This window comes from Ceratotherium simum, chromosome 9 (genome assembly GCF_057802395.1).
Source record: "Ceratotherium simum simum isolate JZ-2026a chromosome 9, ASM5780239v1, whole genome shotgun sequence".
Lineage (NCBI taxonomy): Eukaryota > Metazoa > Chordata > Mammalia > Perissodactyla > Rhinocerotidae > Ceratotherium > Ceratotherium simum.
In genome coordinates this window covers 41,802,076-41,946,254 of record NC_141908.1, presented here as the reverse complement: position 1 = coordinate 41,946,254, position 144,179 = coordinate 41,802,076, and the positions used below count along the sequence as shown (strand labels likewise).

The window sequence follows — 144,179 nt, the reverse complement described above, 5'->3', positions numbered from 1 at the left end:
ATAAAAAGGAAATATTTGAAGAAATTTGTGACAGTTAAGGATATTAACCAATAAAGTCATTCTTAAACTTTAGTATGCACCAGAAACAAGTAGAGATTTTGTTACAACTGTATACAGATTCCAGGGCCCCACTTCAAGAGATTGTGTTTCAGTTAGTATGAAATAGAGACTAGGACTCTGTATTTTTATTTATTTATATATTTTTAATTGTGAAATTTTCGTTGTACATTATTGTTTATCAGTCACCATATAAGTGCATCCCTCCACCCCTTGTGCCCACCCCCCACCCCCCTAGCCCCTGGTAACCACCAAACAGTTCTATCTGTCTGTGTGTTGGTTTATCTTCCACATATGAGTGAAATCATGCACTGTTTGTCTTTCTCTTTCTGGCTTATTTCACTTAACATAATACCCTCCTAGGACTCTGTATTTTAAATAAACATCCCAATCAATTCTTTTACCTCTCTGTGTTTCTCAGAGTTCTTAGCTGGCACTAAAGGAGAAATTCTCATTTGAATGGATGTAAAGTTGTGTGTTTTATTTTGGATTCAAAATTAAGGTGTGTTATACAACTGTAACTTACAGGAAAGAAATTAGTTTTCACATCAAAACCTCTTCCAAGTAGGGCAATACTGAAAATTCCATTTAATACTTATTTTCTCAATAAATAATGTTTGGGGACAACCCTTCATAGTCCAAATCACCTTTGAAGATGGTAAACTAAAATCACTTCAGATTATTATTTATTAGTAAGATTTTCTAATATGCAATTATGAAACATTAATTAAAATTAAGGTAACTCATTTTTTTACACTGATCCTTACTTTTTTAAAAAATGCTTTTTCTAAAAATCAACTTTTGCCCTCCTTACCTCGTAGTAACACTTTTCCACGCCTTTTAAGTGACCCTGTTTTGAGCAGTGTTAACACTTCAGAAAAATCTCCAGATATGTGTCATGTATCTTTTGGTCTACTTCAATAACAAAACAGAGTCTCCTTGTTATCCTCACTTGCTCAACCAATGTACATTGTTGCCCCCGTGTTTATACAGTACATTCATTAGTGCTTTTTACTTGTCTAGTCTTTTGGGCCATAAAACTAGAGTTTATTATCCTCCAGGTGATGAATCTTCTTATTTACAAATTAATTGCAGATCATGTGTGGGCAGCGTGATTGCTGATCCTGCCTAACGAATACATTTAGTGTTTAATTTTTTTTTCTGTTGCTATTTTCTAATGTGAAGTGGGTAGACCAAAACCAATTAATTCTATTCCAGTTTTTCAGTACTTTGCTGCATGCTTCTTCTGTCACTACAGATGCTTATGACTCTTAATGTATGGCTTTAAATAACATCGATATTAGAGAAGTGCTGATATTAAACTACACGCTCCTGATAACTGCACCTTTCAGGTAAACCAGAGCTGTTAATTACTTTAAGAAATTTTAGGTTACATACTCATAATTTGAATTAATTTATCTTTAACAAAACTGTGTATATTCAGATTGCTTTAATAATAATCATAATCATAGAACTAGAAATCTTTAAGAATATTTAAAAACCTAGCTCAAAGACTATAATACCTAGTTGAGTCTGATTTTTCCAGAGGGAAGTTTTGTGGGGTTTTTTTTGTGTGTGTGAGGAAGATCAGCCCTGAGCTAACATCTGTGCTAATCCTCCTCTTTTTTTTTTTTTTTTTTTTGCTGAGGAAGACCGGCTCTGAGCTAACATCAATTGCCAATCCTCCTCGTTTTTTTTCCCCAAAGTCATAGCTGCACATCATTCTAGTTGCTGTACGTGGGACGCGGCCCCAGCATGGCCAGAGAAGCAGTGCGTTGCTGTGCGCCCGGGATCCGAACCCGGGCCGCCAGTACGGGAGCACGTGCATTTAACCGCTAAGCCATGGGGCCAGCCCTATGGGTTTTTTAAATATCTGAATATGAAATTAAGAAATAGACATGAGATATTTTAGATGTAGACGTTAGTAGGTTTTTGTACTCCTCAATATCTAGTCAATCAAGAGGCATGAATGAAGTAGAAGAGCAACCTCGCATTTGTGAAGACAAGCATTGATTGAAGCTATTATAAGACTCCGAAATTTCTGGTGACTTTTATAGCTTGTGACTGAGATCTGAGCATTAGTGAGTGAGTGGGAAGGTGAACTAAGTGAACAGGCAAATATTTATGTAAATATACCATGACATAGGCATAACCCTAACACCACAAGAATTTAGTATATAATAGAAGTATGTTTATTTTTATGTTAAAAAATTGTGAACTGGTTCTATATCATAATATTAGACTAATGATACTTCGGTGACCCTAATCTTAACATAATAACAGACAACCAGGTACCCAAAAACTATGTGACATTAACTAACACTAGACACTTGAAACGTAAGGAGTAGTGAGTGTGATATAAATGGATTTAAATATAACTATTTTTTAGTATGTATTATATTTCTAGCACTGTGCTTGGCATGATTATAAGGTTATTTCATTTAATCCTCAATCTTATACATCGTTTGCAGATGAAGAAATAGTAATTTCTTCCTGGCTTATTAGTTTTCCTGTTCTCAGTTATATATGCTCCAGCAGAAGTAAGCATTAACATCGCTAGAATTATTAAAGCTAAGGCTGTGTAAGTACTTGAAGAGATTCAAGCATCAGATGAGTGCCTGGACTGGATGAATTTAAAATTCATCCAACCCTGAGATTCTATAAATTTATGTCACAGTGCTCTGTTTTAGATCATAGAGAAGTCTTAAAAACCATGCAGCTAGGGCTCAAACCCAGCAGGGGAATATGAATATGAGGCAGAAACCATGCTGATGCTCACAGATAGGCCACATTCATGACAATCTGTCCAGGAGAGTTTGGAGCTGATTATGTATACAAAATTAATTGTTTGTCCTTAATTGTCCACATCACAGGAAAATAATCACCCAATACATAAAACATGAGAAGGAATTGGCTAGAAAGAATCCCCCTCCCCCAATTTTTTAAGCAGTCAGCTTTATACACTCACCTACAGAATGAGCAGAGGTTAGAACATTCTAATTCTATTTCTCTGTAGGACACCAAAAATAGAAGCAGCTTGCATTGAAATAGTACTGTGACTAAGCCTGGCCTCACTGTTGCATGTTTCTAATTGCATGCACTTCAAGGTTTGAATTTTTTTAGAAAGCTATTAAAAAAGTAGGAAAGTAGGCCCTACAGTATGACTTAGAGTTTACTTTTCAAAAATTCAACTACTTAAAATTCATTAGTATTTCAGGCAGCATTATTTTTTACTTCTTTTTACTTTCTTCCTTTTCATTTCCATAAATTGTGATACAGATAAGTTATAAGCTCATGTGCACTGGCATTAAAAAAAACAACCTGGGGCCAGTCCTGGTGGCCTAGTAGTTAAGTTTGCGTGCTCCGCTTTGATGGCCTGGGTTTGGTTCCCAGGTGTGGACCTACACCACTCATCAGTGGCCATGCTGTGGCGGCAACCCACATACAAAATAGAGGAAGATTGGCCACAGATGTTAGCTCAGGGCAAATCTTCCTCAGCAAAAATATATAAATAAAATAACAACCTGGAAGAAACAAAAGATAGCCAGTTGCAAAAAATATAGAGGAGAGACTAAAGTAAAATTTAATAAACTTTGTCTTACTTTAATTTTATCTTTTCGCTACACTACATGATAATTTGTGTTTGAATGAACTCCGATGGCAAAGAATTCTTAAGTGTTTGCTCCAAATAACTGGGAAGAAAGTTTGGTTTTCCTGCTTAATCTCCCAGATATGTTTGCATCCTCTCTGTAGTGTAATTGCTTTTTTTGTGGGACAAGTAGGTTCTTAGAGTCAGTCCCTAATTTCTCATTCAAGTTAATCTTACCGTTTATTTTTTTTATTGTGGTAAAATATACATAACATAAAATTTACCATTTTAGTCATTTTTAAGTATATAGTTTAGTGGCATTAAGCACATCAACATTGTTGTACAATCATCATCACCATCCATCTCCATTCATCTTTTTCTTTTTAACCCTTATTGCTAGAGATGCAGAATTGGGCCATTGCTGCAGCTTTCCTGACTCCCGCTTTTCCTTTCTTAGCTGGTTTCCACAAGACAAATTTGCCAAAGGCCTTCTAATCTAAAAGGCCACATTTGTTTATCTGTATTTGCTACCAACAGATATTAACAGTATGAGGTAGCTAAGAAAACTGATGACATTATAAAGTGGACGGGCCAAAGCAAATTATGACGAGTAATAAGGATGTTTGCAGGCTCAAAGACGTTTTTGAACTTTCTGTAAAATTACGATCACATATTTGAAATGAAGAATTTAAAAAAAAAATCTCTAAAACTTAAACCTAAGTTTAAAGCTATGAAATTCTGTAGCATGGAATTCTTTTCTCCAGAATATGAAATTTAGCACACAAGACATGAATTTATATGATACTGAGAATAAAACTTGTGAAAATGTCAATTCTTTGTACATTAATTATTTGCACATCTGAACATTTTACCAGAGATATTCAATGTCCAAAATAGCTTTATATAGTTGTTCTCAAAACGTGTGTGTAAGATAAGGCCGAATTCACTCTTCCAGTAAATCTATTCATTCCATAATTTAGTTTTCAATTGAGCCTGAACATATCAGGTGAAAATAAGATGATCCAGATCTGTCAGTATTGATGTACGTGTAGGTGGTTTCTTTACTATAATTTATGAAATGCTTGCAAGCTGTCTTAGCGAGGGATCTCAGACAGAGAGAGACAATCAATATATAAGATGGCAAAGGTCAAGATGTGCAGTTTTGTGAAGTGATCAAGAGCAATATGTTTTAAACAAACAAGGCAAATTGTTGGCCCATTCAAAAGCAAGGTGCTATAGTACAGCATTTTAGTGCAAATTATTTGATATCTTAAAAGCTATTTCTTTTTATTTCTTTTCAGTCTGAAGTGACTGACAACACTTTGGAAACCACTTGCTTCCATTTGAGTGGCATTTCATTAAAAATCCCAAGCTAAGACCCCTCTTATTCCTTTATTAAGCACTGCAGTCTACATCAAAACTCTCCACGACCATAAGTTGTTTGTGTTTTACGTCTTTACATTAACTGCTTTTCGATTGTGTTGAGAAAAATCACTTTTGTTTTTCAATTACTTATTGGATTCTAAAAGAAACAGTTGTCAGAAATAAGATTACAGTGGCAAATGGCTGCCTCAATACGTGTAAAATCAATTTGTAATTTTTATTTAAGAAAAGGAATCTGCCAAACTACCTACTGTTCCTTTAGTTACTGATTTTTGGTAGTGATGGTATACTTAATTCCAGAGACAATTCTGTTTTTTAAAAAACAAGATAATGTACTTCACCAGGAAGTCAAGCATATCATGAGCTATGTTGACATTTTTCAGGAAATAAGTTTTTTTCAACCTTCCTTCTTTATATGTCTTAATTTTCTCCCTGAAATGACATGATCATCGCTTTACCCAACAAGTAAATTGATTTCAGAACCAAAGTTCACAGTGGAGAGCCAATGATTTAACTTATTTAGTGTTAAGATGGAGAAATGACAAAGACTGCAGAGGAAACTAAAGGACCAACTATGAGCTAAAAGAAAGCTCATAATTTTAGATTTTTTACCCATACATTTCTCTTGAGGTCAACTTCTGCACTTCAAAACCAATGACTAAAATGGCATAAGCAAGAACAGTAGGTAGATATCTTGTCTAATAGGGTTATGTTGATGCCAGTGCTCATTTGAGGAAAAAGAACTATTGCTAATTTGCAAATATTAAAACAAGGCCACATAAGGCATTTAGGTTCTCGCTTAAACACATCAAACATTGCAATGAATTTGCCACGTAGAAGATTTTGATACAAATAATAACCAGAGAAGTATAGTGCTTGCAAATACTCAGAAAATAATTTGAAATTACCAAAGGCAAAGTATTAACGGCCTGTATTTGAAAACAAAACTGTTGCGTTGAAGTGTAGCCAACTAGGCAGAAACAAACGGTTGTGGGGGACCCCGTCAAGGGGAGACGTTATTTTGGGTCTACCTGAGGAGGGGCAAAGATGAGGGAAGCCATTTAAGAGCAGTTCTGCTTTCTGCCTCTTTTGTTCCTGCCAGGGTGCCCATTTTTAAAGTATTCAAACAAAGAACCACAAACCGCCAGTCACACCATAATACCAGCTTGTGTTTACATTTTCAGCTCTCCGGATCGTGATCCTATTCAGTGCACACAGAGCGAGAGCTCGTGTACACGCGCCCGTCCGCCATCAGGAGGACTGAAACTGTAAACACAAGCTGGTATTTTGGTGTGATCACGCTAATATGGCGGTTTGTGAGGTCAAGGGGTGGAAGGTGAATTATGGATCCAGAATTTCCTTGCTTTTGTCAGTTTAAGTCAGGCTGCTTACGCAGTAGCTGCTTTTCAAATTTGAATAACTCAGCTATTTTAAAGAAATGTAGATCTACCTTAAATAATTAGAGGCACTACACTGGAGAATTGTCTTCCTAGGAAAGCAGAAGCTCCATTCCTCAGAACCTATAAAATTAGACCATGAAAGGCATGTAATAGTCTAATTCAGAACACAACTATGTGCTGGTCACGGCAAAAAGTGTTGGGTAAAATAACCCAATGTCTCTATAGGACGTCTCATCTCAAAGGAAAACCATTTAGGTGGCTTGTTTCATCATTAAAAGTCCATTTAACCAATAAAATTGAAAAAAAAAATTGTTTAATTGTTCAGTGTACCCTGAGGACAAATGGACCAAGTTTGACACGTAACTCAGAATACTTTTCCCACTTTGCTGTTAAACAAAAATTTATTTTTGCCGTTTAATTACAGGTAGGTAATATATCTTTAACCAAAGTTGTGCTAGATGGGATCTTCAGGATTATTTGGATTTTGAAGTACTATGGAAGTATCTTCAGTACAAAAAATATCAGAAATGGTATCCCAACTCACTCCAACAAGAATGAGCAAAAGACCATTAGGAGAACATTTGTTGGAGCTCGATTCCTGTAGAAACATAGGCTAGCTAATAAACAGACAAAATTAGTTTTACAGTCTCATTTATTCTTTCACATAGATACAGGTAAATATAATCCTTTTAGTCCATTAATTTTTTAAAAGTATAATATTACTAAAATTGTCAACATTAGAAAGATAAATGGTGGTTTCAGTAAATGGGATGCATTTATCTTGCTCTTGGCTCTTTTGAGTGAAGGTTACATGAGAACTGGTTATAGTTCCAGTAAGTAACTTAAAATTTCCATTCCTGCTAATAACACAGAAATTTCTTTCAGTGTGTATTCTTTAGATTTGTGTGAAAAATAGTTACCAATAGTTATCAGTGGGGTGGCTCCGTGGCTTAGCGGTTAAGTGTGCGCCCTCCACTGCTGGCGGCCCGGGTTCGGATCCTGGGTGTGCACCGACGCACCGCTTCTCCGGCCATGCTGAGGCCACGTCCCACATACGGCAACTAGAAGGATGTGCAGCTATGACATACAACTATCTACTGGGGCTTTGGGGGGGGGGGAAGTTATCAGTTATCAAACTGTGTACAGAAATGAAAAACAAAAAGAAAATTTTCTTCTTCATATACAAAGTTATTTCTGGTTCATCAGAATTCAGTTTGAAACAAAGCTCAAAGAAAGAAAATTTTTTATCTTAAGGCAAACAAGCCAATAATAACTGTCTATAATAATATTATATATATATTATATATTTAGTTGTCTCATAGAGAGCAATCATTCCTGTGACAACATTGCAGTTTCTAGAAGTAAAAAGTTCAAGTAGTCCTTTGGTCCATTATAATCCTAAAGCTTTCTACAAGCATGGAATTATCAGCTATCCAAATGTTGGGATATACGGAGTCCCCTTCTCTTGGGAGCCATCTCTGATTAATACAGAGCAGTTGACCACTTCCTCCCCCTCATGTGCGTGTGTTCATATGTAATAATATATGTAATAGATGCATACAAATATCTATATAATAAACCTATGAATAAATAACTAGATTAACTAAATAATCCATATCAGTTTATTTTAAGTGAATTCATTTTGGGCTTATCTTGTCTCTCCTAGCAGACCATCAATTATTTAAAAATTTGAACTATATTTAAATGAAAGTTATAGCTCCCACAGCATCATTTATTCTGCTGGTCTTAGTAATGATAGCACCACTGATTAAAAATGGAGGTAGTGGGCAGTGAGAAAATAGACTGTAAGGAGAGGCCAGTGTCCTGAAGGCTAAGACCTCAGTAGGATTTTCCACATTTTTACACATCATTAACGTCTCTTTTATTATTTGGTCTTCAACAATGTCTTCGTTTTCCATTGACTTTAGAAATACAACTCTCATAGAAGAAAAAGGGAAGTAGATTTAAAGAATAAAGAAAATAATAAGAATGATTAAAAACAAAAAGCCACACTATTTCTTGCCATATTTTCCTGCTTTAATGGTTTTACCTGCTTCTTTCTTCCTTGAAATGCTTTAACAGAAAAATGTATGAAAGCAGATTTATTTTCTACTTGTTTAGTTAAAAATTTTCCCTTCTTGGGAAAATGGGTGGCTATTTCTGAATTTGAATAGTTAGAGCAGAAGGGGGTAACTATCATTAGATTTTGTTTCATCTTATTAGCATAATGCCTTTTCATTTAGAAAAGAGCTATAAGTTTCATGACATGATTATTTGGTTAGTAGTTCTTCTACTGACCAGGTCAGATTCTGTGGCATCTAAGGGGACAGGTGAGGCCTAAATTTTCTTCTAAATAGTCTTGTGTTAGAAGTCAGCTCAAAATGGCATTGAATGAGATAACCTCATTCCTCAGTCATAAAAAATTTTCCTCTTTTCAAGAAGGAAATCTGTTCAGATTAAGTTAGGCTTCAGAGAAAATAATGAAAGACTTGGTTTAGATATTCAGAGTTTTGAAAAGCAGAGATCAAAACCTACAGCTGAAATCTGAGTGAGAGTCTACACAGAGCAAGTAAGTTTAAGCATTTGTAACATTTAAAAATTTTACATGTTTGGAAGGCAATTTCTCGTGATATGTCAGCATTTCTTTTCCTTATTCATTATTTAAAATATTTCTCATATGATAATATCCGTAGAAACAGGACGTAATTTTATAACTGTTAGATTATATACAGTATATGTAAAAGTAGAGAGTAAGAAAGACAAGAGATAAGTAATGCTTTTGTAGTTCTTATATTTAATTACAAAAGCATGGACAAGACTTAGTCTCAGCGACAAATAATGTCATGTACGCAAATAAATAGAAAATAATATATCAAAACAGAACAAACATTAATAAATATTAATGCCTAGTGGGATTAAAGCATTGTAAGATGTACTTAAAGAAAAACATTAACTCAGATATTATTCAACATAAGACACATAAAATGCTAATATGGGGGGCCAACCCCATGGCCGAGTGGTTCAAGTTCCTCGCTCCGCTTTGGCGGCCTGGGTTCGTGGGTTCGGATCCCAGGCCCGCACCTACTCCACTCATCAGCCATGCTGTGGAGGCATCCCACATACAAAGTAGAGGAAGATAGGCACAGATGTTAGCTCAGGGCTAGTCTTCCTCAAGTAAAAAAAAAAAAAAAAGAGGAAGATTGCCAGCAGATGTTAGCTCAGGGCAAATCTTCCTCACACACACACAAAAATGCTAACATGGGAATTATCTGCTCACTGAAAAGCATTTAAAAACTATTCTATCTTTAGCTTTTGATAGAAATGATCAGCTGCATCTCCTTAGAAGTTTACCAAGAGGGACCAGCACTCCAGATTCTCTGGTGGTCTCAATACCATGTGTGTGGATAGTATCCACTGAGTTAAACAGAAATGTGTTATTTTGCCAAAAACAAAAGAAAGGGACATAATCTCAATGAGGCATTTTCTAGGCATATATTTATTTCTTTTTTTCTATTTTTTAAGAGAGTTTTGTTTGCTTTTTGTAGCTTTGTAATGGGTGGGATGTGTGAAGAGAGGAATGGCAGAAAAGACAGGTATAGAGAATAATTATAAATATTTTACGTTACACTTTAAAAATTGCTTACCAGAGAAAAGTTTCCCTGTGTAAAAAAATATTGTTTTAAAAAAATCACAGGTTTATTTAATTATTTAATACATAAATACAGGCTCGCCGTTAAAAATTAAAACAATACACCAATACATTAGAGTAAAAAGTAAAAGCCCTTATCAGCACCTTAAAACACATCATTTTATCATCAATATACCTCCTTATCCTAGAGGTAAATAAAATTAAAAGCGTGGTGTCTGTCGTCTCAGAATATAGTCTTATGCATTTACATCACATACATTGTTTGGAGAGTTTTGTTTCTTTTTTTAACTCTCAACAATGCATCTTGGAGATCTTCCTATGTACCTGTATATATATCTACCTCCTTCTTTTAAAACTGCTGCATGGTGTTCCAAAGTACAAATGTACTTCAGTTTATTTAACTCCATGTCAATGATGAACATTCAGGTTCTTTCAAGTATTTTCTATTGAAAATAATGATGCAATGAGTAGCCTTGTATACCCATCTGGGTATGTTTGAGTACTTTATAGGATAGGTTCAAAGAACTGGAATTTCTGGGTCAAATGTATGTGTACTAAATTTTGATGGACGCTGCCAAACTGCCAGCTACGATGAATGAAAATGCCAGCTAAACCCTTTCAAACTGTATCTTTAAAAACAGCAAAGTTATGTAGAAGTTCAAAGAACCAAAGGGCCAAGTTTGATTACCATTATTTCACATTGTCAGTTCATCCAACTGACGAATAAGTATTGAGAGCTGCCATGCTTCAGGTGCTGTTTAGTGGCGGGACAGGCAGAATAAACACTATCTTCTCCCTTAAGATCATAGTCAGTTCTGACAGCAGAGTCCTGTGATGCAATTTTCCCTTTGTTTTCCAAAAAAGAAATGAATATTTGAATAAAAAACAAAATAATATAAAACTCAATTGATTTTTGAAATTTAAGTAGATATCCTACATTATTTCTAACTTGTGCGTATATGTGCATGCATTGGTGATTCTATGATCAGGAAAGCAAGGCTATCACTTTTGATCACACTCTCCTCTAAATGGATTGATCTCTCTAGATCCAATGCAAAGAAAACTTTAAATCTTTGTAATGAGTGGGATGTGTGAAGACAGGAATGGCAGAAAACACAGACGTCAACACACTTTGACAGACTATTATTTGACAGCCATACAAATATGAAGTTATCAACAGTTAGAATAATGCAGTAAAAACAAAAAACGTGGAACCCATTGGAAGGCTTTCAAGCCATGAAGGCCATTTAATCAGGCAAAGATGAGTAAAGCAGCAAAAAGTTAGTACAGGCCTTCACTTGGGCAAAAATGAAATCAGGGCCAATAATATCAGTAGTTTGGAAAGAATATTTTTAAAAAATTGGGCAGGATTAATTAACCCATTTATAATATGCAAATGCACTGCTTACACAAAGTTTACACCACTTAGCTAAGACTTGGGAATAAACTAATGTGCTTTCTACATATATACACACATTTATCAGAACCATTGGCAGATAATTAAATAAAAACAAAACCACTTTACCTCATTCTTGCTTTCTACCAAAACACATTTCTTATGATTGGATCTAAATTAATTGATAAGTTTGTGCTATATTTTTGAAAACTGTCATTCGTTCTTTCTTAAAAATTTTCATCTCATATATGTATATATACATACACACAAGAAACAGCCAGTGCCTCATAAGAGTGAAAGCAAAAGATGTCTCAGCTCCTCCTAATTGTCCTTTCACTGAGCATTTCTTGGTTTCCGTGTTATAGATCCTTTTACAATACATTGAAGATGCCCTCTTTCAAAATTCAGTTTTTCAGAACTAACAAATAACATTTAAAAGGGCATTTTAGTTCCAAAACTTGGGTCTTTGCAGGACAACTTAAAATATATGGCTCTAAAATTAACCCTTCAAGTAATGCTTGAAAATACATTTAAAACCCTGAATTTCTATGTAATAATCAAGAAGAAATGGATATAGTTTTGGCAACATTTTATTGGATGCTTGTGAATAACAGCCCCAAATGATCTACAGAGCACAACTGACCAAGTGCATTTCTAATATATGTATTGCTATTTATTAAGAGGAAATTAGACAACTATGCTATTTTGTTTCATGTTCAAAATGTACATAAATATGTCAATCTATTGCTGTTGAAACTACATAGTAAATATTTGAGTTAATTTATTAATGAATAATACAGATTAAAGTGTTAGGTAACTTATCCTGGGATAAATTCATAGGCTCACAGTGTTAGAAGGGTTCATCTGGTCTGTCACTGACCTTCCAATGACAGTTTTAACTAGACTGATAATTGTCTATTCCCTTACTTATCAAATAGAATATTCCTCTTTCCAGAAACAGAAATTTAAAAATCTGTCTTGGTATTTATCTCTAGTGTTTCCTTGACCCAACAATCAATGCTTTCTTATAGAAGTCATGTAAAATTGTTTTAATAAGAATTTTTCATTCATATTTAGACATAGAGGACGCCTGCTTAACATCTTTTCTCTGAGAATACATCCTACAAGTGAATACTAATCAAGTACAGTTTTGGGCCGCCCCCGTGGCTTAGCGGTTAAGTGCATGCACTCTGCTGCTGGCGGCCCGAGTTCGGATCCCGGGCGTGCACTGATGCACCACTTCTCCGGCCAGCATCTCACATATAGCAACTAGAAGGATGTGCAGCTATGACATACAACTATCTACTGGGGCTTTGGGGGAAAAAAAAATTATAATCAAGTACAGCTTAGGTGTTTAAGACCTAATCATGCCAATTCCTTTAGCTTTCCTCAAAGACCTAAATAAGATCTCTTTAGGTATTATTCTGTCCTTTGACCTCTCATCAATTTCTCCATGTCCTTTAAAAATGCAATCCAAAACAGGAGGTAATTTTCAAACAAAAGTATAATTAATACACGATACAGAGGAGAAACTGTCCCTTACCTATTTAAGATTATTTAGGAAATCATAAAAATTATGTTTATTTTCTCCCATATTTTTGACTACTTGTACTTTGTAGATAAACCTTAATGTCTTTTTCTTCTGTCCTTTTTGCCTAGACACTCTTATACAATCCCACATTGCACTGAATGTCTACAAACCTACCTTGCATTTGCTTCTTTTGAGCATCATTTTTTACATGATCCTACCCTAAATTGAATTGTAGTTTATTTTTTTCAGGATACTAACCACCTCAATTAATTTAATATCATTTGAAAATTTGCGCAGTATAGTTTTGACCTTTTTGAATAAACAGAAAATATGTTGATTATTATAGGTCCCAAGAGTAACCCCTCAACCCTTCTTGGTAAGGCCTTGAAACAACTTGCTCATCATTCTAAAAGGAGTATGCTTGAGAAGATATTTTCCTTAGTTATTAATGAGATGAACATATGTGATGGACTCAAAAGTTTATTTATTCACCGGGAAAAAAAATGGTAGAGAATAGTCAGAAAAATGCTGTAAAAGAAAGAGGGATGGACTAGAGCTCATCTGACCTTCCACTTATTAAAGTATCTTACAAAGCTATAGTATACTGTGAGGAAGCAGATATACATTTATTGAATGACTAGATGACAGGTGCAATGTGTTTGACGTTTATTATCTGTATCATTGAATCTTCATAATAACCACATTTTAACAGTGAGGAACCTGAGACTTTACAAATATAACTAGCTCAGTGTGGTAGATAGTATTGTTTGTTTACAAGTCTTCACTTTCTCCAAGTCTTTGACATGCCTTCGCGGTGAAGGCAATATACTTTCCTTTCCCATTCACTTAGGAGTTGGCCATGTGCTTTTCTCAGGCCGATGGAGTGTGACTGGAAAAGAGAATCTGCTGGATTGAGATTTAAGAAGTGTGACCACGTTTTCACCAGCCCTCTTGAACTCCTGCCATTCATCTTGAGAAGAATATGTTCTAGGGAGTTGTTGTTACCTCAGGCTGAAAAAAGAGGCACATGAAATAGTCATAAACCTGACCTGAAGCCTGGAGGAAAGTCCATTTGTGTCCAGCAGAACACTGCAATGTCATGGTTGACCCAGATACCCATGAGAGAAGAATAAATGTTTGTTGGTGTAAGCCACTGGGATTTGGGGGAGTGTTTATCACACAGCACTAATGCAGCAAAACCTGAACACTATTCTCAGAATCTCACTAATACAGATCATGCTAATACACATAAATGAAACAGAAGATAAACTCTAGACCTAGACTACAATATATCCAAAAACTAAGTGGAGAAAATATGGATTGCTCAGAAGTGGTGTGGGAACATTAACTAACAATTTGGAAAAAACTATCTAGATCTCTACTTATATCTTAAGAAAGAAAGTCTAGATAGGTTAAAGATATAAGTGCAAAATATGAAACCATAAATACAGTTATAATAAAACATAGAGAATTTTTTCTTACTAATCTTGTCATAGAGAATGTCTTTCTAAGAATGATACCTAAGACATTAAATTGTGTGATAACTTGTAAACTTGATTAAATAAAAACTTTGGCAAAAAGATAAAAAGACCAAAGACATACTAAAAGAAATATATATCACAAACAAAAGATTAATATTTTTAATCTTTAAGGAGGCACTTACAAGTCAATAACAATAAGATACATGCTCTGGAAGAAAAACAGGAATAGGATAGAATGGTTAATTCACAAATATAGAAATAACAATAGACCATAAACATATGAAAACATGATAAACCTCATTAGTAATCAAATTCTGGAAATTAAAAGAACAATGAAATACCATTTCCCACATATCAGATTATAAAAGATAATATTTAAAAAATAATGTTAACATTCAATATTGAAAAAGCTTGAGAGAAAAATCACTATGATCTTTTTGGAGGACCGTTTGGCAGTATGTATCAAAAGTCTTAAAATTATGCAGACTTATTGATCCAGCATCTCCATTTCTTAAGGAAATACTGTGTCAAATGTAAAAAGATGTTTTAGAATATTGTAAAATATTAGAAACTACTTAAATGTTAATTAGTGGAGGGCTGATCAAATAAAACATGGAACATGATGTAATAAAACATACATTTTAATGGTAGCCATTAAGAATTATGAAGATCTGCATTTATGGATATTAAAAGACAGCAGTGATTATACATCAAAAGAAAAAAGGAGGCTATAAAACAGCGTGTATAGTGTGGTCTCATTTTATAAATATATGAGATATATATGAATAGAATTAATTCTTGAAGAATAGGCAAAATACTATTAACAGTAGTTTTTTCTGAATGATAAGGTTATGGTTGATCTTCATATAAGAAAATCCTTTTCTTCTATAATATTTGAATGCTTTTTACAATGAGAATATTATATATTTGTAGTCAGGAATAATAGCAATAAAACATTTTCCTTTTTGAAAAGAAAAAACATGAAAAATAGCACTACCTTCTACTACAAATATGGAAAAACATCTACAGGACTCAAAATAGGTCATATCTATGGTTTCTTCCTTGTTTAGGTTCTTATAAATTATTCAAGGAAATCCTATCTATACTAATAATTATTTTTGTTCATTACTCTTTTGCATTTTTTTTCAGAAAATTACAGGTATTATATTCTGCAGTCATTTATATTGTAGAATATTCCTCATAATTGCTATTTTCTAAAGCCATGTTTACATGATTCAAAAAATGTCATATAAATAAAAACAATTACATTGAGTAAAATTAGAGTATTTCTACATTAACCAATAATTTTAGCCTGAACTTGAACTGATCAATTACTTTAGGGTTATTTTTTATTATTTTTTTTGTGAGGAGATCAGCCCTGTGCTAACATCCGCCAATCCTCCTCAATTTAGTATTATACGCCTTTAAGTAAAGATTAAGTGGCTCCCCCTCATATTATATTATGTAATCCAGCTTCATTTCTTAATTAATGGGAACACAAATAAGTATAATTTTATAACTTATGCTCAGCAACTGATCATTTTTTTAATAAAAATTTTCTAAATATTTTTTCCACGTACTACCCCTAGGGAACAAGTCATACTATAAAATAGAGCAAATAACTTCTAGGAAAAGTCTTCATTTGTTCTTTCTAGAAAATGCCGACTCGATTTGGTGACAAACATAGGTACACATATTATTTCAAAATTAAATTAATGTAAACAATGAAATATTGAAATTGTGAGATGAAAAGCAGCTAGTTAAAACTACCCATCCTTGCTCATATATCTTTCTTTCATTTCCTATGTATATTAATAAAACAAACTTTGCACAATCCACAAATGGTTAATTAATACAAAACTTTAAAAGACTCTCAAATAGCAAATATTGTACACGGTCTTCTTTTAGGATCTGATTTTAGGTATGACTAATTTGGCTGGCAGTACGATAAGCAACAACCTGTATGACGTGTAAACAGGAGGGAGAAAGTTCCAAGCACAGTCTGAATGAGAAGTGCAACTCATTTTCCATACCCCAGATACCATTTTAACACTGCATTTTCCATCTAAAACCAGGTGCTGTTCCCAAAGGAGAAAACACTGCCCTCCAGTGGTCTTCATTGGAGAAATGGAAATAGTTGCAGGTACCATGATTACAGCATTTATATAAAACATCATGTATTTATCTAGTCCCATTTCTGGCTATATTCCTTAAGCTTAAACCTACGTCTACAACCAAGCATAAGGACGAAACCTCCAAAGTAAATTCTAAGATATAGGTAGTTACTCCAGTTACATTGAAATATTGGCTAGGAGGAATGATTATGGCTTTCTGACCCAAAAGCTGACCATTTATTTGACTATCACAATTGGATTGTGTTAGCCACCTTTAGCTTCTCACTTTCCAGTAAGGAAGAAGAGATTTCATCTCTGTTTCCCTTGTTGGCCAATTTTTTAGCTAAAAGACATTTAAAATTGTACAGCAGGCAAAACCCCAGGGGACTGAACAGTGTTCCAACATCCTTAAAGCTTCCCATCACTTGAAAAACCAAATTCTTCCTCCTGTTTCTTAAACTAACCAAAGTAGGCAAAAGCAATTTAAAAAAGTCTTTGTGTCTAGCATTGGAACTTTCTCATATTTCACACCATTATATAAATGTCACTCTAACCTATATGTATCACAAATGCTACGCTAAATTAGGGCCAAATTTGCAACCTAGTTTAACTGGGTTTCCTCTTTTTGCAAATGCATTTTTTGTGTCTGCATTTAGCAATGCATACAAAACTGTCCGTGTAGCTAACTGCTTCAAATTGCTAAATTTGAGGATGGATGTGTAGATGGCCTGAGTCTTTATGTGTGTGCCAAAACAATCTTGTTTCTAGTCATATAAAGACTTCCTAATCAAATGGACCTCGACTACAGTGCTAAATTCTTGGACTACTTCATTGACTCTTTCTGATTTAGTAAAGGAAAAATAGAATTTTAAGAGGGGAGAGATGGTTTTCTAACCTCCTCCATGCCTCCATCCTTCAGGCACCAGAGTAGAAGTGCCTCACATGATAAGACTGCAAACTTTAGAGTTCCCCAGCCGTAGGGGCTCATCCATTACTAGCTATGTGACTTAAACTTAGCCTCATTTTCCTTATCAGTAAAATAAAGATAATAATGCTGGTCTCATAAGGTGGTTATTACGATTGAATGACGGAATGTATGTGAAGTGTCTAGCACAGAGAAAGGACTTAACCAAGAAATTATTATTATTATTCTATCACCACCACTTCTTAGGCTATTAATGCAATGGCTGAGTAAATTTCCTAGAGGCATGATTTTCTAAAAACATTATCCTCTTATTATCTTAAATACAGGCTCCTCATTCAGTTTACTATATACAAAATATCCTGAGTGGTTCAGATAAATTCTTCAAAACAGGGGCCAGCCCCATGGTGTAGCGGTTAAGTGCGCACGCTCCACTGCTGGCAACCCGGGTTCGGATCCCACACGTGCACCGACGCACCGCTTGTCGGGCTATGCTGTGGCAGTGTCCCATATAAAGTGGAGGAAAATGGGCACAGATGTTAGCCCAGGGCCGGTCTTCCTCAGCAAAAAGAGGAGGATTGGCATGGATGTTAGCTCAGGGGTGATCTTCCTCCCCACCCAAAAAAAAAAAAATTCTTCAAAACAGATGCCCTGTGCCAAGATAAAATATTTTAACATCATATTGCTCAAATACAGCACCTTTAAATATGAATCAAGTTTTTCTTCTTTTCACTCCCACAGAAGGTAGTTTCTACTATATATTCACCTGGATTCACAAAGTGCTTTAGAATAAAAAAATGACAAACATAAAAATTATAATTATTATGAAAGTGTTATAGGAATTAGATATATTTGGGTATATTGTAGTGAATTATAAAGTTTCTGGGCTTGAGAGTATCGAGTTCCACAACCATACCTGTTCTGGTTATTTAACTCAACTTACAAAATGTACACTCCAGAAATATTGCTTCCTTTAGAAGATTAATGCACTCTCCTTTCAGATGAAGACAAAGCTATAAACATATTTTAATGAGACACATGGTTTCCCCTTTCCACCAGGAGTGGCAATGAGTTTTTACTGAGCCATGGTCCCACATCTTTATCTCCTCCCGCTGTGTACTCCTGCAGCATTATAAACCATAGTTTCTATCTGGATAAGTTGAGTGTTGTCTTCACTGTCCATGACATCGCACCAATCATCTCATTATGATACTTTGTGTCATACAACATAGAATCTTTGATTAATCAAAATGGTTGTTATAATGCAGTCAAACTGTTCATGACTTAAAACAGTAGGATATATGGAATTGAGAATACAATAATATGGAAAATATCCTTAGAAAAATTTGAGACGAGGTTCCATTTAAAGATGGAGCAAAGTAAGTACAGTTAGATATTGCAATAGTATATATGTGTTACATTGAAGCCCATGTATAAGCATTATCTATGCATCAATAAATGTGAAGAAAATAAACTTTGGTTATAACAGTTACAGCTAATCTAAATTAATCTCAAAATTTGCCAATGAAACATATGAATGTGTGACAAACATTCTGAATTTTAAAAAATGCATCATATTTGTAACAGCACCAAAATAACTAAAGTCAGAACACTTTTTCTGGGTATAATTATATTATAATTCTCTACCTTGACAGATGACAATTTTAGAAAACTCTAAATACAATTTCTAGTATATGCACTAAAATAAAATGTAACAGATAGACAACTCACCATAGTATAAGTAACACATTCAAATTTAGTAATTTATTTTCCAGGTGGAAACCAGGCTTCTTGGAAGACTTCAAACTATGCCAAATGGTCTGATTTTACCATAGAGGTAGGCACTAAGGGACTAAATTTACTTCTGTGTAATTTTTGTTAACTACATTTTACATGCAAATGTCTATACAACCATGTTAATGAAGCTACAGAGAAGGAAAGAAAGTTGGCATTCCCATTTTTCTGTTTTATTCAACTTTTCAATTGACTTGCTATATCATTTTAAACCACTTTTCATTTAGTCTTAAGAAAATAGAATTCTAACAATGCACTCAAACTGGATCACAAGTCAAGAAAAATGATACCTTACTTATGAATAAAATTTAGAATTGACAATTTTTCCTACCATACCCTGTCATCTTCAGAACATAGGATACTTCTATTGGAATCAGACCAAAAAAGTTCTGTTAATCATAAAAATTTAGAAAAGTGCAATCTACTGACCCAGAGTTGGTTATTTAGAGGAAAAGATTTTTGTCCTTCTTATTAAGGGCTGAAAATTTCTGTATTCCAAATGGGATTAGATGGTTAATTGACAGTTACCCAAAATCTTTTTTTCCAAGAAATACAAAAGAAATATATTTATATTCTACAGGGGTGAATTTCCTACTAAAAATTTGGTATTCAAGCTTCAAAGCCCATACTGGCAATGACAGTGTACAGTATCATTTCAACTGGAATGTTAATAATCCAAAACTTGTCTCAGATTATAAAAGAAGTGTTCCTAGGCTGTAAGAAAAAGAATGTTTTTAAGCTAAAGGCACACTTGATTTGCAATAAAACTGAAAGTAATAACGCCATAAGTCTAGGTGATAAAAGGAGAAAAAGGTAGAAATAATGGTCGCAACTCCACATTTACGGTACATGTTACAGCCAGGACTGATACCATTTCACCCCAAAATAGCCAGAAAAACAAAGCAAAATAAAACTTCCCTCCCCCTTACACATTGAAGAGAATCAGGAACCTGACCTCAAATTTCAAACTCCTGAAACTTGGAAATATCTGTAAAACCAACACACCAAGGTTTCTGAAACCTGCCACATCCCAGAAATAGACAGACCTTCAACATGAAAATATGACTATTAAGAATTCACAGATTATCTGAAACATTTGCTAATCACCCCACCCTGGTGCTAGCCAGAGAGGAAGACTCAGAGCATTGGGGAAAGCCTGCTGTGAAAATGCCAGGCAGTCCTTTCTTGGGGCTTAGGCTGTCAACCTGACCCCAGCCCCAACTATTGTATGACTGTATCAGGGCAAACATTGTACTTGTGTGTGTGAGAATCAACATGGGGTGGGAGGACCAGGATGTTAAGAAATTTAACAAATTCATATGATTTTTTTTCTTTAAACATTTGAGAGTGTTGTGTTTATACATGCTGGGGAACATAAACCATAAATCTTGCTAGATTTCTGCACACTGCTGCGTGAAGCATGTAAACGGCATTTCTGTCAATGGGAGGAAGAGACAGAAATTAAGACAGAGACAGGCAGCAACCCCAGGACAAGACGCTTCTTCCTACTGCAAGCTGTAGTGGAAGGAGAGGATGACATCCAGAACAAAATGTCTTTTTCACGAGGATGCTAAAGCATTTGCTCTGTGATCTCTGTGTGTAGAAAGAATGATCAATGGAAAGGACTTAAATTCCCCCTTTTCTGGAATCAAAATATAAGGGTTTTTTAGTTATTTTTAAACTTCTTTCTGTAGAGTCCATTGTTGTGTTCCATGAAACAGACAAAACTCAGCAAGACAACAAAGACTTGATCTGCAGGAGAGAAGGTAATAAAGAGCAAGTCCTCTCAGAGGGTAATTAATCCTTAGTCATTCATCCTAGAAGTCCCACTTACAGTTAAGGTTACTGTTCAGGTAGCTTCTTTCTATTTTCTTTAAAAATTTTTTTAAACATTTTTTTTTTTTTTTTGCAGAATGTTATACTATTAATTGCCAATTTGCATATGTGTGCAGCTGCTGTTTTGGCTCTGAACTCAATCCGATAAGCTTGCTGGAGGTATCGCAGAGCACTTGGCAGCTTTCCTATTTGAAAAGAAAGCCTCTCCCCACTACAGAACAGCTGATCGTCTATCAGCGATAGACCCTGATGGCGTGAATTACAATTACACTACTTTTCACACTAAATCTGGGTGATAGCTACTTGGAAAGAAGTTTCATCATTTTTTACCACAAACTGGAAAAAGAATTACATGGTCATGCTGTGCTTTTAAAGGCAGTTTGGTTCACTTTTGTCTATTTAACACCTAATTCCAAGAAGTCCATAGGCATCCAGAGATCTGAATGGTGCATAATGAATTCACTGTTTAGATTGAAGATTTTTAAAATCTACCTCAAATTACATTTATTAACAAGGCGACCAGGAAGTGTTAAAGTTGTTAGACGCTTCATTTATTAAATAATTTGTGGGTATTTTCAGTTGTCATATCTAGAGTCATGGGGTTTGCTTATTTTTTTTAATTAGCAATCCAAAACAATGCTACTGCAATTTAACAATTCATCACATAGTCTTGGGCTCTTCAGCTCCGCTGTTAATGTTAGATAATTCAGACTGTTATTTTGATCTGTTTATAAATGATTTAGGTTGCATTGTTCTGTGAGGAAAACTGCAGCAGCCAGCCGAGGCAGAAGTTCTTGCTTGCATTGCTTAGGGTAGCTGAGGGGCCTTCCAAAAATGCATTTTGGGAGTTTAGCGTTGTGCAAGAGGAAGCAAGTGGTTGGGGCAGGGGACACTAATAATAACTTGATTTATTATCATGACTTAGTTCACTTCGTTATTAATTTACATTTCCTGTCTGCTGGGAAAACTGAGGAAGGACTTCTTCGCCAAAGTGCGTTTTATCAGAATCCTACATCTCCCTCATTTTCTGGGACGTTAGAAAGTACCTCTTTCCTCTTCTTGCAAGAACCCACCAATCATCAGAAAATGTAAGAGGCCCCTCAACATCTCTGTTCTTTCTTCTTACTCTCCCTTCAGATCTCCTCCCCTCCCATCTTGACATTTAAATCCATTTGTTAAAAAAAAAAAAAAAGAAAGAAAAGAAAAGAAACAAGAGTTAAACCCACCTCAAGCAGCAGAAGTGGAACACACTCCTCCTGACGTAGTTAACCTAAGAGAAAAATAGATCTTGTTTTCCTTTTTTAGTCGCTAGCTTTATTAGATTTCTCACTCTCACAGATTATCCGAAGACTACCCATTGATTGATCGCCCGTAGAGCTGCATTTGGTGTAAAGAAAAAACTCACAGCTTTATTGGCTCCCAGGAGACAAAACAAACAGAACAAGATATTCATATTAATGCAAACAATGCAACAAATGAGGGGAAGAATCGCCCGGCTGAAGCGAGGCGCCGCGCGGCGCGGCCGGGCCTGGACCGCGCCCGGAGCCGGGGTTTCCCGGCCTCCTGACCCCGGCGCCCGAGCAGGCGGGCCCCGCGCCGCCCGCCCGCCCGCAGAGGGGCCCCGGGCCCAGGCGCCCGGCCTCGCGGGCTCCAGCGGGGCAGCAGGCTGGACAGGGTGCCGGGCGCCCGGAGGAGGCCTCCAGTCCAGGCCTCAGGAAAGGGCCCGCCTCAGGCCCTCGACCCCTCAGTGCAGGCTCTCCTGGCTTTCTCCTTTCCCTTTCCCTACCCCCCAGGGGCCCAGTTCCCGAGTCTCAGTTTCCCTTTCCATCCGGCTCAAACGTGGGAGTGAAGAATTCCCGCAGAGCCTCCTCACCCACCTGAGGCGGCCTGCAAGGGAGGCGAGGAAGACGCCAGGGAACTCTGTGCAAGGGAGCAAGCGATGTGACCTGCATTCTCTCTTTGAAAAGCTCGCAGCATCATGGAGGAGACTATGTAAACACCATTTAAACACAACACAAAACGGTATAATCAAAAGCGAGAGGAGTAGTATGTACAGCAAACGAGAGAGATTTAAGAGGCACTGAGACTTTCCCTGCGAGATGAGAAAGCAAAGAAATTCTAGGCACAAAAGGGATATTTGCTTCACACCTAATCACACCCTCCAAAAAAACCCCACAAAAAGCAAAAAACTAGGGGGAAATCTGTTAAGTAAAACTTGATTTCACATCTTTATAGTCAATGAGATATTAAAAATAGGGTTGCCAAGTACTGCATAGGGCATAAAGTAAAAAATTATTTATCTGAAATTCAAATTTAACTGGGCATCCTGTATTTTTATTTGCTAAATCTGGCAATCTTAACTAAAAAATACTTTATTGAAGAAATCATACAAGAAGCAAGGCTTATTCTCTGATGTATATTAATCAGGATATTGGGGACGTGTGTGTGTGTGTGTGTGTGTGTGTGTGTGTGTGTGTGTGAGGAAGATTAGCCCTGAGCTAATATCTGTTGCCAATCCCGGTCTTTTTGCTGAGGAAGACTGGCCCTGGGCTAATATCCCATCTACCTCTACTTTATATGTGGGACACCTGCCACAGCATGGCTTGATAAGCAATGAGCAGGATCGAGCCTGGGATCCGGGCCTGTGACCCCCAGGCCGCTGAAGCAGAGGGTGCCAACTTAACTGCTACACCACCAGGCTGGCCCCAACATACTGGGGACATTTTTAATGGGACTTTGCCTTGGAAAGGAAATGAGTTACCCCCACGGCATACTTTTCTATGCACATTGTAGAATGGAGGAGGAAGAAATTACTGAAACACTTGGAAATGTCCTTATATTTTGGAGGAAGTGTCAGTATCATTGTCGACTCTTGACTAGAAAATGCGCCAGCATTCCTTCCCTGAGGCTGGCTCCTTTCCAGGCCAGTGGAGGGTACCACACAGCATGTCAGGAAGTAGAGTGTCTGTTACAATGGTACTCCTACATCAGATTTATATATTTTGTCTAAACTCTTAATATAGAGCCACATTACTTATTATTATTTATTTTATTTCAAAAGAAACAAAGTTGGGACTTGAAAACTTTAAAAGTGGAAGGGTAGAGCAAAACCTGCTTTGAAATTTATCGTGTTCTAACCTACCAATAGAGCTCATCCAGGCCATGTAGATGCTGAAAGAAAAGACTTTCAAAATGCCCATGGTAAAACCTCGGGAAAATCTAAACAAAACAGTGGGTCTTTGCATACTGGAGTGTGTTTGTGTGTGAGTGTGAGGGAGTCACAAATCCGCTTAACGGAGGAAGCCCGCTGTTTGCATCTCTTCCTCAATCCCGGCTAGAGAGAGCTGTTTCAGGGAAGCTTCATCACCCTTACCGATACTTTGGATTCCCAGGGAGCCTGCCCTCCTTTTAAGCCAATTGCTTGAAGTTGTATGAATACACCCACACAGGATGCCCCTTGCTCACTGGCGATCAGTGCTATTTAACAACTGCAAACGGAGAAACTATTTATCTAATGAGAGCTGTTTCCCGAGTTGATTCACAACACTGGAGGGAAGATAATACAATGCTGAGACCTCAAGAGCCTCAGGGCCATCTCTAGAGTGAAGGCTAACTCTTGAACCAAATGAAATATTATTTGTTTGGTTTAGAGAATGTTTTAGTTTCAGTTTAATAGTTTTAGAAAATACATAGGCTCCCTTCCAGTTCATACTGGTTTACTTTTTTTTTTTTTTGTCTCCCACACAAACTATAACCTTTGGTTTAGAATTTGGACTGTTAAAAAGTTAGCACTGTGGTTTGGGTGTTATGGTGAAGTTTAACTCCATGCTTTAGAGGTACAACTCTTTTTTTTACTTTCTCTCCTACCTTAGTTTGTGTCTCAAGCTACAAAAATACATTCAACACTTGCTGTTCCCTCATTGGAGCAGGCATGAGAAATGCTCAGCACTCAGTGTGCTAAGGCGCTTCTTCCTCCCGGTAGAAATGTGCCGGGGTCCGTGTCAGGGTGGTGATAAACTGATAAACCCTAAATAATAGCCCCCACTCCATGGTCAGGTAATGTCAGACTGCTTCTGTGGGTTAACGTAATGGTTAGTCTCTTTGCGTACAAAAGACTTCTGATATAATGATTTAAGCTTCCTATGAAGCCAAGTACAAAGCCAGTAAAAATTATGTCTTTTTTGAGGTAAGGGATTATTACGGAAAAAACAGTGGCTTGAAAGGCAGGAGAGTTTGAGTTGGCTTCTAGCTATTTGAGTGAGATTGAAGAACTCATTCATTCTCTTTAGACACAGTTGCTTGGTTTTTTTTGTCCACACAAAAAGAAAGTTGGATTAGACAATCTTTAAGATTTTGTCATTTCTAAGACAATTATTCCTTGAATTAATAAGCGATAAGATCTTTTGTATGCTGCTTCTAAAGGATACAAGCAAGATTTTTTTTCAATTTATTCATGATATAGCCCTAAACAACGAAGAAGAAAGCGTGGGCATGCTCCAGGTTATCCAGGCATTCCCGATGGGTATTCAAATGAGGGAGACCGGTTCAACATCAAGGGGTTCCACAATCAGGTGCAAATACTCTGGAGAAGTGTGAGTGACTTAAAGACAGACAACCCTGTACACACAGGACCAGGGGATAACATGTTTGAGAACTTATACTTCAGTCCCATTTGAGGATGGAAACCTCAGAAAGAAGAGGACTGCAATAAAGCGAAAGCTAAAGCTATTTAGTAAATATACGTGGTGTCATCATTCTGGATATTGTAGTGTTTGCTGCACTTTATGAATTCATCCATGAGGAGCTCTGAGGCTGGAGGAAGTTACCAATCTAGTTGTAACTGGTTCTAGAAACAACCTAAGAAACTTGCTTCCTTATATCCTATCAGTGTTATAAGGTGATGTGTCTTTTAATTTGAGGCCCTCCTTGAACTGTAAGCTCCAACAAGCTTTCGCTAAACAGACTTCATTCACATTCTGAATCTGGTTTTTGTCTCACACATACTAAATTTTACAAAACAGAAAGAAACAATAGAGCTTATTAGGAAAAACTTGTTTTGAATAGTAAATTAAGCATAATTGAAATAGGCACATGTTTTAGCATGGTTCCCCCCCCTTTTTTTTTACCAATTGAACATTTACATCTTTTTCAAAGTGCTGTGATTTTCCCCCTAAGTCTTAAGCTGGCACCACACACTTTCAATAAATGAGACTTAATTCATTTGTATCTACCTAGAGAAATCATTGTAATACTGTGGATTCCAAATGCACAGCCTTCTGAAAAAAGAGTTTTGAGCAGTCACCCCTAAAGTGTATTAATCAAATCATTGTGGCATTCTAAGAATTGAAAGAACTACCTAATTTCAAAGACAGCATAAATCAACTGTCAGTTCTGACTGGTTTCAAATTATGACCTGTTCTTGGAGACTGGAAACCTGTGCATCCAGAGGTACACCTGACTAGATGGTTTATTATTGAGAGATATGCCCCAGGTGGAGGCATCTTCAAAGCCAATATATTTTCTCTATAACTGGTGTCAAATTGATGTATATATTAAAAAATCTTGGAAAATGATCTCAAAAAGGAAGCAACAGCCCAATGAGCCATATGTTCAGGGAACCTAACAGGTTTCCACTGGGACCAAATTTCACTTCACCTTTTTGTCCTTATGTGCAAATAAAAACTTATCTGTAAATACACCATTAAAACAATCATGCAAATTTGTGAAGTCTACAGACTGAGAAGAAATTACACTAAACCCATAACAGCTAAGTTGTTGGAAGGTAAAGAATTTGATTAGATAACGGAAATACATAACACAACGTGGAACTGAACTAGATCTATTTGAAGTCTCTAGGTTTCCTGTTTAGGGAGACACGCTTTGCTTCTATAGAATTGGTTAATGAAGAAAAAGGCTGATGAATAGGTAATAAATTACTTAATTTTGATGCTGATGGAGCATCTGAATCTCCAAGTTTACATTACTAAATGTAAAGTTAATTTTTTTTCTGTTAGATAGGTTGCTATTTTAACAGATTCAGATGCCAAAGAATTTTCCAAATGCCAGATAATATTCTAGCACTGAAAAGTCTGTGATTCACTAGGGGCAGAGAGGCCTGCTTAGTGGTTTTCCAAAAGGTGGAAACCAAAAACCATTAACATTTATTTACACACAATTCTTTATGTAACTCTTTTAAGAATTCTCCATTTTAAAACTTTTAAATATTCTGTATTATTTTAGTTGACCTAACAATTTTGCATTCAGCTATTGTATTGCTATGCCTGGGCATATTCTAAAAGGAAAAATGATTCACTCTGTGCATTTGTGTCGTTTTTCATATGACTAGATCAATGATGATCATATAAAACACCAAAATTTACTAAAGTCATTTTTATTTTATTTTTTGTGTTGCACTTTTATTATGAAACATTACAAACAGAGATGAGTAGCAGAATAATATAAATGAAACACTTGTGTACATATGACACCTTTATCAACTTCACATTTTAAATTAATTTGAATGAACAATTGTGTGTAGTTATGCAATGGTAAAGGTCAGCAGGAAAAAATTATACTGCATGAATTATCTTTCAGCTATTTCCTTTTCCATCTAGGGCTTGGGGGAAGGAAGTTTTATTATGTTAATTTAGACACCTGGTTAGCTAAATAGCAGGGAACACGGTTAGAAGGAATTGCATCTTCACTCAGTTCAAATGTATCAGTTCTCTGTAGCTCTGTTTCCTGTAACCTAGTTAAGCCATAAGAATGTCAACGTTTTTTAATCTCTAAGAGTAGTTTATGTAAATCTGTAACAGTAAAAATGTAGGGAAAAAAATGTATTTTAAGTAAAAGCTTGAAGTTCAACAGTCAGTCTTTCAAGTCAAAAAGTAGGAGGCAATTGTATGTGAAACCTCAGGTCCCAGGCCTTCCTCAACTAGTACAGGAGACCTTTTTCAACAGACTCAGCTTCTGGTGGCTTCTCTGCGGAGGGGCAGCCACGGCCCTGCTGTTTTGACCAACTTCTCTCAGGCCAGAGCACTGGGCGGAGCAGCCGGGCGGGGAGCCGTGCTGCCAGAAATGCCCCGGCCCCCTCTGGCCTCCAAGTCTCCGCGGCAGAGGGTGGGGTGGCCGGTTTCTTAAAGGCTTTCTCTCACCCGCGACAGTTTAATGGTGTTTCTCTGGGGGTCCAGAAGTCTAGTCCCGTAGTCTAGTCCTGGGGTCAGGAGGTCAGGCCTTGGAAGCACAACTAACGCTGAAGCCCTTTATCTGTCTTCCTCTCTGTGCTTATTAATCGTGTAAGTCGAGTTCTGGCCTGGTTGGGAAGGGAAGGGTGCTAGGGTCTGCGGGGCTCAACCAGGGGGACTCCGCCGGCGGCGGACCTCGCCCGCGGCGCGGCTGCTCCCGGGCGGGCTGGGGGCGGCGGGCGGCCTGGGGGGTGGCAGCCGCGCTGGGGGCGGGGCTGGGATCTGCCGTCCGTCCAGGGGCCGTCTTTGCCTTCTGGCCCCGGCTCTTTTCCCACCCTGGCTGTCGCTCGCCCTTCGTGTGTTCGCTTGGGTTCCCACTCGCTGCCCAGCGCGTGCAGTGCGCCAGCAGAAAGCGAGCGGGCGCCGGAATGCAGGCTCCCCGGCCTCTTCCCCCAGACGTGGAGCCGAGACGCGGCCCCTCGGCACACCCGCGCCGGGGAGCGCTCGCCGGCGGCGCGCGTGCGGCCCGCGCCACCGGAGGGTGCCCGCGGGGGGCTCCCGGCCCGCGAGGGACGCGGCGGCAGTGGCTGGCTTCCACTTGCCAGCGGCGGGAAGGACGCGCGGGAAAGCGAGGGAGGAGGAAGCGGGTGGCGGCGGCGGGCCCGCTGGAAAGGAGGGAGCGCCGCAGGCGGGAGGAGGGAGCGCGGAGGAGGGAGGCCGGGAGGAAGGAGGGAGCGCGGCAGGCAGGCGGAGGGAGGGCTGATTAGCATGCAGCAGCGCTCGCGCGCCCGGCTCCATTGTTTTAACACCTCCCCTCTCCTCCGCGCCAATCTGTCACCGTTCAGCAGGCGAACGCTGCTGCCTCAAATGCTGCTCTTCTCAAATGAGACGGATAATTAGTTGCCCCGCACGAATGCCGCACTCTTCTCACCCCTGATTGCTATCACCTTCTTGCTCCTGGCAGTTTTGACACCTCGTAATCAGCCTGCTGCTTTTCTCTTTTCTTCCCGACTTCTGCTTCCCTCCCCCCTTTCCTTCTTAGTTTATTTATTTATTTATTATTATTATTTTAAATGCAATCCTGGTTCCTATTTGGACGAGGCCTCCGCCGAGTTAACCTTAGGCGTATACGTGTGTGCATATACGTGTATATGTAAAATAGAGTGTATGTGCGGGAGCCGGGGGCGGGCTTACAGTTTTGCGGGAAACACTGCTTCCACGCGGAGAGAATTCTCTTCTCCTGAAGATATTTTTGGGAAGGGAGGAGTTGGGGAGAGGGACGGGAGGGGAGACTTGGGGAGACCTCAATTAATGCTCTAAAGATCTCTTAGAAATTAACAAACTGGGGAGTCTCGGAATCTGCTGTCAGCAGCGTGTTTTCCCCTCTCTCCTCTAACAAGCACTGACAGTCTAATTACTGTAGCTACAAGCAGCTGTCGAGGCAGCAGCCCGGGAGAGAAGGCGCCACAGGCTGAGCGCACCCGGCCGGCCCCTGCGTCCAGCAGAACCGCCGAAGCCCGGCCCGACTCCGGGGAGGCTGGAGAGAAGGGCAAGGCCCTGCACCCGAGAGCCCCGCGAGCAGAAGGCGGGCCTCGGAGCCAGCGGACACGCTTGCCGTTTTTTATTTATCAAGTCTTTACCTTGAAGGTTAAAAGATGTGAAGAAAAAAGGAGGGGAAGAACATCTGAGCTTCCATCCACCCCTTTCCTGCCTCCTCGAGCTCCCCCTCCCCCCGTGTTGGTAAAATAACGACGCAACCCGGGCTGAGGGGGCGGGGTGAGCCAGGCTGGAGTGTAAGAAAGCAGATGTCCCCGCTGGCAGCAGCCTCAGCCTCCGGGGAAAGCTGCACCGGGGGGGCCCTCCCGAGGACATTCACCTCCCACTTCTCAGGCATCCCGCTCACAACTGCCTCGCCTCGGCGGGGGTGGTTTTTTCAGACTCAGCGTTTCGCGTGTGCAGCTTTTTTACCTGGGAGCTGTTCTTACCCGGCCACGCTTAGCAGATGCCAAGAGGCAGCCCCTGCACGGCTCAGTACTAATGAGAGACAGAGGGAGAGACCTGGGGGGTGTTTCAAGTTGCAGCCAGCGCCACCTCTGCCGTGCGGGACAGGAGTCTGTTCTCCAGGCTGCTCTCCTTGGCCCAAGAGGGCCTTTGTCCCTCAGAAGTTGGAGCTTGGGGTAGCCCTGGAACCCAAAAGAAAACAAGAGTTCCCCGCTCTTCCTAAAAGTGGTGGAGGTGGGAAAAGGGTGGACTGGAGAAGAGGGGTCAGTGATATACTTTAATGTGAGTCACTTTCTGGGTGATAATTTCCTTTGGTTGTCAGCACGCTAGTAGATGTCAATTGTGTGAGAGGGACTCTTCCTCTTCTAGAAAAGAAGGAAAAAAAAAATCCCCTTTCGCCAGATAGGTACAGTGGTATATTCTGGCTGGTACACGCTGGGAAGTTTTTATTTTTAATTTCGTGTGTGTGTGGGAGGAGTGAGAGGGGAGGCTGGGTGGGCGGGAGGTAGGGGGGAAGGGAAGAGACTTGGATAATTGTCTAGGCATTTCCATTCAGCCCCAGTGGCAAAGAAAGATGTACACGCCTTAGAACCCTTCACAGTGAATCCCTCATAATCACTATGTCACCTTTGTGAGGAAGATGTCAATGTGACGTGCTTGGCACCCTGAGAGGTCGAGGCACTCTCATTCTTCCACAAGTTAAGGCTCTTTACAGTGGCACAGGGGCCTGCTCCAATCCCCCCATCTTTTTAAAACACTTGCTCCAAAGAAAGCTTAAATTTCTGTTTTGAGAGTTGCAAATCAATATTTACTTCATAAAATGGAAGCCATGCCTCAAACATTTTTAAAAACTGGGGGGAAAAGAGAAACCTAAAAGACAATAATCATAAGGAAGAAAAATGAAAGAGAGGTCTCATCTTAAAATTCTGCAGCCTTCTGAATTTGGTCTCCTCTCAAATGTCTTCCAGTGGCTGTCGATTAGGCTGTTAACAATGAATAACAAGTTTCTCAACAAGAATGTGAACATTTCTAATATAAATTAATAAATATGGATAGTCCTTACAAGGTTTTAGATTTGCTCCCATTAAATACAAATAAGTCTCTTTAGCAAGTTTAGTTTGAAAAATAATTTTAAAATTCAAAGTGATCTACTAGTTGTAATAAAATGTCACTAGATCTGGTATCACTCTTTTATCAGGTTGCTGGAAAGAAAACATGAATTTTATAAACTTCTCAAAAATGTGATTTATTTTTTTTACTCAGGAACAAAGAACACATTAATAATCACAACATAAGTAACTCTTAATATTTAATTCATTTCCTCATGTAGCTATACACATAGTAAAAATTAAAACCATGTATATTATTTAAAAAAATCTAAAGTGTTTAAATAATTCTACCAGTGATTTTATCACTGGGCAACAAATGTCTTAAGTTTGGTATTTACTTAGACGTTTGTGTTGTCTGCTATTCTCTATTGTAGGTTTATTCGAAAAGAACATCACCTATAGCATAAATAATCTAAATTTTTAAATGAAAAAACTCTATAAACATTTGACATCACCAAATTCAAGAGATCTAACTAGAAATCCAAGCAATAAGCTTAGATATCTGAAACGAACATAAATTATGATTATACAATTCTGAAAGTCACATACATAGTTTGGAATTATGGTAATAAACACTGTAAACATGAATACAATGAATTATAGTTTTGTACAAAATGATCTTTTAAAAGATAATGAAAGAAAGTTACAGTATAAGTTTAGGAAAAAATTAAAATAGCTGTGACTGTGGATTTTTCAATAAATGATCTTGAACTAAGTTTGCAATCAAGTATTTATAGTATTACAAACCCAAAATCATCACATAGAACTTGATATGTCTGTTTTCAAATGCATCTTAAGTCTCCCCATTAAAGTGTGAATTAAGATGCCGGAGGAAATCCCCCCTGGATGTAATGGATGGTGGGAAAACTGCTTGACAGAATTCACATACTCGAGGTATATGCAGTTCTGAGCCTGTGCCACTTAGTACCGATGAGTCACTGTCTTGATTAGGAAAGGGCTTCCAAACGGGCTGCAGGGAACAAATGAACAAAAATATCTTCTGTTATTTGTATTTAAAATCAACCTGCATTGAATTTCAAATTCAAATTTTTTGAATGGGCTATGTACATATATATGAAATTCCCTAATATGAAAGCAAATTACTTTTCCATAGAGTTAGCATGAGGACACGACTCAATTCTCTTTTTCATAAAGGGCACAACTAAACTTTGATTAAGAATCACTTAAAATACACATTCATGCACCTTATCTTCACATATTTAAAAATCTTCCAGTTTTAACACCAGCATATTTTAATACCCGTTATCACAACGGCAGTAATTTTGGAACAACGGTCAATAATTGAGACTCTTTTAACATTAAATTCTATCTTTTTTATTTTACAATAGAAACCTTAAGTTATAGGGCCTTTATTGATACACAGTACACTAGACATGATCTGTGTGCAGATGCATTTTGATCAGGAGAAATTTATATTTCACTATTTATAAGCAAATATACAATGAATAAATCATATAGAAATACGTGTTTTGATTTTTGAAATTTTTTTCTTTTAAGGTACTAAACAAATTCCACTGATCAGTTGTTTTTTGAAACTTCAAATATTTAAATTAATCATTCAACACAATCTAACATCAGATGCGTTCTCTTGACTTCTCATTTTGCTCCTGCTATACAGCGCATAGTCGGGCTTCTTTACTCTTTCTTGTGGCTGAATAAAGTGAAAGCTGTCAACAGTTGCCCAATTAAAGAATTATGGAAAATGATAATTCAACAGAACTACCTCCATTATAAGCAGCACATAAATACCCTTAAATATTAACTGCATTTATTCTTTTTTTAAAAAAATATCTAAAAGGGAAAGAAAAAGCACTTAGTTCAACAGTAGGCACTCAATAAATGTTTGTTGACTGGAATATCTAATTTTCCTGAAATGCTGTAAACCAAATTATTTTTTAAATTTGTTTTCTTACCTTGACATAGGTAAATTACCTTGCCATAGATGAACTCGGATACTTTGAGGAAAATTACCTCAAAAAGTCAATTTAAAGAGACACCTTTGCACTCCTATTACTAATATGTTTTTAAAGTGACAGCCGAATCCAACAACTAATACAGTGTAAGTTTTCATTCCTTAAACCAATCTCTTGTTAACCAATCATTTACATAAACAGTATATTACTAATTGAAGCATTTGGGTTTCACGGCATCACTGTCTTCTTATAAACATTTTACTGGACAGCTGTGTACAGTTGGTGTAAATATACAAAGTCTGTCTAAGCACCGCGATACATTCAAATATCAGTACAGAGGGCTTATAATAACACTGACTCAATTCCTTGTGAGAAGTGGCAATTTTATTACAAAAAATAGTAATATTTAAAATATATTTTTTGAAATTTGGGGTAAATTAATTTTATTTAGAAAAATCTTTCTTCCACGATAAAAGAGCAGTAATTGTGAGTATATAAGCAAAAATCTAGTTAGACTTAACTAGATTTAAAATTCACTGTTTGCAGTTTAAACAAAATGTACAATTGATTAATATGCACTACTTAATGGGAAATTGATATGATATAAATAAAAGATTATTATGTTAAAGATAATTCTTATTAAGATCTATAAAATAGAAATAGACCTAGAATCAATTTAGCTTCTAAATTTTGTGAGCCAATCTTCTGCTGCCAATTTATCTTCAAAGTCCATATTTATCCTTCTCTATTAGGAGCTATGTAGTTCAGATTTGATCTCTCCATAGAATTCAGTTGGGACCCCAATCACTGACTCAGCAAAAGTAAGAAGAAAAGAAAATCATATAGAACAAAAATAAGCAGATATAATTTAGACTTTGTTATGATAGCTGAATGTATAAAAAAAGTAAGTAGTAATGACCGACATACAGTAAAAATTTGAAATATGTAACCAAAATTTCACTTCTCTTTGTTATTATCAACAACTCAAGGATTCTGTATTTACCATACTAGCTTTATAAATACAAATATAATAGCAAAATGTTTTTAAAAACCCATTTTAAGAAATATTCTTTCAATCCTAAACTGTAACATGGCCTTCAAAACAAACTAATTTCTTTGCCTTTTCTGCCAAAATATCAATTATCTAACCTTATGCCCCATGTCTTGTGACAGCTCAACACCAATTCTCCTGCATTTTTTAAGCTGAATACTTTTCCATCAAGTTGTAATCACATACCAGCTGTTTCCCTTGCTGTAGCATAGAAAGCAAATGCACAATGCAGGGTGCCATCTACTGAAACATGAATGCACAGACTAACTAGTAAAAGAACAAGCAAAAGATATAATGGAGAAAAAAGTAACAAGCATTAGAACTGATTCACTTCACAGCTCCACAGGAATTCTACTTGGAATAAATGAAATTGTTTAATTTGTTTCATTTAGTAGTAACCATAACTGAGACTATGATGTGAAATAAGGTACAATGTAGAACATAAATGAGTTTATAATTAAAGCTTATTGTCAGAGATATCTTGTTTTCCCCACTACTAAAATGTACCACAGCTTGACTATTGCCTCCTTTGTATGCTGATTTAAAAGTCTGTACCCTATAAGAGTACTTATAAAGCCAAAGGATATTCATCAAGTTGTTTTTTTTTTTGTAAATTAAATATCTCAAGGCAAAGAGAAATCAAACAAATGTCTGCTAGTTATACAGACATTTACACTAATCTTTATTTTCATGAGCTTCTGTTTATTATAACAATTATATATTTTTCATTTGCCTTCAGGCATTAAATTTTTTTTTTAAACTAAAAGAATCATTCTGTGATAGAACCTAACTAAAAGGGAGGGTGGGAGTGGACTGGGGGGCTGTAAGTAGTCTGCAAGCTTTGGAAACATTAAAGTACTTGATTAAAATCATACATATGCAAAGACTATTTAAAAAATATATTAGGCTGCGTGTTCAGTGTAAGATTAGAAACCAAAACCAAACCCTACAGATCTACGTACTGTTAACTGAGAATGTAATAGAAGTATTAGCTGAAAGACAGTTCACTTATTTTGATAAAAAGGAATATACAATTATTTACTTATGAAAAATCATGCATTCTTGTAAAGATGAATATGATATGCATAAAATTTTTAATAAAAAATGTCATTTGTTTCACAGTATGAAATTTAATACAGAATTCTATTATAACACTGATGCTGAGTAAAAAAGCTTTGAATAAGGGACTAAGAAAGCGACACACACGAGATATGGATAAGTCTTACATATATTTAAAAATATGCCATAAAATTTAAGGTACTTTATAATAAAGCTGTACCATATTCATCTTTTATAATTTCATGTCATTTACTATAGGACTTGGATTTTTTTATTGAAAGCTTAACTTTGGCTAGTCATTAGTTTACAAAGGATGTCTGATAACCTGAAAGAGATGCATATCTGTGGCAAGTATGGCAAAATGTGTGTTCACACATAATACATTTGTTAATGCAAAACAATTACCTGCTGGGGTCCTCGGATAGCTTTTCCAGGGGAATCAAGTGAAGGAAAATGTGCATCAGATGGGTCCTGAAGTGGAAATGTATTTACATATAATGCATTATGGTCTCCAGGTGGCAAACACGGAGCTCTATCCAGAGCTGTCCTGATACAAGTGTTTACAGGATTTGAGGGTTTTGTTTTATCAGTTGTTTTAAGGTTTTGTATAGCTGAAGCTATGGGGTCAATTCCCTGAATTTCAAATAAAGTTTCTTCTGTTTTAACCAAGTTTCCCGGGTTGTCTCTGAACTCCACATTAAATTTATCTTCGCACACAGCCTCAGATGTGGCAGGACCAAGGACGTTGGGTCTTTCTGGAGTGCTATGTAAGAACGTAGAGTCACTGTCCATAGGTGGAAACTTGACATTGAATTTAGAAAGTGATTCAAAAGAGGTGTCTTCCTCATCTCGGCCCATTCCTCTCGGTGTGACAGATGTGACGCATGGTGCACCTCTATTTATATCATCTTTAGCCTGAGGCTTAAACAGCACTTCTTGTTTATCTGTTTTATCTGTACACTGTACAGGCACAGAGCACTGTGTTTCTGCCGGGAAAAGAACACAAAAGGAAAACAGTCATATTCCAACCCTTCTTAAAAATCTGAATGTTCAATTAGCTTTGGACAGATGAGTATTATTTTTTCTACTGGTTTTTACAGCAACTGAAGACAACAGGGATTTTTTACATTTGCTACCATCTTACGCAGGAATTAGCAGTCTCCAGCGGGTAAAGAACAGGAACGTAGCTTATTAGTTGCACTTTAACTACTTTGTCTTTTCCTAGGTCTCCTACTGTAAGCTTTGCATCTTGTTCACAGTTACACTGCTCTACACTTAAAAAACATTTGCTTGTAGTATATACATTTAAACATTTTGTCAGTAATGGAAGCTGCAACTGTGAGCTTGCTTAGACAAATAAGTTGTTAAAAAGGAAAATCCTTACTAGGCACATATATATATACACACACTATACAGGTTAAGAATCTATATGAATTAGGTAATTTATTCCCTCTAATATCACTATGTAATAAAATATATCACCAATCAATTTAGCTATTGTCTACTCTCAATAATCTATGTGAGGGAGTGGTCGTGGTGGTGGGGGTTGGGGAGAAAGAAGAGAATGGAGGCAAAAGAAGGATTAAATTTGGGGATGCATGTTCAGAAAATTGTATGTAAAATACGATTTCCTCATCATATATATGTAATGAGAAATATATAATATATATTATTATAATAATATATAAAAGGCCTCTGTAGATAACAGGTAGATACCAGGGCCTGTGTAGCTCATTTATCCAGAAGTCACTTACCCAAGAAATTCAGCTCTCTAGGACACAGGCAAATGCTAGAAAGTAAGTAAACAGAGCTTCTGAGGAGTCACAATTAGAACCACAAGCTCCATAGGTATATGAATTTTGCTCTTATTCTCATTTTAGATTTATTCTAACAAGCTTGATGATGTTTCCCTAGCTCACAGCTGGCTAAGCAGCAAATTACAAGGTATGGATATGAGTTGTTGAAGGCGGATATAGATATCAACAAGAGCTGAAAGCATGAGATGAGATGAGACAAGAAAAACAAAAAAGCACACATAAGAACTCAGAAAACACTACAGTCTAGTGTAGGGCCAACAAGGGCTACATTTCTCGAGGCAAAAAACAATGATCAAAGTACTCTTCATGTTGATCCTGAGACATGAGAAAAAGCTAAATTATGTTCCAGAATGTTACTTCAAGAAGGCAGTGAGGCTGGAGGTTGGTAATGTGCGTATTTCCATTAAACGGACAAATGATAAACATTAAAAAAATTAGCACTTTAAAAAGGTAGTCATCAGTGAGGTTGTACATTGACGCCTACTGACCAATGATGCCTATTTAAGCAGACAGGGTATACAGAGCACCTTGCACAGTGTCCGTCCAGGTTAGTAGGCACTTAAATGTCAGATCCTTTCCCTTCCTCTGGTCTGTGCAGTCTCAGGACACCTTTCTATCTTTTGCCACAGCGCATTCCAACACAAGAAATTTTCTGTTTGGACATCATTGTAGTACAATGCAACCAACTTCTTTGGTTCACCCATTCTATATCTACTGCCTCTCTTTAATACATATTATCTTCTCTTATTGGATTATTAGAATAGCCTTTGAACTGATTCCTTGCCTCTAAATTTATCTCTTACCCAATCCACTCCCTACAGTGCTGCCCCCTCACCTCCCCTTAGTTTTTCTAAAGTACAAATCTAGTCATGTTACCTTCCTAATAAAACCTTTCATGGCTCTCCAAGGCCCTCAGCCCTCAAAGTCATATAAAACTATTCATGATTGGCCCCTGTCCCCTCGCCATGCTCTCATCTTTCACCATACCTGTTTCACTCCTTATTCCAGCTGTAATGAACTTTGGTACAGTTCTCCAAAACAGCCATGTTCTCTTGTCTTTGGGTCGTTGCACATGCTGTACAGACTGCCTGAAGTGTCCCCTCCCACTACTAACTCATAGGTCCTTAACTATGTCTTGTTTCCCACTTATCCCCAGTACCCTGCCCAGTGCCTGGCACCTAGTATGCCCTCAATAAATGCATTCTGAATGAATCTGTATTCTCTTCCCTGCAGAGCCTGGTGTAATAATCTACATTTACTAGATAAACTAATAATCTACATTATTCTAGTGACTAGGAAAGGCACAGTAATTGAGACCAAGCTCAATTGTTTAGCAAGATTTCTTCGTCCTCTGAGGTTCTTCAAGTCCATTAACTCTCAAGTAGTCATTTTTCCTGGTAGCAGACCTAAGAATGGTAGGAAAATCTAGGAAACAGTACTTTCTTTGTAGATTACATTTGTTAATTGCAAATAAAAACTCAGGAAAACCAACTGTTGAGGTAACCAAATTCTATAATACCTAAGAAGGAAGAAACACTTATCAAAATGATATTCACAAGGAGAACAGGGTGAATGCTGAAGAATCTGCTGCTGCTGATAATGACAACTATTAACATTAAAAGCACTTTTATGCACCATGCACTGTTATAATCATTGTCTGTGCATTAATTCATTTAATACAATCACGTGGTAGGCACTACATTATCCCCCCTTTACATGTGAAGAAACTGATATATGGAGAGGTTAATTCCAAGTTACACAGCTAATGAATGAGTGGTAGATCTGGCACTGAAACCCAGGCAGCCTAACTCTAGAGCCTGTGCTCTGAACCGTTATGCTAAATTGAACACGCTGGTTTCTATATATAGAGAACAGTTCCCAAAATGACAGAAATGTGCTTTAAATGTCTTTTCCAGGAGTTGACCTATCCCCATTGTGAACAAAACATGGAGAACCCAAAGAATTGTAATAAAGCAGATTATCGTCTTTCAGGATAGCTAGCTGGCATATCTCAGCCACATTAAAATAATCTTCTGAATTAATCTGCTCAAGCAATGAGAGCTACTATCTATAAAAAAAAAAAATTTAAACCTAAGATTTCTAAGGCTACTAGAAATCCAAGCTTAGAAAACTTAAAACTCAAACGAGGTGCATGAAAGCATTCATCATCCTGACACTATACTGAGAAACATGATGGAGTGAGCAAATTGCTTTTCTATTTTGTTTATTTCAAGAACACATTTTTTCAAGAAAAAAAGTAAAATGAGAAACATTTTTAGATTTCTATATTTTAAGTACAGGCTGTCCATTTAGACTACTTCTTAGTTTAATTACCTTGTATACTGACAAAAGAAAAAAATCTGATCGTTGTTTGTAATCTCTAATTCTATATTCTTCTCTCCTGATCTCCACTGAAATAGGAACCTCCTTTATGGATGGTCCAAATAGTACTTTTTTTGAAGCCACATGTGCTTAACCATACATTTTATCTTCATCCCTTCTCAGGGTTATTGCCATATGTGGATGAGAAGGAAAAAGAAAGTAATAAAAAGGAAATGTACAATTCTACTAAGTACTCAGCAATTTTCATGAATTATATATGTTTATTTAAAGCAAAAATCAAACTTTAATGGAAAATAATGTTAAATATATTCTTTCCAGATGTATTATGAAAATCACATTTGAAATAGTTCCTTTGTATTTTTATTCAATTTTTCATCCTTGAAAAGCCTGAATAGGCATCTTTTTCCAAAATATTTCTTTTTCTTTCTTTCTTCTTGTGATCTACTATTATCAGAAGTATAATATTTGATATTTTGGTTTCTGTTAGAACCCAGCAAAACTTCACTGGAGTCTGTAGCACAACAGATCTAGAACATTTCAAGAATAATGTTGTATCTATTATTTGTGACACAGTTAATACAAAGCATAAGAATAATGCTAGGAAGCAGTTTTAGTGCGGAAGAAACTGAAGTTAAACACTCAGTGTTCTAGTTGACAGATACATACTCAGATTTAGACCTATGCAATTTAAAAATGGTCAAAGTATTAAGCCATTGATAATGCCGCAGGTTTTCTGTGTAACAAGGAATATCTCACCATTACAACGTTTTGATAAGATGTTGATGTTCAAAAAAGCATGTTTATGAATTCTAGGTACTACATCTCTATATCTCTATAGCTGATATATTTTAAGTAAAAACTATTCTTTTACTTCAGAAGTACCTAGTGTCCTTAGTCTGCACAAAAGATCAATTTCTCAAGAAAATGGCAAAAATTAAGGTGGAAAAATTAGAGTTGTTTTTGGGGAGGTGGGGGAAGGGACAGGAAGAAATAGATTATGTCTGTCTACAAAGACTGTTTTGTTTCTCCAACACCACATTGTGTACCTTTTCTGAAAATAAAATGGTAGTAGTAAGCAAAAAGTGAATTTACACTATAAAATGATTTTTAAATAGCCTAGATATGAGAGCTGTAAGAAATGGAAAGTGATCTTTAATTAAAGAGGTGTTCGCACTGCTGCAACATTTTTCAGAGTGAAAACTGTAAATCGTATCTCTTGGGAATTGTATGCAGAATGTCTCAAATCACAAGGGTAAAGGAGAATTTATCATTATAAATGATCAGTTTACCTTCCTATTGTTTACAGAAGTGCTTGGTAGCCAGATTCAATCCCTGGTATTTTGCTATTCATATCGAACTACTGAAGCAAACACCAGGAAGCCACTCTGGGATTTTAGAGAAGGGTGGAGCTTTTAAAAAACACTCTGCAACACACGTGTAAAACAGATGTTCCTTTTAAGTTATATATACTAAATTTGTACTTTGTGCCTCCAACAGAACTAGCCACACGAAATGTGAAACATTTATTTCTCAAACCAAATTACAAGAATCTATTCGTAGTGTTCAATTAACTTTCAGGTAGAAGTTAAACCTGAGGTTACAATTTTACTTAGCTCATTTATTGGTAGTGCTGCTTCAAGGCTGCTTACTAATATATGAATTAATGTTTAATAAGACTCCTGAATAGCAACTGAAAACTTTGAAAGATATAGCCTGTATGTATTTTGTACTTTTTCCAAGGGAGGACTTCTCATTAAAATGACTAGTAATTATGTCATTCAGTTCAACCTGTATAGCACCACACGCAATAGAGAGGGGGAAAAAGCCAATAATTATATAATGTAATACATCACAGAGCTTAGCAGCACTTACCCCATTACAAGTGGTGTGAGGCGCAAGCTGCAGATCTTTAGCACTTAGCAAGCACTTCAAAATATTTTCACAATCAAAAAGAAATCAATTTCAACCAATAAAATTAATATTACTGTACCTTAAATCAAACCTTACCAGGGGCAGTGGCTGGTGCATTAAGTTTGCGTAAGTGGTCTTTCTGTGCTTTGGCTAGCGTGCATATTCTATGAAACTCTTCTTTCAGATCCCAGAAAGTCTTCTCTATATAACCCCTAAAAATAAATCAATATTTTAAAACGTAAGGCAATATCTTCAAATATCTTTTTATCATAATTAAACTTACATAACACCTTTTTATGTAACAAAATAATTATTGAAAGGTTAAAGTTAAAAAATTTTTTTTGAATTTGTAGAAAATGTCCCCCAAAACAACTCATGTTTGGAGAGCCAGGCACGAAGTAAGCAATAAATTAAAAGTTCTAATACATACATGTAGTGCAGGCTAGCATATCTACTTATTTATATATCACACTTATGCTGGCTGTCTCATTCCCACATTAGAAATTTCAATGTATTGATGCTGGTTCTCCGTAAACATCTTAAATAGAAGAAAATTAAATATTCATCACTTTGATAAGGCTCACACTGAGATCCATCCATATAAAACAATGTGGCATTAATACTTGGTCTATTGAAATATTAGAGCTCTAGAAAGTTCAGCTTTTAGATCCATCTCTGCTATTAACTGTATGACTTATTTAGGTCATTTTCACATGGAGGAGGCTTGGGTTGGTCTTGCTAGTTCTAAAAGGCTACTATTTTCTTACAATTGCTAAAATTTTAAAATATGTAAATAAAATATATTTCAATATTCATAATTTTTAGAGTTGGAAAAAAAGGATATAGAACTACCTTTCATGGAATAAAGGAATGCCAAGACTCCTTGGTGAAGTGTCTTGTCTAGGAGAAGAAACCTCTTGTCTTCTTACCTTAAAGATACAAAATAATTACCATTTTAATTGCTTCTAAACTCAAATGAGAATGGGTTAACAGAAAACACAATGGAAAATTTATCTTACTCATCAAAAAATAAGTTTAGGTAGCTTACAGATATGTACAACAGACTTTTTTTCTTTAAATGAGAACCATCAGCAAAAAGGAAAATGAAGGTAGAAAAATAGGATGAAGATAGGAAGTACTTCTTGTAACTTTTTCAATTACTAATTCCAGCACTGGTAATTCAAGGAATTTCCTCAAATTCAACTATTGATCAAAATATGCTACTCTGACCACCAGGCACCTGATATGACTAGAAACTTTAGGGGAAAAAAAAAAATCTGTGTTTGTGTGTGTGTGTTTACTTCTTTTCCATTATTGGCCTATACATTTAAATCAATATCTTTGTATTTTGTTATAGATTCTTTGCTGAGGAATGCAGTGGTATTAGAGGAAGGAAGAAAACCAAGCTACAGCTCCTTAGAATTTAATAAGCATTTTAAAGATAGTGCAATTATGTATTTAAGCCACTTTAACACAAGTTCTTGACTTTCACTCCCACCCTGTGGCTTACACTGGTATTACATTTATTCTAACAACTAAAAGTCAACATTAAAGAACATGTTTTAATAATCTACTGTATGGTTTAGGTTTTTGTCAATTCAAAGATTTGAAGTCCTATTATTATACAATCACAAATTATAATTTGGCCACAACTGTATAGGTGTTATTTAAGTTCAAACCAGTGGACATTTATATTTAGCGACTTTTTAGATTTTATTCAATTAAGGTCATTGTAGCTATTATTAAAACAGATGCTTTTACTTCATTGTTTATCATCTGAGTACACCTCCCTTTAATCTTGCTTTTCAAAAAGTTCTTTCAATTTCTTAGGAATCTTATTTGTTCTTTAAGAAAAAGACTTGATTCCAGTTTGTTTTTCTTAAAATTAACGTCTTCTTCAATTTATTTCAGTTTTTGCTCAGCTATTGAGCTACTGCTCTACTTTTCCAGCTTTTTCTGAATATCAGTGTTTGGTTAACATTTCTAAAATAGAGTATTACTTTACAGTAATTAATAAAACAAAATCTCGGCAACCCAAACAATTTGTGATTTTATATATTATGCTGTTAGACTGACGTATAATAAAGATCATTTGCTGCTGCATACTTTCTGACAAATATTTAGGCCATGTCTTCTTCTGGATTAAAACTGCTTTATTGAGCTTTATAAAGCAGTCACATCAGAAGACATTTTCACATTCACAGTTTGTTTTTAAAAGTGGTAGACAAGGTTTTTCTTAAGTATTATGTGCAATTAGAACACTCAATGAATTTTAGTGTGCACTAGGAAAAAAGGCAACATTTTAAAGCTAGCCTACCATTCAGGATACTACAAGTATGAAGCAAACTTTTAAAAGATTATATTATAGTAAATCTATATCAACAAAATCAGAGAAGACGTATTAAGAGACTAGAAACATTTAACAATTTAATATCTTAAACAAATCATAAGTTATTAAATGAAACGATTAATCTCCTTTTAAAATTTACTACTTGACATTCTCAATATGAAAAAAATTATCTTATTAGGAGCTAGAAAGAATCAAAAAGAAGTACTCTGTAATTTTAGCCTAAAAATGAAGATAGTTATAGAAAGTGGTAAGAAGACTATCCTATTTCCAAAGTACTGATTTTGACAATAAATTAGGAATGACTGTTCTAATGTTAAACGTCTTAAAAATTAAGGGGGTGGGAGGACAGAAGGAAGTGAAGGAAAAGGTAGGAAAAGAATGGTAAACTTTTGTTTGGCTTGGCAAAGAACTGGTGTCAACTTACTTCTGTGATGTTTACATTTGATAACTGATGTGGGTGAATTTATCTGGAAAAGATTCCTTGGGTGTATTGGCCAGGGAAAGGGAGGACACACTTACTGAGAGGTATGTATTTCTATGAAGTATCTAAACTGAGGTCTTCAGTTTATTTGGGGTTAGGAACACGCTCTGCTTACTATTATTTTTGTTATTATTATTGAAGAAAAGTATTACTGACTGTACTAAGCAATACCTGCAGCTTCTATCATTCACACCAAATAAATCTGTTCATATATTTCAAATGAAAATTTTAGGTCCCTAGCATCCGAAGAAAAGATTTCAAAAAAGGGACCTTTTAACATGTTAGTTCAGAAAAAAGGCAAGCAGTTCTCTGACAGACGTTTTGAAGTAGGGTTTATCTAGAATGGGTGTAGCATGTTAATGCTATTTTCCATTATAGCAATCTGACACAACTTTCTGAAACTGACCATTTTTTTTTTTTTTTTTTTTTTTTTTTTTTTTCTTTTTTTTTTTTTAAAGATTTTATTTATTTTATTTTTTCCCCCCAAAGCCCCAGTGGGTAGTTGTATGTCGTAGCTGCACATCCTTCTAGTTGCTGTATGTGGGACTCGGCCTCAGGATGAACGGAGAAGTGGTGCCTTGATGCGCACCCGGGATCCGAACCCGGGCCACCAGCATCGCAGGGCGCGCACTTAACCACCAAGCCACAGGGCCAGCCCTGACCATTTATTTTTTCAAAGGATTTAGAATTAGTATAGTCAATGGCAACTACAGCGCTTTCCCCAGAAACTCAGACTTTCTTTTCACTGCTAAATTATCTTACTTAATGAAGATTGCTCTGTTGAGCATCCCAGAGAGTAAAGTAAACATCAGAAGAGAGAACTTGTATTTTCCTTTCTATTCTCAAATAGTATCTGGGTGGACCGTGCAATGCAGGAAGTTGAAGTTACCACAACTTCAAATAAAAAAGCAAGGGAACTCTGAACATTACATTTTAGGAGATTTTAAACGTTAAATCATTCAACAAATGAATTTATCTTGAGGTTCTAAAACTTAAAATACTTAACATTATAAACTGTTCCAAGTACTAGTTTGGAAATGCCGAACTTGTGGAATGAATACTGAAATAAGAGTTTTACACATCGTACTTTTCATTTACACTTCCAGTATGGTGCTGGATAAATCATTCAACTAAATCATTAAGATAAACCCACTTGAAACAGTTGGAAGATGTTGTGAAATGATTCCTTAAATTTCCTCTTATGTGAATTGGGAGAATTCTGTTTTAGTGTAAATCAATTTAAGCTTCTCATAGATGGGTATTGTATAAAAAATATATGTTTGAGGGCTAGGTGAATAAGCAATGATATTTAAGAAGTAGAAAAAACAAAAAGTAGTTAATATTTCATTAGTTCAAACCCAGATTTATTCTTAATGTAAAGATAATGGAATATGTTTTTGTGTTAGAGTCCAGGATCTGTTAGATATCAACATCCCAAAGAAGGAAATGTATATTTTCCCTAATGCCTGCCTGATTTTAAATTTGGTATTAAAAGTGAAATTATTTTATTCCTTTTATAAACCAATTTGAAAAATAACAGAAACGATTCACAATACTCAAGATATGGATTCAACCTAAATGTCCATCAGTGGGTGAATGAATAAAGAAAATGTGGAGTGTATATATATATATACATACGTATATATATACACATATATATATACGTATATATATGTATACATATATATACGTATGTATATATGTGTATATATATATACGTATGTATATATACACACACACACACACACACACAATGGAATATTGTATATATACAGCAATATTTTAAGGCTAAATATATCAGCCTTAAAAAACGAAGGAAATCCTCATGTTTGAGACAACATGGATGAACTTGGAGGTCATTATGCTATGTGAAATAAGCCAGGCCCAGAAGGGCAAATACTGCATGATTTTACTTATATGTGGAATCTAAAAAAGGAAAACTCATAGAAGCATAGAATAGAATGGTGGTTTCCAGGGTTTGGGGGGTGGGGAAATGGGGGAAAAGTTTCAGTTATGCAGGATGAATAAGTTCTAGAGATCTAATGTACAGCATGGTGACTATAGTTAATACTACTATAGTGTATACTTGACATTTGCTAAGAGAGTAAATCTTAAATGTTTTCACCACAATAAAAAAGAAAGATAACTACGTGAAGTGACAGATATGTTAATTTGATTGTGGTAATCATTTCATAATGTATACATATATCAAAACATTGTGCTGCACACTGTAAATATATACATTTTTTATTTGTCAATTATACCTAAATAAAGCTGGGGGAAAAAAAAGAAATGTAATGAAAAATTTTAATTCAGAATCATGTTTTTCCTTAAAAATTTTAAGCAACTAAAATTAGCATAATTAAATTGAATTATGGAACTTTTAAAGATAATACTAAACTCATTAATACAATGCATATTCTTTCATATGGAAGGAATCTAAACTTTAAAAGGCTAATACTGAATAAAGGTAGTAAGTTTTCAATGACACATATTTGAACTGTAGCAGTGACTATCTCTATTCCAGTGTTCATATCAAAGATTCCTTCTAAACTTTAGTTGAGATCCTTGCATGCAAAACTTGAATATTTATTTTCAGGTAGTTCAGGCAACTGAGTGTAGGCAATATTTGACTTTGCGTCTGGATGAGGCTTAACAGAATCATGCTTTTAAAACAGAAAAGAGAACATGCGCTTACTTGGAACAATGTAAACCAAGAAATAAGCCAAGGTGTGATGGGATGGATTCGTAAAGAGAATATAAACTGTGGAATAGTTATAAATACTAGCTTGATGATTTACTACAGAAAAAGGAAAAATGAGCAGTGGAAAAAGAAACTGAAAATAAGGATTTACTTATCACTTAGACTTTTGAAACTAAGAAGGAAATGGTAAAGGAAAAACTGAGGTTGAATATTTCTTCGCCAGTTTTAGATACACTGAGACAAAGATGTTATGGTGAAGTCAAGCACTGAATATGGCTGAATTACGGAGAAAGTGAGAAAAGGGCTGAGACACAAAGAGATTAAGGTAGAAAACAGAAACAGAAAAAAATTACAAAAGAGATTTGATAAGAATAAATATAAAAGTATAGTAAAAGAAAAGTTGAAGGACAAAAGATAAAAATAATACATGGAAATTATATTTATAAGAATTTATGGCCATGTAAAATCTATGGTTCTCTCACCCTCATTAATATTACTGAAAATCTAGCAAAGCAAGAGGAACATGAATTCTAGGAGCCTTGTCTGTTCTGCATGACGCAGTGTGCTAGGCAAACCCACTGCCAGTGCGGGAACCATTCCAGGGCAAAATGGGATCCTTCCCAGAGTTTTGAAGGAAGTGGCAAGAAAATAAACAATATAAAAATAAAATTAAATACCCCAATTAATTCCAAGTTCTTTACAGGGTTCTGGTTTAATGTAAATCCCAAAAAATATCTATCAATTCAATGTTACAATGAAACAGTCTTTAAAAAAAAAAGTTAAAATCCTTTACCAGTACTGCCACAATTACTATAACAATTCTATGCAGTTAATTTGAAGCAGAGTAAGATTAACACTTTCCTAGTGTCTGTCTTTTGAGTCCTTCACTTGGTATTAGGTTCCTTTTGCATATATCTTTCTGAGCTTATTAATAGAAATATATAATTGTGGGGATGGCTTTTTATGCAAAATAGAAAATGAATAACTGAAATGACCAATTTAAAAAAGTAAAATTTCCCATACTCCCCTCACCCCTTTTCCAAACACTACATTTAAAATGAACTGATTTGGGAAAATCCTTTTCGTTAACCACAAATATTTTATGTTATACCATTACCATGGTCAACAGAAAATATCTTCATGAAAATAGCTATTATTCAAGCAATTTGCATGTTACTATTTAACTTAATCCACATAATCTTGTGAATTAAGTACTTTGATTTTAAAGTTTGCTCTAGTAAATAAGGTTTTGGAGAAGTCAAATAATTTGCCTACAGTCCAACAGGTGGAGTAGCTGCGATTGGAACTGAAGCCTTACCACTCCAGGCTCTTCACTTCTCAGGCACAGGGCTTGGCTGCTAGAGAAGTGACAGTTATCTAGCATGGTGAGGTAGGCACAGAATGGTAACACTTACACATTGTACTGAGGCAAACTAATTTTAAGATTCTAAAACCTGTCTGTCATACAACAAACATATTTCTCACTGAGGAACAGTTACGAGCCAAGTTTTGATGTTTAAACATTGCCTGGGAAAAAAACCTTGGTATGGCCTTTTTTGTACTTAAGAATGTCCAAGTAGAAATTTACATCCCAAAATAACCTAGATAGATTTATGCCAAACCAGTTCATTGCTGACAGAGGGAATTCGGCACTAGTTTCTTAATCAAAATTTCATAGTTTAAGTGTTTCTCAAACTTGCTATTAGAAGTTAACCATTTGATCCTCTCAAAACCTTAACTCTCTTCCTTGCCTCCCTAACTATCTCCTAACAGAAGACTGGGCATAGTTATAGTAACTGATTTAAAATCCTTGTCTTACAATTTCAGTATCTGGATCATCTCAGGGTTGGGATCTGTTGTTCCCTTAAAACTGGGTCACATTTTCTTGACTCTCCATATGTTGAATAACTTGGGACTGTAGCCTGAACATTGTATCATGTTGTGGAGACATTATGTTACATGGTACCAAAGGGTGTTGACGTTTTTGTTTTTCCAGGCAATTAACTTGGTTAGGCTCAGACTTCAAATTGCCACTCCTTTGAAGAGCAGCAGCTCAGATCTCATTCAGTCCTTGAAGACTCAGCTGCAAACGAGTTTCAGTTTGCCCAGCACATCCAAGGGTTCAGGGCATAGCCAGAGACTTGGCTGAGTTTAAACACAGAACTTAGGGTTCTCCTTCTCTGGCTCTCTCATCTCTGGGGCTCCTTCCCTCACTCTCTTGGTTATTATTATCCCTCACTCCCTCATGGTTATTCTGGGCTTGCTCTCCTTCCTGGTTCTTCCAGCCAGAGTGATGATGGGCTGTCTATTGGAATTTCAGCCACTGTAACTGTGGCTACCCTCAGGACAAAACCACAGAAAACAGAATTTACTCTGAGCTGATTACTTGCTCTACATTTCCACTCCTCTCCAAAATATGCAAAGTTCCACCTCCAAAGTCCTCAGGTAGTTATTTTTTTGTATGCTGCCCAGTTATTACTGCTATTTGTAGAGGATTGGTTTGATTAGTACTCATTCCTCTAAAAGAAGCTGAAGTCCCAAACTCAGGTTTTTTAACCCCTCTATTATTCTGAGATTTCACCATGATTTTCCAGAGATGTCTTTGTTTTTTTTTCGAGGAAGACTGGCCATATGCTAACATCTGTTGCCAATCTTCCTCTTTTTTTCTTTTTTCTCTGCAAAGCCCCAGTACACAGTTGTAGTATCATAGTTGTAGAGCTGTAGCTCTTCTATGCAGGATGCCACCTCAGCATGGCTTGATGATCGGTGAGTAGGTCTGCGCCCAGGATCCAAACCAGCAAACCCCCGAACCTTGGAAGCAGAATGCACAAACTTAACCGCTACCCCACCGGGCTGGCCCCTCCAGAGATGTCTTAATCACCAATCCAATGGCTTTTCTTAAAGCTTTCATTCTGCTTAATGCTCATTTGACAGTATTGCACACTACTGACCAGCTCCTCTTTCTTCAACCTTTTTTTGGCTACCAGTATAATACTTAGGTTTTCCTCTCAAGTTTTGGTATTTTCATTGGTCCCTCTTCTTCCTAGGCCATAAATGTGGGCATTATCTAAGGTTCAGACATGCGTACACTGTTCTCTCATTATACACCTTTCTTATCATTCACTCTCATGGCAAGTCTATTGAGTATTCATCCCCTAAAGTCTGTATCTTCAGGCCCACCCTCTATCCACAGCCACTCTCAATTCTCCTTCCATCCAATACATTTTCACTTGTTCTGTTCTCTATTTTAGACCACCAAGTTTTAAAACATAACATAATCACCTTATCCTCAAATCTGATTCACACTTCTAATCTTCATTGCCCCTTTTTAATGTAAGGCCATTCTCCTTGGCATCAAAAAATCTTAGCGCAAGATAAAACCTTAAAGAAACTAGGATTAGGCTTTCCTGGAATAGTAAAATCCAAAACAAAAGTGAGAGTCTGACAAAGGGCTACCAACTTTTTATTTTGTGAAGAAAGAACTTAGTAAAAACAACTAACTACCAAGATCTATTATCTTCATGTCAAAAAGGGATGGACATTTATCAAAAATGTAGGAGAGAGTTTCAGATTCAGCTTTATAAAAAAGTTATCACTTTGTCCTCAGGACATGATGAGAAGCACGAGAAGCAAAAGCTAGGGGCAGGAATGGGGATTGTGAAGCTGCGGCATGGGGAAAGACAAGGAGGAGAGAATGTTCAATCAGCAACAGCAAGAAGGAAAGCAAGATTTACTGAGGCCATTTGGCCATCCAGCAGAAATACATTCCAGATGATACTTTCAGGGAATATGGACAAGTCAGTGACCCCCTGCAGTATTATTTGGATGAAATGTAAAGGGAAACATGCTGTCCTTAAGGTTAAATAGTGAAGAGCAATTAGGGGTAGAAATAACAGTGGATAACCTGATCCGATATGAAATTACTTAGATGAAAACTGAGTCGGAATACAAAAATCACACCACTACTAATAAACACAATGAGAGAGAGAAAACAAAAGACATCCATCTCAGAATTATTTGGTTTTCCAAAAGGGACTTCTCAGGGAAGAAAAAAAATCAAGGGTTAATGATATAGAATGCCTGGGAATTGCTTTACAATAGTTTTATTAGGGTTCTAGGATACCTTAGAGCAAACTATCAAGAGTATGGAAAGATGTATAAGTGGCAACAACAAAGAAATCTTTCAGAGAAAAAGTCAGCTTTCCTAACATGGTAAGACTGCCTACGCAAGCAACAGAGAAGTTCAGAGAGCATGACATATTAGGTGTAAATGAGAAATTAGGTCAGCCTTTCCTTCCACTCCCCTGCCTCATTCTAGCAATATCTTAGAAAGGACTACAAATCCAACAAAAGGTTGTTAAAATACAATATTAGGAAAAGTGTTAGCTAAAGATTCTGTGGTTAAATGAAGCTAAGTGCTTTTCTTACTGTTGATTTCAGATCCTATGATACATTCTTGTGCCTTTAAAAATTACCAGAGTACACAGTATGCAGCATTTCACAGGTCTAGCGTTCTATGGAACACCTCAGGAAATGCATCAGGCACCACTCTATCTTTTAACAGATTAGAGTCAAAATTCACAGTTTGCTTTAGACTTGATACAGTAGGTATAGATAAGTAACCTGGAGTAATTTACAGGTATCATGATTTAAAGTATAATGATGTAAAACAATTAATTATCCAATAAATGTGAAAAGGACCTATGAGCGAGCAATATGACGTCCATGCATAAATAAAGGTTCCTGAGGAGATGCTAGAGTATTCTTAGAGCATGACATTTTTTCAGTAGGATGAAAAGTAAATAATGTACTGAGAAAAAAAGCAACATGATTTTTCTAACAGGAAATTATAATCTGGTAAAACCAGTGGTTCTCAAAATATGGTCTAGGATCCCTGGGGGTCCTGAGATCCCTTCAAGGGATCCACTGGTGGGAGAAGGAATCTGCACAGGACCTGAGTGTCCCTGTACATTTTTGCTGTGCATGCCAAGAATACAAGCTCTGATTGTTCTTTACTTGGGATATTTCTCAGGGTTGTGTTTGCAGAAGTAAAGGATGAGGTAACGTCTCCCTCTCAGATGACAAGCAGGCTACTTACTGCTTGCTATAAAATGGTGGGTGTCCCAAGCTCAATGCTCCTCTCCTTTAATGCAACCCATTGCATGTGTAGGCATCCGTCTGGGTCCACTGCATCACCCCTCAGGTGGCACAATGCAAATATAATGCTCTTGCTGAGCTATGAATAATAGACTTTTTTCTCTGTTCCAGAAGTCTTGTGTCTTCTTCCAGCAACTATGAAGCAATCACTGGCTAACTTACTAGCTTGTAAGTAGGGTAAAATCAAATCCCAGAGCCTGAAATCCATGGGGTCAACTACTACCACAATACTATTAGGTGTTATTTGACTTTTTTACTGTGTTGGCATTTATACTGATGATGCAAAAGCAATGGTTAGTAAAATTGCTGGTGCCTGAGTATGACCAAGGCCATGGTACTAAGCTGTCGTCACTGTATTCTTCAATGCCACACACTCAGTAAAAACAGAAGCCAGTTTCACCTAAGAATGTCCTTGATGAGGCTGCAAAAATTATTAATTTTAATCCAAGTTAATATCTTTTTAATATTCTGTGCGATAAAATGGGAAATATACACAAAGGATTTCTGTTTCATACTGAAGTACGAGGGTTGTCTTGGGGAAAAACACTTGTGCAACTGTTTGAGTTGCAAGCTGAACTAGTCACTTTTTTAATGAAATGCCATTTTCACTTGAAAGGATGACTGACATACGAGCTATGGTTATTCAGATATTTTCTCAAAAGCAAATGAAGTTAGCCTCTTGCTTTAAGAAAAACAACTGACAAGATTTGTTGTCCATAAAAAATTTAAGTTTTCAAGTGAAAATTAAAACTTTGGAAAACTTGTACCTGTTACAGTAAGCTTGACAGCTGCCCAATACTTTAAAGACTTTTCTGATGAGATCAGTGATGATGTTAAATGTGATTTTTAAATATTATATCATGAAATAAGTCATTATTTTGGAAGATTTACATAGCTTAGTAAACCAATATTTTCCAAATGACCAATTCACGATGTCACAAAGTCACGCATAGGTAAAAGATACATTCAAAGTACAAGATAGACCAATGGCTTTTAATGTAGCAGAAAAGTTCACTGGTTTCAGCTTTTACACTGCAGCAAAAATTTAAGAAACTACCACTTAATAGAATGTTAGTGTAGTATCAAAGAAGAATATCCACAATTTCTAGAAAGGTTATTAAAATACTCTTCCCTTTCTCAAATACATATCTGTGTGAGGCTGGATTTTCTTCACATATTTCTTCACATAATTCAACCAAAAAAAGGAAAAAAAAAAACCACACACAACATATTACAACAGATCAAATGCAAAAGCATTTTGTGACACTGAAAAACAAGAACTTTTAGGATGACAGATTATAATATATTAATAAGAGAAACTAGACTGTTTTGGGGGGCTAGTCCTAACCTATTGAGGTTGAGAGAACAGACTTTCATGCCTTGGTCAAGAGAAATCAGGGCTGAATAGAACATACAAACTCTGTTTTGTGGGCTCTGGAGAAAAGTAGAAAAAAGAAAAATGGGAAATGTGAGAAAGGGTATAATAGGGGGAAACAAGGGGAGAAAAGCCACAGTAGAGATATTCAAATCTGCTTAGACGCAGGGAAGAGAATTTAAAAAGTGATATGCCACTTCTCATTTTCTTCTCCCCTCGAAAATTATTATAAAGTGTTATAAGCAAGCAAAAACCCAAAAATGATGTACTGAATTAAAAAACAGAGACCCAGAACAGGAAAGGGTTAGGATGAATTAATAATTCAGATGTGGAAACAAACAAAATTGCCACAGCAGAAATTTCAATGTAAATATTAACATGCTTTGGATATCAATATATTTTTTTCCTAAAAGTTGGTGATATATTTATTATGACACTGTGGAAAAAACTCAACTTGAATGAATGAACTGGTTGAAGATAATTTTTTCCTTCTAATCCTTTTTCTACTAGAGAGTCTATAAACAAAGGCTAGTCTCCAAAGAGGAGTAATACAGAAGTGTTATATATAAAAACAAGGGATATGCGTTCCAGTCTCTAGAAACAAAACCAGGGGAAATGGGACATTTGCTCTGGCTAAGCAGGCAAGGTGCTATACACACACAGGTTTTCTCCAATCCTCTGTAAGCCCCAGCCTAGGTTGGCATGTGTCATTGTTTAGAGGGCAAAATGACCATTTCTATCTAATAAAAGATGATGAAAAAAAGAGTCAAGCATTAAAGAAATACAGGGACTGTATTTACTGTCCTGTAAGTTGTTTTTACAAAGTTGAGAAGTAATGAACATAAGCAGTCAAATGTATTTCAAGTTCTTCTCTTAGAAAAGGTACTATGTGTTTACATGATGTAAACCAGATTTGACTTTCCCACAGAAATCACTTGGTAGTTACATATCTTGACTAATGGTTTAATTTCTAACTTTTGTTCAAATGATGAAAAACATATTTGTCATATAACTGTATATGATACTTTTTTTTTTTTCTTTTGCTGAGGAAGATTCACCTTGAGCTAACATCTGTTGCCAATCTTTCCCTACTTTGTATGTGAGCTGCAGCCAGAGCATGGCCACTGACAGACGAGTGGTATAGGTCCGTGCCTCAGAACCGAACCCGGGCTGCTGAAGCAGAGCACACCAAACTTAACCACTAGGCCACCTGGGCTGGCCCATGATACTCTTATTTTTAAGCTTTTACAATGTACATAAAAACCAAGTATACCTGGACAATATGTAGCAACTAACAAATAAATATAGTTTAAAAGATGTGTAATAGAGAAAGCGTCTAGAGTGTTGAGAGAGGCTAAGGGGGCCTAAAACTCAGATGAAGTTCCCTAAGTGGGAGCTGTACCCGAAGTCCAGAGTATTTGAGATATGAACATTTCAAAGATGGGGATGCCATCCAAGACTTAGACTTGTGAGGCTAGGATTTTATCAGCTGCAGAAGGCCAGAAAGCAGAACAGGGTTCAAGTTCATATACTGCCTACTGAAACTGTCATACATAATAACTGGAGTAATACACCATGGGTAAATGCCTCTCACTGAAGGACTGTTTATAGAATAGAGCAACAAAAAGGTAGTGAGCACTCTGTCCTCTGAAGCCATGAATATGTCATTTAAAAAAACTTATAGTAAATGAAATTGCTCTTTCAAAACCCTCAGTTTTAGCTTTCAGTTTATACTTATATAATGTTCTCGAAAGTGGCCTGGAATAATTTTGTTTTTTGTCGAGAAATTATTATTTTTTCCATTAAAATTTTGTGGAAAATTTAAGTTTACATATCTATGCACACATTAGCAAGATACAGGCAAGTTAAGAATTTGTTTTCCTTTCCCTAGTTGAACTAAATGTTAAGCCCCTGCTCAAGCCTACCTTCAGCTCACTGGGAATTTTCATCCTGAAATTAAGGTCCTATATGTTTTATCTGTACCATAAAATTATAATTAGGATTTCATTTTGTCATATAATGAGAACTTCACATTGTCTTATACTGCTTGCTAATTGCTTCGGGTCTCCAAATCTTTGTTTCTCAAACCAGATTGTAGCTTCTTAAAAGGGATGGATCTTGTCTTACTCTTTTTTTATATTCCTGTCAATAACTAGCAAGACTGGGCAAATAGTTCAATAAATACTTCTTGTCTAAGTGACTGACAAGTGAATTTTTAGACATCAGCTTTCTTCAAATATGTCAGAGCTTCTATATTTACTCGCAACTGCCAGGTACAGCACATCTTATTTCCTTAATGTTAGCACTGATGGCAGCTCCACAGCTACATCACTGTTTTACTATTCTAAACCTACAAAATCCTTCCCGCTCCTCAAAGCTACCCTATATCTGCTGATCTAATCCCATTGAGAGCTACAGTAGAAATTTGCCAACTGTCTCACTGGCATCCTTCAGGAACAATTGCATTCTTTGTATTTTTAAACTTTTGCTTAAAGCTTATAACTCAGATGAAAAAATACATGTATAGAATAACTTAGAAATATCTATAGAAAATCAGAAATGAAGCATAAAATTGGCTCTTTGAACATAGGATCTATTTAAATAGTTAAAAGTTCAAATAAACTCACACTATATTTATTGCATACCTTGGATCCTAGAATCTGAAATAACTTTACAACATTCAATAAGTCTATTTTGGTTATTAAATCAAGACTTTAAGCCAGAGGGAAGGGACAACATCTCTGTTCTTTCCGTGGCTGGCAGTGTCAGGTACACAGAAGTTCAGAGTTACTGAATGAATGAGTGAAGAAAATTGACCAATATCCCCAAATTCTTTTATGTATTTTATACTGTTGCTCTCTACATATTTTCTTGCATCAACACACTCTAGACTTTTGTGTAACTTCCCAAGAACAAAAAGTGGGATAGAAAGAGGAGGGCAAACAATTTTTGTCAAACCCTAGACACTCAGCATAGTATTTAGTTTTGCAATTGAAGTGCTTCCCAGAAGCAGTATTATAAAAATCTCTTATTTCCAAGATCATAAAAATGACCCAGTATATTACAATCATACTTTTAAAAAAAGTAAATTAAACAATGCCAATTTATATTTACATTAAAATACAAAATTTGTTACTTAGCTATCAGGACATATGTTACTATGTCTGACAACAGTGTCCTGCAAACAAGAGATAATAGGCTTTGTCAAGAATAAGTGTGTGAATTTTTGTGTTATTTGACTTCCTATACACAATTATTTTCAATTTTTAAAATTGGTTATAAAAAATTAGCAATAACATGCCACTGTTTCTTGGTTCTCTAAAGCACTGCTCAGCTATTCTCCTCTAGAAAGTCTATATTCATATCAGAATTTTTGAAATTGTTAAGATGATAAACTACCATATTTCTTTCCTCTGAGATTAATAAGGATAGGATTGAGGAAGTCAAATTCACTATTAAATTCTCCCAAGTTCCTTTAACCTTTCATTAATATTTGTCATATGGTGAATTAAATACTACTCCCCACACATACCCTTGATCTTTGGTACCCTCCACAATCTACAATCTCTGATGCTTTTAAAATATGTCTGCAAAATCTCTGACACCCTTCAAGAGGAGGAGCTTATTTCCTTGCCTCTGGAACATTTAGTGACTTATTTCTAATGAACAGAATAAAGTGGAAGTAAAGGCACGTGATTTTAGAGACTAGGTCACAGAAGGCACTGTGGCTTTCTCCTTGCTCTCTCTCGGATCTCTTCTTTTCTTACTTTGAGGAAGTTAACTGCCAGCTTGTGAATAGAGGCCCACATGGAGAGGTCTCCTGCCAACAGTGAGTGAGCCATCTTGGAAGTGGATCCTCTAACCACAGTCAAGCCTTCAGATGACTGAAGCCCTTGCCCACATCCTGACTTCAATCACTTGAGATCCTGCACCAGAACCACCCAGCTAAGTCACTTCCAAATTTCTGACCCACAGAAACTGAGATAATAAATATTGGTTGTTTTAAGCTGTTAAATTTTCAGGCAAATTTGGGGTACTTCGTTATATGATAGATAATACAATACCCCCTTTGCCAAAATCATATCTCATCAAGAAAGACTGTGCAAACTACCATGGTGTACAAGAGGTGAAGGGTATTCCACTAAACTGAGTACTTTTCTCTAATGTCTCTAACTACAGGCAGAGTACTAAGAGTCATCCAATGATAGAGGCTCTGTTGTCCTGACTTATGTCCTTTTAGAAGTGAAAGGATTCCTGCATGCCCTTTATGTAGGATTACCATGAACAGAGGCTGAACTATAAATTTCATGTTTTTCGAATAAAATTTTCTAAAAGGGCCTCTTAGCCCTCTCATCGTACCCCTCTTTCCTCCACTCTTTGTCTCATTTTCCAAGGCAGCCAAAGTTGCCATTTGTCATAATGTCCATGGGTCTTTCCCCTCTCAAATATCCTAACCAAATCCTAAACAAAATAAATAGTATAAAGAAAACAAATCCTCAAACCACCCACCAAACAGAAGGAAGAAAGAACTGTGGGTGGTTAGTAGTAGTTTCCTTCTGTTACCAGTTCAAAGCTTTCTACTAACCTACTAATTCATTACAGAAGCTAGGCCAACTGATTGGGAATGTGATTTCTAGAAATCAATTAGTTTTTGAGAAGACTAATAATATAAAAGTATATTGAAAATAGGAAAAAAAAAAGAATTGTACCATTATGTTAGCCATTTCTACATACTGCCTTCCAGTTTTTGTCTTGTATGTAGATGCATAATTTTACAAAACTGCAACCAACCAAAATGGAATCTTTTCATTTTGGAAAAACTTTAATATATCTAAATTATTCAAAGTTCCTTAGGAAAGGATTTTTTTTGTATTGGCTAAAAGTGACTTTAATTATAACTCAGTAAATATAGATCAACATATGCCAATGAAAAAGATTTTTTTTTTTTTTTTTTTTTGTGAGGAGATCAGCCCTGTGCTAACATCCGCCAATCCTCCTCTTTTTTTGCTGAGGAAGACAGCCCTGGGCTAACATCTGTGCCCATCTTCCTCCACTTTATATGGGACGCCGCCACAGCATGGCTTGCCAAGCAGTGCGTCGGTGCGCGCCCGGGGTTCCGAACCAGCGAACCCCAGGCCGCCGCAGCGGAGCGCGCGCACTTAACCGCTTGCGCCACCGGGCCGGCCCCATGAAAAAGATTTTAATTTCAATTGCTTGATTGGCCAATATTTTTCTAAATTAGGCCTCATTTTTTACAATGAATATATAGCCATCTCTCAAATAGTCAATAAATCCAACTTATCCATTCTTTTAGAATATATTTCCTCTTCTCTTTAATCCCTTATATATTTATGCTCATTAGCAGTGTGGCTCTAGATATATAAAGGAAGACGAGAAATCTGAAATATAAGACAGCTAATTTTTATTAAATGGTTATAGTACAAGAAGATTGAATTGATGAGCTATTCAAAGTATTAAATATGTGGCTGTCACATGACTCCTTCTCCTTTTATTAAAGATAAGAGAACTCACTGAATTTAGATTTATTTGCTACTTGGAGCTTTACATTTTTTCTTCTTATTGTCTGTCCACAAATAAAGTTACAATTGATTGCATTGCAACAGTATTAAGTCTTTGAAAATAAGCTATCTCTGACATGATTTCTGTTTCTTACACTTAATTTCAGCCCAGGTATCCAGATATATATTTTAGAGATAAAAGATACCTTACAAAATTAAAACAAATGTAATTTAAAAAAGAATTCTGTTGAACGTTCCCTTTGAACACTTACTGAATGAAAAATGAACTCTAAACTTTCATAAATAAAGACAAATTATCCAAATTTAAACTACATAAACTAAATTATTAATAGATATATTAGAGCCTTTCACATCATCCCTTTTGTACTAAGATTGCTATTTTAAAAAATACCTTCTATATATTTTGAACTGGAGATATTCTATTACTGTCAAAGAAATGTTATAACTGGAATAAATATAAGAATTCTGATTAAAAATTAGTGGTAAATAATGACATTTAGAAGCCCCTGAAACAGAAAAATGGACTGTAAATATTGTTTACTTAAGCATTATATTTATAAGTCAGCATTTTACAGTAGTTCAGTAATTTTACAATGTACTATAATAGACTCAATCATAAAATTATATTCCAAAACTCAGAATCACTGTTTCTGAATTTTGTCTTTTGTAACATAAACCTGAACGTATTCCAGTGCCATGGTTTCTTGTGTTTATCAGCATTTTTAGATAAATGGAAATTGGAGTAGGGGTGAAGAGAGCTGAATGATTCAAATAAAAACACAATAATAATTTTGAATAAAAAAAGTGAATTGGGAGATACTACAGAGAACTTCTTATTCTAAAATTTTTATTTATAGAAAAGTGTCAAAATTGAATTTCTCAGAATTGATGTTAAATAAAAACAAGTTAAGATAGTCTTAGTTATGGGATCATATCTGAATAATCCTGACACACAAAGCTAAAATCTCCTACCTTATTTAGAAGGAAAGGAATAAATATAGCATTCTTGACTTAATTGGTTTGGTGGATGGATGTTAAGAGTCCTCATTTGTTAAGAGATCTTATTTTATTTAAAAGCTGTTTCATCCCACTAAAACCTAACTCATCTCATTTAAAAAATTCCTTTTTAAACATAAAATTTCAATGATTCAGAAAAACATGGAGAATAATATAATATACATCTATACATCCACTACTCTGTTTAACAAGTGTTAACATTTTGCCATATCTGCTTCAGACATTTTCTTCAAAAAAAGAAGTTACAGATACAAGCTAAGCCCTCCTTTATTCCCTTCCCAGAATCACCAGTCTCTTCTCTCCCCAGCTGTGGAGGTGATCATTTTTCTAAAGAAGATGTATACCCTTCCTGTCCATTTTTTATACTTTTACTACATATTTGTGTTTTTATAAACAATGTCATAATGTTTCATATGTTTTAAAAATTTACATAAATCATTCCCATTTTATCACTTTGTAATTTCCATTTTTTGCTCAACATTTCTTTTGAAATCTAGGCATATTAATTTATAAATATTTAATTTTTCTAAAGTGTTTCACTGTAAAGATGTACCATTCTGCTATTGGATGTTTAGGTTGTTTCTAACCAATGCAGCATGAATATCCTTGTACATGTCTCTTTGCAGATATGGAATATTCCTTTCTATATTGCTTTAATGAAGACTTTTGCTTAAGCTGGTTAGGTGGATTTTTTTTTTTTTTAGGTAATTAAGCACAGGCCATTGAAGAAAAAACTAGAATGCTATTTTCTAATCCAGAATTATCTGTTTTACTATCTACCTCAGTTTAATCCTTTACTTCTTCGTTAAATCTTTTATTTCTTTGTTAAATGCCTGTGAGATAGAAAAGAGAAAACTAGGAAACATGAAATCTAGGCCTTTATTTTACTTGGAAATAGTGTTTCTATTTAGGGACATGTAAGTCATTTGTTTGTATATACAGAACTTCTGTTTAGAATTCCAGTTGATCCACCTCAGGAAAATAAAATGAGGAAGATGTGTTATGTTCAGCATTTGTATGTTGCCTTTTGCGGAAGCAACGTTAGGATTGAAAAGACTCTTGTCCACTTTCTCCCCTGCTCCTGCCCACCAAAACTGTGAAAGAATACTGACTAGAAAATAATTTAGGAAGTCTGTGGAACCTGATTTCTCATTTCTTATTTCCTTTAGGGAATAAATCGGCAGCACAGTCTACCTTTGATTCTTTTTCTCTTGGTATTCCTGATTTCACTTTATCAAGTGGCTGATCAAGAGTCAAATTATTCTTCCTTGCTTCACTGTCTTCAAGCAGGGGAACAAAGCCATAACTGTTATCTGTAAGACAAAAACCTTCTGGATATAAGTAGGAAACCCTTGTTTTTGGTACCACCTAAAAAAGTAAAAAGAATACAAAACCCAAATCCCTAATTTTAAACAGTAGACATTTTAAACTATGAGTTTTAAAAATTCTTTAGATAATAGTTACTTTGACAATTTAGATTTGCCCATTTAGATTTTGGCATATTTGCTTCATGTTGGTCTTTTTCATTTTCACTAAACACACAAAACCCCTACTCTTCCAAAATCAGTGGTGTGTAGAACTTAGAAAACTGGAAGTATGCTCTTTGTGGACCATCAGCAATAACAAATTTTTATATAAGTTGTATTATCAGGTATGCATTTCTTGTTTGAGATAATTATTTGCATAAGTACTCCATGCTTAGTATAGGACAATTAGAAAATGCAGACATGCCAAAAAGAATAAAAAATAAAAGTTACCCACAATTTTTATCATCTGTGAATTATTTCTGTTAATATTTTGGTTTATATTTTATCACAGTTTTTCTTTTCCTATACATATAAATTCACACAAGAATTTTTTGCATAAATAAAATATTTATTTTTGTATCCTGCTTTGCTCATTTTGCTATATATCATGAATAGTCTCATATTAGCAAGTTAACATCTATTATCATTCCTTTTCTTGGCTACACAGCTGTTTATTATATGAGTGACTGTAATTTAACTGTTGGATGTCTCTTTATTTCTAGTTTTTTATTTTAGAAATTATACTGTGATGAGTATCCTTGCATATATATCTTTGAGTACTTGAACAAATATTTTCTTATGATATATTCTTAGGACTTGAATTTTTGGTGTAAAAGGCACAGGCATTTTAAAAAGCTTTTGCTATTTATTGGCAAATTGTCTTCTAGGAAGTTTTATCAACTTAGAGCTCCACCATATAGTATACGTGAATGTCCATTTTCCCATATTCTGCAAGTGTTCATTTCTTAAATACCATACCACAGTTATTAAAAGAACAAAACTATGGAGAAAAAGCAGAGAAATAAAATAGAAAAACTTGACTTCCACCTTTCTTTCCTCCAAGAGAGTCAAGAAATATATAAAAAATTAACATGAACATACCTCGACTGGAATTCACAAGAAGTAACTGTGATTTTAGCTTGTCAATAATAGTTTGTTGAAGTGACAGCTGTTCCTGTTGCTCACGTATTCTCTGCTCATAGTTCTCAGTCTGCTGACATAAAAACCAGTTAGCCTGCTATTTACCGATAGACATGTACATACATTTATTTACTGTCCATTAATAATTATATATAGATATGAGTTGCCCATATTGCCATTTCCTAGGTATTAAGCATTTATTTATGAGCTAAAAACTGGCTCCAGCAATGTATTTATAATCCTTACAAACATCAGTGATTTAAAACACTGTAAAATTTTAAAAATCATCTTAATTAAAGAAATTTCACTAAAGAGTTCAAAGTATGGTTTGGATAAAACCACTCAGGATAAAAACTGTAATTCAGAATTTAATCCTTAATGATAACAAAAAAAACCATGAATGATAAAATGGATGCTATATTACAGTTATTCTATAAAAATACCCACTAACTTAAAAAAGTTATGATTTCATGTCTTTTAAATAAACACACTTTTGAATTTATTTTTAGAGCACAAAAACACAAAGGAAGTAGCTATAACTAAGACACTATGAAAATCAAAGAGACAAGTACAAATCATAAAATTATACTGATCATAAACTTCTAAGATTAAGTTCTAAGAAGTCAAGAGAACACATGGTTAATTTTTAGTGGATACCTTAAATACCACAATTTCTCTTATATTTTTAATCCATTCATCTTGCTATTTTTATTGCAGTGGTTACGAGAATTAGCAATGAAAGAAGATACAAGTTTGCATTAGAGAATAGAGATATTGCAAACCTTCAAGCAAATTTGAAAATGCTGCATTACAATTACCAAATTAGTACAAAGTCTTAAAAATGTATTAGCAAAAACTAATAGAGAATTCTTTACCAATTTCTATCACTGGAGGAACAAATAAATAAATGAGAAATTGTAAATTCCCTGAAATATGAAATGGGGTCTTAATAATCTTGGAATGTCCTTCAGTAGATACTAAATATTTGATTTTGAATTGATTCTTAATCAAAGTTCAAAATTAGTGAAGTTCTATTATTTTCAGAGACCAACAAGCCTAAAGTTCTGTATAAATTACACAGCTGTTCCTAGATTCCCAAATTAAATTACCTGAAGAAATTAAAGCAAAATAACACATTTTCTCAAATAAAAGGTGAAATTTTATAACACACTTCAAACATGAATAACTGACAGAGCTGATAAGTAACACCAAAGATGGTGTGTCATCTTTGCATGTTGCCTGAGGGTAGTCTTATATAACTTGATATTCCCATAACTCTGCAAAGTAACTTATACATGGGAGGTATTCAGTACATGCTTATTGAAAAAAAAAATAAAGGAAATAAAGAATTCAAGTTAAAAAAAAAAGAATCCACGTAAGTTTTATTATGAAAAGAAGAATGAATCTTGTGAGTCCATCTGAATCATATGTCCTATGACTATGAGTATCAGTACTGAACCTTAGATACCAAAATCCAGTTTAGGGCCAGGTTTCCCAGGACAAGATATCTTATTCCTATGTAAGTTTACACTCAAGCCCCTAGAAAGAGTGGGTAGGTTGACTGAAAGAAGAAGTCGAACATCTACATCAAATTCTGTAATAACTTAAATTTACCTGGGCTACACAGAGCCACCAGTGCTGAGGAATCAGCAAACAAGTTGATGTTGCAGTCTTCTCTATCTACTTCTCTGTATTTGGAACTTTCTCCAAAGAACTCGAAGCTCTTCATGAACACTGGCTGTTCTTTACTACGCTGATAGGTATATCACATTATACCTATCAAATATCACATATGTATATCACATACTATATTTTGATAGGTATATCACATTCTACTATCCACACATTAAGTAACCAGTACAAAAAACTTAGCAAGTTAGAGATAGGCCCAGAATAAATGTATGTTATTCAACCTCAGCCCGTTCTCCATCTACTATATATTTTTTCCCCCACCTTAATGAAAAACCAAATGACCTGTATTTTCTTTTGGAACCAACTCAGAAAGCCTCTGCCAGGTAATTTTCATCTTCTAGCCTCTGGCTTAAAAGCATACTTTAGCACATCTGCATATAACATATAATAATAAATAAATAATGCTGAAAATGTATTCATTAGCTGGGAAAAGTCAATAGCTCAACAACTATTTCGAGTTGAAATTTTGAACTATTTCTTAAACCACTTAATAAAGTACTTCATAAACTCAAGAAAATTCTGTAATAATTTAAAAACTGATACTCTGAAAGTATAGCAGGGCAAATATAACAGCAATGGTCCATGTTCTCTTACTGCTCTCTCCACATACGTACATTATAGAAATTATAGCATTCTAGTTTAATTGTATGTATGTCTGATTTCTCTTTAGATTATGACCTCCTCAAGGGCAGAGACTGTTTTCTCCTGATATCTCTAGAGTATAGCAGATTGCCTGGCACGTATTGAGATGCTCAGTAAATATTAGTTGAGTGAATAAACTAATCAAGTGGTTAAAGAACTATCAGAGAAATAGATATGCCTTCAGAAGTGATCTGAAGGAATGGAGAAAAGGTTTTGCTTATATTTCTATAAGGGAAACACAAAAAATGAAGACATTTTTGGTTGGTAGGTGAATAAGACAAAAGGAAATTAAGTTTGAGAAGATGGATGCGAAAGATAGGCAATGTCTGAAGATTTTTTTTTTTTGGAACAAAAGGGAAGTTATACTGTCAGAAAAAAAGGTACTAATTTGAGAAGAGAAAATACACATTCAGAAAATAGTATAAAGATTTTGACCACAAGGGAAAATGAGAGGGAAAGTCCAGAAGAGGATATTATATCAAATTGGGAAATAACCGGAATTCTGTTTATTTGCTATGTTTGGAAACTAACAAAGTTTCTTTTTCTTTTTATTAAATGCTTTTGTTCACTGAACAGATCTGAATAAACTTATAACCTGAAAAGTCCTTTTAAAAGGTCAGATAATTGTTGCATTGTCACAGTATTTTTAAAAAAACAATACAATTACAAAGCAAGTACACTCCAGCATTATCAAAGACCCCACAAAACAGAAAAATCACTAACAACCACATTGAAAATGTACAACAGCAATGTCTTGTCAACACTTCTGTACAGAGCACAGACATGACAGCTAAAACAGACAGAAGAGAAGATGCTTTTGACAGCCAGTGTGTGTGAATGATTCTTTGAGTCAGATGGCAGCAACAAGTTACCAACTAGGAGATCTGCATGACAACTAACCATCCATCTGTATCAAACACCATCTGGCCAAGATGACTCTGGCTTCTGTGTATTTGACACTCCTTCCAATTCCAAAGACTAGCAAAACAAGTGGTCTACCAGCATCTAAAGAGGTAAACAGGTACTTAGGTACTTGTGCCATATGTACTTTGTATTCTTTCTCAGTGTTCAAAAGAAAACTTAAAACAATGGTGATCAAATATAGTACATATCTTAAATTTATTAAAAATGGTTGTCCATACATTCTCTGGACTATCATAAAGCAAAAAACTTAAGAAATGTCCCTTTATCCAGGCAAAATTTCAATCCATTTTCAAACCTAAGGCAGCATATTCTCGATAACTTTGGACATACAGCTGCTCAAGTTTTCATGAGTTTCATAAATACTAAAACAGAGTTCTAGAAATTGAATTTTTTCCTATTGCTGAAACTGAAAATTCTCATTTTTCATATTTTCCAAAGCACTTATTTCTAGATGGGGAAAACAAAAAGTTCAAGTGTCCTTAAGTCATCTATAATACTCTAAATAGGTCAAACATTATCTCTTCTCATCCTCAAGAACTAATCTCAATATTCTGAAAAATACCATTGTTTTCCTTCAAATATAAAAAGAACAGGAATTTAATAAATGCTGAATGGGTTAAAAAAAAAAGAAACAGTCTCAATTTAAAAAGCTTTCAAATGGTTCCAAGATTAACAAAGAGAATGAAAGCTTTACTGAAGGATTTGCTTGGCTACCACAAATGCTCTCAGTGGGGAGCTCTCCCGTTCATGAAGGAAGATAATTAAATATTCCCATAATTAAATAAATATGTATCTTAATACATAGCACTTTAGATACAAACTGTCTTGAAACTTTGGTAAACTAAACATCAACTTCAATTTTAAGTTAAAAAAAATGAGATTGTATAGGATTAGCAACTCAGAGATCCTGGTATACAGCTCATTCTTCAACCATTCTCTTTTATATTCTCTTATAACTAGGTTATAAACCCTGCCCTCCCCCACCATCCTGATACCAAGACTTATCTAGGAGATCTGTAATTTGACAGATCAGATTATCAATCTGGTTATCTACTATTAGGTGACAGTGCTGCCACCAATTTCTCAGCATGCCAAATGGCATACTATGACAAACTATTTTTATTTTACAATCATGTGTTTTGGTCCTGATTAATTTACTTAGCCTCTTGGTTTCTTCCTCTTTGAAATGAAAATAATATTTACCTGAAGGATTGAAGGAGAGAGCATGCATAAAATATCTGACACATAATAAGCTCTCTGCAAATGTTAGTTCTTTTCCTTTAATAACGAGCAAGGTATCTACATAATATGTTACTGTAGCATGTAGTGCACACATCCATTAACTAAAGCTCTGGTTACCACCGAACACAGACAATTTGTCACCAGACTTACCACACAACCACGTATGCTCTAAGCCAGTTTTCTCGGTGTTTCTTATAGTTCAGTGTAACCTAGGACTCAGAAGTTTCTTTTTAAGACATCAGTGTGGTATATCTCCATTGAATCAAAAACGTTCTTTCAAGCAAAAAAACAAAAAAACTCTGGTTGTTCAAAGTTTATAAAGAGACAAAAGAGGCTCAAAAATGATTAAGGAACAATTAATGGCTGTTAAAAATTACAAAAGTAGCACATTTGTTGAAAAAATGCAAAAACAACAAAATGTCCACCATACCACAACAAAAACCTAGATATGTAGAAAGTAAAAAGTGACACTCTCTTCTTTTACTTTGCCTTCCATTCCTCCTCAAAGGTAACTACTATTGACACTTCGGTACGTGCCCTTTCAGAACTTCTCTGCACATGCATATGCATCTTATTTTTTTAAAAAAGTAAAGTGAATTATTCTGCAACCAAATTTTTCAACAACAACATTATCATCATACGATCATTTCACTGAATATTTACTATGCACCAAAATCAGAGAGCTTTATTTTATCTCATTTAATCCTTAAACTAACCTTCCGAGGAGATTATTTCCCACATTTTACAGATAAGAAAACTGAGGCACCAAGAGGTAAAAAATAACTTGTTCAAGGTTTCTCAGTAGGTAGTAGAGCTGAGATTTGAATCCAGGTTTGCCTGACCACAATGCCCAAGCCCCTAAATAACCACCATGGCATATCATGTGAGGATATCTAGCTCTACCAAGGTCCTCTTTTTTGCTATATACTCTCCCCTTAGGCAATCTCATCCCCAGTGGCTGGTTATGTCAGACTCTCAAATTTCTCCTTACAGCCCAGACCTGTCTTCTGAGCTTTAGATCTATGTGGCCAAGTGCTACTGGGAAAGCACTTCAAATTTTACTTATTCAAAACTGATGATCTCCTCCTTCCAACTACCATCCCCCCCAACCCCACCTCCCCTGCAAAATTGGGTCCTTTGCTTGTATTCCTTCTCTCAGTATATGGCACCACTGTCTATCCAGAAAGCTATAACCATCCTTGACATCTACTTGTTCTACAGCCTATCCATGACCAGTGTCAATTTTAATCTTAAATATGTCTTAAATCTATCCACTTTTTCATCTCCAATGTAGCCATCACAGTTCAAGACATCACAACCTTAATGAACTACTGCAATAGTCTAACTGCTCTCCCTAAATCTATCAGCCAATCCATTTTTCCACACTGTAGCCATTGTGTTCTTCGCAAAATGCAAATCTAATCATAACACCCATTTTTTCCTCCCACTCCTCCCCCTACAAAACCTTAAATGGCTTCCTATTGCTCTTAGAATAAAGAACCAAAAGTCCTTAATATGGCCTCTAAGACCCTACATAGTCTTGCCCCTGACTCTTTTCATCGTACTTTTCCCTTATACTTTCAGTTCTTTTAGGCCAATTGGTCTTTATCACGCAGGTCCCTATACCTGGAAAGCCCCCCAAGCTTGCCCTTTCAAAAATCACTTCATAAAGATTGTCTTCTCTGACCTCCTAGATTAGGTCAAGTGCCTAATAGACATTCTAACAGCAGTTTATCTTTCTTCCTGATACTTATCAGAGTTTGAAACTTGACATTTATGAGATTGTTTGACTAGTTTCTGCTTGACTAGACTGTGCCACCATTCCATAAAGCAGGGAGTATGTCTGCTTATCATTGTAGACCCAGACCCATTGTAGTTCCAATACAATATATTGTGTAGGTGCTCAAAATATCTTGGAAGAGACAGTATAATTTAAACATTCCCAATTATTAATGGATCTTCTTGAACATAAATCCTAGCTTACCTGTCTAAAAGTTCTGACAGAACATATTTCTGGAAATAAAAACTTGGAACAAAGGATACAAACATTTTAAATTCTGATAGGTGGAAAACGAGTCTATGGCAAAGCACTGACAATGTACAATTGAAGAAATAAGTCTTCAATCAGAAAGAGCCAGAAGCACCATAATTCTAATACCAGTAGCTTCAATAAAAAAAAACCAGAGTGAACTGCTCTATTTCCACTGACACTTTACACAGAGATATATGTTTTTGGGGAACAAAGAAAGGAGAAAAAGAAATGGCCTCATTATTTAGTAAACAATAATGAGGCCATTTACATCTTAAGTGAAAGTAAAGGCATTTTTTTCATAAAGTAGTACCTACAATAAAGGCATTTTATGCCTTCATGCAATCCTTTAAAACATGTTTTACAAGCTTTTAGAGGTAACATAAGCTTTGAGGCTAAGAGTTTTCATTTCAGATGGGTTAAGACTAGCTCTAGAATAAAGCAATCTGACAACACAGTCCTTATGGTTTTATATTTATTGTCAGAAAAATGTTTGGATCCATAATTTACGATAAAAAGACAGACCACAGTCAAATCTAGTCTTATTTGAGCCCTTCACCTTAGATTCACTGGTTAGTCAAGAAGGCTTTTTGCTTAGCAAATGGGATGGTTTTAAATGTTCTGTATCCTTCACCTTTCTTATCAATACAAAGAAAAAGCAATTTATGGCACAGCACCTGAACTATCTTAGAATTATGGAGATTTCTTCCTTTCTATACAAGACATTGTTGATTTTTCTCTTTTAATCAAGAACTGGACAAGAAGAGACAAATATGTTTTATTCCATATTTCCTTCTCAACAAGATTTATATTTTTGGATTACATAATACAAAGGATCTTGGGACAAGCAGAATATCAGCTGTAGGAAGTTTTCTGTAACTTAAAATCATTTATGAGTACGGTAATCTGACTTTCAAATGGCAATCAGTTTTAAAATTTCCAGATGTTTTTATTATTTTAATTGATTCTTCTCTTGGAAAGATGGAAAGAAGCAATAGAGGGTACTTAAGTCTTTATTAAATATATTTGGTTTCTCCCACAGAACAGTGGCAGAAACTGATGACAAGCAACTTAGTATAAGTAATAAAATTGATTAAACATTTAATTCTACATTACGGAATCTTGTGATATTTGAAACTCTCCAGGTAACTTTAGCCTAGTTGACCACAAGATGTGGCAAAGATCGCTAATTACTCCCCCCATATACATTCTTCTTTCTTTCAGCAATATAGACTTTTAGCTGGGTACATGGTCATCCAGCTAGAGAATACATTTACCAGCCTCCCCCACTACTAGGTGTGACCATGTAACTAAGTTCTGGCTAACAGGATGTGAACAGAAGTGACCCATACAAATTCTGGACCACACCATTAAAAGGAAGCTGTCTGTTCTTCCCTGCTTCTCTCTTTCTTTCTTCTCACTGGCAGGGAAATAGTAACAAGTAGAGCAGTCCCTGTGATTCCAGAGAGGAAACTATATTTCAAGGCATAGTTGAGGTGCCTTCTTCGCCCTGGCTACTCACTTCTGGACTGTTATATGAAAGAGAAATAAACTATCTTATTTAAGTACAGTATTTCTTGGTCTCTTTGTAACAATAGCTTATCCTATACAATAACTAATTCAGGGGGCAAGCCTACTCTACCACTGCCCTATATAATAGTACCTTCTCTTATTCTGTAAGCACATTAGAAGTTGGGTATGTCAGGGACTATTGTGATTAAAACGTTCCTCTACTTTGGAAGTCAGAAGACCTCTTAGTGTGGGCACATATGAATGCTTATACAAGGCAAGAAACAGAATAAGCAATATTAGACTGTGAACCCTTTTAAGTACACGCTCTATGTTTTATCTTTGAATCCCTAGCATTTATTATGTGCCTGGCACATCATAAACTGTTTGTAGGATGATTGAAAGAAATATTAATAGCAAGCTTTATACTCTAGCCTCTTTTGGCAAGAGATGTATAAGTCACAAAGTAAGAATGCATCCAAGAAAAGAGGAAACTAAATTAGGTTATTCAATGGCAAGTAATGAGTTTGAAAACCTGAAACGGGCTGTAATTTAGCTAGGTTAGTATAAAGGATATGGACTTTCAAGTCAGATAAACCTAGTGGCAGTACAGATTCTGCCACTTAGGTTGAAAAACTAACTTAGTTCTGCATCTCAGTGTCTTCACTTGAAAACAGGGCTAACAATGCCTACTTTGTAGGGCTAGGAGGATTTACATATAAAGTAGGTGACACTTGTAAAATATACTCATTCATTAAATGTTAATTCTCCTTTCTGCTTTACGAAGCAATATGAATTTAAGGACTGAAGGAGGGAAGAAAATGCAATTGGTTCAGCATTATCTGGGATTACCTGACATTTTAGTATGGTCTAGAATAAAGGCTATACTGGAAGGAAAAGCTAAAAATAGTGATGTTTTCTTAAAGACTAGAGGTTCAAAACAAAAAATTTAATGGCATGGTGGCAGGAGTGTTTAGGCACAACAATGGAAAATTTGGTATAGAACTAAAAGAGAAAAACACTACTTAGGAGCCAGGGAAAGTAAGTATGCTTGATGATCAATAGTAGGACACTAGCAGTAGTATGAGGGGTTATCCTTTGAAATTTAAGTGAAGTAATTTAGGATAAATAAAAGGCAGTATTATTCCACACAGCCCTTATAAGATTCATTACTCCCTTGAAATGGTACAAGTGAGAAAAAATAGTGGATGTAAAAATTCAGGTCAGACATTCAGCTTAATGTGCCTTCCAAGTGGAAATGAGATATATGGGTCCAGAGCTCAGGGAGCAGGTCTGGAGTAAGGAGATAAATTTAGGAGTCACTTCAGATACAGTCACTGTATCTGAAGCCACAAGAGAAGATGAGATAGCTCACACAAGAATATAAAGTAAGAAACAAAGAAGGCCTTGAAAAACTCTAATATTTAGTGGCCTGGTAGAGAAGAAACCTACAAAGGAGACTGAGGAAGTAGGGCCCAAGAGGGAATGAGAAAATCAAGCATGGTGTGTGGAATGATAAAGAAAAACAGTATTTTAAGGAAGAGGTAGTACAAGAGGTATGGTCAGCTATTAAATGGAATGAGGTAGCTCCATATGCATGAACGTGAAAGACTATCAATGATTTTAGGCAAAGAAGTTATAGACATGAAATTTGTGGTCAAGCAGATTTTTTCAAACCCCAGTTCTACTAGCTTTACTACTTATTAACCATGTGGTTGTGGGCAAGTTATTTCACCTCTCTGTATTTCATTTTCCTCATCTGAAAAATGAAAATAATACTTCCTCAAAAGATTTGTATGATTAAATTAGATGACTGTAAAGCACTTTGGCAAACATAAGCCTCAATAAATCTTAGTGATGACGATGGTGAAGACAAAGACATTTAAAAAGTTTAAAACCTTTTTCAGATTAGCACAATTCCATTTTTGAAAAAATATAATTCGTATATTCTGGAAGGATATCAAATTATTAACAATGGTTACCCCAGGGAGCAAGGGAGAGGACCATCATTTTATATTCTGTATATCTTGAATTACTTGCATTTTTTTCAATAAGCATGTGCTGCTTTTGTCCAATTATTGGCCAACAATATTTTAAAAATCACTTACCTGCCTTATTTGTCTTTGTCTCCCTTATTAATTTGGAATACTTGGATGCCTTTTCTCGACAAAATGTTCTTAAATAGATGTAGCAAACTGACTTCTCAAAGAGGAGCTTCTGAGTCTTAAATTGCAGTGAACTAGAAGAAACACTGTGAGAAGAACTGGCTTGGAGTATGGACAGCTAAGTGAAGTGGTAAAAGACTGGGGAGTTGGTACAAACTGATGAGTGACAGATGAATAGCAATAAAACATAAGCTAGTAACAGAATCTAGGCTATACTAATTATTTTTTTTTTGTAATAGATTTTTTAAAGTTGTAGTAAAATGTACATAGCATAAAATTTGCCATTTTAATCATTTTAAGTGTACAGTTCTATAGCATTAAGTACACTCACATTGTTGTGTAACCATCACCACCATCTATCTCCAGAACTTTTTCACCTTTCCCAACTGAAACTCTGTACCTATTAAACACTAACTCCTTATTCCCTTCCCTCAGCCTCTAGGAACCACCCTACTACTTTCTGTCTCTATGAATCTGACTATTTGAGATATCTCATATAAGTAGAACCATACAATATTCGTCCTTTTGTGACGAGTTTTCACTTAGCATAATATCTTCATCCATGTTGTACCATGTGTCAGAATTTCTTTCCTTTTTAAGGCTGAATAATATTCCATTGTATGTATATACCGCATTTTGTTAAACCATCCTTCTATCAACTAACACTTGGGTTGCTTCCACCTTTCGGCTATCGTAAATATAAGGCTGCTATGAACATGGGTGTACAAATCTCTCTTTGAGTTTCTGCTTTCACTTTCTTTGGGTATACACCCAGAAGTGGAATTGCTGGGTCATATGGTAATTCTGTTTATTTTTTTGAGAAAACATCATACATTTTCCACAGAGATTATATTATTTTACACTCCCATCGGCAATGTACAAGAGTTCTAATTTCTCTACATCCTCACCAACACTTTTGTTTTTTAATTTTTATTTTTTTATAATAGTCATCCCATTGGGTGTGAGGTGATATCTCATTGTGGTTTTGATTTGCATTTCCCTAATGACTAATGATGTCAAGCATTTTTCATGTGCTTACTGGTCATTTGTATAACTTCTTTGGAAATGTCTATTCAAGTCCTTTGCCTATTTTTTAATCAGGTTGTTTGTTCTGTTGTTGAGCTGTAGGAGTTCTTTGTACACCCTGGATATCAATCCCTTATCAGATATATGATCTGCAAATATTTTCCCTCATTCCTTGTGCTGCCTTTTCACCCTGTTGATAGTGTTTTAATTTTGATGAAGTCTAACTTATCTAATTTTTCTTTTGTTACCTGTACTTTTAGTGTCATATCCAATGTCATGAAACTTTTCCCCTCTGATTTCTTCTAAGGGTTTTATAGTATTAGCTCTTGCATTTAAGTCCTGGTTTGAGTTAATTTTTGTACATAGTAAAAAGTAAGAGCCCAACCCATGAACATGAAATTTTTCCCCATATGTTGGTATTTTCTTTAATTTCTTTCAGCAATGGTTTGTAGTTTTCAGTGCATAAGTCTGTTGCCTACTTGGTAAGTTTATTCCTAAGTATATTACTCATTTTGATGCTATTGTAAATGGAATTTTCTTAATTTTCTTTTCAGTTTGTTTAATGTTAATGTATAGAAATGCAACTTATTTTTGTGGTTGACTTTGTATCCTACAACTTTGCTGAATTTGTTTATCAGTTCTAGCAGTTTTTTTGGTGGAATCTTGAGGGTTTTCTACATATAAGATCAAGTCATCTGTGAACAGAGATAATTTTACTTCTTCCTTTCCAATTTGGATATTGTTTTTCTTACCTAATTGCTTTGGGTAGGACTCCTAGTACTATGTTGAATAGAAGTGGTGAAAGTGGGCATCCTTGTGTTGTTCCAGATCTTAGAGGAAGAGCTTTCAGTCTTTCACCATGGAGTATTATGTTAACTGTGGGTTTTTCATATATGGCCTTTATTATGTTGAAATAGTTTCATTCTATTCCTAGTATGTTGAGTGTTGTTATCATAAAAGGGTGTTGAATTTTATCAAATGCTTCTTCTGCATCAATTGAGATGATCAGGCTTTTCCCCCACTTCATTCTGTTAAAGTGGTGTATTACACTGATTGATTTTGTTAAACCATCCCTGCAGTGCAGGAATAAACCCCACTTGGTCAAGGTCAAGGTGTATAATCCTTTAAAAACATTATTGAATTCAGTTTACTAGTATTTTGTTGAGGATTTTTGCATCAATATTTGTAACAGATATTAGTCTGTAGTTTTGTTTTCTTGTAGTGTCTTTGTCTGGCTTTGGTATCAGGGTAATGCTGGCCTCACAGAATGAGTTAGGAAGTAATCTTTCCTGATCAAGTTTTTGGAAAAATGTGAGAAGGACTGGTGTTAATTCTTTGAATGCTTGGTAGAATTCACCAGTGAAGCCACTGGGTCCTTGGCTTTTTTCCCCCAAATGAATAGCATATACGATGCTTTTCTTTTTTTTTTTTGCTGGGAAAGATTTGCCCTGAGCTAACATCTATTGCCAATCTTCCTCTTTTTTTTTTTTACCTCCCCAAAGCCCCAGTGCATGGTTGTATATTCTAGTTCTAAGTCCTTCTAGTTCTTCTATGTGAGCCACCGCCACAGCATAGCTACTGACAGACAAATGGTGTGGTTGCACGACCAGGAACCGAATTCAGGCCACTGAAGCAGTGAGAGCGCCGAACTTTAACCACCAGGCCATCAAGGCTGGCTCCCTGGGCTTTCTCTACCGGGAGTTTTTTTCGGGGGGGAGGACTTTTTTTTTTTTTTGCTGAGGAAGATTTTCCCTGAGCTAACATCTGTGCCAATCTTCCTCTATTTTGTATCTGGGTCGCTGCCACAGGATGGCCACTGATGAGTGGTGTAGGTCTGCCCAGGAACCGAACCCGGGCTACCAAAGTGGAGCCTGCCAAACTTAACCACTAGGCCATCAGGCTGGCCCTGGGAACTTTTTGATTACTGTTTCAATCTCTTTACCAGGTATAGCTCTATTCCAGACTTTCTATTTCTTCATACCTTGGTAGGCTGTGTATTTCTAGGACTTTGTCCATTTTATCTACATTATCCAATTTGTTGGTGTACAACTGTTTAGAGTACCTTTACAATTCTTTTTATTTCTGTAAAATTGGTAGTAATGTCCCCTCTTTCACTTCTGATTTTAGTTATCTGAGTCTTCTTTTTCTTCTTAGTTAGCTAAAGCTTTGTTAATTTTGTTAACCTTTTTGAAAAACCAATTCTTGTCTTCACTGACTTTCTCCATTAGTTTTCTATTCTCTATTTTGTTTATCATTGCTCTAATTTTTACTATTTCCTTCTTTCTGCTAGGTTTGGGTTTAGTTTGTTCTTCTTTTTCTAGTTTATTAAGGTGTCAAGTTAGATTATTGATTTGAGATCTTTCTTCTTTTTAATGTAAGCATTTACAGCTAAAAATCTCCCTCTTGCTTTGTCTGCATCTCATAAATTTTGGTATGTTGTGTCTTTATTTTCATTTGTCTCCAAGATATTTTCTAATTTCTCTTGTGATTTCTTCCTTGACCCATTGGTTGCTTAAGAGTACATTATTTAATTTCCACATATTTGTGAATTTCCCAATTTTCCCTCTGCTGTTGATTTCTAGTTTTATTCCATTGTGATTAGAAAAGATACTTGTATGATTCAATCTTTTTAAATTTATTGAGTCATTTTTAATGGTCTAACTTATGGTCTATCCTGGAGAATGTTCCATGCAAACTTGAGAAAAACGTGAATTCTGCTGTTGCTGGGTGGAGTATTCTGTATATGTCTGTTAGTTCCAACTGGTCTATAATGTTGTTCAAGTCCTCTATTTCCTTATTGATCTTCTATCCATTATTTAAAGTGTTGAAAGTGGGATACTGAAGTCTCCTGCTTTTATTGTAAAGCTATCTCCTTCTTCCTCACATACTGTTAATGTTTGTTGCACATATTTTGGAGTTCTGATGTTTGGTACATATATGTTTATAATTGTTACATCTTCTTGATGAATTAATCCTTTTATCATTATATAATGTCCCTTTTTATCTTTTGTAACAATTTTTGACATAAAGTCTGTTTTGTCTGATATTAGTATAGCCACCTTTACTCTCTTTTGCTTACTATCTGCATGGAATCTTTTCCCATCCTTTCATTTGCAGCATGTCCTTAAATCTAAAGTGAGTCTTGTCGACAGCAAATAGTGGGATCCTGTTCGTTTATTCATTCTGCTAATCTATATCTTTTGATTAGGGTGTTTGATCCACTTATACTTAATGTAACTACTGATAGGGAAGTACTTTTGCCATTTTGTTGTTTTCTGTATGTCTTACAGCTTTTTGTTCCTCATTTCCTCCATTACTGTCTTCCTGTGTGTTTAGTTGATTTTTTGTAGTGACACATTTTAATTCCCTTCCCCTTTCTTTTTGTGCATATTCTATAGATTTTTTTTTGTGGTTACCATTGAGATTACATATAAGATCCTAAAGTTATGACAATCTATCTTAAATTGATATCAACTTAACTTCAATTGCACACAAAAATTCTCTACACCTTTATAGCTCCACCCCTCTACTTTGTTATTAATGTCACAAATTACATCTTTATATATTATGTACCCACTAATATAGATTTAAAATTATTTTTTATACCTTTGTCTTTTAAATCCCGTAGAAAAGAAAAAATGGAGTTACAAGCCAAAATGACAACAATACTAGTTTTTATATTTGTCTATTTATCTACCTTTAACAGAGAGCTTGCTATTTTCATATGGCTTCAAGTTACTGTCTAACATCCTTTCATTTCAACTTGGGACACTCTTCAGCATTTCTTGTAGGTTAGGTCTAGTGGCAACGAATTCCTTCCACTTTTGTTTGTCTGGGAATATCTTAATTTCTCCCTCATTTTTGAAAGACAGTTTGCCAGATACAGAACTCTTGGTTAATAGGTTTTTTTTCTTTCAGCATTTTAAATATATCATCCCATTGCCTTCTGCTCTGCAAAGTTCCTGCTGAGAAAACTGCTGACAGTCTTATTGGGGCTCCCTTGTACAAGGCTGTCCTCTTGCTTCTCTTGTCTTTCCCTTTGGTACCTCCTTCTCCTATCACTCCAAGTATCATCCCTATGAAGATGACTCCCAAATACGTATTTCCTACTGGTACCTTACTTCAGAGATCCACATTTCAGTTGCCTGCTGATCATCTTCCCCTGGCTAATCTTCTAACACTTTGAACTCAAAATATCCAAATCAAATCAAATGAGCAAATACTCATGTTTAGGATCTTCTGTCTTCATAATGAGTCCTGAAAGTGGGCAGCTGAAATGGGATTGAGGAATTCAAGAAACTCATTAACAATAACTGATCCTTTGAACTCACATTCTTCTACTCCCTCTGCGTCTGTTCTCTCACTTCAGGAGGACTTCGGCCATGAACCCTCTTTTTGTTCTTAGTCTATTAGACTCCTCCTAGATTAGCTTCTTTTTGATTTTAGCTTATATCTCAAAGCACATAATTTCAATTGCTTTTGTAAGCACTTTCTGGCCATCCAACCATTCTTGTACTCCTAACTCTGCAATCTCCTAATCCTGGATTTACCCATACACCTGTTCCACTTCTATACCAACAAAGCTGTTCAAAAAATGATCAACAAACACGGACTGATACCACCAAAAATTCATGGTAAAGGTTGGATGCAACATTTTTCTTCTCTCTTTTCTTAACTGAAGCTATTTTATTCTTTACTACCATTCTCACAATACCCTAAAATCACTTCACTCAGTAGATGACCTCACCTTGTATTTCACAGAAAAAAAATGGACTCAAATAACACAATTTTTTTTTAATTTAGTAAATTTGACGCATAACTTTGTGTGAGTTTAAGGTGTACAGCATGTTACTTTGATAGATTTATATATTCTAATATGTTGCTGTTGTAGTGATATTTATCACATTATATAATTATAGTGCAATATTATTGTCTATATTCATTACACTGTGCATTAGTCTCCATGGCTTATTTAGTATTTGTTACAAGTTTATACTCTAAATGTTTTTTGTTTTTTTTTTTTTAAATTTTTGTTTTCCCCTCAAAGCCCCAGTAGATAGTTGTATGTCATAGCTGCACATCCTTCAAACTGCTGTATGTGGGACGCGGCCTCAGCATGGCTGGACAAGCGGTGTGTCGGTGCGCCCCTGGGATCCAAACCCGGGCCGCCAGCAGCGAAGCGCGTGCACTTAACCGCTAAGCCACGGGGCCGGCCCTACAAGTTTATACTCTAAACATCATCAATCTTATCCCCACCCCTCAATCCCTGGTAACCACCATTTTACTCTGTTTTTCACAGGTTTCACTTTTTCAGATTCCACATAAGTGATATATGATAACCCTTCTAACTTCCTGCTACCACCACCTCCTATATGCACAGTTATCTTCATTTGCAGCTTTTTTTTTCTTTTGTTCCCTCCCGTTCTCAGAGGAATAGGTGTTTCTCCTCTTGTTCACAGTAAATTCATTAATCTATTTCTGAATCTCCAGACACCAACTGATTGGCCTTATTTCCTTCCTCTTACCCTCTTGCCCTTCAAATATTCCTTCACCCTACATACTCTGACTCAGAAATGTTATCTATATTCAAGGCTATAATAAAATCTGTTGTTCTCTAATCTCCAATTCAGAACTCTATCTAGGCTTCTAGATCCATACTTAGAACCATCCATTGAACATTTTCATCTGCATGTCTCACAGGTAACTAAACCTAATAACTAAAACCTAATTACACAGCTTATTTCTCTATCCCCAAATGTATAGTTATTCTTCATTCTTGGTTTCAGTTATCAGCACCATCAATCCAGTCTTCTATTCCAGATATCTGGGTATCATCGTAGAACCTATGCTATCGCCTTCAGTAGTAGCCTGCATTCAGGTGCCACCTGCTTTCCATTCTATCTCTTAAATACATCTTAGATCTCTTCTCTAATTCATCTCTAATGCTTAATTAAAGTCCTCATTTTAATTTCTTGAAATGACTGACATTCATTTTTTTTTTAAGTTGAAATATTATATGTACATCTATATTTAATACATGTATATTAATAGTTATTTATATATAATCACACATTTATATATATATTAAAGTTCATAAAGTCCAACTTGATGGTTGCCACTTATTTTTATATTCCTGACTCTTAGAACACTGATTAGCATCATATATACGTTTGTTGAGATGAATTCCACATTGTTCTCTATCCAATCTATCCTCTATCCTACTGTCAGGAAGACTTTTCTAAAGCTTCCTCACTTCTGAGGTTTATCATATATATTGCTCTCTCCACTTGCAGGACTCTTCTTCCCTAATTTACCCAACACTTCCTAATCTTAGCCAAAGTATTGGGCTTGAAGTGGGCTATGACTTGATCCTCCCAGACTAAGTTAGGTGCCTCTTCTCTGTGCTCATATATTATCCTGCACAGATCTCTACTGTAGCACTTAGTACACTGTGGTAATAACTGTTGATTTTCTTTTATCTCTTCTTTACTTACTGGAAAGTTCCTTAAAGACATAATATATTTCAGTATTCTCAGAACCTCATCAAGTGCTGGGCACATAGTAGACACTCAATAATGTTTCTTAAATAAATCAGAATATTCTGAGTTTAACATATAAGAATATGTAGTATACATTTTTTTCTTCTCCTATTCTTACTTGAGTACTTGACAATACAAAAAAAATATATTTCCCTTTCCTCTCTTTGGGACAATTGCTGATGTATGCAAAGGCTTCTTCCATGGCAGATAAGAGGTTAAATTACAAGAGTTTTCAGTTGCTTACCATTGGCCAGTGCAGGAAGAGAGTAGAGAAATTCCTGTTTCTGCATTAACCTAAGAACAGCTCAATACTCCTCTTCCCTAGTTCTGTGTTTCCTAACTTTCCTAAAAAAAGTATAGGATTGTTGAAGTTTCTTAATGAATCTAATGGGAAAATAAGAATAAAAGCTGGGAGTTTTTTGTTTTGTTTTTTAAAAAGTGATTATACCTTATACTTGAACTGGAAAGGAAAACAAATCCAAATTCTAAACTTCATTTCAATAATTTTAGAAAGCTCCCCGTCATTAGCATGCCTCTGTTTCTCCTATGCACCCCTAATGAAGATCTATAGTCCATAAGTCTACCTATATGAGTGGGAGTATTCTTCTGTAAACCAACAGAACCACAAAGAATAATGACTACTTCTGAGGAATGCAGGGAAGCATGTATAACAGCTTATAGAAGAGGCATCAATTAGAAAGCAAAAAGAGAATTGTGGAGCTCCTATATTTATGGAAGAAAGTAAGAACTGCATGGCTAGCATATTTCTTAGACTTGAGAATTTCACAGGCTAGTACAATTTTTTTTTTTAATTGAGGGAACCAACATAAGACCCCTCACTTTCAGCTGCCTGTGCAGGAATAATTTAATATAGCATGCCTTAGGCTGTTATCTTCAGAAAGGCCAACTTGCAAGGTTGGCCCTGGCTGGCATCTGACAACTTGACTTTTGAAAACATTTCCTAAGTGATAAGGTTGTGACTGATGTGCCAGCCTACTCAGACTGTACCATGAGGTGTATGGGGAACACCTACTTTCCTTCCAAGAGTCTGGAATTTTAGTTGATAGGGTGTTTATGTGAGTGGCCCTTAATAAAAACCCCAAACTCTTAAGTCTCAAATGGCATTCCCTGTGCAGAAGCACTGCACATGTGTGACTGAATTTTTGAAGCTGGAGGGAAGGTGCACTCTGTGCGACTCCTCACAGGAAGCAAAGAACATAGGAAGCCTGCACGTGGATTCCTCTAGACTCTGCCTGATGTCTTTTTCCATTAACGATCTGGCTGTGTATATCTTTAACATGTTGCTATAATAAATCTTAGCTATGAGTATGACTGTATGTTAAGTCTCGTGAGTCCTTCTGGAGAATCATAGAATATGTGGGTAGTATTGGGGACCCCTGAAACACTAATAATTAATGATAATAAACAAGCAAACAAAAAACTCTATCACCATCATTTCACAAAAGCGTATGTTAATAAAATTCTGCCCTTTATTCTGATAGTATGGAAACACAAAAACATAATATCAGAATAAAGGACAGAATTTTAAATTGAATAAATTTATCATTACAAGAAGTTCATTACATTAGTATTTTTATTTTTCTTGTTTTGCTGCAGATCAGTGAAAACCTATCATGAATCAATAACAGATATGTGCCTGGAAACTACTAGGCTAAATAATTTTTGCCTGGATATACCCTTCCTTCAATTTATCCTGGAAACTGAAAGTACTAAACAGAAATTTTATGTGTACAGGGGTAATTTTAAAAAGCTGAAACATCCAGTAACTCAGTAAAGATTTCACTTAAATACTTTAACTGTTAGTGTTAAAGAATGGAAGACTATTATAAATTAATAACAAATTTAGTTCCAGGATATTTTAAGATTTGGACAGTCTTCCTGCCAGCCAAACAACAATGTAAAAAACCAAAAAAACAAAACGAGCTGAGAAAGTGATACTTCTAACTTTTAGTTTGTCATTTTATTTAAAAATTATTTAAAGAAGATAACATTCTTCATCTTTTCTCAACAGAATCACCTTAAAATGAACTCTTTCCATAGGTCACAATGCTTTTAAGAAAGGGAACAAATAAAAACCTCAAATTTCATCCATTAATATATTGCTGTTTCAGTAATTATAGTTTCTTTGTGTGTGTGTGTGTGTGAGGAGATCAGCCCTGTGCTAACATCTGCCAATCCCTCTGCCCCCTTTGTTTTTTGCTGAGGAAGACTGACCCTGGGCTAACATCCGTGCCCATCTTCCTCCACTTTATATGGGGCACTGCCACAGCATGGCTTGCCAAGCAGTGCGTTGGTGCGCGCCTGGGATCCGAACCGGTGAACCCTGGGCTGCTGCAGCGGAGCGCGCGCACTTAACCGCTTGCACCACCAGGTCGGCCCCAGTAACTATCGTTCTTTAAGGCACTTTCTAACGATATTTTTTAGTTGCAAAAGACTTTCAAATTCCATTTACCAGGATAAATAACTTTCAAAACAAAAACCACATACCTTTTGCTGTAGTTCTTTTACTGCAGAATCTCTATCCATGCATGCCTGTCGAAAGGCTTCATAAGCTTTATTAAGTTGCTCACCAATGTTTTTATCCATTCCACTCCGTCCTGTAGCATCACTATAAAGGATGGAGTAAATGGCAGGTCTGGAAAATAATCAGAACAATTTAGACAGCTATTAAGTTATATAAATCTCATTTTTAAAATGCATCTTAAAGACAGTTCTATACGGTGTATCATGAACATTATAGCACCAAGTACTATAAATGTTTATAAAGGCACAAAAGTTTCATCTAAAATCCTGATCAGAAATATTGTGAAACCTTAACTTGTACAATTTTTTTAATATTCTTTACTAATGTTCAAGGAGCAAGTGGGGTTCCAGTTCATAAAGATGCTAGTTTGAAAAGAGTAATCTATAAATGCAACCTAAAAACGGAGAAACATAAAAGGCCATTTGTTATTAATACTTTGTTATAGAAATGCACAACAGGATTAGCAACGTGAGAAGGGATTTCTTTTTACTAAATGGACAGTTACTCCCACTTACAAGGTGAATTCTTGCTACACTGAAATTAGAGAAAAATTAAATAGATAAATGTTTGTGGACGGAGTTCACACTGTTGTTACTGCACAGCAATTAAAATGTGTGAAAATGCTCTTATTTTAGCACAAAATCTAGGGAGAGCTCCTGTTGGATTGTACATTAAAAAAGAAAAATCACATCCCTTCAGTCCTACCCCTACTCCCTATTAGTTTTCCAACCTCCCTGCTGTTTCTGAACTATAGGTGATTTACTCAGTGGAGGTAATTTGGTTTTACCATCTCAGTTGGCATAACATCTCTAACCACATTCCTTCGCTCTGAGCAGAGGGCCGTCTAATGACTCTGATTCTTCCTGTCCAGCTGTAAAAATACCATAGGACCTTTCTTTCAATCCTCTGAAAGACAGAGAATAGAAAGTTCCCTATCAGTCATAGGGGATTTTGGGAGTACCAAATTATTTTACTTCTTTATGATCGAAAATCCTTCATAATCTCAGTCTCTAATATTTCATAACACTTTTCATTTTATCATTGGGTACACAATGCTTTTAAAAATTTTTAGTATTTTACATTAAGATAGAATTCATATAACATAAAATTCACCATTTTAAAGTGTACACTTCTGTGGTTTTTACTATATTCACTATGTTGTGCAATCATCACCATTATCTAATTCCAGAACATTTTTATCACCATAACAAGAGACCCTGTATACCTATTAGCAGTTAGTCTCAATTTCCCTCTCCCCTCATCCTCTGGTAACCACTGATTTGCTTTCTGACTGTATGATTTGCCACTTTTGGACATTTCGTATAAATGAAATCATACAACATAGGGCCTTTGTGTCTGGCTTTTTTCACATAGCATAAAATTTCCAAGGTTTATCAATTTTGCAGCATGTAATATTATTACTTTTTATGTCTGAATAATATTTCACTGCATGGATATACCATATTTTGTTTATCCATTCCTCAATTAATAGACATTTGGGTTGTTTCTACTTTTTGGTTATTCTGAATAAAGCTACTCTTTGTGCCCACATATTTGTGTGAACATATGTATTCAATTCTCTTGGATATATACCTAGGAGCAGAATTGCTGGGTCAGATGATAATTCTGTTTAACTTTCTGAGGAACTGCCAAAACTGTTTCCATAGAAGTTGTACCATTCTATATTTCCACTAGCAATGTACAAGAGTTCCAATTTCTCCACATCTTCACCAACACTTATTGTCCATTTTAAAATTATATGCATCTTAGCGGGTATGAAGTGGTACCTCATCATAGTTTTGATTTGCATTTCCCCAACAATGTTGAGCATCTTTCCAGTGCTTACCGGGCATCTGTATATGTTCTTTGGAGAAATGTCTAGTCAAATCCTTTGCCCACTTTTTAATTGGGTTATTTTTCTTTCTATTGTTGAATTGTAAGAGTTCTTTATATATTCTGGAAACTAGACCCTTATCAGATATATATAATTTGCAAATATTTCCTCCCATTCTGCAAACTGTCTTTTCATTTCCTTGAGTGTTCTTTGACACACAAAGTTTTTAATTTTGATGAAATCCAATTTATCTATTTTTCCTTTTGTTGCTTGTGCTTTTCATGTCATATCTAAGAAATTGTTGCCTAACCCAAGGTCACGCAGATTTTTACCTAGGTTTTCTTTTAAGAATTTTATAATTTTAGCTTTTCCACTTAGATGTTTGGTCCATTGAGTTAATGTGGATACAGTGTGAGGCAGGGGTCCAGATTCATTCTTTTGAATGTGATTATCCAATTGTCCTGGCACCATTTGTTGAAAAGGCTATTCTTTTCCATTGAATGGCCTTGGCACTCTTGCCAAAAATCAGTTGACCGTAAATCACAATGCTCTTTTAAATACCTAGGTAATATTTCATTTTTATCAGCCAGTCATTCATTTTAAGACACTAAATACACCCCTAAATCATTCTCCAGGCTTAATGAAAACAATTTCAAGATTTTTATTATGGGCATCACAGTGTCATTACTTTCTGAAGAAATGAACGAACGGTAATTTTTTTAGGCATTCCACTTAGGAAGTTTGTTTCTACTGCTACCTCTGATAGATGGAAAAGATGAAATAGTTAGGATAATTAACATTGCCAGGATCTCTGACTTGCCATAGACACTATGGAAACATAAGTAATTAGCATTAATATAAAGTACCACTTTAAGTACTTTATTTATTTAGACACTCTATCATTCAAAAGATTTAAGGTGGCTTATAAAAATACACACAAGATTAAAAATAAGTATACAAGCAGGGAAAGAAAAATAAGAGTAGGTAGCTACAGGGACTATAATATACTGTAATATGCTAATGCAGAAATTAGAGGTTTTAAGTAGCTAAGTGGCTAAGTTATCTATCACTGTTTTAAAAAGCTGCACATCATGACAATTGTCAATGTAAACCACACCTATATTTTTAAATCTAGGACAAACGAGAGCCTTGAATGGGGAACCCACCTAGTTTCTTGTTTTGTTCTATCTCTGATTGACTTTGTGACCTTAGTTCAGGGCCACTAAATCTTTTCAGACCCAAGTTTCTTTACTCCAACACAAAAAAGATATCTGGACTTGATTTCTAAGAAACTTCTTTGTTCTACAGTTCTTGAGTCTGTGAGTCTAAAAATGCGTGTCTGTTCCATCAAGAAGGTGCATTCTTGTTTTTAAAAATGTAAATGCAGTACTAAAAATAGCTGCATCATATGCAAGTAAATCAAGTGAAGCCTTCACTTCAGGTCCTTGAATTAGATCACACAAATGTCACTAAGAAGAGTTACTGAGTAAATTCCACATGGATGCATCCTATTTCCTGAAATAAGAACGCATGCTGGGGAGATATGATTCAGGTCAATACAACTAAATAAATGATACATTTAACTCCTCTCTCACCCAAGAAGAGAATTGGGTGTTAGATCAGTGACACTGACCAGAGAAAAAGGAAACAGTCTCTGGTACCCAGCTAATTAAATTGGACAGATTTCAGATATTAACACCCTGAACTTTAAAGCCACTTGTTCCTCTATTTTTTTAAAGCATTTGTTAAGTGTAAAATTAATTTCACAACTTAAGAGGCAGTCACATTTCAATTACATTTTGGTATGCCTTCTGCAAAACTTGCCAGGCTCCAGGGAAATGGTTTTATTTATAGTAAACATGCTCAAACCCAAATCTAAGGGCCACTCTCATCCCCCAAACCCAGGAGGTCCAAGCTAGAGCAACCTCTGCCTTGGAAACACTCTTCTAGTTACGGTTTCACTCTTTTAAATGTATTTTTAGGAAAGCCTTTCACAGTAATTTCTTCATTTCTGGGTTTGGTTTGTTGGTTTCCTTCCACCACACAAGGAAAAGATTAAGTCACTGATTCCCCTGAAGATAGCTGGGTGAGCAGAATGCAAAGCAACCCCCCCAACACACACACACACAAAAGGCAATCCTCCTGAAGCCAGGATAGTCCCCACCCACCCGCCTACGTCCCTGGGGCAGTAGTTCCTTTTCTCCCGTGGGTGGTTCCTGCGGGAAGGAAAACGGAAGTCAGCAAGTTCCTGTTCCGCCTCCTGGGTCCAGTGTGTGCCCATCCAAGAAAATCCCTGGGCAGCAGGCTGCTTCCTCTTTCACTGAAACCGTCCTAGGGTAGGAGAGGCAGCCTGTGCAAGGGAGATAATTTTATCTTCCCTTGGTACAGTTTCCCAGCTCCAATAAAGCTTTGTCAACTACTAGGGCCAAACTTCGATTTTAACAAAATATATCCCATTACCGATTTTAATAAAATATATCCCATTACTATTCAATTCAATTAGAAAATAAAGTATTTGCTTACTACATATAAAGCACTGTATGGGGTGCAGCAAAGGGCTTCAGAGATAGTACCACCTTAGATTTGTGTTCCTTTTACGAAGTCTTTTCACCAATTCTTCATTTCCTATTATTCATATTCCTATTTGACTGATAAGGCTCAGAGGAGTTAAATGACTTGCCTACAGCTACAAAAGCTCTAAGTGTGTGAACTGGGACTAAATCTTTAAAATTCTTAGTTCAAGGATTGTTCATTAAAGCCAGCTGCAAAATATCCTTCCAGGGTGCCATGGTGGATATGTTCATTCAATAAAACCTTTACTGAGTGTCAACTGTGAGCAAAGCCTGTGCTGGGCACTACTGATGCACAGACATGAAACCTGTCCACATGAAGGCACCATTAGCTGAAACTTGAAGTATTTATATGAGTACCCTGAGACACCCAAAGGCCATAGAGTTTGGAGAGAGAAGTGGTCACATCTATTTATGAGGTTTAGGAAAGGCTTTGAGATGGAGGTGGCATTTGAATTGGGTTTTGAATTATGGGTAGGAATGATCTCACCCATTCCTTTTACTTATCAAATAGCAGCCATCTTTTCTGAAACAGGTTCCCAATAGCTATAAAGATATTTTTAGTGTGAGATAATACCCATCCTTCACTAAAACAGGCCAGGATTATATGCATTTCTTATGTCCAGCTTGATTTTCCTGATCAGGACAACTCTGCAAACCTGAGACAATTCTTAAGTATAACAACGATGGTTATTTATAGAAACGATTGATTAGGCTAGTGCTTTTTCCATAACACTTGAGAAAAAGTAGGGGTGGGAATGAAATAAAGGACAAGTTCTATATCTTTTCTGGACTTTGATTTTCTTTGCCTTTAAAACGAAGGAGTTAATTGACAATCTCCTTCAACTTTATGATTATACAGCATTTCCAAACAAATACAAAGTATAAAAGCTTTTGCTTGGAAAACACAGTAATTTATTTTTCCTCATAAATGATATAGATTTAAAAGGAGTAGCCATTTTGTGGCTATAATCAACAAGACAAAAAACAACACACGTTGGAGAGGATGTGGAGAAACAGGAACCCTCATACACAGCTGGTGGGAATGCAAACTGGCACAGCCTCTACGGAAAATGGTATGGAGATTCCTCAAAGAATTAAAAATAGAAATACCCTATGATCCAGCTATCCCATTACTGGGAATCTATCCAACGAACCTGAAATCAACAATCCAAAGAGGCTTATGCACCCCTATGTTCAATGCAGCATTATTCACTACAGGCAAGAAGTGGAAGCAACCTAAATGTCCCTTGACTGATGATTGGATCAAGAAGATGTGGTGTATATATACATATATACAATGAAATACTACTCATTCATAAAAAAAGACAAAATCATCCCATTTGCAACAACATGGATGGGCCTGGAGGGTATCACGTTAAGCGAAATAAGCCAGAAAGAGAAAGACAAACACTGTATGATCTCACTCATATGTGGAATATAAATGAACACATGGACAGAGAAAACTGTATTGTGGTTACCAGGGGCAATGGGGGTAGCGGGTGGGCACAAGGGGTGAAGGGAGACATGTATATGGTGACGGACAAACAAAAATGTACAACCCAAAATTTCACAATGTTATAAACTATTAAAACATAAATTAAAAAAAAAAGGAGCAGCCATTTTGTTTTAAATTGTATTACAAACTAGGCCTTGGTTACAAACCAACTGATATGGCATTTCACTTTAAGATGGTGAGAAGCATGGAGTAAAGTTACATGGGGTGTCCTGGAAGTAAAGAGATGATGTGATACTGTGAAAATATGTGATATAGCATTGTGAAAATTTACTGACTTTATTTAATTACATTTATATATTCCCTCCTACCACTTTACTAGGTACAGTGAAAAAAAGTACAGGCTTTGGATTCAGATCCCAGATCTGCAATTTTCTAGCCATTTACTTAGCTTCTCTATTAGTTCTCTTATCATATATAGTTTGTAGCATTATTGTGAAGATTCAATGAGACCATATAGGAAGCATATATGTTATTTGTTCCTCAATATCCATTCTCCTCTTCTAGTATTCCTGATTTTTAGTTGGTGTGATCATGCAACGTTCTGGTCATCGGCAAGAAAGTGTAACTTCCAAGACGAGCTCTCTTCTTCACCTTTTTCCCTTTCCCAGTTGGACGGAATGTTGCAGTGAGTCACCCAGAACACTATGGTGAGGACAACACTTTAGGGATGGTGGAACAACAAGGGCATGATGGAACAACAAGAACGAAGATGCCAGATCAGCTCTGGACATCTTATACTTTGAACTGTAATATGTGAGAGAAATAAAATTTCTGTCTTGTTTAAGCCACTGACTTTGAGGTCTCTTAAGAGAGGAGCTGAGCTGTATCTTAACTGGTACCATAATGAAGACTGGTTCAGTGCTGAACATATACTAGGTGCTCCTTTTTTCCATGAGAAAGAAACAAAGTCATAACTCTTGCCTTTTCTTCTAATTAGAGCTTATAATTTAGCAGGGCAGACACACATGAAAATGATTTACCTTACTATCAGGTCAATTATAAATGTGTAAAAAGGTATTAGTATATCTTGATAGGGGTCTGGGAAGCACAGGTAGAAGTATTCATAGGAAGTCGCCCAACGGTTCACTCAAGATTTGTGCATTTCACTGTAAGAAAGTTTTACCTCAAAAGAAGAAAAAAAAAAAGAACTGTTAAATAAAAGGTACAAGAAGGATAAAGGCTCAATAGAAGGAACAATTAAAATGAGAGGGATTGTGGAAGACTTCACAGAGGATCTAACACTTAAACTGGGCCCTGAAATATGAGAAGAATTTCAACATGTAGAGGAGAGAGAAAGAACATTCACTCTGAAAGAGCAGAGGCAATGAGAAGTCACTAGTATAGTGCATTTAGGGACCAGAGATGAGTATTCTATTTACAGAAGTCTAGTGTGTGCGCAGAGGATGGAGAGGTGAGGGTGCTAAGACAGGATAGTCAGGGTCACTACTATGATTGTGCTGCACTGCAAAAACCCTAGCGGCACCATTCATATAGACCATAATTGGAATGCAACCCCCTAGAATTATAGAGTACACTAACTGCATAAACTACGTGTAGCAGACTCAGTTATAGCCAGATGTAGTAGACCGTGAATGTCACTCTAAGCAAGTTAGACTTTAACCTGCTGATGTTAAGGAGTAATGGAGACTTCGCAAGCAGGAGATGGACATGTTTTAGAAAGATAAACTGGATACCAGCATGGACTACAAACGAATGAGGGAGACAAAGCAGGGATATCCATGGGAAACTACTGCTGTACTCTGAGTGAAAGATGAAGGTTTGAACTAGAGCAGAAGAGAAAGACGAATGAATTCAGAAGACATTTCAAAGGCAGAATCAACAGGAGTCATTGGCTAACTGGATCTGCACCATAGACAAGAAGGCAGCATTCAGGTCCCTGTGATTCTGAATCAATTGGCCTAGGATGGGGCCCTAGAATCTGCATTTTAATAAGCAAAGTAACCCAGGTGATTTTGTTGAAGACAGATCACCAGCCGTATTTTTCTAAATACTAGGCAGACAATGATGATAGCCAGACACAGAGAAACAGGAAGAAAAATTTTGGGGGTGGAAGGATACCGAATTCAATTTTGGACAAAAGTGCTAGAAGAGACATAATTAACAACAGGTAGGAAAACAATAGGTAGGAAAAACGTACCAATTGAATGATAACAAAATCTAGAGGAAGAAATGAAAGCTAAGTATGCATTTCTTCCTGCTTATCTTCTTGAAATTCTGCATTTTTTTGTGTGTGAGGATTAGCCCTGAGCTAACATCTGTCGCCAATGCTCCTCTTTTTGCTGAGGAAGACTGGCCCTGGGCTAACATCCATGCCCATTTTCCTCCATTTTACACGGGATGCCGCCACAGCACAGTTTGCCAAGCGTCGCGTCAGTGCGCGCCTGGGTCTGAACCTGGGAACACCCCGCCACCGCGGCCGAGCGTGCGCACCTAACTGCTACGCCACCGGGCCGGCCCCTTGAAATTCTGTTTTGAATGTCCTCTAAGACTGATAAATCCTTGGACAGTCAACTAGGCCAAAATCTTTTTACCAAAAAAATGCGGAAAAAGACTACATTTTTGAAAAGAATATAGTGGAGAGGGAAAGAAGCAATACTCAGTATTGTACCATTTTGTGTCACAAGATGTATACTTTTTTTCTCCCAAATATAAATCAAAAAAGAGGATAGGCCCACTTACTATCTGGACAACGTCAGAAGGAAAAGTAGGAAATGCATAAAATAGTAAGGCATTTTAGCAGAAGTCTGTTATCTTATGTAAAGAGACTATCAGCCAAATAGGTAGGAATGTTATCTAATGCTCTGTTCTGTTAACCCTTACACACTGTTAAATAACAGGAAAAATAACTCTGTGGTAGAGTGTTTGAATGTGTGATTTTTCTTAAGTCTCTCTTTTACTCTACCAAATTTATGACAATAAAATAGTATTACTAATGATCTTTCACAAGAATAGGACAGTTTGTACTGATCTTCCGGTCTTAGCCAGAAAATTTTCAAAAAAAAATATTTTCAGTAACCTTAAAAAGGTCTCCCAAAACAGAAGAAAATAATGTGAGAGACGTCACAGGCTGCACCAGATTCATAAAGGGCAAAGTTGTTTTTGAAAAAGAAGTAGTTAAAATCTCATGAGTTAACAGATTAGGGGCCCCTCCAGCATCTCTGAGTCATTTACTGTAACAGAACAAAACCACGATGAAAGGAGAGAGCTCTTCTACGAAAAGAGAGTGAAACTTCAGGAGACAGAAGACCTTTTCACAAAAAGGCCTGTTTTCTCTTAAATCGCAGTTTAAATTGCTGAGCAGTCATTTAGCCTTGAGAATATTACCAATGATAAATGAGAAGAGGCAAAAGCCTACATAATTATGAAGCTGTACTCTATGCTCTTAACCACCGGCAAAGGACTCTACAGCTCTTCATACCCCTGCTTTTAATTTCCCTGAGGACACCTAGAGGCTGTTGGGCAAATGTTTGCAAGTCACAACTTGTTTTATTAGAAGTAATTGTGAGAACTCCAATGAGAAAATAAATAAGGTTTCAGAGATTTCCAGATCTCCATTTCCAGTCATTCCCAAGATGTTTAGGGTGTGACTTTAAATGTACAATATGATAAAAGTTTAAAACCAGATACAATATTTTTACACCATGCAACACACTCTTTCACTCCCACTGCTGAATACTCCTGAAGACAGGACTCAAAAATCCCTGGGCAGCCTGACAAATCAACCTCTCAAACCTGCATCTGTGCCAAAATTACCCAAGTTTCCACTCTTTTCAGGGCCACACCAATTTTTCTCCAATGTGAATATTCAGACCTAGTAAATCCTGCCACTTGCTGCGCTATCCTACTATGGGGAAGCAAGAGTTTATTAAAAATTTTGATTTGCTGTTTCACTTCCTTTTGTATTTGGAAAAAACAAAAAGATGCTATAAAGATTCCAAACAATTTTTAACTGAGACCACATCTTGTGTAATGTGTATTAATTTCTCTATTAAGACAATTTTGTAGATTAGAGAATCAAAATTAAAAAGCCTAGTCAACCAAAGAGAAAATCAGAGTTGGAGTACAGAATATAAACCCAGTCTAGACACGCTTGTTGATGGGTGAGACTGAACAAGTCATTTAACTTTTCTGTGGACCTCAGTTCCCTCATTTGCCCCAGTTTAGAATGTTTGGGGTAGAGCATGATGTAAGACATGGGTTCCCAACCTGTCAGTACATTAATCATCCAGGGTGGTTTAAAAAAATAGATCAGCAAACCCTACCCAAGACTTCTTAGATCATAATTTTTTTGGGGGGGTGGGATGGGGGAAGAGGAAGAGCAGATGTGAGACAGATTTAGAATCACTGCCATACGAGGTCAAGTCATAAGTGGGAAAGCACTATACTCTAATACACTACACAAATATGCATAATGGCAGGGCAACAGGCTTTCATCAAGTATCCTTTTGCTCTAGTGATCTGCTTTTTGAATTGTTCTAGAGAAGTATAGAGAATTTGGAAACAAAAATAGCAGTTGCTAAGGTAGAAGACATTCTTTAAAAAAAAAAAAGTATTTTAATACTTTGGCAGATGGCCCAGAGCAATAGCACTCTAATGATCTTGGATCCATGAAATTTCCACAACTCATCAGTCTATATGACAAGTGTTTTTCTCTATTAACGAAGAGACTCCATAGTAGTGACCGTGACTATCCTGTCTTAGCCCCCTCACCTCTCCATCCTCTGCGCACACACTAGACTTCTGTAAATAGAATACTCATCTCTGGTCCCTAAATGCACTATACTTGTGACTTCTCATTGCCTCTGCTCTTTCAGAGTGAATGTTCTTTCTCCTTTCCTCTACATGTTCATGTTGAGAGACACTCGAGTGTGACCACAGCTCTTCTCCCACCAAGCAGCAACAGCCCTTTTAACTTGATGCTCCCCCTACCAATACTCTAACCATCTCAATTCTATTTAAATTCTCAAACTACCTACGGAGAGATGAGAAAGGACACAGATCTCAGTGACATGCCTTCAATCCAAAGAGGCACACAGCCATGGACCAGAAGGACAATCTTAGTCTTGTGTTTTAAGGGCAAGCATCCAACATAAAGGAGGTGGTTCCCTATTTCCTCATGGGAAACATTAGGGACAGAGGTAGGGATTGACACCTCTTGAGGTAGGTGCTTTACATAAATTACCTTATTTTTAATCTTCCCTCTGCAGGAGTACATATTATCTTCCCTTTCCAAATAAGGAAACTGAGCCTCAAAAGGTTAAATAAGTTGACTAAGGTCACAGAATTAGAAAATGGAAGACCCAGATAAATTCATGTCTCTTGATGTGAAAGTCCAATCTCTAGCTTTTTCATCCTAATTTAGTTTTTATTTTATTTTTTTGTGTGAGGAGATCAGCCCTGTGCTAACATCTGCCAGTCCTCCTCTCTTTTTGCTAAGGAAGACTGGCTCCGGGCTAACATCCGTGCCCATCTTCCTCCACTTTATATGGGACGCCGCCACAGCATGGCTTGCCAAGCAGTGCATTGGTGCGTGCCCGGGATCTGACCTGGTGAACCCCAGGCCGCAGCAGAGCGCACGCACCTGACCGCTTGCGCCACCAGGCCGGCCCCTTGATTTTATTTTTAATCAAAGCTATACATACCTATATTTTAATAAGTCAAATAACTTCACAAAGCTTAAGAAAAACAGTAGTCCTTTGCTCTCTTCTCCCCCCTCCTCATTTCCTGCTTTACCTTGGCAACAATTTTCAGCTCTTTCGGTTGAATTCTTTTTGGTATTTATCATATTTATCTCTGTATCTCTAAATAACATGCTAATATTGCCACTAATGATTTTTCAGTTTTACTTGGCTTCCCACTATGCATAGTAAGAATTCAGCTCTCTTTACCCCGCACCGTTCCACCTCCCCTGCACTTTACCGTCCCACCTCCTCTGAACTTTATATCATCCCCATTTTCCCAATATAATCATACCCTATTTTTGGATATAATTTGGATTAACATTCCAGTTTTACTTTCTCATGACTATGCAATACTATTCGCTGCTGAGCCATATAATATACTATGGCTCCTTTTCCTCTCCCCAAAAATCTTTTTTTTTCTGAAAAAAAAACTTGTTTATTTTTTATTATCACTAATACAACTCCTTAATTTATTCAGACACTTCTGTTATTCTATCAATTTCATCTTAGAAGAATCTCCTTCTGATTTGCTCCAGTCTAGACTTTTTGCTCTCTACGCCTGGAGGAAAGCCTTCATCTTGAGACCTTCTTTCACTTTGAATCTGAGGAATCCCTTTGTTCATCTCTCTAGCTGAATCTCTCATTTTCAGTATCCCAAATCTTCATCTTTGTTGTTTTACTCCCCTATTTGGCGGAGTAAATCCTCCAGTAGCTTCCTGAGAAAATGTTTGCGAAGTAAATTTTTTGAGATCTTGCATAACTGAAAATATTTTTACTCTACCCTCAGATTTAACTGACAGTTTGCCAGGTTAAGAGTTTTAGGTTGGAAATAATTTTTCCTCAGAATTTTGAAAGCTTTGCTATGCCCTCTTCTAGCTTCCATTTGTTTCTGTTGAAGTCCAGAGGTATTCTGATTCCTGATTTTGTACTTACCCCATTCAGACGTTTGTCCTTCAGTTCTTGGAAATTTTCTCGAATTATATTTCTGGCAATTTCATTTCTTCTGTGTCCCTTTCCGGACTCCCACTATCGGGATGTTGAAGCTTCTGAAGTGGTACTCTAATTCCTCCCACTCTACTTCTCCTTTTTAAGTGAACTTCTTTTCTTATTTCAAAGATAAAATATTTTAAGGCTGTTGTCTTTGGCAACCAGTATTATGCTGCCAAGTGACAGTCAACCAATTCTGAATAAAGTTATAATCAAGGTAAACAGTGATGCTTCCAGAGCTCCACTGAGGCTAGGGGTGTGTGAACTAAACAATGTTCCACCACCAACTGCCCAGTTCAACCAAAGAAGCTCAATTTTGATTAGTTACATATACTGGGATTTCAAGTTTAAAAAGAATCGAAGGCTTAAAGGTAGATCCCCACCACCTCCACCCCAGAATAATTTATAATTCTATAATAAGGTCTACTTTTTGTGGGGTTGTAAAGGCAAGTGTGGGTGATTTGGGAGGTGGGAAAGGCCCCTCTGCTGGGTTTCCCCCACTGCTGAGACTATTCTGCTTCTGGGTAAGTGTTCTGCCAGGGTTCACACTTGTGGTGAGAGGCGAGTTTAAACCTAAAGCAGTTTCAGGATGGGGGAAGGAAATCACCTTGGGTAACTGCTATCTCTTCCACTCTGCCCTAGAAAAGAAAGTCACCTGCTTTTCCCAACCCCTTAGGGTATGAATAACAATAAGAGTTCACATTCTATTTCAGAAAAGTTGCCACCTTAGCAAACGAAGAGGTGAATAAGTGAGTGAGAGATACACCCTGTCTTTTCTGTATCTTAGCTCTATGTTTGCCTCCTCATGCGCAAAAAGCATCAGAAGCAAAAAGCAGAAAATAAGAACATCCACTGTCTTAGATGGTGAAGGTAAATCTTTAAAGACACTCAAAAGTATGTGTGTTTTCCTTACTTGAAGAAAGGTAATGTCACTCCTAATATTTACTTATGACCATTTCCCACAGTTGAGAGAGCTCCATAACACAAGCAGCCAATTCCCCAAAATGACAGCTTGCATTTCTGTTCTCACTTTCCAGGTTGTAAACTCTGGTCATGGATATACCCATTGCACTACACCGTTACTGTGTTCCAATCAGGCAACTGAAATAACAGAAACTTAAATATCATAGATACAGCAGTGTCAGAATTTGGATTTTGTATTTTTTCCATAAACTGGTTGGCTAAATGCATCTGGATAAACAAGGTAAGACAACCCCACTGATCAAACCTAAAGCTCCTCAGACCAGCTTCTCCATTTTGCTGGATGTTAGAATTTGGTAAAACTTTTTGTGCTATCTTCTAAGAGTTAAAAGAAGACTACATGGGCGAAGACCACACCCATGAGTCTCAGCTTTGCCTCACTTCCTTTTTTTCTCCAGCAGTACTTCTTTCTCTCAGACTGTTTATCAAAGGCTATGGGTTGAAGGGCACAAGCAAATAGTATAACACCAAAAGGGAAATTAGGCATGTGAAGTTCTATCCTCTGAGGTAACCGTAAACATGGCACTCTCAGTTAGCTTGCTCAGCCACGTAAGGAGTATCTTTTTCTCTGAGTAGGGACTATGTTAGAATCTGGAGATGGGGGGCGAGTATGCAGCTTAAAATGGCTATCAATATTAAAATCTGTTTTCATAAATCCTATAAAGTAGGGCTCTGTAGAATATTCTTGGATGGGGGAAACTACAAGAGAAAGTTTATATTCAGTGTGAGGAGGTGTAAGAGAGGACTGTGTGGAAAGACGGGCATATATTAAAATCTCCTAGGATTTGTGAGATTTTTATGTTTATCAAAAAGGAAACATGGATTTAAAAAGGTTGAGAAACATCAATATCAAGGGAAAGGCATTTCTAGTTTAGGGATAGCAAATATATGTAGTCATGAAATTACATTATAGTAAATGCCACATAATAAATGGCTATGAATAGTAAAACCATTTAAATATCCCACAATAACAACTGATTTTCTTCAAGCAATTTTAAATAATATATTATTTTGAAGGGACTTGAGTCCCTGATTTCTGTCCTTATAGTAAGTCACTCTCCATAGCAAAATTACCTGATTGTGTTTGTTCTTCTGCTCATGAGAACAACTCTTCATACTTCATTCTACTGCAAATATTTCAAAGACACTTACAACTGCAACTTACTAAGTAACTGTCAAAATGGAACTCATATTATTTTTCCTGGTCCACTCAATTTCTAATAATTTCTTATGCAATGACTTGAAAGATAGACTTTGTTTTCACTGTTAACAACCTATTTTCAATAGACCCTTCTTTTTTGCAAAGGAAAAGTACTGGTAAGTGAAAGCTACTGCAGATCATCGGTGCTCAAACTGTTTACTCTCATAATTTAGTAGTGACAATCACCATCACAGAGGGAATGTCTCTGAAGATAAAAGAAAGAACACTCGGGTTATTGTACAGGACACTTCCCCCGGGGGGACAAAAAATTATCATTATTATTTACTTCCCAAACTCTTTTTCTCAAAAATATAAGTCCCTTGTGAAATGTTTTTCTTGGTTGTACAACAATGTGAATACATTCAACACTACTGAACTTACACTTAAAAATAGTTAAGATGGTAAATTTCATGCTATGTGCATTTTACCACAATTAAAAAAAAGTTTTTATAGACTAGGAGTTGAAAAACTATGACATGTATTACATAGGTCCCAAAGGCTTGTTGTCAGTTGCAAAGGACCTGTTCCAATCCTCCCCAACTGTTTTGAACAGTTATCAAAGATTGCACCTAGTTCAAAAGACTTTGTACACGAATTAGCCACCCACCCACAGGCAGTTCATTTCATATTCTCTGTTATCCTTTTTTGAAGATGACTGAGAATCTTGGTCCTGGACTATAAAGAGATTTTTGTTACCTGTTCTAGATAATAGCCTTCTCTTTCCCTCTTCCCATGACTGAAAACCATAGCAGCAAGCATGGGAGATAGCAAGGGGGGAATGGCAGCCATAATATAAGTCCTACAGAAAATAGAAACTAAAACTTGGCTTGACATAATTAAACACAAAAAAGTTGAAATTAAACACTAATATTCATGTTTATAAGGTGTTAGAAAACAAAAAGTATAAATAGCAGTAACAGCTAATCAGCTAATGCAAGACATCAGAATAGTTAGAATAGTGAAGTTTTACATGAACGGGCTACCTATTTTTATTTACCATTTACTTTTGGATAATAGGTAAGGTTTTAAAAAACATGCAAAGTCATTCTTCATCATAGAGAAAGCCCTCAAACCATGTCAATAATTATTTTTTCTAGATTAACAGATAATCAGCTAAGATATTCAAATATCCAAGAAGTCACACATAATGCCTATATCCTTCTGTAAATAACACTTACGACTGCCTTGAAGTATCCTCCACAGTTCACAGATGTACACTGCTAAATTATATTACCTGCTTAAGGTGATGTTTTTGAAAGTGATCAAAAAGTGTTTGGTATTATCATTTATAAAAGTTAATAACTCTACCAAAGATTACAAAATACACTGTCATCCACATTATTAACAGTAAACTATTAGTTGAGTAAAAAGATGGGCTTCGGGGGGCCGGCCCAGTGGCACAAGCTGTTAAGTGTGCGTGCTCGGCTGCGGCGGCCCGGGTTTTGCCGGTTCAGATCCCGGGCGCGCACCAACGCACTGCTTGGCAAGCCATGCTATGGCAGCATCCCATATAAAGTGGAGGAAGATGGGCACAGATGTTAGCCCAGGGCCAGTCTTCCTCAGCAAAGAAGATTGGCAGATGTTAGCACAGGGCTGATCTCCTCACACACACACACAAAAAGATGGGCTTCGGTTAGATGGTTTGTGTTTCTTAGAAGCCAGCCCTGCTCTATGTGTGTGCACACACCACACACCTACCTGGACTGTGCTAATGATTTTCACTTCATATTAAATAAGTACAAGCATGCTGAGCTTATGAATTTTCTCACCCACTCATTTCGAAACTCCCCTATGGGATATGGCTACAGTAGAATGTCAGCTTGGTTATTACGTCTAAAGTAAGAAATTTCCCAGCAAAATTGGGAAGCTGGTGACAACAAAGTGAAACTGATGCTTTCCCAGTTGAGTTTCACTCTTGGTTTCTTTCAGGGCATAGAAGAACTTGCCCATGCAGAAGCAACACCCCTTCTTTTATAATATAACTGGAGTTAAGAAGAGAAAGAACAGCAATACATTTTACCATCAGCATCAGCCTACCTACAGCATTTTCCCTGACCATGAAAAAAAAGGGAGGGAGGAGGGGTAAAAATGAGCAGGATAAGTACAGCAGTTCCTTGTTCTCAACATTATTGGTGTTTCAGACCCTTCATTTACTTGGATATACTCTAAGGAGTTTTTGTTTGTTTACTTTCTTAAGTTCCAGACCTTTTTGCTGAATACTGTTGCTGTTTTAAGAACAAGGTACTTTTAGGCCAAGATGGTTTCATAAGTGAATTCCTTCAGACTTTAAAAGAACAGGGTGCTCTTATGCTATTTAAACTACTTCAGAGCAGAGAAAGAAGAAACTTGTTTTAGGAAACTAGCATAACCTTGATATCAAAAACTGGCAAAGATAACACAGAAAAAGATGACTATAGATGAAACTCAATTCTTGTTTTAAATAAAAATGTTACCAGTGGCCAGCCCAGTGGCGTAGCTGTTAAGTGCTCGCGCTCCACTTTGGCGCCCTGAGGGTTCACAGGTTTGGATCCCGGGGGTGCGGACCGAGGCATGCTTGTCAAGCCATGCTGCGGTGGCGTCCCATATAAAGTAAAGGAAGATGGGCATGGATGTTAGCCCAGGGCCAATCTTCCTCGGCAAAAAGAGGAGAATTGGCATCGGATGTTAGCTCAGGACTGATCTTCCTCACAAAATAAAAAACAAAACAAAAAATGTTACCAAAAAACAAAACAAAAAATGTTACCAAAAATATTCCTAAATATTACACCATGACCAAGTGTATGGTTGGTTCACAAACTGGAAATCTACGAAAATAATTCACCATCCTAATAGGTCAAAGAAGAAAAGCACATCATAGGTCATGATAGATGCCAAAAAGCCACAAAATTCAACTTCCATTCCTGATAAAAATGTTTAGTTAAGAGGTAATGAAAAGACATCATCTAACAACAAGAACTATATAGACCAAATAAACACTCAACATCTATTATTTAAAATTGCTCTCAGGGGCCGGCCCCGTGGCTTAGTGGTTAAGTGCGCGTGCTCTGCTACTGGCGGCCTGGGTTCGAATCCCAGACGCGCACCAACGCACCGCTTCTCCGGCCATGCTGAGGCCGCATCCCACATACAGCAACTAGAAGGATGTGCAGCTATGACATACAACTATCTACTGGGGCTTTGGGGGAAGGAAAAAAAATTGCTCTCAAAGTGCTAGCTGACGCAAAACAGAAAGAAAAAAAAAAAAAACAGACTTTGGACACAATCCAAAATCCATTCTCTGCAAAAGTCCTAGTAAGCTAGCAATATTTTTTTTTTTAATAATTTTATTTATTGTTTTCCCCCAAAGCCCCAGTAGATAGTTGTATGTCATAGCTGCACATTCCTCTAGTTGCTGTATGTGGGACGCGGCCTCAGCATGGCCGGAGAAGCGGTGAGTCGGTGAGCCCCCGGGATCGGAACCCTGGCCGCCAGCAGCAGAGCCCGCGAACCCAACCGCTAAGCCACGGGGCCGGCCCAAAGCTAGCAATATTAAAGATACTTCTTTGATAAACAGAATTTATTAGAAATTAATAGCAAACCTTGTACTTAATGATAAACTAAGAAATTAGATAAGGATGGCCTGAATCACTATTATATCACTGTTCTAGAGAATTCATTAAATCAAAGAAAGCAGTATAAAGAGATAAGATTATATTTAGATGATTGTTTTCCTAGAAAATTCACAAGAAACAATTTATTAAAACTAGTAAGTTTAGAAAGTTGACCAGTTATATAAACATTCATCTCCATACCAGCCAAAAAATATTAGTGAATAGCTACACCAAAAGGATTACTTTAATGAAACATGAACAATTTACTTTAAATTTTACCTGAAAGAGAATGTAATAATATTCAAGAAAATTTTGAAAAAGACAAATGAAGAGACACTTGCTTTATGAATTACTAAAAAATGGCACAGAGACTGATATTTGTACAGGAAGAGACAAACAGAACAAAGCAACAGAAGAATCCAGAAAAAGACCCAGGTACACAGGCAAGTTTACTAGATTAAGGTGGTATGTCCAGTCAGTTGGGAAAAGATTGATTTCAACAAATGATTTCAGGAAAAATGGCTAAATTCTTAATTTATACAATGTACAAAAATAATTTTCAGATGTCTTAATGAGTAGAGCATAAAAAAACTATAAAAAGAATTAACAGACAATATAGGAAAATATTTTAATTTTTGAGAGGGGAGCGCCTTCTTAAGTGATACAAAACCTGGGCTTTTAAACCAAAAGACTGATAGTTCGCATAAATATTTGCCATATATTTCACAAAGCATTAATACATCTGTATTCTAATGAAACATAGATAAATAAATGGGAAGAATAAAGGGCAAACAGACTGGCCATATTAAGAGATGATTAACTACGTACGTAACGGTACATCCAAAGGAATACTCTGCTGATACTAAAATAAAGTACTACCTTACATATGGCAAGATTTCCATCATATATTTTTTATCTGAAAAAACAAATAGAACAGTATGCATATATAATCTGATTTTCATACGAAAGTGAAACAACAGGTTTACCTACATATAAGACAGACGTGGAAGGCCTTGGAGTACCTATGGTTGGGGAGAGGGCTGAGAAGGAGTTTCATTTTCTGCTTTATACATGGTCGTATCATGTTAGGGTTTTCCTTCCCTCTCAAATGATGAGGACAACTTTTCAACAGAATACAGTGCTTGCTCCTCTGCTGCCTCTCATTTGAGATGTGTATTCCAACCGTGGTAGGGAGGCAGATGATTTTATTTTCCTTCACTTCCATGTCACTTCACTTCCTTTACTATCATTTCTCCCTTATGGTAACTTGTCAAAGCATCCGTGAAATAAATGACACTTTACCTAGCAAGGCTGCTCCACTTTTGCTTGTGACAGCATAACAGTGAGAGAGAGACAACTATTCTTTGAGTATCTTCCCTTTTCTTTCTTCACTTCTTGACAAGCACAGCTTTTTACACCTGTTAACTCGTTGCTAGTCCGTTGACACCGGGGTGGGGGGCCTCTACCTATCGCTTGGGTTCCCACCGCGGGCAGGGTTCGCTTTTGCTCTTTCCGCCTCGGCCACCCATTCTCTCCGTGACCCTCGGGGAAGTTACCCAACTTCTCAATGACAAGGCTATGATGACACCCCACGGGAAAGCAGAGAGCGAAATTGTGCAACCACCTTAGGAAAAACAACAGAAAGGACCTATTAAGTTTTCGAAAGAGTAACTACGATAGTCTAGCTTCTGGAAGGCAATCCCGTCCCGAAGAGAGTCTGGGACACTCCCGACCCGGTCCACCGCCCACTCTGACGTCGCAAGCCCTGCCTCCCCGGCTACCCGGCGAAGTCAAGTCCCGCGAGCTGCCGACGCGGGGTCGGACGGATCCCTCCCGCGGAGCGTCGCGGCGCGGGGCCGTCGCGGCTGCGCTGACGTCGCGGGCCCGGAAAGCCCCTCCCGGTCCGCTCCGGGAAGCGGCCCCGGCTTGTCTCTCGCACAAAGTCCCTCCCCACTGGAAGTCTCCGCAGCTCCTCGGCTTCTCTCCCGGCGGCGCCCGTCCTCCCAGCGCATCCCTCTCGCTCACACACACAAGTTCTCCGTCGCCGCGCTCGACGGATTCGGACATACCAACTCGCTTACGAAGTTCCTTACTCACAGTTCTGGTTTTCTGCTCCGGTCTCTGAAGCCTCGGGTCGGCGGCGTCCTGCAGAGTGAACCCAACCGGAAGTTGTTTTCCGTTCCAGTTCAGAGGGCAGCGCCTGCGCGGAGCCATTTAACCCTTCACCCTCCACCCGGCCGGGCCAGGCCGGGTCCCTCCTGCCCCGCCCACCCTCGCCACACCCATCCAGGCCACGCCCAGCGCAGCCCCGCCCCGCCTCGCAGGGAAAACCGCAGGCGCAGAAAGGTGTCTAGTGTCAAGCTTAAAGGTCACCTGAGGGTCTCGGCTGGAGTTTTGCCAAACAATAAATAACCAGGTCTAACATCACTCTGTATGTGAGTTAGCGTACACAAGAATCACCTGAGAGGATTGTTAAAGATGTAGATTCACCAACTCACCCCTGGAAATTCCTAGAGTTCAGAGCAACTGGGGTGAAGCCCAGGAATCTGCATTATCGATAAATCCTTAAGTGAATGTGATTAAGGTCCACACTCTGAGAAACACCACACACACACACACACACTTAATTTTTCTCCAACTAGTAACACCTTTCACTAAATGAACTTGCTAAAGTTGAATGGTTAGTAAATGCAAGACCTTTATCAGAAAATTTCCCGTGAACTTCCCCATTATTTCACTTCCTAGCCATTCTTGAATATTCTCAAGACAGAAATTTCAGACAGATACCTTAAGAAAAGTGTTTGTACTCCCAGTTTTAGCTTTGATACCTACTGACTCAGGCAAATTACTTAATCTAATGAACCTTAATTTTTTTATCTGACGATTGAGGACAATGATAACCTACTTCACTGGACGGATGGTTGAGAGGATCAATCCAATAACGTAAGCAAAAGCACATGGTAAAGTTTGGAATGCTCTGCAAATGAGAGATGTTGTCTGCAGTCATTTTTGTCATGCTAGCTCCTTCCCACCAGCAAGGGTTTCCCTGGGATTCTTTTCAGGAAAAGAGAGCAGTCAAATTCACAGCACGTGTGGAAGCTTCCTGAGAGCGCTGAAGGCTGGGACTCTTCATGTTGACTGGAGCATGATTGCATCTGGCTGAATGCAGGTAGCACTCTCAGAAACTTCTGTGGTGATGACCTATTTATTTATTTAATTAAAAAATATTTTTAAAACTCTCACTGCTTGTGCACGTATCTGACATGGATTAATGGTCTTTGAAAAAGACTCACTACCAAGCGCGAGCATGCTAAGCATGTTGAAATAGCAATTTGATAGCCAAGAATAAAATGACTGTGAATACTATGTATTGTTGTCAGGCAGGGCCTGCTCTAGAACATAGCCTTATATCCATAGACTTGACGAAACTTCCAGAGTTGAGAACTCTCCTGTCCTACTGACCTTGGGCAGCCCATTCCTGAACAGGTCTTCAGCCCATGGTTCTTTCTTTATCCTGAAAGGTTTAAGCCTGGCTCTGGAGTTCTTGAGCTCCCATTTTTTTCTGGTCATATGGTCTCATATAACTCAGAAGCTGCTGTCTCCCCAGGGGAGCCCAGCATCTTGCTCCTTCTTGGAGAGTATTTTTTTTTTTTATTGATGTTTTAATAGTTTTTAACATTGTGAAATTTTGGGTTGTACATTTTTGTTTTTCCATCATCATATATATGACTCCCTTCACCCCTTGTGCCCACCCCCACCCCTATTGCCCCTGGTAACCACAATACAGTTTTCTCTGTCCATGTGTTGGTTTATATTCCACACATGAGTGAAATCATACAGTGTTTGTCTTTCTCCTTTTGGCTTACTTCACTTAACATAATACCCTCCAGGCCCATCCATGTTGTTGCAAATGGGATGATTTTGTCTTTTTTTATGGCTGAGTAGTATTCCATATATATACCACAATTTCTTGATCCAGTCGTCAGTTGAGGACACTTAGGTTGCTTCCACTTCTTGGCTATGGTGAATAATGCTGCAATGAACATAGGGGTGCATAAGCCTCTTTGGATTGTTGATTTCAGGTTCGTTGGATAGATTCCCAGTAGTGGGATGGCTGGATCATAGGGCATCTCTGTTTTTAATTCTTTGAGGAATCTCCATACCATTTTCCATAGAGGCTGCACCAGTTTGCATTCACACCAGCTGTGTATGAGGGTTCCTGTTTCTCCACATCCTCTCCAACATTTGTTGTTTTTTGTCTTGGTGATTATAGCCATTCTAATGGGCATGAGGTGATATCTTAGTGTTGTTTTGATTTGCATTTCCGTGATGATTAATGATGTTGAACATCTTTTCATGTGCCTATTGGCCATCTGTATATCTTCATTGGAGAAGTGTCTGTTCATTTCCTCTGCCCATTTTTTGATGGAGTTGTTTGTTTTTTTGTTGTTCAGTTGTGTGAGTTCTTTATATATTATGGAGATCAACCCCTTGTCAGATGTATGTTTTGCAAATATTCTCTCGGAGAGTATTTTTTCTCTGTTGGAGCATGAGGATCAGGTTCTAGCTGCTCCAATTTCTCCCTATGCTTCTGAACCATAGACTTTTGCACTTATTTCTTTAGGCTGATAAGTGCAAAGATTTAAAAACCTGCCAAGTTGCAGTGCATTTTTGAATATTGGGCTTACTTTTAAAATTCAAAGCCAAAATATAGTTTAAAAAACATTTTTTTAACAAACAGAAACTTCTTGTTATAACATTGTGATCAGTTAAACAGTTTTCTTGTAATAAGTAATTGAGTTAAACATGACAACACAGCACTGTTTTTTTTAAGAATTTTTTTTTTAGAGCAGTTTTAGGTTCATATCAATTGAGAGGAAGGTACAGAGATTTCCCGTATACTCCCTCCTCTCACACATGCATAACCCTCTTCCATTATCAACATCTCCCACCAGAGTGGTACATTTGTTATAAGTGATGGACCTACATTGACACATCATTATCATCCAAAGTCCACAGTTTATGTTATGTACAACTCTTGGTGTTGTATGTTCCATGGGTTTGGATGGATGTATAATGACATTTACCCACCATTATAGTATCTTACTGTACTATAGTAGTTTCGCTACCCAAAAAATCCTCCGTGCTCCACCTCTTGATCCCTCCCTTCCCCTTGTCCCTGGTAACCACTGATCTCTTTACCACCTCCATAGTCTAGCCTTTTCCAGAATGTCATATAGTTGGAATCATACAGTATGTAGCCTCTTAAGATTGGCTTCTTTCACTTAGTAATATACATTTGAGTTTCTTCCATGTCTTTTCACGGCTTGAAAGCTCTTTTTTTTTTTTTTTTTTTAGCACTGAATAATGTTCCATTGTCTGGATGTACCACAGTTTATCCATTCACCTGCTGAGGACATCTTGGTTGCTTCCAAGTTTTGGCAATTATGAGTAAAAATGCTATAAACGTTAGTGTGCAGGTTTTGTGTGGACATAAGTTTTCAACTCCTTTGGGTAGATACCAAGGAGTGTGATTTGTTGGATTGTATGGTAAGAGTATGTTTAGTTTTGTGAAAAACCACCGAACTGTCTTCCAAAGTGGCTGTACCATTTTGCATCCTCACTAGCAATGAATGAGAGTTCCTGTTGCTCCTTATCCTCACCAGCATTTGCTGTTGTCGGTGTTCCAGATTTTGGCCATTCTAATAGTAAGTAGTGGTATCTCATTGTGTTTTAATTTTCTTTTCCCTGATAGCATGTGATGTGGAGCGTCTTTTCATTTGGTTATTTGCCATCCATATATCTTCTTTGGTAAGGTATCTGTTAAAGTCTTTGGCCCATTTTAAAATTGGGTTGTTTGTTTTCTTATTATTGAATTTTAAGTGTTCTTTGTGTATTTTGGATAACAGTCCTTGATCAGATATATCTTTTGCAAATCTTTTCTTCAGGTCTGTGGCTTGTCTTTTCATTCTCTTGACAGTGTCTTTTGCAGAACAGAAAATTTTAATTTTAATGAAGTCCAACTTATCCAGCACTGCTTTTGGGCAAATTGAAGGGGCTGCTTTCATGATTTCTAATTAAAATAGTGAATTTAATAATATACTCAGAATCTAAAACTGAATGCATAAGCATTTTGAAATGTGGAAATGCTAAAAACTTTGAATAAGGAAGAAAAAATTAAACATACACATTTTTAAAATATATCTTTTTTTCTCTCCACTCCCATGATGTTGTAGTCATGAAGAGAAATGGCTGCATGCTTCTCCAATGTATGAAACATACATGAATGCTAGAGTAGATGGATGAGTTTTGTGCTAAAACAGTGTCAAACATTTTCCTTTTTCTATAATGATGATGAATATTTTAGAATTGACATAAAGTATATTTTATTAAGGTTAAGAATGGAGTTGAGATGTTTATTTGAGGAATAATCGTTTAAAAGAGTGACATAATTTCACTCCAATTTTCCTTTACTCATATTTTTATATACCTCAGTTTAGCAAGCAGTACTAGGGGCAGGGTGGAATGAAAATGAGAACTGCAGCCTTATTACAAATATTTTAGGACCTATTTTCAAAATTGCTTAATATTTTATTGAGAGTTCTGAATATAAATCTAGGGACAAGGAAAGCTGCCAGTATAAACACTTACTACAACTTGGAATGTCAGGTATGCATCAATGATCTCAGTCAAATTTTTGATGTGAAATATCACTATTAATAGAATCTGGTTGACTTCTGATTTAGGATGACATCTGGACTAGCTGTTTGTGTCTCAGACTCTCTTAACTAAATGCCTAATGAAAAATAAGAAAAATATGAGAACTCATAATAGCATCAAAAGGCAGGATTGATAACCAGGCCCAGCACGTATGGCTGAGCAGGCTGTTCCCTGTACAGGGCACCCAGCTGACAGAGGTGCTCACTTGTCAAGCCTTGCTCCCTTGGGCCTGAGTCTTCCCCAGAGGGGAGCCTTTTTCTAAGTCACAAAAAAGCATCAAAAGGGTAGCTGTAACCCTGCTGACAAGCATCCTAGTGACAAAATTTGACAGGATTTTCCACCATTTGCAAGAACTGTGGGGCTGAAGTGGACATGAACTTGGTTGTTTGAAGGTGAGCAGATCTGTTGGCCTGAAGGATAATAAGAAAGTTCCCTGCCTCATGGCACCTACTAGTGAATTGGACAGTAACCCCACTACTATGTGTTACCTACAAGTAGTATTTTATACCTCCTTTCCCCAACGTCCCCCATCAGTACTTCCGTTATTCATTTTGGAGCTATGGTTTGGAGTATACCAACATGATCCCAGTGGGAGTGGATAGAAGTGATGCTCTGTATTTAAGGATATGTGAAGCCAATAATGAGAGGGGTTGGGCAGGCAGAGCTATGTGTTTGACTCTGGGAGTTTAATTTTTCACATATCATATTTTTCCTATCAAGGAAAAGACCAATGATTGTTTCTGATTAACCAGGAATTCTCCTCTTCATAATAAAATAACTAGGCTATAAGGATGAAGGATCTCACCATGGGCCAATACTCATAGTGACAAAATTGACAAATGTCAGCTTTAGGCCAAAAATTTGGCTGTGAACTGTGCATGTCTACTTGTCTCTCAGCTTAAGCTCTGTGCTGAGGAACTAATAGAAATCAGGCATATAATGAGAAGAACCAAGGAAAATCCATATATCTGGTTAGTAAGGGCTACACAGGGCTTGGAATGAGTAAATACAAGACAAAGCATCCCTTTAAAAAGATTATGCTGCATAAAAGAAGAAGTACAGAGTCCTCAAAATGAAGGGAAAGTGAACACTTTGGAAAATGGCTTACCAGAGGTATAGGTAAATGGAAAGAATCTGCTTTGCATTTTCTATAAAACAAGAGATGAGGGCCAGCCCCAGTGGCCTAGTGGTTAAGTTCAGTGTGCTCCACTTTGACGACCTGGGTTCACTTCCTAGGCATGGACCTACACCACTTGTCTGTCAGTGGCATGTTGTGGCGGCAGCTCACATACAAAAAGAGTAAGACTGGCAGTGGATGTTAGCTCAGGGTGAATCTACCTCAGCAAACAAACAAACAAACAAAAAACAAGAGATGAAATATAAGTCAAGAGATTGGACTAAGATAAGGAGGGAACTAGTTAAGAGGGAGCGAGAAATAAAAACAAAGTTGGATAAGTTAAAACTGTAAGGACATAGAATGGACAATGGCAAAATTCAAATATTATTTGGACATAATCAAGGATAGAATCAATACTGCAGAATATTAAATCAATGATTAGAGTAAAAGCTTGAAAAACTCTCTCAAAATGTGAATGGAAAGGACAAATAGATGAAAACCATTAAATGAAATAGTGGAAAGATAGTGCTCCAACTTTTTCCTGAAGAAGAGATCAGAGTAAGTGAAACAGAAATAGCAACCAAAGATATATCAGAAGATATCTGAAATAACACTTTGATCCAAAGCAATTAGAGATCAAAAGGACTCAATGAGTTTTGAAACATATGAATGAATGGAGACCAAACACTTTGACCTATTCTGATAAAAATTTTAATATTAAATGATTTATCAATTTATTCATTTATTCAGCAAATATTTTGTGAGTGCTTGCTATGTGCTAAAAGTTAGGGATACAAAGATGACCAAGACACAGTCCTACCCTAAAAGAACTTAGCGTCTATTGCGGGTGACATACATACAAGAAACAGGAAATTACTACACAATGTGGTATTATAACATTACAATAGGTGTAAGTATAAGGTACTCTAAAAACACACTGAAGAGGCCTTAGTCCAGGCTTGAAAGAGTGAGGGAAGACTTCTTGTATCTAGAGTATGGAAAAAATTCAACAAAAATCTAGACAGAAAAAAAAAAACTACCAGCAAAGGAATAAAAATAAAGAAAAATAAACTTATCTTCAACATTAAAGCTCAGAAGCTAAATGGAATAACAATTACAATTGCCTGGGAAAAGTTTGACTTATAAAGTCTACACCCACTCAAGTTATCATTCACATAGGAAAGGAAAACAAAGACATTCTTAGATATCTCAAAGTTCAGAAATATACCACCCATTTCCTGAAATAACTGAAGATACACTTTAGTTAGTAAAAAGGCAATTAAAATAAAAAAAACCAAGAAAGGTAAAATTCTGACACAAAAGAAATATTTGTAAGTATTTTAAATAATTTGAATAATAGAGTAAGTAAAAACTTGTTGCAAATATAATGAGAATATTAAAAGTAATTTTTAAGACATAAGGTACAAGTATAAATAAATAACTAAATAATAATGCATTCTGAACTTCCTGATTATAGCAACAAAACCTCACGTGGGTGGAAAAAAGGTAGCAGGAAGTAAAAAAGTCCTAATTTACTCATTTTCTTATCTTCTGTATGTCGAAGTAAGGAAATGTTAGGATCTCATTCTAACTATGATGATTGAACACATATTATTTTAGTTTTTTTTAAATGTAAAGGTAAATAACTGTAAGTAGAATTAAAAATTGTATGTTTATTTTTTCATGTTAATAGAAGAAGAAAGAAAAGAAAACATTGCCCATATAACAAAGATATAAAACTCTTACTTCCCAACATTTAATCAATCACTTAATAAGGTAACTCATGTGAGTACTCCTTTGCTACATTTCTTGCATGCATATGCTCTCTGTCCCCATTGTCAGACTCTGTCCTCATTGCCACTCTCTGTCTCTATTGCTACCCCTTGTTCAAGCCACCATCAATTTGCACTTACCATACTATCTTCCTAACTGGTCTCCTCACTTTCTCTCTTGTCAAATTCTAGATGTTATTATGTTCCTGTATCACCTAAAATCACTCATTGGCCTCCTGTTACCCTTAGGTTAAAATCTAAACTCTCAGCTTGGTATAAGGCTGCTTCCCACTTCTCTAGACTCATATCCTGCCTCTTCATCCTGGTGATTTTGGGCTTCTTTCAATACTTCAAATGGTCCCTGTTCTGTCCTTTTCAGGTGTTTGCTCACGTGGTTTCCTCATCCTAGGACATGTTTCCCTCACATTTTATGTGGTCTGTTGAGGCCTTACCTGAATGGTCTGATTCTAAGCAGGGCCTCACTTGACTCCTCTCCACGTTAGAACTGTGGGCTCAGCTATGGGCTCCCATTTCACCCTGTCCTTTCCCGTTTATGACATGCATCACACTTGAAATTCCAAGGTACACATTTGAATGTTTTTGAAGTTAGGATGGTTATTACAACTGATATTAAAGAAAATTGCAACCATCAGGCTGAGGTCTAGGTGGTCATTGCCCCCACAAAGGCAAACTCAAGCTGAGATAGGCTAATGCATGCTGGTTATAAGTGAAAATTCTGAGTTAAAATTGCCTCATTCATATGTTGGTATTGCCATTTACTAATCATATGACTTTACTAACCCTGTGCCTCAGTTTCTCCATCTGTTAAATGCAGATTATAATAATACTTGCCTAAAAGATTGTGTGTGTATGTGTGTGTGTGTACAATGAGATATGAACAGGGCCTGGCCTATAGGAGGAACTCAATAAATATTAGTTAATACAGATAATTTCTGTAACTTAAGTTGGTGGTTCTACATGCAGTTGATTTTTAACTTAAATAAGTAGTCATAATTATCATTTAAAATGTCTTTAAAAGTTCACCCTAAGAAAATCTATGCATTGGATTTAATAGAAGAAGACTTTAAATCAATTGTCTTAAATATGCTCAAAGAGCTAAAGGAAAGCATGGACAAAGAAGCAAAGAAAATAAAAAAAATGATATAGGAACAAAATGATAAAATCAATAAAGAGTTAGAAATTATAGAAAGGAACCAAATAGAAGTTCTGGAGCTGAATAGTACAATAAGTAAAACAAAAAATTCACTAGAGGGGTTTGGCAGCAGATTTGAGCAGGCAGAAGAAAGAGTCAGTGAATGTGATAAGACAATTAAAGTTATCCAGTTGGAGGAGCAGAAAGAAAAAAGAATAAAGAAAAGTGGATAGAGCCTAACAGACCTGCAGAACACCATCCAATATATGCATTATGGAAGTTCTGAAGAAGTGAGAGAAAAGGAGCAGAAAAAATATTTGAAGAAATAATGGCTGAAAACTCCCCAATTTGATGAAAGACTGAGTCTTCACATTCAAGAAGCTCAATGAATTCCAGTAGGATAAACTGAAAGAGATCCACACTGAGGCACATTATAATCAAACTGTTGAGAGCCAAAGATGAGAGAATCTTGAATGCAGCAAGAAAGTAGTGACTCATTATGTACAATGGATCCTCAGTAAGATTAACAGTTAATTTCACTTTGAAATCTGGAGGCCAGAAGATAGTGGGATGACATATTTAAAATGCTAAAAAAATAGGTGTCAACCAAGAATTTTTTATCTGGCAGAACTATTCTTCAAAAATGAAGGAGAAATTAAGACATTCTGAGATAAACAAAAGCTGAGGGAGTTCATTGCTAGTAGACTTACCCTATAAGAAATGATAAAGGGAGTCCTTCAGGCTCAAATAAAAGGCCATTTGACAATAATTCAAAGCCATACAAAGAAATAAACTTTGGTAAAGGCAACTACTTATGTAAGTATAAAAGTCAGCATGATTGTATTTTTGGTTTGTAACTCCTCTTTTTATTTCTGTCATGTTTTAAAAGACAAATGCTTAAAAAAATTATAAATCTATGTTAATGGACACACAATGTATAAAGATGAAATTTGTGATTATAACAACATAAGGGAGGGAGCTAAATTGTATAGGAGCAAATAGTGTTTTGTTTTGTTTTTGCTGAGATGTTTGCCCTGAGCTAACATCTGTTGCCAATCTTCTTTTTGCTTGAGGGAGATTTTCCCTGAGCTAACAAACATCTGTGCCAATCTTCCTCTCTCTTTTTCATGTGGGTCACTGACACAGCATGGCTGCCGATGAGTGGTATAGGTCTGTGCCCAGGATTTGAACCTGGCCACCAAAGAGGAGTGTGCTGAACTTAACCACTAGGCCAGGGGTCCAGCCCCAGGAGTAAACTTTTTGTATATTATTGAGGCTAAGTTGGTATTAATTCAAATTAGATTGTTGTAAATTTAAGTTGTTGATTGTAATCCCCATGGTAACCACTAAGACAATATCTAAAAAATAATGCGTAAAAGAAAATGAGACATGTGTGTGGTGATGGATTGTAATTAGTATTTGGGTGGTGAACATGAGAACATGATGTAATCCATGCAGAAATTGAAGTATAATGATGTATACCTAAAATTCATACAATGTTATAAACCAGTGTTACTGCAATAAACAAAAACAAAACAAAACAAAAAAAAGAAAATGAGAAGGGAATAAAACAGTACACAGCAAAGAATGAATTAAACACAAAAGAAGGCAGTAATGGAGGAAATGAGGAAGAGAAAAATGGTAGAAGGCATACAGAAATCAAATAGCAAAATGTCAGAAGTGAGTCCTTCCTTATCAGTAATTACCTTAAATGTAAATGGATTAACCTCTCCAATCAAAAGGCAGGGCTTAGCAGACTGGAAACACAACATGATCAAACTATATACTGTCTACAAGAGACTTACTTTAGATCCAAAGACACAAGTAAACTGAAAGCAAAAGGATGGAAATAGATTTTCCATGCATATAGTAACCAAAAGAGAGGTGGGGTGGCTATACTAATATCAGACAAAATAGCTTTTTTGTGTGTGTGTGAGGAAGATCAGCCCTGAGCTAACATCCAATGCCAATCGTCCTCTTTTTCTGCTGAGGAAGACTGGCCCTGGGCTAACATCTGTGCCCATCTTCCTCCACTTTATATGGGACGCCGCCACAGCATGGCCTGACAATTGGTGTGTTGGTACGTGCCTGGGATCCAACCTGGGAACCCTGGGCCACCGAATCGAAGTGCTTGCACTTAACCACTTGCACCACTAGGCGGCCCCGACAAAATAGCTTTTAATTCAAAAACTGTTACAGGAGACAAAGAAGGATATTATATATTGACGAAAGAGTCATTCATCAAGAAGATATAACAATTATACACATATACATACCAAAAATAGAGCCCAAAAATATATGAAAGAAATATTGATAGAATTGAAAGGAGAAATAGTACTACAATAACAGTTGGAGACTTCACTACACCACTTTTAATAATGGATAGAAAAACAGAAGATCGAAAAGGAAATAGAGGACTTGAAACATAGTATAAACCAATTAGACCTAACAGGCACGTATCAAACACTCCACCCAACAACAGCAGAATTCACATTCTTCTCAAGTGGATATGGATCCTTCTCCAGGATACATCAAATGTTAGGGTACAAAAAAGTCTCAGTATACTTAAAAAGATTGAAATCATACAAAATATCTTCTCCAAGCAAAATGGAGTGAAGCTAGAAATAAATCACAGAAGGAAAACTGGAAAATTCACAAATATGTGCAAATTAAATAACATTCTTAAACAACCAATGAGTCAAAGAGAAAATCACAAGGGAAATTAAATTTACTTAGAGGTGAATGAAAACAAAATTGCACTGTAGGGATGCAGTGAAAGCAGTGCCCAGAGGAAAATTAATGGTAGTAAACATCTACATTAAAAAGGAAGAAAGATCTGAAATCAATAACATAACTTTGCACTTCAAGGAACTAGAAAAAGAAAAGCAAGCTAAACTCAAAGCTAGTAGAAGGAAGGAAATAATAAAGATTAGAGCAGAGATAAATGAAATAGAGAATAGGAAAACAATAGAATCAATGAAGTCAAAGTTGGTTCTTTGTAAAGATCAACAAAACTTTAGCTAGACTTATAAGAAAAAGGGAGAGAATAACAAATAACTAAAATCAGAAATGAAAATGCAGACATCACTGCCAACCAAATAGAAATGACAAGGATTATAAGAGAATACTATGAACAAATTAGATAATCTAGATGAAATGTACAAATTCTTAGAAACACACAAACTACCAAAACTGAATCTAGAGGAACTAGAGAATCTGCACAGACCTATAACAAATACAGAAATTGAATCAATAATAAAAACCCTTCCAATAAAGAAAAGTTCAGGACTAGATGGCTTCAGTGGTGAATTCTACCAAACATCTAAAGAAGAATTAACACCACTCCTTTTCAAACTCTTAAAAGAAAAAAAAAGAGGAGGAAATACTTCCTAACTCATTCTGTGAAGCCAGCGTTACTGTGATACCAAACCCAGAAAAAGACACCACAAGAAGAGAAAACTAATAACCAATATTCCTTATGGATATAGATGCAAAAATTCTCCACAAAATATGAGCAACTGAATCCAACAGCATATTTAGTGAATTATACATCATGACCAAGTGTGATTTATCCCTGGAATGCAAAGGTAGTTAAACATAAGAAAATCATTCAATGCAATACAACTTATTGTATAATAAAGGAAAAACACCCCACATGATCCTCTCCATTGATGTGGAAAAGGCATTTGACAGAATCCAACCTCTTTTCATGATAAGACTCAGAAAACTAGGAATAGAAGGGAATTTCCCAACATGGTACAGAGAATTTATGAAAAACCCATACGTAATATCATACTCAGTGGTGAAAGACTGAAAGATTTCCCCCCCGAGGTCAGGAACAAGACAAGAATGCTTTCTTTTACCACTTTTATTCAACATTGTCCTGGAAGTTCTGGTCAGAGCAATTAAACAAGAAAAAGCAATAAAAGGCATCCAAATTGGAAAGGAAGAAGTAAAAATATCTCTATTTGCAGATGACATTATCCCATATAAGGAAAATTCCAAAGAATCCATAAGAAAGCTACTACAGCTAATAAATGAATTTAGCAAAGTTGCAAGATGCAAGATCAACATTCAAAAATTGGTTGTGTTTCTAACATCATCAATGAACAATCCAAAAAGAAAGTTAAGAAAACAATTCCACTTACAATAGTGTTCAAAATAATAAAATATCCAGAAATAAATGTAACCAAAGAGGCAAAAAACTTGTACACTGAAAACTACAAAAGATTGCTGAAAGAAATTAAAGAAGACCTAAATAAATGGAAAGACATTCTGTGTTCATGAATTGGAAGAATTAATATTGTTAAGATGACAGTACTCTCCAAAATGATCTATAGATTTAATACAATCTGTATCGAAATTCCAATGCCCCCCCCTTTGTTTTCCAGAAATAGAAAAGCTGATCCTCAAGTTTACCTGGAATTGCAAGGGGCCCTGAGTAGCAAAAAGAACACTGAAAAAGAAAAACAGAATTGGAAGACTCACACTTCCCAATTTCAAAACTTACTACAAAGCTGCAGTAATCAAAACAATGTGGTACTAGCATAAGGATAGACATATAGACCACAAGAATAGAATTGAGACTCCAGAAATAAATCCTTATGTCTATGGCCAATTAATTTTTTTGATGGGGGTACCAAGACCATTCAATGGGGAAAGAATAGTCTCTTCAACCAATGATGTTGGGATTACTTATAGCCACAATCCAAAGAATGAAACTGGACCTCTACCTCACACTATATACAAAAATTAACTCAAAATGGATCAATAATCTAAAAATAAGACTATAAAACTCTAAGATAAAAACATAGAGATAAATCATCATGACCTTGAATTTGGCAATAGATTCTTAGACATAATACCAAAATCATGAATAAGAAAAGAAAAAATAAATTGGATTTTATAAAAATTTTAAAAAACTTTTGTGCATTGAAAGACATTATCAAAAGACAATCTACAGAATGGAGGAAAATATTTGAAAATTATATATTTGATAAAAGTCTAATATCCAGAATATATAAAGAACTCTTACAGCTCAACAACAAATAACCCAATTAAAAAAATGGGTAAATGACTTGGCGTTTCTCCAAGAAGAATATTCAAATGACCAACAAATACATGAAAAGATGTTCGACATCATTAGTTATTAGGGAAATGAAAATCAAAACAACAATGAAGTACCACTTCACACTCACTAGGATGGATGGCTATAACAAAAAACAAAACAAACAAAAAAATGGAAAATAACAAGTGTTGGTGAGAATGTGGAGAAATGGGGACTCTCATACAGAGCTGGTGGGAATGTAAAATGGTTCAGCCACTGTGGAAAACTATTTGGTGGTTCCTTAAAACTTTAAACAGAATTGCCATATGACTCCACAATTCCGCTGCCAGGCATGTACCCAAAAAAATGAAAACAGGTACTCAAACAAATACATGGAAATGCATGGTCATAGCAGCACTATTTACAATGGCCGAAAGGTGAAAACAACCCAACGATCTTATTCATCAATAGATAAATGGATAAACAAATTGTGGTATATATATACAATAGAATATTCTTTGGCCATAAAAAGAATGAAGTACTGATACATGCTACAACATAGATGAATCTTGAAAACATTACGCTACGTAAAAGAAGCCAGACAGAAAAAGTCACATATTGTAGGATTTCACTTACATGAAATATCCAGACTAGGTACATCCATAGAGACAGAAGAGCGATTGGTGGTTGCTAGGGGTTGAAGGGAGCAGGAAATGCAGAGCAACTGCTTAATGGGTACAGAGTTTCCTTTTGGGGTGATAAAAATGTTTTGGAATTGGATAGAGATGGTAGTTGCACAACATTGTGAATGTACTAAATGCCACTGAATTGTTCACTTCATAATGTTATGTGAATTTTACCTCAATTTTTTAAAAAGGAAAAAAATTACAAAATCTAAATACACTATGGACTGAGTTAATAAAAATGTAACAATATTAATTCCTTAATTGTAACAAATAGCATATGAATGTAAGATGTTAATGGGCAAAACTTTGCGTGGTGGGGGGAGGCAGGGTGGTATATGGATACTCTCTGTAGTGTTTGCTCAATTTTTCTCTAAATCTAAAACTGTTCCAAAAAAATAAAATCTATTAACTAAGAAAAACTTTATTGTCCTAAATAATTCTTGGATCAAAGAGGAAATAAAACTGCAATTAAAAACCATAAAATAATGATAATGCAAAAAAGACATATCAAAAGTTGTATGGTGTAGTTACAATGGTACTCAGAGAAAATTCCTAGCCTTAAATACTTCCATTACACAACAAGAAAGACTAAAGTTAAATGAACTAAGTATTCAACTCAAAAACGGAGAAAAAGAAAAGTAAAATAGTCTAAAAGGAGACAGTAAGAAAATATTAATAATGGTAAAAGCAAAAACTAATTATTTAAAAAAGAGCTAACCATGTAAATGAGACAGCCAAGAGATTAACTCTTTGACATGTTCAATCACGAGAAAAAAAGAAAAAAAAATAAACGGAAAACATTAGTAATGAAGTGGTGTTATCCACATGATGGAGATGATTAAAAAAAGTACAAAAATACTGTGTGTGCCAATACATTTGAAAAATTTTATTAAAAGGATCATTTATAAACAAAACAAATAACCTAAGCTGTCGGCAAAAATAACATAAAACCCGAATAGATCAATAACAATGGAAAACATTGGAAAGCCTTTAAGAATTACTTCCAAAAGTGGGTGCCAAGAACAAACAGTGTTTGCTCTTTAAATATTTCAAGGAACAGATAACTCCTATTAAAAATTTTTAAAACATGGAAAATTTTGGTACTTTTATCAGAAAATAAAAATACAGATTAATTTCACTTATAAATATGAAAGCAAAAATACTCAATAAATTACAGATATTTCTTTTTCAGTATACACTTTCTAATATAAATTGTATAACATTAATCAATTTGAACACACATTTTGCATACTACTGTTGCTTGTAACTGAATTGTAGTCTGCAACTAGCACTGTCATAATAGGGAGAAAGCTTTTTGCACAAAACGTAGGAACAGCTGCTTTGTTTGAGTATCTCTTTGCTCTGCCTGGATAGGGTTCCTTGGCTATGCCACATTGTTTTCATTCTTTTCTGTTAATTTCAATTCTGAACTGAATTGTGAAGCCAAAATAATAGAGGAGAGGCGTCTAAGCATGTGGATTGAAGAGAAAACGAGGAAATGTGTAGGTTTGGTTTGGTTTGTTTTGATCAAACAATTTATTATTTTAACCAGAGCAATAACAAAATATACTCTATAACTATCAATCTACCTTTATTACTGAGACATGATTTTCGATAACAGGGAATTTTTAAAAAGTGCAATTACTGTATTGTGTAACAGCAAAGCACTATGTAGTTTAAACCATATAGTTGTGTCTAATGATCCCAAAAAGACATTGAATATAGTAATGTGAGGCCTCGATACATCTTTAGTAAACTGGGCTTGGAAGTATATTTGATAGTTACTTGGTTTTTATGATAAATATATTTATCTCAAACCAACAGCCACCGTCGTTCTTAATGTTAACCACTAGGGAAATTCCCACTGAGATCAGAACAAGACAAGGTTGGCTGCTATCTCCTCTGTTGTTAAACACTGTTCTAGAAGTTCTGGCCAACATAGTGAGAAGAAAAAAAAAGAAGAGACAGAATTATATTTATATAGGCATCACATATGAATTACCTAAAATAATTCAGAACAAATACAGGATCAATACAATGGCTGGATGCAAGATAAAATTATGAAATCAGGTACTTTCCCAAATGCCAGCAGTAATTAGTTAGAAAATACAGTGGAAAGAACGTCCCTATCAAGATAGCATCCCTACCACACAAAGAAGATAAAATATACTAGAATACATTTTACAATAAACAAAGAACCTCTATGTTTCCTGAGGCCTTAATACATGGAGAGAAAGAATGTTTGCAGACACGAAAGTTCTTTACTGTAAGAATGATCATTTTCCTCAAGTTAGTGCATAATTTTCATGAAATTTCAACCAGAACTTTTTTGGAGAAATTTAACAGATTTATTTTAAATCTTCCAGCTGGCCATCTCTTTCATCGTTACAGGTATTTAAGAGAAATAACTGGACATTGCTTCAGGGCCCTAGCTGGCTGCTACCGGGAACCTCAGTCAGGTTGGCCCTGGTACACAGCCCCACGTCCCCGCCCTGCATGGAGGCAGAGTAATGTGTGCACCTGTGCACAGGTGGAAGTACACCCTGGAGGGAGTGAAGAAATGGGGTGGGAGAGCAAGGAGAAGGGAGACCTAGGAATGACTTCAAGCGTCTATGAATGACTTGGCTGGTCTGTGCCCTTGGCCAAGTCATCTTCCTTTTTTCCCCATCATTTTGTAGTTTGGATAAGACATCTCAAATACAGTTTCAATATTGTAAGAAGGCAGGGCAGTGGTAACAGAAAGCCATGGAAAAAAAAGTGATATAAAATTATGTTTAAGCCCTGGCTCTGCCACTTACTAGCTGGAAGATCCTGTGACTATTTTCTTCCAGCAGACAATAAATGGCAGCTATTAATATGACAATAGTGATAATGATTCTTGATGTTTAATCTTTTTGAACTATCAACTTTTCCTAGAATTATTCTTAAGAAAATACTACACAATCTTTAATATTTATTTTTGATAGTGAAAATAAGAGCCAATTGGTAATAGAATATGACCAGACTACTATAATTGTATAAGTTGAAATGTTCCAAGATAAGAAATGCAAATTTGTCTATAAGATTAATACTTTGCTGTAAAGAAATATTCATTAACATGTCTTTCTTAGGATATGGAAAAATACTAAACTTGAGTTAATATTTGAAGGGACACACTGGATCAGGCTGGAACTGATCTTTAAAAATTTAACCAAAAAATATGCATATATATGGTATTAGTTTACTTTTCAACCTAATAAGCTATATACTGCTTAACTTATGCCAAATACATATCTTTTAAGTCTTACATTATGTTATGAAAACCACTTATTGGAGAAGGCTTATATTCCAGATACAAACAAGAAAATCATTTCAAGTAAAGACATAAATTCTATCTTAAAAGTTGGGAAGAATCTAAAAAGATCACAATATTTTAAATTTTCCTTTAGTCTTAGCTAGGGACTCTTATTTTTTAAAGGCCAAATTTCCAACTATGACAGTGGATACAAAGGCATTATTGAATCATGTCATAAATTACTTACTTAGCAGAAGCAAGAGTGGAACAAATCTGCCACACTTCAGTTTAAGACATCCAGGCCACCTTGCTAGGTTGAGAGTTGGTAGGAATTACCAAAGTTTTGGTTACCTCTTCTCCAAGTAACAAGTCTTCCTTCACAGACTATTGCTCTTTAAAGATGTAGGCAGTTACAGAGTCTGGAAGCTTTATCTACAAGCTCTAGCAATGCTGCCCAAATCGTGAGCTCTCCCTTGTGTTGAACTGGGAACTTCCACTGAGAAATCCCCTGACTTGAAGACTTCCTTATTTGTAGCTATCAACAGCCAATCATGACAAGATATTGAAATGAAGCAAAGACTACCAGAAAATGTTCTGTAAACCACCCGTGACTGTAGCTCTGACTTCCTTTTGAAGCAAAGATACTTTACTTGAATAATTAGGGCATTTTAACAAAAATCCAGAAATTGTCAACACAAAAATATTTTTGGATTAAGCACGTTTTCATGTAAGAAAATTTAGAAGTAAGTTTGATAACTGGCTTTTTTTAGCTTTTAAGAAGTCACTTTTTGACCTAAGCAGTATATTTGTAAACAGCAGGAAAAACTAGATTTGAGTATGGTTGTCTTTGCTTCATGGCCTACAGAGGTCACTTGGATGAAGCCTAGGAATAAAGTTTATACTGGATTCCAGAGCCTGACCTCAGGTACTTAGAAGAGGTGAAGCAAAGAAGGCTCTTAAGACAGCTTTTCTCCTTGGAAACTAAGGTGCTCTGTTCATGTGGATGAGTGTATGTTCTAGCACACCAGGGAGATGCTTTACAAATGCATGTATTCTTCTCAGGCTACTTGGAGCAAAACCTCAAATTCTGCATGCAAATGGAAGGCAGCATATGCACCACAGACATTTTTCTTTGTTATAAAATTTTAGAGCTGGAAATGTCCTTAGACACCATCTGTTCCAATCTCCTTTTTATTACAGATGAGGAAACAGGAGAGGGTAAATGCTCAAAGTTACAAAGAAAGTCAGAGGCGGCACTCAGACTAAAATCTGAGTCTTTTGAATCTGAGTGCATTTCTCTTTTTACTGTATTATATTTTTGGTGTATGTCATTGAACAAGAAAAAGACTGTAACAAAAAAAAATGATTGAGAGTCTCTTTGTTCAATTCTTTCATTTGCAGATGAGGAGTCTGAGATCTTACTCTGAAGTCCCACAGTTATTAAAAGGCGTAGAATTTAGAAATTCTGAGTCTTGGTCTAGTTTCTCTTCCACTTTAAAACACTGCCCTCTCTTACATTAGTTGTTAAATGAGCGTGAGATATTGCTTCTCAGGATGAAATTGTTCTATAAAAAGGGAATAATTTTGAAAGTATCTAAAATGGTGAATAAGCTTATGATTAAAAACATTCCATATACTCATCTAACATATAATGAAGTATTAATTTCCTTCGGCACCATGTAGTTTATAATTATCTTACTGATATCAAACATTAAACTTTCTTATGTGCAATGGAAAAACGAATACTATACAGTATCACTATCTAATACTGTAAATAAAGCAAAACAAAACGAAAAAGTGAGATAGCCATTGGTGGAAGGAAAACTTTCTTCTCAAGAATTTACATTTTTGAATGAGCAGGATTTTAAAAACACAGTGTTTTAAAAAAGCAGTGTTGATGTCTTAACTGGGAAATACCCCTCTGGTCTCTGTCCCGCACCCCTTCTCTGTACTGTTTACTTTGGCATGTGAGCTTGGCTTATCCCCAAGCTCCAGCAGAACTGGCTAGTCCTGGGTATTTGGCCCCAACCTGGTCGGGCACTGCTTGCAAGAGGGTCTTGAGGCCAAGACAGAGAAGCTTATAGGTAAAGATGCTTTTTGAGGAAATTCTGTCCGAGTACATGGAATTTAAAACGAATGCCACTGACCAGTTCTGGCTCTAGGCAAAACATGTGAGACAGTTGGAAGTTTTTGTCTTTGTTGTCTCTGGTGGTTCCGTTTCCCATTCCCTCCCCCTCCTTTTTTCCTCTTAGAGTCATAAGCCATGTGACCAGGGTAGATAGAAATGCAGAGATTCCTGCAGGGGAGGAAGGAGCAAACTGGCACCAAGCCAAGACTGGCAAGGGTTAGGGTACAATGATTAGGGTAGGAGGGGTTTGGGGGTGGAGGTGGGGCTCCAAGCCCAAATGAGAGGATGGGAGGCAAAAGTCAGGGTCCCGTTCAGGCAGAGGTGAATGGCCAAGGGGTCGCTAATGAAAGAATGAAGGGATCACTACCATGGGGCCAGTCTGGGTGAAAGGCCTTCCTAAGAAGAATCACTGGAAAGCACAGTCTTCTTTGGGGACAGAGGAGGACAAGAAAGCCAGGGCTCTTCGTTGCTGACTGAGATGCAGGGACAGACTACCTCCTTCAGGACCCAGGTGCTTGCAACTCTGGCCCAGAAGCTAGTTAGGCAGCTGGCTGCATGGAGTGGGTGTTTGAGCAACTTGGTTTAGATGTTCACACGGGCACCTGCAGGATGAATCTATGTTCCAGGCATGGTATTCGTGGGAGCAGCAGAATCTTCTAGCCTCCACTTGCTGGTGGGCTGATGCTCCAGGATTTTATTGGCCCATGGCCACAGCAGGGCTGGCACCTGCGGGGATGATGGATACTCTTTTTCTGCTACCACCCCAATCTCTGTAAACTGCACTGGGGGGAGTAGCTGATATCACTAATTTGCAACTTAACATAAATTTATGCCAAAATATTGCTTCTCCAGTGGGGATACTTACATTTTATGTCTTAGAGAGTTGTAGAATTAAACATGTCCTCATCTAATGGAATTTCTATCCTCATCTAACGGAATTTCTGGCTATAGTGAGCGGGGGAAAGGGATTTGGTGGAAGTAGGGAGGAGGTAGGGAAGGAGAAATGTCCTTACCCCTCACAATTCTTCTACTTAATCTGTAACCTAAGTTAATGACTGGCCTTATATCAGTAGGGACGTGTAGTTAGCATGCTTGCTTAATTATTTATTCAATAAACATTTATTATCTATTATGTGTTAGGTTCTGTGCTGGGTGTAGGGATTATTAAAATGCTTTTTCTTGCCTTTGAGGAGCTCATGATCTTAAGGAAGAGACAGACAGGCAAGTGACATTTTCCTCTGTCTATTGCCAAAGATGAGAGCAGAGATATGTACAAGGTGCTGTGTGGGCAGAGAGGCCGTTCTCAGAGCTGGAGTGACTCACAAAGAGATGCCTAGACATCCAGGAACTAAACAAGCAAAAGGATCAAGGGTTAAAAAATTTATTTTATACTTTTTTCCATATTTTCAGTAAATTCACTCTGATTTCTTTTAGGCTAAATTTTGTGGCTTTTTGCTCATTTTCATAGCTTTATAAGTAACATTTTTCTGAAAATCTTAACTTGCTTTTTTAACATTGTAGAGGATTATTTACAGTCTTGATGATAGTTAAATAGACACCATATTAATGTTCTTGGCAGCCATCCTTAAAAAACAAGTCTCTGAGGTATACAGATAGCCTGAAAGTTAAGAAGTACCTTAGGCCTATTATTTTTGAGACTCGGAATAAAAGTAGGACCCTGCCTTCCCCAGCACTCTGCCGTTATTGTTATATAATGGCTACACATTTCTGGCTGTCAAAAGAAAGAGGACACTTAATGTTGTATGATGAAAACAAGGTTGGTATAACTAAAATCCAAAAATATCTTGACAAACTCAAGTTATAGGCTGATGCCAATATGAAATTTAACAGGAGTAATTATAAATTTCTCTAGTTACTACTCCCATCCTACATCCTCCACCATCCTACAGCCATCCACCATCCTACAAACAAACAAAAAACAGGAAAAAATTGCATAAGCCCAGAGAGGGGATGGTGAGATGCAATTTAATAGCAGTCACGCAAAAATGACTTGAGTTTTACTTGAGATGGTAATATGAGGATACTAAAAAATTCCAAAATGTATAGGACCTTAGAATTCTGTCTAGAATGAGGGAAATACTAGTCCTGCTTTCAGATCCATCTTTCTGGGTACCACTCTTGAAGAAGACCATAGACAAACTGGTTATTAAATACACATCCATATTACATGTGTATGATTGCAGGAATGGAAGACGTTTAGTTTAGAGAAAATGAGAAGGAAATAATGGTATTCATATATCAATAAAATTTTTCTGTATAGTTCCAAGGTAGACTTCAGACCAGTAAGTAGGAACTAAAAGGAAAACAAATTTTAGTTCGCTGTAGAAAGATCAACATTCCAATAGTAAAGAATAATAGGAAGTCACCTTGGGAGGTAATGAGTTCCATGTTCCCCGAGAAAAATCAAGCATAAGATAAATGACCACTGCTTGAGAATGTTGAAAGAGTATTAAAATTCAGATGAAATAATAATGACTAATACTTACATAGCATTTACTGTGGTCCTGGCACAATTCTAAGTACTTTACATGGATCGCTTCATTTAATCCTTACAAGTACCCTATAAAGAAGGTGCTATTTTATAGATACAAAAACCGAGTTATAAAGAAGTTAACTAACTTAACCAAGTTCACATAGCTAGTAAGTGGAAACCCAGGCATTTGTCTCCAAAGTCTATGCTTTTAACTTTACTATAGTGCAGCTGGGATGTCCTTTATAGTGCACTGTATCAAATACAGATTCCCTCATTCACTGATCACATGCTATTTTACAGGAGGGGAAAAGAAATTCAGGTGTTTTCCCTATCACTTTTTATTCCTTCTCATGCCCGATTTTGAAAGCTTCCAGCCTGAAAAGAAATTAATGAACTGAGAATACGCCACCTCCAATCCCTGCTCAACATCTACCAGTTTGGTCTTAGGATGGGCAAGTAAAAATGGTATAATCGGAGACAGCAAAAGGATGAGAAAGGAAAAGGAGGGTGGTGCAGAAGGGGGCTCTTGCTGAGAGGTGGAGGAGGGAATTAGACTTTCTGCCTTTTCTAAAATGCCAATTTAGGAAAATAGGGAAGCCTTGGAGCAGATTCAATGCCATTAGTTAAGGAAGATGATAGCGCCCATTTTGTTTCTGCAGATTTACTTATCCTTCAGTTTTTTCCTTTCTAATTTGTTATGTATAGCTTCGTAAGTTTCATAAAAAATCCATAATACTTTCTACAGGGTACAAGGTGAACTATCTAACTCTCCATAAAAAAAAAAATCTCTCTAAGTTGACAGAATTTCATCAGGGAATGAAGGCACCTCACTATAGCAAGGTCTGTTTCAGGTATTATACATTCTGCTTTTAGTGGCCAAGGTAGCAATACATTTAGTTTATTGCCAATAGCCCTTTTATTATGATCTATGTACTGGGATTTCTCCTGTCTAAGGTTAATAAAAACCACCAACCAAAGGAATGAGTCTCATAGGCATTTTCTTTCTAAACTGAGAAACCCATAAAAGTAGTTTAGATATCAGAATAAAGAAAATAGAAATTACTTAGATCCCTCATGGAGATCCAGAATTTATAAAGGGTAGAAAACAAATTTGCATTACCTGAAACATATTTCTTTTGGATTTATAAATTCATGAAATTGAAATTGCTGTGAGATGCTTAAGGTCATCAATAGTTTTCTATGTGAGTACACACAGTACAGCAATTTAGTCCTGATAGAGTTTCTAATATTAGTAGGATTAATAGTTCATACTTGTAATTCTCTATAAATGAGGAGATAAAAAAAATATTTGCCCATCCATAACCTCTAAGACACAATGACAGTGAGAGAGAAATTAGAGGGGAAAAGAAAAGGAGGATAGGATAATCCATAAACTCTGGGTTTTTCTATCGCTTTAATAAAATAAGTCAGACTTTCAAAGAGATCTGACCTTTGAAAACTGTTTAGCTTTACTCCAGGGGGGTGCTGGGAGGATTAACTAGCTGAAGCTTGCAGAGAGATTTCAAGGTTCCTTGTGTGTTATTTATTCTTTGGTTTACCAGTTAAGTTTCCTTTTAATCTGATCATATTTGGAGGGATGCCAGAGCCATGATGAAAGATTCAGTAAACACCAGTTCCAAGTAAAATCACAAGCTATTGTTTGAGGGGGGAAAAATTGAGGTAGTTCTAGAAGTGTGGGAGTAGTTTTTTTTTGTGTGTGTGTGTGTGTGTGTGCACGTGCATGGATGCATGTACATGCTATTCTTTAGATAACCTGGTTGAATTTCTTCACTTCAAAGAGGAAGAAACTGAGAGTTGAAGAGACTGATTTTTTCAATATCGAGCAGCTGATTGATAGTGTTGACAGATTTCCACTGGCATTAGAGATCCTAGCTCCAAAGTACTTGATCATCTCTGACTTTATAGTCTGAGGATGCTATTATGGTTTGGAAGCTGAGTGGGGTGTGATTGGAGAACTTTTTCTAATTACACTGTTGGTGAAAAGCCTGTGTGCTGTCTTTTCACTTGTCATTGGGTTTCAGGTTTTAAAATATTGTTTCAATGGAAAAAAAAACCTTCTAGGGATACCTCTTTCCCATGTCATTCATTTGTTCATAAGTGCTTCATTCATTGGTTGCTCTGTGCTGATCACCTCTGGGCAGAGGGCGCCATAGAACCAAGCTCTATGGCACTTTCTGTAGCACATCAGAGGAATTCAAAATTACCTCTTTGTTGAGAGGCAGTCTCAGCAGAAGCATTAGGCACACAGGTGCTGGAGCCGTGTTGCCTAGGTTCCACATCCTGACTCCATTCTTGAATAGATCCTTGCCTAAATCTTTTGGTAGTTTTGAGGAATGAATGAATGATCATATGTAAAGCGTTTAAAACACTGAGCACATGGTAAGACTAAGAGATTTTTTTGTTGCTGTTTTTTATTCCTTGTTATATTTTTATTCACTGTCTCTATAAAATCATAATGTGAATTTATACAAGTATTTATACTAGACAGAAGGAAATTACATTATTTAAGCAAGATCGTTTTGTCTATACAATATCCGTACTGCCTTTTCCTCTACCTCCTTATAGCCTATATGTTGTTTGGGAAAACTCCACCCCTGATCCATAGATAAGCTAGGATTGGCTTAAACTGGTCAGCACATTTCATTTTCCTGGATTTTGCTATTGGCTCAGGGTGATCATGTGACCCACGCCAGTCTTATTCGAGTGAATCCCAGAACTACAGTTTGGAATACAGAGCTCAATTTCCCACTGAGGGTGAACAGTGAAGCACAGCTGTCATTATGGCTGGCAGTCAGCCTAAATTTACAAAGGGCTTCAGCCTTAGGATAAGCCACCACCATGGGATGGCCAAAAAGTGAGATGAACAAAAATGGGTCTTTAGTGATATTGCTGAGCCATGGGATGAACCAAATTTGAAGCTCCCTTTACCTCTTGACTTTCCTATTAAGTAATCCCCAAAGTCCCCCTTTATTGTTGAAGCCAGTTTGAGTTGGATTTTCTGTTACTAGCAACTGAAATCTTCTGGCTATAATACTCAGTATAGTAAAAAAGGAATCACGAATAACAGCAAATAACCACACACACACAAAAAATAGCGTTTCGGAGAAGTTGCTGCATGGCAAGCACTGTCCTAGGTACTGATCTTTACAATAACTCCATGAGACAGGTATTGTGATTCTCACTCTCTATCTATCACTCAAGGACTGGGACTCTGAATACCATGTGTAAAGCATCATGACTGGGACTCTGAATACCATGTGTAAAGCATCATGACTGCAGATCTTACACTACCAACGTGGCCTGTTTGTGGCCTATTTTGTGTTAATATTTTTGCAGAAAACAAATGTAAAAGCCTAACTAGTCAGGCTCCCTCTTCCCTGATCCCCCAAATGACTTTTTTAACTAAAGACAGAAGATATTCATTTGGGCACAACAATACTGAAACTTGACGACTGATTAAGGCCCTTCGGTATTTAGGTTTGAATTTTTTAGTTAGTTTATTTGCTTTATTTTATTTTCAGTTGCAGGTTTAATACGAGAATCTATTTTTCTAAGATTTGAATGCCCACTGACTTTTTTCCCTATCTCATTTATTGTAACAAAGATATTAGGCTCATTTGCAATAGATTACTCTGGCAGAAAGTCAAACTATCCCTCTGGTTCTTTTCATACTTTGAGTTTTTAAACAAATGCTTTGAATTTTTATTCCCCAGGAATGAAGATCTTATCTCCCCCCTCTTATATCAGTCAGGGGAGAATCAGGAGACTGACACCACATAGTAATTTGAACAGGGAAAATTTAACATAAACAATTATTAACTATAACAGGTGGCAATCTATAAAGGGGTAAAGATAACTCAAAAAAATATCCTAGGGCTCACGGAGGGTACCTAAGGAAGGAACAAATGTGGAAAAGAGAATTCCAGCCATGTTGGAGAAGGTGTGGCTGGGGACCACTGGATTGCAGAGAATTTTGGTGGGTTGCTCAGTCCAGAACTGATCCACAGATATGGGGCAAGCAGGAAACACCTCTCCAAAGTGCAGGTGAGCTAAGGCTGGGAAACTGATATCTGGGATATCTATAAGACTCATTGTGAAGCCGTCAATAGAGATGTCACTGAAACTTGATGAGAAGCTGTCCACACGTATGCCACTGAAACTTGATGGGGATGAGTGCTACTAGATAAACTCCACACATGAAACTGGCAGCCATGAGACAGGAACAAGAAGAAGCAAATGGAAAAACACCAGAACCAGGAAGAGAAGGCCTGTTCCTCTTGTCGTGTCGCTCCAGTTCCCCATACTGACAAAGCTTGACATCGTGCTCACTGTAAGGGAGTAACATTTCAATATTCCAGCTCCATTTTTTTAGGGAAGACAATAAAGGGTGGCTTTGGAACTGGGAGGAAATACATTTTTAGGTGTCACACTTTTGAATGTAGGAGATTAGTTCTCATTATACCCTGTTATGTCAGTATTCAACTGTAGCTTTTATTTAACTATATTATCTACAGCACTTGAAGGTAAAGTGGGCATTAACTATAAAAAGTCTCTTCAGGTGCAGTCTCCACCAAAGTCTTGGGGCTCCCCAAATCCTTCTTCACTGATGTCTGAAATAGGTTAGACCTTTAGTCGTAAGGTAAGACTTTGCCCTCAATTAAAATGTAACTACCTCATGAAGGAGAACCATTATACTCTTATGGGCCGTTAAACCTTAAGGTGACTGAAGAATCTAATGATAACTATTGATAAGAGAAATGAGAAATTTTTGAGGAACTAGGATGGGGGTGGTCACTGAAGAGGAACATGGGCTAAGAATGAAGAGGCTGGGAGTAGACAAGATAGTTTTGTCCTTTTCTCAATTTTGTCTATATTGATTACATGGAGAAGAAACAGGGGATAAGATTCTTAAGAATAAGGGAAATTTAGCAGAAATACAATTACTGGGAATTTTGTGTATAATAAGGTGGCTTAGATATTTTTAAAGTGAAATAATGAATGACTGAATGATAGTAAAAGATGGAACGTCCTCAACTGCATACAGTGAAGAGAAGGGTAACTCTATGATTTCTAAGATACCATCCAGCTCTAACATACCAACAATTTGTGATTCTATTCATTGGCATCATTGAATTTCTTACACAGAGCTTGTTTATGAAGGAATAGGACACAGGAGAAAATTGAGAAGAAAAGAAGGTGGAGTGGGGGTGAAGGTGTGAGAAAGAAGAATGTGTACAAGGATGGGTGCACACAGGTGGGCTGCAGTGAGAGGGGGCCTTGCCCAGTGTGTAAGGCTGAGGTTGGGGTTCTTGAGAAGAAAAATGAAGCCATCCAACTGGAAACAAATACAGTATATTTAGTATTTGAAGGCACATTCATTGTGGACATTCTGTTCTTGAATTAGAAGTCTTTTTTTGCCTCACGCTGAAACTTTCCCCGACCGTTAGTCAGAAGACTTTCCTATCTCTTCTGAGCTTTTATAGCACTGAAACTCTGAAATACACAGTTCAGTTATATCTTATACATTCCTTCATTGTTCTAGAATTATTCCATATATTTTGAGAACAGAGGCCATGACTTGCACATAATTTGTACCCTCACAGCACCTAGAAGTGCAGTGCCTGTGCTAGGCACTTAATAGTTAATGATATATCTAGTACCTGAAGCAATATAGGATTGGGGTTTGAGACATGACATTCTCTATTACTACTGAATAGATGGCCACCCAGGATGAGTTTGTATTACTGAAGGAAGGATTTCCTATTTGGAATTATTTGTTAAGAAAACCTTTCTGTAGTAACAAAATTCTTATTCAAAGAAACAAGAGGATAAAGGATTTGGGCATTCATTCTTCTCTTGAATTGAGTCCCACCCAGAAACTTGAGAAAACTACCCAATTGAATACTTTGGCCCTATCCACTTATAAGAATTATAGTCCGAGTTATTAAATAAAGAAACTTTATGACAATACTCAGTGCAAGCTAAAGTCATTACTGGTGGGACTCTAGGCTTTCTTCCAAGATCCTTAAAGTAATTCAAGACACTTGAGAGAGTCAAAAATAAATGTTAATAAAGAAGGTAAAGAAACATATTTATTAAGTAACTTAATTGTGCCAGGGATCATACTAGCTGCTATATACAAGTACATTATCTTACTGAATCATCTCAACCACGCTATGAAATACATTTTGTTCTCATTCTACAGATGAGAAAACAGAGGTGGCAGGGTCACACAGCTACTAATGTGGAACCAGGATTTGAATTTAGGGCCGTCTAACTCTGGAGCCCATGCTCTTTCTACCACATGACACAGTCTCCCTTAAGATAAGAATCTAAAATAATCAGAATGAGTAGAAAATTCACTTACTTAGTTTAGGCTGATGACCTGAGTCTCCTCTAAAAGCAGAGAAAATTTCCATGGGGATTGGGTTTGTAGCTTTGAATGAAATTGGCTAGAGTGGAGTAGGGGGTTATCAGAGAAGCTGCCTAGACAAGAACTACAGTTTTATTACAATTAGTGGCCCAGCAAGGAAGGGGTGTGCTGGTGAAGATTTTCTCCAGTTGGATGTTCCTTGCCAGAAGGAGGGGGCATGCTCTGTAATCAGGTGGTGCCGTAGCTGGGATAGCTTTGGAGCCTTGCAAATTTTTGAAGCTAAAAGTACCTTAAATATTTATTTGGTGGGATTTCCCATTACATTTTTATTTTTGATTTCTGTCAACTAGAGGAGGCACTCTATCTCACTATGTTACCTCTGTGTCTTCCAGAGATGGGTGTGGGAGTGTGAGGAGGGAGGAGAGGGTTGGGACAGAAGCCCTACTACTGGTCGGCTGGAGTGGTAATCTAACTTTGGAGGCCTCTGTATAGGGCAGATGTCCAGCTGTTTGTGAGACACTTGTCATGTCCCTGGCATGGACAATGAAGTCTCTATCTGGTTTCTTACTATTGCTCCTCAGGCCCTACTTCAACAGCATATCCTATACAAACTCTTTGTTTTGGGACCTTGACTTAGACCTGGTGACCTCCCATAATGTCCACTTGGGCCAGAAAACCTGTGTCATTGCTCTGCTCAACTCTAGAAGTGTGGACCACTTCCACAGTAATTCTCTCTTCTTGCTCTATTTTCAAGGTCAGGTCCAGGCCACCCTCTTGCCTTTAAAATTTTCCAGGTGAGAGTCTCTGTACCCCACCAACTTTAGTGGACGCAAGCCAGGCTTTGTGAGATCTCAAGAGATTCTCTTGAAGCTCTCCCCTTCTTCTGGCTTGATGGGTCTGTTTGTGAATACTCTCCTGATTTCTACCATGAGATGGGTAGAGGAAATGCACTATGCTATGATTACTCTCTCTGAAGAACCGCCCCCCCCCAAAAAAAACTGTATAATCTTGTCAGCATTTATCACCTTGCCTCCTTTTATTTTTTGAGTTGAGTTTCTGGATCAGCTTTTTTGGTGACTCCTGAGCAAATTTATAGATAATGTGGGCTCTTAACACTGTTCTCTGCTCTGATACTTCAGATGAAAATCAGAGGCAATAGGAACAAGTCTACTTATACCGCTATACGTATCAGTAATTTTACTACTGAGTTTAGATTCAGGCTATATCTATAAACAGAACAAGATGGCTTACTTTATGGACTTGTTTTCTCAAAGTATTGCTTTAATCAATATGGTTGGACCAGTTTGGTGTGTAGAATTAGTTTCACAGAGTTTCATCATTCTTTCACGGTCGTTTCCACAGACAGGCAAATGGATAGACTGAACAATGGGAGTTATCTTGTAGGCTACAACTGACAGAGATTTCCAAGAGGTCTATTTAAGGTCTCGTAGGCCTTCTTTTCCAGAAAACCTGAATCGAGGTTTACTTAGCATCCATCTACCTCTGGTCTTTTGTGTTCCTGGTCCTCAAATAGTGACCTAATTCTGATCTATTGTGTTCCTAATTTTGGCATGATCACCAGACTCAAACAGCCTGTGTTCCTGTGCTATTTCTACTTTACTCCTGATTTTAGTGATCATATTTCCAATCTGGAATTTACAATCTTGGCCTGATTCCTGTTTCTCACTTGCTTGGGTTCTGGTGTCTGTGGCCTTGAATTTGCTTGACTATGATTCATCCCATTGTCTTGACTCAGCAGGAAGGATCCTGCTTTCACAGCTTGCCTACTAGTAAAGATTTCAAAAGTTAGTATCTCTCTAATTCCAAAAATCTTTTGATTTCATCTTTACTGTCATTGAAGCCAGTTTTAAAGCATGGGAGAAAACATAGTTGTTTTACCTTCTCTTCAAAGCCAACACAACATCTTAGAAGTGATGTCAGAATTAAATCCTGACAGAGACTCAGAAACTTGTTCTTCTTCTAGGTGCTCATACTGTGTGGGCTGCTCATAAATGAGCTCATAAATGCAGCCTACACAGTGTAAAACAGTCTGTGGCAACTTCATGGAAATCAGAGATTCATGTTCTGCAATAATTGAAAAAAAAAAAAGCTCTTTCTGTCCATAACCTGGCTTTTCCTCAATAGATAGGAGAGAGCATTGCCATAACTTGGACATGATAAAACCTGTCAATATGGACAAGCAGGTAGGAGAAGGAACTGGAAATGGTACAGATGGGTATAGAAACTGGCCTTCCAGGGACTGCCAGGTGTCTACCTCACAGAGCACAAAAAACACGACACGCACAGAAATGGTTTAGCAGGTACTGATTTTCAAGCTTGCTTCAAGAGGAGCCAATTCATTCCCTGAGCAAAGACCCTAGTCCTTTCTGTTGATGAGGAAAACATTACCCACTGTCAGAAGTTCCTGTTACTTAAGCCTATAGTACTCAAAGGAGAGCATATGGGCTGTTGCCTATTACAAAGTTTTTATCAGACTATGTGAAATGAGAAGCATAATGTAGTGATTTTTCCTCTAAAGCAAAATTTATTCACTTTAAAGAACTGCTTTTTATTCTGAGATTAGTTCCCTCCTACTTTATTTTTTGGTATTAAAATGTGGTTTTTAAATATAAAACAACAGTGTTAGTGGATGATAGTTATTTGCTTTTTATATCTTTGCTTAGCAAACTAAAGATTAAGAACCTTACATTGGTTCCCAAAATGTTTTTGAAAATATTGTTAGTTCCTAAAATCAAAACATTTTGAAAGTTCTGATTTTAGTCACAAACTAGCTAGTGATATACCAATTGACAAAGAAACAGGAAACCTACTCAGGAAGACACCATGTTCTTTGGATGGTTGCAAACAGAATGTGGGATGAAAGTGGCATTGACCCCAGGCCCAGTTCTCTAGGTCAGCAGTGGGAGCTGAGCCTCTCGTAAATGTCACCTATGGGCTTTCTGTCAATACTACTTCTGAGCACCACTGGAAATGGTTGCTGTTGTTTTGTTATTATTAAAAGTACATCAGGAAGACGAATATTGAGGATTTCATGAGAAGTATCAATAAAGCACAAATTATAATTGCATAGTTACAGTTAAAATGAATATTTAATGTTATCTTAAGTATGTGAACACTTTAAATTAGCTTATTATCACTGGCAGGTTGGTGTCACAAGAAAGAGATGCTATTGAATTGTCTGACCCGGCTGAATCAAAGCCAATTCCCTTTGGGAAATGCCCCTACTTGGAGTTGCTTGTTTCCTCCTCTGAACTCTCATCAGATCCATATCAGGGATGCCAGTATTGGATTTGGGGTAGGTCACTGTGTTGGAAAGGATTCTAAGGCTAAATATGGGCTCAGAGAGAAAGACTGTTAAGAATGGTCATTGATATCTGCCAAGAGCTCCAGAGGGGAGGTAGTGGGACATATTTGTGTTTGCCATCTCAGATCAATACCCTCGTTTGATCCTTAGCATGTACTGCTTCAGATTGTAGTTAGTTTATTTATACAGAAAACCCTCCCTTTCACCGTGGTGCTTTCTGTGAACTAAGTATAAAAGTGGGTTTTCATAAAACGGATTACGCTTTTCCACAAAAGCAGTGCTTTAATTGTGGGATGCATTTCCACCCAAAGACTCAGTATCAGATATACCAGAAACGGCAAAGACTGTCTCATGAAAGAAAAAGGTCTTGAAACAATAGAATTGTGTTCTGTCCTAGAATTTAGAGGTGAAAAAGACCATCTATGTCCTTGCTACCTAAGTGTGGTTGGCAGATCAGCAGCATCAGCATTGTTAGACTATTAGAAATGCAGAATTTCAGGGCCCTGCATTTCTCAACCCAAATCTGCATTTTAACAAGATCCCCTGGTGATTCTTGCTCTGTCCAGGAAACCAGGACCTGGAGGACTAGCAGACAGAACGAGTCTACCACGACCGTGAGATGGGAGTGTTCTTAGCACAAGATTAGGAGAGAGCCCAGTGCAGCAGAGACACAGTGCCAGGCCAAGTCATCAGGAGGGCTGAAAGGAACAGCTGCGTCATAGGAAATGCTGCCAGGCTGTGCCTGGAAAGTCATCGAAAATTCACAGGGCTCCTTCCTGGGAAGAGATGATGTGGCTCTTCTAAAATCCAACCAGTGTCTTAGCTGGAGTTAGGACTCAGATATTAATCAGTGGAGAGCAGGGCTCTGAGGTATAATAAACAAAAGGGGAGAGAAATAGTCTTGTCTCCTCCATCCCACTTCCCTCAGGCTGCTCATTAAAATCTCCTGGGGAGCCTTAGAAACTCTCCAGTGTCTGGGTGCCACCCCCAGAGACTCCGATTTAATTGGTCTGAGGTCTGTCCCAAGCGTGAGTATTTAAAAAATTTCCCCAGTTGATTGTTATGTGCAAACAGCACTGCAATGTCTGTGATATTTTATTTCTTTAAAGACTTTTTTTGTGAGGAAGATCAGCCCTGAGCTAACATCTGATGCCAATCCTCCTCTTTTTTTGCTGAGGAAGATTGGCCCTGGGCTAACATCCGTGCCCATCTTCCTCTACTTTATATGGGACGCCACTACAGCACGGCTTGACAAGCGGTGCATTAGTGCGCGCCAGGGATCGGAACCTGCGAACCCGGCGGGCGGGTGGCCGAAGCAGAGCGCGCACACTTAACTGCTGCGCCAAGGGGCAGGCCCAAAAAGACTTTCAAGATAAAGATCTGCAGGGGACAAAAATAAGTATTTACACCTCAGAAAAAAGCAGCTCTACTGCAGCATAAATATATGCTATATAAAATATGAAAACTAGAGTAAACATTTAATTAGAAATATCTTTTTACTGTATTAGAACTAGAAGGTTGAGGGGTAGCATGAATTTGAAGATCTGTATATTTTTTAAAAACTACAAATAAAGTATTGTGTTTTCATTTTATTTAAATTTCCTGTAGCAAACAGAGACTCAGAAGTATAAATTTGGATTAAGAATCAGGATCTGCTCTGTGACCTCCTGCTGGTGATTAACTGTTGTTGAAACTGATGAACTCACGAGTGAAGGTGAAGAATGGGTGTTAATTAGACTGCCTTGAAGTGGAGCAGCTCCACAAAAGGCTAATCTTGGAAACAGGAGATTCTTTTATTACCTTAACACCTAGTTTGCAAATTCCTATTAAGGAAAGGAGCAGGAAGCTAACTTGTATTGGGTGCCTATTCTGTGCTGGGCTAGGCTTTCTCATTTCATTTTCACAACTACCTTGTGAATTAGATATTTTTCAGAGGAGAAAGCAGGCTCAGAGAGACTAACTTGGACATAGCTAGTAAATGGCAGATCAGGATTTGAATTCAAGTATGTCTGTCTCCAGAGCCTATGGTGTTTGTATGGCACACATGCTGTATTCCCCAGAGGGCAGAAGGGCCTGTTAGATCATGTTTCTTTATATCCATAAAGATATTTCCTACACATAATAGATGGCTGACAATTATTTCTTTAAGAATCAACAATTGAGCTCCATGTGAAACACATATCAGGTAGATGAGTACGGCTGTGTTTTACGTAGTGGCAGTGGGCTGTGATCTGGCTGCCCTCACTTGTCATCACCTCCCACCATTCTCTTTCTGGTAAATCTTTGACTATTCCCATCCTATAATATGTTCCTTCTCTTCCTGTGGAGCTGAAGAGCCAGATAGCCTCACTCCCAGACTCTCCTTCAATCCTATAGCTGCTGATTCTTCCCTGATTCTTTGCACGTTTAGGTGGAGGGTCAGATTGGCCCAAGCATGGAGACATCTAAGAGAATTCAATGAACTGCATGGTGTTTGAGCCTTGATTTAAGTTAGACTGAGGTAGAACTGGGATAGAATGGTAGCCTCAAACACTTTAATTCAGAGATTAGTTCAAGCTTAACACTCAATAGTTAACGTAATGGGTTTCTGAGACCCTGTGTATTTCTGAATTATTGATGGGACTAAATAATTGACTGTTCTCAAAGGTTAACTCTTGGGCGGTCTCTTCTCTATAATCTGACGTATTCAAGACTGCTTGAATCACTAAGGCTGAGCTCAGGGGAAAATTTTTTTGATAGCAACTCCACAAAATGGTCACTAAATATTGAATAACTAAAATATTGAATAACTAAAATGAAAGCTGTAGTTTTTGTTTGATTGAACTAAAGTGCTAAAAATGGGCCATTCTATAAAAAATACCAGTGATTAAAGAATTGATAACAGATGTAAGATGGGTTTGGCAACAGATGCAATCTTGTGATGGTTTGGGACAGCTGGATGGACACATGACTGTCACAAGTTATGGTTTCAATACTAAGTGTGGTGTGAACATTTGTTAATCTGGGTAAGGGTTAGCTAAGCGGAAAATACAGTTTTGGAACTAGTCTGAAACTTACCCGGTGCATTACTTTGGGATCTCCCCACCTCCAATTTAATGTTTGACTGATTTCCACTTTGCTCAAAGTTTAGATGAGAGAAACAATAATGATGATAATAATATCTATAATTCATTAGGTACAACTGTCCTAGGTATTGTGTTAGGCACTAGTATACATTAGCTTTGAAGTTAAAAGCTCATAAATAGGGAGGACTTACTGTAGGTACATAATGCTAGCTTACATCTTTTACTCCTGATCCTGAAGGAGCTCTGCCAGTTTCAGGGACACCAGCATCATTATTATTGAGCTTCCCTGGAATTGTGCTTGGGTGGGACAGTTGCTAGAGTTGAGGATTATTCCCCTTAAATCAGGGAAATACGAGTCATTCTCTGTTCAGGGGTCTGTGTGCCCTGAAGAAATTGAGTACCAGGAGTAGCCTTGACAGGGTCTGATCCATCTCCTTTGTTTCCCAGTACAGTGAAAAGAGCAGGAAAAAAAAATGTACTAAGAAAGGGAACAATTCTGTATTCATGGGTTTTCTGTTATATTGAAGTTTTCCTGGGCAGGCATTTTTGATGGGGTGAAAATCATGCACTCAAGGAGCTTTAAAAATAGACAAACATAGCAGATTTCTTCTCCCAACAGAGAATGTACACTCCCTTCCAGGTGTTACATCAACAGAAGGATAGATCCAGTAAGCAGAGTTCTGGCTGGATGCTGGCCACCACTCAGCATCTTGCCTGACCTCTTGCGTAGTGCACCTCTTGAACAACCGTTCACGGCATCCTTGCCCCAAGATTTTATTTTATTTATATTATTTTACCACTTATAAAATAAGATGATGATTTAAGAAGAGTATTTCATCTTGAGATTCTCAATATTGTGTGTTTTCAACTTGTAAGCAGAAGGAAAAAATTCTCTCTTCCTAAGTTGAAACTCTATGAACAACAGCTACAACAAAAACCAAACATGTCCAATTTTGATATGTCAATCAGTGGCTTTCGCCCTGCAGAGCAAAATTTATTGTGAATTCTAAGTTTGGCCACATGACCTGTAGATTTCTAGAGAGGGGAAATGCAGGTACTTTCTGGAGGGTGGATATTTTTGCTACCCCGTGAGAGACTGTGAGTAGATGCAAGTACTTGAGGCTATTAGGGGAGAGAGGAGAAGATGGAGAGTATTTGATTTCTAGTTTATGAAGTGAATTAAGAAGTTTTGCAGAGAAGTAGTTGGATATTAGTGGGAAGATGATGGGAAATGAAAAGACCTTAATAGGTTAAAGTGAAATCTGGGCCTCTTCAGAAATCAAGGTAAACAGAGTTGGTCACTTTCACCTATTCTCTTGTTTCATAATACTTGCAAAATAGTGTTTGTTAATCTACTCGGTAGAATAGTCGGAGGCTGCAATTTGGATTCCCAAGCTCTATCAAAATCTGTTTCTGTAGCTTAAATTGTGGGAAAACTACAACACTAAATATATTTTTGAAAAAAAATGGAGGGGGGATTCACCCATAATCTTACCTCTCTGACCCTTTCTCTCTTAGTTTTTTCCATATACATACATATATTTAGTTGTAATAATTACGTGCATGCAATTATGTGCTCTACATTTTTGTTTTTCTCGTAGATATTTTTGTTTTGCTTAATAGTCTTCATAAAGATCATTTATAACATCTGAAAAATAGTCCATTGAGTGGATGTACTATACTTTAGTTAACGATTTTCCTATTGTTGGGTATTTAACCCTTTTGGACTCTTTGCCTTTTAATATAGGTAACCAGGCTATTTATGTATATATATTATATACTTGTATATATACTTTTATGTATATATATTACGCACTTGGTCTTTAGAGATCATTCTATACAATTAAAAAATATTTTTTGTCTCTTGTTTTTTTGCCTATGCTTCTGTCTTGTATTCTATAATTTAGAAGATAAACATAATTATTGAAGTTCTATTTGTGATTATTTTAAAGGAGCATGTCTCAAACTTTAGTGGCTATCAGAATCACCTGTGGTGCTTGTTAAACTGCATATTTCTGACTTCATCCTCAGATGTTCTGATTAAGTAGATCTGGGGTATGGGCCTAGGCATTTTCAAGTAGGGGTTATAGAGCACATGTGATAAACACTTCTTCAGGGAAATTTAGGACATCTTTTAACACAATAGCTATTAGAATTAATCATAGAATGATGGAGGTTCTATATTTGAATTTAGGTAAACTTTTAAAGACATTCTGTATAGTCTAATGATTCTTGTATCTATAAGCATAAAACCTAGTTTGGACTTTATGCCGAAACTCACTAGGCAGCAGAGAGGAAGTTAAGACTGGGATAATGAAGAGGAGGTCAGCTACCCTCAAGCTGAAAGACAGACAAGGAGGCAGTCCTGCCAACTCTGTGTGTGAGATGATGAGGGGCGTGGGGAAGAAGTGGTAAGGAGGGCTTAGGGATCACAGATCAGTACCCTTTTCCAGCTACAAAGTGATGTGATAAAGAGACAGTAAAGCTATTTGAGTTCTTAAGAAATCTAAACAGTGATTTCCATAAGAACAGAGCGTTTAAACGTATCTAGTCAGCTTTACAGTTTGATGAAACTAATGGCTTAAACTCATGTTCAGCATGTAAAAAAATCAGTATCTCCACCTTATCAGAATGAAATATCTGTATGTTTGTCACACTTCCTCCAAAGGCATTAGAGAATAAAAGCATGATTAGAACCCATTATGTTTTTTGTATGATGTTCTTCTATTTCTGGAGTGTCCATCATGAAACTCAAAGCATTTGTCAGACTGTTCTTTTTCCTTTATTTCTCAAAATAAGCAGTGAGTGGGCAGATATCATTCCTATTTTATAATCACAGAAAGAGAAGCACTGAAAATTGAAGTTCTTTGCTTATAGTACCATACTAGCTAATTGACCTTTTTTACTGGATTATTTGAGGGTTAAGGTCATGTTTCTTTAGCCTTTATAAGTGCTACAGCAGGTTTAGCACTGCTGGGAGACAATTTTCCACACGTCTCTCACATTTCCACATGTCTTGGGAACAGAGACGTGGACTGCCCTTTGCTCTGGAATGTCTTTTCAAGGAGGTTCGTATAGCAAACAGCCTTTGAAGACATAGTGTTTCCCTCCAGAGCAAAAGGCAGGCATGGTTGTTGTCCAGTATAAAAGATTTAAGTTTCCTAAGTTCAAGTTTCCTTTCCTGAAATGCGACACACTGCATGTGCAAGCATCCATCTGGGCCCATCTGTTTTGCCTCCACGGAACTTGAAGACAAGGAAGAACTGACAAAAATATGCTACTTGTGCTGCTTGCTGTGCCATGAGTAATAAAGTCTTCATCTTTGACCCATGAGTCTCATGTCATCAGCCAATATCCATGAAACTGTGGCAGGCTAACTTGTTATCTAATCAATAGGATAAAGTCTCACAGCCTTCGCAGTTCTTGACAATCACAAAACAGCACTCAATTAAAGGTTAAGGAGTAGGGCTGGCTCTGTGGCTTAGCGGTTAAGTGCGCGCGCTCTGATGCTGGCGGCCTGGGTTCGGATCCCGGGCGCGCCCCAAGGCACCACTTCTCCGTCCAGCGCGAGGCCGAGTCCCACGTACAGCAACTAGAAGGATGTGAACCTATGACATACAACTATCTGCTGGGGCTTTGGGGGGAAAAAAATGAATAAATAAAATCTTTAAAAAAAAAAAAAAAAAAAGGTTAAGGAGTAGAATCAAGACCCAAATGTTAGATGCTAGGTCTTCAACCATAAATTCATGGCACTTGGAGAAGTCAGCACTGCCATACAAAGTATAGACAAAGAAGAAATAACAGCAGCTGTACATTCCCTGGGAGAAAAAGACACCTAAGTAGAATGAACTGCTAACAAGTATGGTTAATCTATTTTATTTGTATTTGAAACTGTTGAATTTGGAATCACAAACTTGTGTGACCAGGAAATGTCACATTACTTTATTTTCTGGAAGTTACTGAGCTGGTGGGAAATCCAATTTTTGTCATTATTGTGCTCCTTTTCCTTCCTTCCAGAGGTTTAAACTTTGCCCATAAAATGGGGGCAGAGCCAGTATGATCCATCATGGTCACCACTGATATGCTTTGTCTAATCCAGTGCCGTCCCCTTGAAGCAGCTGACTCTGCTGCTTCTGTGATGATCTGCTATGGTCCTCTCTGCTGAAGCTCTATCTAGGCAGGGAGGTGCAGGTCTCAGGCTCCTTACTGTCTTTCCAGGTGTGGGGAAAACTTCTCTCTCTGTCAGGCCAACTTTTTTCTCATTATTCTCATAACATAATGCCTTCAAGAAGCTCACAATTTTTGGAAAACAAAGTCAGGAAGGAAACATTTCGGCTCCTGGAAAAAAGGAGTCCAAAGGGCACGGCTTTTTTTTTTTTGGGAAGGAGCTGAAGTGGGAAAAGTGATTTGAGAATAAAGCGCAATTTAATATCTCAATAAATTATCCTGCCACGCTGTGTTTTATATCTCTTCTTTCTTTACATTCTCCTAGGATCCTTTCCTCTGATAAATAGGGATGACTATTTTTAGAGCGTTGCATGGACCGTTTTGAGGGTGCAAGTTCCAAGGCAGTAGCCTAGGGGTAGGTGTGGGGCTTAAGGAAAGAGGTAGCTCATACAGAGAGCAAGCAAAATGAACAGGAAACCTGTAGGTTGGTGCCTTAGGCTCCTGCCCTCTTTGTTCTCCTCAACTAGTAACCTTTCCTCCCTATATAAGGCTCTCAAGGTAAAACCAACCAGCAAAATGGCTGCTTAACCAACACTTTTCCATTTGAAGACTATGTAAATGACAATAAAACACTGGCAGTATGTGCAGATTCTCTTGCATACTAGATTCAGAAAGGAAAATATGGTCTGTCTTGACTCTCACTGCTGTCAAGTGTTTAAATTGTCCTTCCAGCATATATTTAAAACACATTGTCATTGCAATGTTACCAAACAGTGAGCAAGTCAATGTATCTGAGACCACACAATGATTGACACTTTATAAGTCAAACAGAGAGACATGGAACCTCATACTGCGACTGCTGTTTCCAGCTCTGAGGACTGCTGATACAGTTTCTGACAGTGTGGAGAGATGTGTGATGTTGGTTCACAACCACAAGCTGTAGAGTCAGAAGGTAGCCTCAACTCCTTGGTTGCTTGGCACATGTTGCTTCCTTGAGTGGGAGAGAACCAGGCAAAGGACAATGATGTCACTAACACATTTTCAGGCAGTTGTTCTTTTTTGGGTGAATGTTGGGGCAGTGTTTTCTTATTTTGTTGTTTTTGATCTTTTACTTTATTTGGGCTTGGAAAAGGTGAGCATATCTGGGTTACATGCTCTTGTAGGACTTCTTATAGGGTCACAGGGCAAGCCAAGGGGAGGTGTGGGCTTTCTGGGTCACATGGTCATATGCAGATGAGCAAGGTCCTTGCCCTCAATTCAAATCACTTGCTAAGTTTCTCACAAATCATCAGAATTCAACTAAGATTCAACTTTTAAATATGGAATTTACACCTGAAATGAAAGATCAGACTAACTTTTTCACTAGAATAAAGTTCTATCTAAGGAGCTGCCCCAACCACCACCTCAACTGAATTAGGGTGAAACATTTTTTCACCCCTAGATCATGAGCCACTGCAGAAGGCAGAAAATGCATTTTTCATCCTTGTATTCTAAAAGAGTAGCTCAGT

The 144,179-nt window shown here is 36.7% G+C and overlaps 1 protein-coding gene across 10 annotated transcripts; it reads right to left on the bottom strand.

Moving 5' to 3' along the window:
- Positions 1-32,207: 32,207 nt before the first annotated feature.
- Positions 32,208-121,536, bottom strand: TANK (TRAF family member associated NFKB activator). Of its 10 annotated transcripts, XM_087435285.1 has the most exons (11): positions 103,427-103,543; positions 102,320-102,953; positions 89,849-89,991; positions 83,733-83,851; positions 82,909-83,056; positions 62,594-62,705; positions 61,380-61,513; positions 42,414-42,490; positions 41,658-41,773; positions 35,896-36,476; positions 32,208-32,416 (listed from the first exon to the last, which is right to left on the bottom strand). In XM_087435285.1, exons 5-11 carry the CDS (start codon positions 83,005-83,007, stop codon positions 32,240-32,242), a joined length of 1,296 nt encoding a protein of 431 aa, XP_087291411.1. In that variant the 5' UTR covers positions 83,008-83,056; positions 83,733-83,851; positions 89,849-89,991; positions 102,320-102,953; positions 103,427-103,543; the 3' UTR covers positions 32,208-32,239. The 10 variants fall into 10 exon arrangements, with proteins under 10 accessions (XP_087291411.1, XP_087291410.1, XP_087291412.1 ...); XM_087435284.1 differs by lacking the exon at positions 83,733-83,851; XM_087435286.1 differs by lacking the exon at positions 83,733-83,851 and having other exon boundaries at positions 102,632-102,953.
- Between the last annotated feature and the right edge of the window lie 22,643 nt (positions 121,537-144,179).

Excerpts from the sequence above, each read along its gene's own strand:
- TANK (XM_087435289.1), bottom strand. The coding sequence starts at position 83,007 with ATGGATAAAAACATTGGTGAGCAACTTAATAAAGCTTATGAAGCCTTT. Across the intron at positions 62,706-82,908 it reads TAAAAGAACTACAGCAAAAG|CAGACTGAGAACTATGAGCA; the intron begins GTATGTGGTTTT and ends TTTTTATGTCAG. Across the intron at positions 41,774-42,413 it reads ATTCCTTTATTCCATGAAAG|GGGTTATATAGAGAAGACTT; the intron begins GTAGTTCTATAT and ends ATTTATTTTTAG.